Genomic DNA, 128,273 nt, shown 5'->3' with positions numbered 1-128,273 from the left:
GATTTAGAATTAGAAGCAGCTAATCCCACGTAGATGGAGTCTGGTGAGGCTAAAATGGTGTTTCAGGTGAATCTGGAAATGAGTCAGGTGTCCATGAGGAAGAAAGCCTCCTCAGACAAAGTTAGCCGCTTGTGCCCAGATCTAGCAACCGTATAGAGCCCCGTGGGGCTGGGGTATAGAGATTGAGTACGGGATGAAGGAAATGAAGCCAGAAGGTGAGGAGGGAAACAGCCTTTCTTCACTCAACAAACATTTTATACCTGGACAAGAGAGAGGTTTGGGAGTCATGAGCGAACGTGTCTGAGATAAAGCAGCGAGAGGGGTTGAGACAAAGAGGAGAGAGGAAGTGGGAGCCATTGAAGCATCTGGTGGGAGGGTACTAAGCAATCTTCCCTGATCTTCTTGTTTATAATATTATCTTTACTTATAACAAAAGCAATAGCAATTCATTGTAGAAAATTTTGAAAAGACAAGGGACATCCAGTCTGGGCATAGACACTCATCGTTTCTTGCCCCATCTGTGTGCAAATTTAGAAAACAAGAGGGATAGTGGTAGTGTGTCTATTTTAAGCTATTTTAAAGTTTATTGATATATTCACTTATGTAGATTTCCCCCCAAAAAAGTATAGAGTATTGCACTATACGTGCCAGCATTTTGTTTTCCTACTCTTTTTAATTTTTTTTCTAATTTTGCTCACCTCCCTCTTCTTCTTCTTTCATGAGACACATGTCAGCGACCTATTATAGATTTTCCCCAGGCAAATACAACCACATAGAAACTTATTTAAATAGATGCTTATAAATACATATGTGGAAAATACCCTTCTGGTGTATGTCGGAGTTTGACAAACGTGGGATCGTATAAAAGACACTTTCCTGCATTTCGCTATTCTTAGGTTATGACCTGATGGAATTCCTTCAAGTTAACCAGAGCCAACCCAATCAGCCCCCTTTTCATGGTTGCATAATATTCCACGGTATGTGCCAAGGAAAACAAGCGCAGGAAGAATATAACCAAAAAAGAATCATCTTACAACATGTGGCCCCTTGAAGCACATCTGAGACATGCAGGACACGGCATTCCTACAGGGTCTCACGACTAATGTTTTACTAGATAGTAAAGGGTAATCTTGTCTTGATAATCGCCAGACCGCCGAGGTCCCGTAAACCTCACTTTCAACATACACAAATTTCATAGAGACTTTCTTTCTTTCTTTCTTTCTTTCTTTCTTTCTTTCTTTCTTTCTTTCTTTCTTTTCTTTCTTTCTTTTTTCTTTCTTTTTTAAAGATTCTATTTATTTATTTGACAGAGACGGCCAGCGAGAGAGGGAACACAAGCAGGGGGAGTGGGAGAGGAAGAAGCAGGCTCCTAGGAAGGAGTCTGATGTGGGGCTCGATCCCAGAACGCTGGGATCACGCCCTGAGCCGAAGGCAGACGCTTAACGACTGTGCCACCCAGGCACCCCTCAGAGAGACTTTCTTATCCCAAACCCCCTAACTGATCAGTCCCTCCTCATAATCCAAGTGCCCTTCTTTCCGCCCACGGGTCCTGTCCCCGTGTTTAATAAAAGCACCTTTTGCACCGTGAGACTTTCTCAAGAATTCTCTCTTGAGGTCACACTCAATGACCCTGCATCAGCGTGGATGCACCAGGAGATATTCAATCACCCTCCGCCGTTGGACATTCGGTGTTCCCTGTCGTGTGTGTGTGTGTGTGTGTGTGTGCGTGTGCATATATTTGCCACTATAAACTATGTTACATTACATCTATACTTTATGTATCAAGGCTTTTACTTCTTGGAATAGATTGCCAGGAATGGGATTGCTAGGTCTAAGGACATATGAACATTTTTCGTTTTAAAGATTTTATTTATTTGAGAGAAGGCGGAGAGAGACAGCATGAGAGCAGAGGGAGAGGGAGAAGCCGACTCCCTGCTGAGCAGGGAGCCTGACATGGGGCTCGATCCCAGAACCCTGAGATCCTGACCTGAGCCACCCAGATGCCCCAGATATATGAATCTTTAACTGTAATGGATTTTTCCAGACTGCTTTCCTAAAATCAAACCACAGCTCCCATTTCTTTCCTTTTTTTTTTTTTTAAAGATTTTATTTATTTATTTGACAGAGATAGAGACAGCCAGCGAGAGAGGGAACACAAGCAGGGGGAGTGGGAGAGGAAGAAGCAGGCTCCTAGCAGAGGAGCCCGATGTGGGGCTCGATCCCACAACGCAGGGATCACGCCCTGAGCCGAAGGCAGACGCTTAACCGCTGTGCCACCCAGGCGCCCCCACAGCTCCCATTTCTACCTCTTTAATGTTTTCCACTGTCGTGGCAATAAAATGATGTTTTGTTTTTCTCTCATGTGGTTTTTCCTAGAAACTAAGGAGTCTGCACGTCTTCTCGTATACTTGTGGACCATTTGGACTTGCTTTTTTGGTGAATTAATATGTGGCGATGTGTCAGAGCTCTTCCTAGAACTATATGATACACATGTGTGCGCACACACACACACACACACACTTTGTCATTTGCCTTGAAAATATTGTTTTTCCAAATCTGTAATTTATGTATTGGTTTAGTTTATGGTGTCCCTCAAAACACATTTTTAATTTTCAAACATGTATTCCCCTCCCCCCCTGCCCCCATCTTCTGGCTTTCCCGTGTGAGTTAAGAAGTGGTTTTTTTTGTTTGTTTTTTGCATTTGATTTTTAAATCCATCTGAAATTGATCTTTGCCTAAGGTAAAAAACGAAAATTTAACAACTTGCTCTTATTAAATAAGGCACCTCTGTTTTGTGGTGTCTCTGTCATTGCTTCCACCTGCTGTGTCGGGCCCAGGATGACCAGGACGGAGGCGCGCATAACCGACGTTTTGTAGGATGGCTACGTGGAGAGAGGGTTGGCTCTGAGAGTCAAAGTTCAAAACCAGCCCAATGGCTCACAGTAGGCTTGTCTTTCAGGCAAGATGTCTTAGGGGTGCCTGGCTGGCTCAGTGGGTAGAGCATGTGACTTTTGATGTCGGGGTTGTGAGTTCGAGCCCCACCTTGGGTGTGGAGATTACTTAAAAAAATAAAATCTTAAAAAAAAATGTCTTAGAGGGAAAAATATGACTCCCAAGACCATAAAGTTGAGGATATCTGAAGAAAGCCTGTGCCAATCAGAAAGGGGCTTGGAACCTTGGAAGAATAAAAAGGTAGAATCAAGGAGACAGTGGAGGGAGAGGGGTTATTGTCGAGATTTCCGTTGCCTTGATGTGGGTGATTGTTTCCAGTGCCATTGCCCTGTACCATTGCCCTGTACCATGACCTTGGCTCTGATTCCAGCTCGCTCCGTATCTCTGAAGATCTGGCTTCTCACGTGGCTTTGCGGTGGTGAGCACGTCCCGATCTTTGGACACAGCATTCTAGCTCACATATTCATTCATTCAAGGATTTATGAGTGAACCAAACTGACAAGGTGTCTACCCTCAGGAAGCTTATTCTCTGGTGGGGGAAGCAGACCATAAGTAGGATCAATAGAATAGGAGGTTAGCTAGCGATAGGGACGAAGGAGAAAACAAAATCTAGGAAGGGAGGTAGGAAATATGGAGGGAGGGATACGATTTTAAAGAAGACAACTGAGAATGGCTCCACTGAGAAGGTGATAGCTGAGTAAAGACTTGAAGGGAGGGAGAGTGTGATCCATGCACGTACTCAGAGGGAGAGCATCCCAAGTGCAGAAGCCCTGAGGCAGGAGCATGCCTGTAGCCCAGAGTGGCTGGAGCTGGTGAACCAGAGGGAGGGTGATCGGACATGACGTCACAGAATCAACAGGACAGATGCTATAGGGTGTCATAGGTCATTGTAAGGACTCTGGCTTTTCCCCTGGGTCAGATCGGAACACTTGTAAGGTTTTAAACAAAAGAACAACATCATCGCAGCAAAATTGAGCAGAAAAGTGTCTCCAGGGGCGCCTGGGTGGCACAGCAGTTAAGCGTCTGCCTTCGGCTCAGGGCGTGGTCCTGGCATTCTGGGATCGAGCCCCACATCAGGCTCCTCCGCTAGGAGCCTGCTTCTTCCTCTCCCACTCCCCCCGCTTGTGTTCCCTCTCTCGCTGGCTGTCTCTCTCTGTCAAATAAATAAATAAAATCTTAAAAAAAAAAAAAGAAAATTGTCTCCACCACTAGAAGAACGGGTAATTAATGACATAATCACTCTGTACTATAAATGTATCAAATCGACATGCTGTGCCCCTTAGACTTACACATGTTATATGCCAACTATGTCTCAATTTTAAAAATGGAGCAGAGGGGTGCCTGGGTGACTCAGTCAGTTAAGCGTCTGCCTTTGCCTCAGGTCATGATCCCGGGGTCCTGGAATGGAGCCCTGTATCGGGTTCCCTGCTCAGCCGGGAGCCTTCTTCTCTCTCTGCCCCTCCCCTGCCTGGCTCCTACTCTCTCTCTCTTTCTCTCTCTGTCTGAAAAAAAAAATAAATAAAATCTTCAAAAAAAAAAAATGGAGCAGAAAGTACAGAGATTTTGCACATACACCTCATTTCTACATGTGCACATCCTCCCCAACTGTCCATGTCCAGCACGAGAGTAGGACATTTGGTACAACTGATAAGCCTGCATCGACACACATTACTCAGAGCCCGTAGTTTACATTCGGGTTCACTCCTGGTGGGGCACACTGTGTGGGTTTGCACAAACATCAAAGCTGAGGAAAGTTCCCCTCTGTTCCTGGTTTGCACGAATGGGTGTTGGATTTTGCCCAATGCTCTTTCCGGTTTACTTTTTAACAGTTGAGCTTTTTCTAATAAATCAATAAATTGGTCCTCTGGTGTCTGTTTCTGTGTCACAGCCTCAGGGAACTGGATTGATGTGACCTGCTCCTGAGAGAATCTCTCAGCCTGACCTTTGGATGCTCGTGAAATCGGGGCTGTGTGAATTTTCTGGAGGAGGCCCCCCTCGTAAAGCCGTAGGGAGGACAGCAGGGCTGCCAGCTTCTCCCGATGTCCCCTGCTCGCCATCAAAGCAGTGCTGAGGGCTAACCTCAGGCCCACAGCCTCCCGAGCTTCCTTCCCGAGAGGCCTGGCATGTCAGCGCTGCGGCCGACCTCAGGCAATGCACAGGAGACTGCTTTGGGCCCTGCGGTCGGGACAGAATGTTCACTTCCTCCCGAGTTGGGGAAAGACATCAGATCAGCAGTTCTCACCACAGCAGCGAGAGGAGAAGGAAAACTCCCTTTTCCAGGCCTGGCAACCACACAACCCCAGTAAATCCTCATGACCAGAGGCGCCTCTAACGAGGAATCAAAGGCCTGCACGATCTGGACTATGCAAGCAGCCTCGGAAGTAAGATGATCGCAGAGGGTCTTTCTTTGTAATAATCTAAAGAAACCCAGCTCTTCACCCTCTTCTTCATAATACATCCTCAGGACCTTTTGATGGCATTGCTGGAGGTTTCTCGAATCAGTGGACTTCTCGCTCCTGCCACCACTTGTCTCAGGCTTTTTCAACTCATTTCATCTCTGCAACCCTTCACGCTCTATTGGTTTATCCTGTGCTTCCAGTGACTCTCTTCCCTATGTGTGGTTCTGCACATCACGCATTTGTCATTTGGGAAATCTTGGTTCATCGGGTTATGCGGATCTTCCAAATGTTGACACATCTCATCAGACAGTATCTAAAAAAAAAAAAAAAATCACATCTGTTAATCTTCTTGCAATGAAAAGGTCTTGTAAGAATGGGAAGCTCTCCAGCTCACGGTGGCGAGGACCGGTGCTCCAAAATTCGAAATTTTGCTGGAAAACTCGCATTTTATCCTTGGCAATAAATACTGTCAGTGTTTTCTTCTCAAAGCCATAGGCTTACTTCGTTCGTTTTCGAGAAGACGTCTTTTAAAGAGCCAGGTCTGAACAGCCGGTTAGTCAGCTGTTCGTTCACAGTAGCCGGTGACAACAGTGGCTGGTTCTGCTAACAGCCCTAACAATTGCATAAGTGCTTTCCTGGGGCCGCCGTCATATTCGCTGTGCAGAAGTGCTTTATCCGTCCTTCCCGTTTTGTCCCCCAAGATATTAAAAAACATGTATTTGAGGGTTGAGATTTAATAAAATTAAGAATTGTTTCTGCTTCACCAAGGGCATTCTTACGGGAAACTGGCTTTTTTTTTTTTTTTTTTTTTAGGACAGGTGCATGATGGTGCAGAATATAATGACCGCTGGTCCACTTTCGTGTCATTGTCCAGATTCCTGTTAAGGTGTAGGAAGTTTCACCCACCATTTAAAGATTTTATTTATTTATTTGACAGAGAGAGAGAGAGAGAGAGAGAGCACAAGCAGGGGGAGCAGGAGAGGGAGAAGCAGCCTCCCCGCTGAGCAGGGAGTCTGATGTGGGGCTTGATCCCAGGACCCCAGGATCATGACCTGAGCCGAAGGCAGTTGCTTAACCAACTGAGCCACCCAGATGTCCACCTCCCCCCACTTTTTTTAATGGAATGAACTTTTGATTGTTTTTGCATTGTCAGTACAAAATACTCACCTGATGGAAAAGGCACTTAATGTCTTAGTATGATTATGATAAATAATTTTGATGATGCAGACCTCGTGAAAGGGTCTCAGGGCAGTCAGACACTTGAGTCAGACCTTAGGAATTGCTAGACTTGTACAAGAAAGTGACATCTCAACACCAGCCTCTTGCCAGGAGCAGGTAGCGGGGACCCCTTCAGCCCCTAAGGCATAGAAAGGCTTAGTTCTGATTCTGGGTAGATGGGCCTGGAAGGCCATTAGCCAGGCCTCATTTAAAGCAAGCAAGTTTTGTGGGTTTTTTTTTTTCCCCCTCCAGCATCTCCTGGGCCATGCTCTGTGGATCAACCCCAGCCCTTCCCTGGGAAGAGCTCACTCACATCTGGCGAAGCAGACCTGTGCAGAACCAGCCCTCCAAGACGCCATATTGGATGCTGTGTGGGGACGTGCTCTGGGAACTCAGACAGACTGGGCACCAGGGAAGGTTCTGGATAAAAGGCAGAGGAGGAAGTGAGAAGCACTTTGGAGGCGAGAAGGACTTCTCCAGGCAGAGCGTGGGGGAGGACATTTTAAACTGTAGGCATTGCTTGAGCAAAGGCACAGGCTCAGAGGTGTGAAAGCCCACTGAAGAAAGGGTGCAAAGAGTATGGCTTAAAGTCTAGCGTTCCAAGATCTAGGTGGCTAGATCGGCCAGGGTGTTAAATGCTACATAGGGAGCTTGGACTTTATTCAGCAGCAACAGGGAGTTCATCAATGATACAGGAGATTTTATATTTAAGGCAAATCCCTATTTTCCTAATGAAAACATTTTCTTAAAATTAAGGGATCAACCTGGATAAATTCAAACTTCTAGGAATGTCGATGAAATAGTCAGATGTCGAATTATAGTATCTAATTTATTTTGTTACACATGCGTATTTAAAATAACATTATATACAATAATACGTAAGTACAAAATATTGCTTTCCCCCCATTCTTACATGTCAAGTAACAATTCTATTCAAAGTCTCTACATGCATCTTAGATGTCACCGTCTTCATCATATCCAGAGCCACTTTCTTCAAGTATATATCCTTCAATTGCATCTAAGTGGTCTGAGATGCAGCATTTTAAGATACGAGTCTGATACTGCCATTGGAAAGTCTGATCCAAGTCACCGCGTTAGGACAGTTCTCCCTCCATCCCCAACTTACCATGTAGGTGAAAGTTTATAATCCTTACAAACAAAAGTATGCACTTATTGCTTTTGAAGTTGCTCTTTGAAAGGCTGGTTTACAAAACCTAACTCTTGTAACAGTGAGGGCATGCCCCCGGAACGATTACGAAGTTTCTTCCCACCCCGCTTTTCACCCATCCCAGTAGAAGGAGTCTATAGTGGTTCTTGCGTCGGTCGGTTGTGTGGCGGGCTAAAATGTGAGCGGGGACCAGAGGCAGAGAAGTTGCAGATGACAAGACCTAGTTATGGGTGTGACTGAAGCGAAATACATTCTTGAGAACGAAGAAGGCCAAAGAGTTCTAAGGAGGGTTGCTGGGTAGATCGTTATCATCATGGACAGTGAAGTGCCTTGGGGGTGGCAATGAAGGAGTGAGAAAGATAGCTGGGCGTGTCCCGGAGCCGGGCAGGGGGCAGAGATGAGGACAGCCGCCCCACGTAGCAACGGAGGACGTGGAACAAGGATATGGAAAGAGCATCGGCCAGCAGTGGGCAGTCCTGCCAATATGCCGATATGAAGTCCTGGTCTAGTTGCAGGGGGGGAGGGTGGGGAGGAGTGTCAGGCCGGGAAGAAAGGGTATTTTGAGGAAAGAGATCCATGCGGAATGGACACGCTCTGGAGGAAGACTGAGATGATCAGGAAGTCTGTGACTCGCAAAGAGGGGTCCACCCAGACTGCCCCCAACAGGTTCTTCGTGCTCTCCCGTAACACTCATCGCATCAATCGTCATTGTTTTCTAGACTGCAAGGAGGGCGCGCACTATGTGTGTTCTGGGGACTGCTGTACCCCCAGTGACTAGAAGAGCCATATAATAAGTCCCCAGGAAATACGTGCTGAAGAAAGAAACGGGGAGGAGGGAGATGAAGCGGGGCAGAAAGGAAGAACAAGTTACCACTGTCCTGTGGGAGGGACTGGAAAAGGAGGACAGCAAGGGAGACAGGTCAAGAACGGCATAGTCCAGACCTCAGAGGGCAGCTGGCATCAAGGAGCTGGGGGACATACTGGAAGGAAATGGACCAGACAGGGATTGCACCAAAGATTCCACTGGGGCCTCGGGTGTGATCCCAACAGCCCAAGGCTCAGCCCTGGAGGAACATTATCAGGTGCACTGTCCCTGGCAAAGGCACAGGGCATGGAGAGGGGGACAAGGGGGGAGGGAGCCCGTGGGGCTGAGACTAGACCATGGCTTCTTCCAAGCCGTACCCCAGGGGGAGACACTTGCCTCTATGGTCTCAGACCGGCTCAGTGACTGAGACAGTGGGATGGTGTTTGGGTGTTCCTGGCATTAACATCTGAATACTAATAAAGGATATATGTGCTTGTTTGGGCGACTCACGAGTAATAAGCCTCAAATTCCATTTCTGTGTGGCACGGGCATTTCCGATAAAAGGGAATGAAAACATTCAGTTCCCAATTTACAGGAACGATTTGAAGGCAGTGATTCTCGAAAGTCTGGGCTCCGGAGCTGCAAGAGCATCACCTGGAGATGTGTTAAAAAGGCAAATTCTCAGCCCTTACCCCGGACCGACTAAATCAGAAATGGGGTTAGGCCGAGAAATGCACGGTTTAACAAGTTCTCCAGGGGATCCTGATGCACGTGGAAGTTTGCGAACCACTGCTTTGGAGCAAGGGATGGATGGAGTGTTTTAAAGCCACAGTCCCCCTTTCCGGAAAGCTTCCGCATCTGCTGTACGAGTCTTGAGCGAGTACCCACAAGCGGCACAATGCGGGAAGAGCCGATGGCGATTTACGACAGAGCAGAGAGGTGGCGAAGAGGGCCGGTTCACTGCCTGGACCGGCCTCCGCGGCCTCCGCAGCCTCAGCCTCCCTCACACGAGGGGAGAGCAGGTACTTACCTTCCAGTGCACGGTGTTAAGTACTCAGTGCTGTTGCTTATTGTCGTTATCATGAAAGTGGAACTCAGAAAAGAGCCCATCACCTCACGGAATCAGCTCAATGCCTAGCTCGGCTCTTCCAAGGCCGGGATTTCGTCTCACGCGCAGGGAACTTTACACCACTAGCCTTCTCGTTTCTGGTTTCTGAGAATTCACATTTCCCGAAGCTCTGCAGAGAGCCCCAGGGGGCTCAGACGGAGCCTTTGGCCTCTTCTGAGCCTACCTCACTCAGACAGATTTGCGTGATGGCCTCAGACATCAAGGTGCTGCCCCTCGTCAACCAGGTGTTCAACACCTGAGTGTTCTAGTCTTGCAGGGAGTAAATGGAAGAATGGCGCGGCGGCCAGTCCTCAAGGGGCGGCTGCTCTCGGAAGAGCCCTTCTACTCTGTGGGTCTCCTTTATGGGTCAGGAAAGCCTAGTGACCCCCTGCAGGTCTCTGTAAGGAAAGGGTGTTCAATCATCGGCTCAAAAGGCTATCTTGAGTCAAAAAACACCAGCAATTATAGAGGGAGCGTCCGACGCCTATCCCCTCCTCAGTAGAATGGGAGCTCCGGGTGGCCCAGAAGTTTATTTCCCGTGTCCCTGCACTGTAAACGGAGCCCGGCCCTCGCAGGCATTACAAATACTTCGGAAACGGCAAACATTTGCTAAACCAGTGGCTCTGTCATTAGAAGGAACAGAAGGTTGCTCTCTGTCAAGAGGAGGAGACCGAAGGTCTGGGTGGAGCCCGCTGGGCTCTGGTGAGCACGCCAGGTCGGGCCCGCCGCTCAGAGCTCCGCACCGCATGGAGGCCCACGGCGCTGTTTAGCTGGGGCCTTTCCACGAGGCGCATGGCGGGCAGGACTCTTACTGCGACAGGCCGGCTGGGGATCTTTTAGGGGTGAGCCTGAAGGCACATTCAAGATGGGGGACTCAGATACCTGAAGTCAGGAAATGCCAGTCCCCAAAATCCTATTTGCTCCTTGGCAATTCCCAGGTCCCTCTGAGCTAAACTTGAGCCCGCTTTTTCTAGGCACCCTGCCTGCCCGCCACAGGCCCCGAGGGCCCAGCTGCCCCAGCCTGTGCTCACGAATACAGGGTCCAACTCAGCGGCCGTAGTGTCGGTGCCTCAGCGGTGCCTGGCGGAGGGGCACCAGCACCCCTGGGCAAGGGGCTTTATTATTCCAGGTGAGTTCGGACACTCGCATTGTACCGGAGCAGGCGGTCTGAGGGGCACAGGCTGAGGAAATATTTGGTTGCATAAAGCTACTAAGGCAGAAATACTCACTACCCCATGTGACAGGCAAGCAGATGAACTTCCTCCTCCCTGAGCAGGAATGTCCTCTAGGCTTTTGCTCATACGGATCCTTCCAACAGTCGCCACGCCGTGGCCATTTCCACCTGTCCCAAAGCCCTACAGCACCATAGTTCTTACTCCCAGCCATTCCCAACCCTGCCCCAGCAGGCCTCGTAAGTGCCAACAGTGCTTATCTGTGAGGGGCCTCATAAGCTAAGTATTAGCATGGGTCTCCTAAGTTGGAACCTGGAGGGTTTTGCTGGGATTTCCTCCCGCTTATGGTTCAGCCAAAGGCCAGATGTCTTGTCTAGTCCATATAAATGGTCAGCATGAACCTATTTTGTAATAATCACGGCCCCCATTGGTAGAAATGCCCTCTATTTCTGGGTTCATTACAGTTGCTAAAAGGGGGGATGGTGTTTATCCTTTAGAAGGATGTTGGGAAGCATGAAAAGGTCCTGGTCCAGAAGGCCTGAGTTCTAACCATGACTATCCCACAGTAGGCTAAGGACCTGTGCCTGAGTAACTCCTCCCTATAAAAATGAGGAAGTGTCTTTTAGCTCCATTAGTTGAGGATTCCATTTTGAGAGAATTCACAAAATGACCAAAGGTTTACTAAAGAAAAATTCTCCTGAATGTAGGGGTATTTTGCAAACACGCTGAGGACGCATGATCAGGAGTTTATTAGAACAGTCTGGTAGTACTTTAGTCAAGGTCCTTTTGGTTGCAGGTAATAAAAAGTCACTTTAGACTGATTTTTGAAAACCTAAGACGCATTCTAAGGATACCTGAGAGATGAACAGAGTCCACAGGAAGGATGGAGAACCAGATCCAGAAACCCATGAAGTAAGTAGCTGATCTGATTTGCTCGCACTCCTGTTCCTCTATTTCTACTTCTAAACCTCTCTGCTTGTCCATGTAGTACGGCCCACGGGTCCTGACTTTCTAAGGGCCCCACACAAGCTGCAAACCGAGAGGGTCTCTCTCCTTCCCCTTGCAAAATTCTTAAGAAAAAGAACTGTCTTGGGCCTGTTTGGATCAGAAGTTCGATCATCTGGTCTCATCAACTGGTGTGTGGGGGAGGGGAGAAGAGGGAAAGGTCACTGGGTACACGGACATGGTCCCCTCTCCTGCTGGCAGTGAGTCAGGCGGGTGCCCCCAAACAGTGTCAGTAGAGAGAGAGAGAGAGTGAGAGAGAGAGAGGTCAGCTGCTTCAGCAGGTGCTTACCTACTGGTACGTAAGACAACAAAGAGGTCTGTAATTGTCTACAATTCAGAGTGACCTTCCCCTCCAAGTTCCTACTGAACTCATCACAGCTCCAGAAATGCGCATTACTACATTTCCTAAAGCTCTACTGAGTACTGAAACCCAAGTTGAAATGGTTACAAAAAGTTGCTCCCTGTTTTACTGCTCTTTGCTGGACTTGGTTGACATTTGCTTTTTACTCTCATCAAATCTTACAGGAGTGATGAAGACATGGCAAGTTACAAAAGGTCCCCCTCTTGCACGAACACCTTTTCTAACAGTTTCTAACATGACGTCAACAACATGATAAAGACGGATGTTCAACGGATTCCTCGAGCCTGTGAAAGTCCTGCCGAGGCATTGTATTTTGTGGGCGCACCGCACAGAGCCTGGAACGCAGTGGTGCTCAATGTCAGACTGAATCCAATTCCAATTGTAATGTAAGTACAAGGATCTACTTCTGATCAAATATGAAATCCAGCTAATAATTTCGGGCCACCATCTGCTTCTGTGTCCCACAGCAGGTGGGGCAGAAGAAAGTAACCAAGTCTCCAACTTGCTATTCTTCTCTTTATAAGAACCTAATGACTACTGACATCTCCAGCTCAGAAGCACAAAATGTATACAAAGAAATTACTATATATTAACTGAAAGCACGAGTTTAAATAGCCTAGAGTCTTACAGAAGTTGTTATCCCAAAACATGCAGAGGCAGCAAGAGTCACCCCAAAACCACATTTTATTCTATGACCTTTATATTGCTTTTCTGTTACTTAAAGGTTGAAGCAAAGTGAAAGGATGGAAATACTTTGTTAAAAGAACAAAATGAGTTAATCACAGCAAATACACTGAATAAAACCTCAGGTCTATGCCATACACTCCAAACACAAGGCTAAGTCCAGGAGTGGCTCATGTCTGGGTTTTCGTAAAGCAAACGGAAATATTTGGAAGAATCAACACATTTCAGTAGAAGAGCCATAAGTGCCCTGAAAGCAGAAAGCTGACACAATTTTAAATATAATTCATATATATATATATTTTTAAAATCAAACACAATTAAATAGAATATGGTTTAAGTACATGAATACTTTGCTTTAGAAGAATAACAGAGGTGGTACATGGTACCAAAAACTTATACACAGCCTTTTTGCTTCTTCTGTTGATGAAACAGTGTGCCCCTATACAATCAAATATTGCAATGGAATAAATTCTCTATTCATTCAGGACTTTCTCAAGGACAGAGGTGATTAATAATTATATATTTATATATATATATATTTCTTTTTTTTTCTTTTTTTCTTTTTTGCAAAGTCTGAGCAAAAGCAGTAACACCTAAGAGAACGTTCTCTCCCCCTCAGTCACGTGCCCTGAAGCAGCATCGGCACTGCCTGGCCAGTGGAGTGTGCTCGCCAGCGGGGCGGCCCTGCTGACGGCAGCGAGGTCCAGACCCAGCAGCTGACCAAGTGCAAGTGCAGTGAGGGAGTCTCCCGCTCTCCTGAAGACACAAAGAACAAAGGCCACCAGCTGCACACTTCCCAACTCACAGCAAAGAAACGGGAGGCGTCAGGGCTGAGTGCTTATCCGGCCCGCCCCAACCCTTGCTTGCCAATCTTATTAAAAAAAAAAAAAAAAAAAAAAGAATGAAAAAACAAAACAAAAACCATACAATCTGGGAATAAACACTTCGTCCAAGGTATCACAGGGGGAAACTGGAGTGATTGGTACTCTTCCTTCTTTTCCACATGTATTCTGAAGGGAAAGTTAAGTAACTTGGAGCAGAGTATTCGAGAAGAGCTAGTCTTCATGCTCAAAGTAAAGGAGACTCATCTTTTTGTTAGCAGGGGAGGCTGGTTTTCAGTATACTGCATCTCAGGAGCAATTAAAATGTGAAAATTGCATACTGTCACCAAAGGGAAGGACAATGTCACTGAGACTTGACCTGTCAGCCAGCTTCCTTCCCAGTTAATGCCTCTGTGAAGGAAGACTGCCAGGGAGCCCTCGCCCCACTCCGCTGAAGGAAAACAATCCGCTAGCACCGCACTGCCACTCTGAGCTGCCTGGCTCTCGGAGGGGCTGACTCACCTGTTTGTTTAGGAGGCCAAAGCAAAGCACTTCCGGTACCTGCTTTAGGGTTCTTGTAGGGACGGGCCAGCGCTACAGAATGTGCATCAAACATCAGCTCTACGCTTGTCTGCCTCCCACAGTATGTGGTCCCTGTCTATTCCAGTGGACTAAAACTCTTTCATAAATGGGTTATTGCCATTGGAAAGCTATGAATTTTCTAGTAATGTAAACAATACCACTTTGTCTCTTTATGACTTTCACTGTGTGAACATCACGTGCGGCAAATGTGTCTGCATGTCACTCTGCTTCTGATGGAAGTCTAGGATTGTCCGCCATTCTTCCTTGGGAACAACAGTGATAATCAGTGAAAAGAAATACAGTGCTTTGTTTTCATTGGCTGTGTTGAAGAATCCAACCAAAGGAAAATAGTTCTCTTATTTTTCAAAAGCAGATTTCCTTTATCTCAGGTCTTGAGTCATAGCTGGAAAAAAAAAAAGAAAGAAAAAGGTGAGGTACATTTTTAAAACCGTGACGTGATGTATTATCATTACAGATTAAGAAGGGAACCAACACTTAGTGTTTACTACACACCAGCACTTCTGAGGGTCAGGATCTGACTACAATCTTGAGGTAAAATGCTATAATCATCTTCATTTACATATGAATGAACAGAAGCTTTAAAAAGGTCAAGCAACTCATCCTAAGGTTACATAACAAGGACTGGCACCCAGATCTGCTGTTACCGTTCCGCAATAGATATGAGAACAAAATGTCTACTCTTTGACAGAGTGATTCCGCTTCTAGGAATTAACCATAGAGCATACTCATTAGAGAGGGCAAAGATTTATATACACACACATTCATTATTGTTTGTAACAGGGGAAAAACCCACAATAACTTAGATGACAATCCACAGGGGACTCATTAAATCAGGCCAGCCGTACGTAACACAAAATACTCTACCACCTTTAGAGTACCTCACACCAGGTTCCCGAGGCGGAGACCCCTTTACTCACAACACTGGGGAGGAAACAAACACCGTGGGGGACAAGCTCCTTGGGACATATACACATGAAACAATTCAGAAATGCCGCGAGGTAGTTGATGTTAAATGCCAAGTACGTTCTATAGACAAGCATAAAGTAGGACATTCAAAGCAGAGAGGCTTCAACATAGGCTGGAGAGGCTGCGTCTTCTTTCATGGAAGTAGGATGTGTTATGTTCAAATAATCACGGAATGAGTATCAGAAGGGGATCTTAGGAGACTATCTTGTCCAGTTTCTCTGATCCACTGAGGAGGAAATAAGACTTGGAAACGTAAAGTAACTTTCAAAAGGTCACATATGTTCACGAAAAGTGGAACGAACAAGTTCTGTTTAGCCTAGCACTTTTTCCACACCAGGACACCGCCGATCCCTAAGGACGGGCAGGACAGGTATCTTAGCGAGCCAAAGAGAAGGGCTGGCAAGCTTAAAAAACAAAATACAGCAAAACATATCTGTATATCCTAAAAATAAAAGGCACATCATAATAAAATCTGAACACACAACTCAAATGAAAAGCCTTAAGTTTAAATACCTGCTATCTAAAATGGTGCCTAAAAGGACATTTTCATATTGTTAAACATTTGATCCTCAAAGATAACGGGGAATCACAACTTCATACACCTTTATCTTGCTCTTCGCTATTTTAGGTTTGTCTGAGCCAGTGAGGATAAATATAGATAAAAATTATCACCCTTACACAGAAAAGAGGATAGAATCTGCAAAAGTGAACAGAGCTTTGGTGTGAATCAGTGCAGTGCAAAGTTCAAAATTAAACCAAGCTCTGGCAATGACAGTTCTGAGAGTAAACAGCTGGCGAAGAAAGGGGGATGCTGGGCCTTGATATACGTGCAAGCCCTCCGAACTACTGTGGGTTATGTGGGATGTCATCTGAACATATTTAATTCCGATTCCCAATTTTTGCTAATGTAAATAACAGAGGAGTCGTTTAATGCCTTCAGAAGGAACATGAGCAGAAATTCTCCAACTGCATGAAGTCTCTGTGAATCAACTCAAGTTAGAGAAAGTAAAACTGCTGAAGAAACTGGGACCATCTGGCTTGAAGAGAGGACTGGGTGTGTGGGGGGGTACGCTACGTGGGGGCCTCAACTCTCTGCAGGCTACCTGCGTGGCTCACGCACACACAGCAGGAACCAGCTGGTGAAGCTATAGAGAAACCGAGTATTCGCTTGTGGATGTTCTGGATACAACTCCTTTCTCAGAAAGCTGTTTTGCAAAGATCATCTCCCAGTCTATAACTCGCCGTTTCATTTTCTTTACAGGGTCTTTTGACAAGCACAAGTTTCTACTTTTGATAAAGATCAATTTATCGGTTTTTCTCCTTTATGGCTCATGCTTAGTTTGATCTAAGAAATCTTGGCCTAACCCCAAATCACAAAGATTCTCTCCTACGAGTTTTAGTTTTAGCTCTGACATTTAGGTCTATGCTCCGTTCTGAGCTGATTCTTATGTGCAATAAGGAAGGGGGTTCATTTTCCTCCCATATATGTTTCTAGTTGTTCCAGTACTGCACACTACAAAGACTTTCTTTTTTACTACTGAATTACCTTGGCAGATATGTCAAAAATCAATTGACTTCATATATTTGGGTCTACTTCTGTACTCTTTATGCTAATATCACTCTGCCCTGATCATGCAGCTTTATAATACATGTGTCCACGTACTGTTAGTCTTCCAATTTTCTTCCCCCTCCCGCATGTTTGTTTGTATTTTTTTGATATTCTAGTTACTTTAAATCTTCCAATAAATTTTATAATTATCTTGTCAATTTCTACAAAAAACCCTGCTGGCATTTTTACTGTGATTGTACTGAACCAATCAGTAATCTTGGATAATCTTGTACAGCATGGAGAGTAGAGGCAATACTGTATCACGTATCTGAAAGTTGCTGAGAGAGGAGATCTGAGAAGTTCTCATCACAAAAAAAATTTGCGATGACCATTTTGCAACGTATATAAATATCAAATCCTTATGCTGTATACCTGAAACTAACATAATGTTATATGTCAGTTACACCTCAGTCATTATCACCACCACTATCATCATCCTGGGGAGAAATGGCACCTTAACAACACTGAGTCTCTTGATTCACAAACATGATCTGTTTTTATTTAAATCTTACTTCTGCTCAGTTGTACTGTATATTGTACAAATCGTACACACATTTTGTTGAATATATTCTTAGGATTTTATGTTTTGGGAAGCCACTGTAGATTGTATCCTTTTTAAAATTTCAATTTCTGTTAATTGCTAGTATATAGAAATGTACTTCACTTTTGTATATTAACCTTATATTCTTTTGCATTGCTAAACTTAGTTCAAATGCTTTTTTGTTGATTCCTGAAGACACTACCGTCCAACAGACCTTTCTGTGACAATGGAAATGTTCTGCATTGTGCATACATGGCTAGTCACTACCATACTGGATAAAGCAGCCTCAGGAATGTCTACATAAATGATGAGGTCTTCTGCAAAGAAAACCAGTTTTACTCCTTCCATTACAATTTATAGGCCTTTTTTTCTTTACCTTTTAGGACTTCCAGCACAAGTATCCTTGCCTTCTTCCTAGAATCATGCAGTCTTTCCCCATTACATATGATTTTAGCTGTGACTTTTATCAGGTTGAGGGGGTTCTGTTCTGTTCCCAGTTTCCTGAGAGTTTTATCATCAATGGTTGAATTTTGTCAAATTCTCTTTCTCCATCTATTGAGATGATCATGTATTTTTCTTTTTATAACAGCAACTGATATTTTCCTTAAAAAAATTTATTCATTCATTCATTCATTCATTCATTCATTCATTCCAGAAAGAGAAAGAGAGTGAGCGAGCATGAGTGGGCTCAAGAATAGAGGGAGAGGGACAAGCAGACTCCATGCTGAGTGCAAAGTTCGACTCGGGGCTTGATCCCAGGACCCTGAGATCATGACCTGAGCTTTAATCAAGAGTTGGACGTTTAAACGACTGAGCCACCCAGGCACCCCAGCAACTGATTTTCAAATATCAAAGCAAACCTGCTTTCCTGGGATAGCCCCACTTGTCATGATGTACTATCCTTTTTACATACTGATGATTGGTTTTCTCGTATTTATTTATTTACTTATTCATTTGAGAGCTCGAGTAGGGGGAGGGGCAGAGGGAGAGGGAGCGACAGAATCTCAAGCAGACTCCCTGCTGAGTGCAGAGCCTGATGCAGGACTCAATCTCATGACCCTGAGCTGAAAACAAGAGTTGGACACAACCAACTGAGCCACCTAGGTGCCCTTTGTATTTTTGTTAAGGATTTTGAGTGTATGTTCAAGAGAGATGCTAGCCTGTAGCTTTCTTTTCTTGTAATGTCTTTGTCTGGCGTTAAGGTTATGCCAGCCTCATACAATGCATTGGGAAATATTACCTCCTCTTCAATTTTCTGGAGCTTTGTCTAGAAATAGTATTATTTCTTCTTTAAATTCCATCTGGGCCTGGAGTTTTCTTTATGGGAAGGAAACTGACTTTCTCTCTCCCACCTCCCAATTTTATTGTTACGACTGACATAACACTGTGTAAGTTTAAGGTGTATAATGTGATAATTAGATATACATATATATTGTGAAATGAGTATCACAGTAAGATTAATACCTCTATCACCTCACATAAATACCTTTTTTAAAAACAGTAAGAATACTTACAATCTACTCCACTAGCAACTTTCAAGTCTATAATACAACATTGTTAACTAGAGTCACCACGCTGTACATTAATCTCTAGAACTAACCCACCTCATAACTGGAAGTTTGCACCCTCTGAGCAGCATCTCTTTATTGCTCCTAACCCCCAGTCCCTGAAACTACTATTTTACTGTTTCTGTGAGTTCGACTTTTTTAGATGCCACATGTAAGTGAGGTCATACAGCATTTGTCTATGTCAGACTTATTTCACTTAGCGTAATGTCCTCAAGGTCCATCCATATTGTCACAAATGACAGGATTTCATTTTTTTTATGGTTAAATTTTCTTGATCCATTCAACTGTCAGGGCCACATATTTCTTTTCTTTCTTTTTTTTTTTTTAAAGATTTTATTTATTTATTCGACAGAGATAGAGACAGCCAGCGAGAGAGGGAACACAAGCAGGGGGAGTGGGAGAGGAAGAAGCAGGCTCATAGTAGAGGAGCCTGATGTGGGGCTCGATCCCATAACGCCGGGATCACGCCCTGAGCCGAAGGCAGACACTTAACCTCTGTGCCACCCAGGCGCCCCAGGGCCACATATTTCTATGTAACACCTGGCTATTATAAATTATGCAATGAACATGGGGTATAGGTATCTTTTTGAGGTAACAATTTCATTTTCTTCAAATATATACCCAGAAGTGGGATTGCGAGACCTATACGGTAGTTCTATTTTTAATTCTTTGAGGAATCTCCACACGGCTGTACCAATTTACGTTCCCACCAGCAGTGAGCAAGGGTTCCTTTTTCTTACATCCTTGTCAACACTTGTTACTGCTTGTCTTTTTGATAAACAGTTATCCTAACAGGTATAAGGGGATACCTCACTGTGGTTATGATTTACACTTCCCTAATGGTTCGTGATATTAAGCATCTTTTCATGTACCTTTTGGCCATTTGTATGTCTTTGGAAAAATGTCTTTCCAGGTTCTTTGCCCACTTTTTAATTTGAAATTTTTTTTTCTGCTATTGAGGTCCGTATATATTTGCATATTAATTCCTCAAATTCAATTTAATAGATACAGTATTATTCAGGTTACCTATTTCTTCTTGAGTGAGCTCTGGTAATTTATATATTTCAAGGAATTTCTCCATCTCATTCAAGCTGTTGAATTAATTAGCATAAAGTTGTTCATAATAGTCAACTATTATCATTCTAATAACTTTAGGATCTGTAGTGATGTCCCCTCTTTCAATCCTGGTATCTGTAATTCATGTCTAATCTCTTTTCCCCCACCCCCCAGTCAGTCTTGTTAGAGGTTTATCAATTTAATTGGTCTTTTTAAAGAGCCAGCTTTTGATTTTTCTCTATTATCTATGTAATTGATATTCACCTTTTTTTTTTTTTTAAAGCCCAACATAGGGCTTAAACTCATGACCCTGAAATCAAGACCTGAGCTGAGATCAAGAGTCGGATGCTTAACTAAGTCACCCAAGTACCCCCCATATTCACTTTTATCTTTAATATTTCCTTTTTTCTTCTTCCTTTGGGTTTAATTTACTCATTTCCTAGTTTAAGATAGAAGACTGAAAACTTTTTTTTTTGTCTAACGTAAACATTTAATGCTATAAATTTCCTTCTAAGGACTGCTTTAGCAGTATTCCACAATACTGTAAACATTTTCATTCAGTCCAAAATATTTTCTAACTTCCGTTCTGATTTCTTCTTTGACCAATGGAAGACTAAGAAGTATGCTATTTAATTTCCAAATACTTGGGGGATTTTCCACACATCCTTCTGCAACTGACTTCTTGATTAGTTTCTTTTTGGTAAGAAAATAGACTGATTTCAATCCTTATAATTTATTGAAACTTGTTTTATGGCCCCGAATATAGTATATCTTGATAAATGTTCTATGTGTTGGCCAAGAGAACGTGTACCCTGCTGCTGCTGAACGCACTGTTCTATAAATGTCCCCTAAGTCAAGCTGGTCGACAGTGTGGTTCTATCCATTACTGACACAGGGCTGCTGCAATCTCTAACTGCTGGAGATTTCGACAGCCATTATGGATTTGTGTATCTTCCCTGTAGTTCTATCAGTTTTAGCTTTATGTGTTTTCAAGCTGTTATCAGATGCATACACATTTAGAATTCTTGATGTCTTCTTGATGAACTGACCTTTTTATCATATAAAATGTCCTTTTTTTTGCCTGGTAATATTCCTTGTTTTGAAGTTTTATTCTGACCTGTGCTAATACAGGCAGTCCAAATTACTTTTGATAATGTCTGCATGGTATATCTTCTCCATCCTTTTACTTTTGGCCTATGTCTTCATATTTAAAGTGGGCTTCTTCCAGAGAGCATCTAAGTAGGTTCTGCCATTATCTATGTAATCAGACAATCTCTGTTTTAACTAGACTATTCAGACCATTTTTATTTAATGTGGTGATTAATATGATTTCATTTAAAACTACTATCTTGCTATTTGTCTTTCATTTGTCCCACAGGATTCTTTCTTCTCTTTCCCCCCTTTTCTTGAGTTCTTTTGTATTCAGTATTTTTTTAGGGTGTGGAAAATAGAAAAATCTATTTTTCTATAGATTGCATTTTCTCCTGACTGTGGGTCAAGTTTCTCTGCTTCCTTGCATACCCAGTAAGTAATGCAGTGGATGGCAGACACTGTTGTTTTATACTGTTGAGTGCTGAACTTCATTGTGTTCCTTTAAAGAGGGTTGGCCTTTGCTCTGGCATGCAGTTGTTACTTAAAGAGTTTGATCCTTTCAAAAGTGGCTTTCAAGGTTGGTTAAAGTGCTTTATTCTAGGGTTTAGCTCCAGTAGTAAGGCATAATGTTTCTGAGGACACTATCCAATGTCTTATACATTATAAGATCTATCCACACTGGTCAGTAGTGGTGTGACCTATTCCTAACCCCATGTTTCAGGAATTGCTCAGTCTACTAATTTCTGGTAGTTTTTTCCCTCCCCATGGGCATTTTCACCCAATACATGTATAGATCAGTATTTGGCCAAGGACTTCAAGGGACCTCTCATAAGGAGATAAACTCTGGAGCTTTCTTTCTGTGAAGCTCCTTTTCTGGTATACTGCTCTATGACTTCTAGCCACCTTGGGCTATCCATACTTTGATTTCTGACTCCTTAATTCAGCAACGCTATGAACTCTGTTAGGCTCTCCCCTCCCTGCACTTTGAAAATTGCTTCTGGGCAGTGAGCTACGGATCAAGTCAATGTTACCCTTCTTTTGAGGATTACAGACCTCTACTGCCTATTGTCCAGTATCTGGAAATAGTTGTTACATTTAGTTTGTTAGTTACCCAGTTGTTCATGATGAGAGGTCAGTTTCTAGAGCAGCTAATCCTTCAAAGGCAGAAGGATCATTTCCCTTATGTCCTTTTTTATTTTTATATATCTGGACTCAAATTCTTTCCAGTTTTATACAAGCTAGATCAGAACAAGTCATCCTTACCTTTGTAGACTTCTCTAAAGGTTGATCATATTGTGCCTGTTGCATAACATCACTGACTATCATTTTAGCAATCTTCCAAGCTAGCTCTTCTTGGGCCTTAAAAAAAAAAACACCAAAACAACAGAAAAAACCCAATTCAAACTGTTGATAATGGTTATTCATTAGAAAAATCAAGACATTATCAGTGCTCTAAACACAATTATATACACATATCATGTCCACTTCTTTGGATAAGCAGCACATTCCACGTCTGAATGCACCTGGACCACCCTCTGGCGACGCTACATTAACGTGCTGTTCATTCACTGTCTTCTACGGTCAGCTACTGGGTATCCAACATCATGACTATTTTCATGTTAGATGATCAAAACAAAAATTTTTCTTTTTCCACTCACTTCTCTCAATGTACTTAGCTAGTCAAAAAGCAAGGCTCTTCTGAAAACTGACAGTGAGGAAGGAAACATCTGAGCTTTTTGTTTCTACTGATGCCTGCTGGTTGATGAAAACCTGAAGGCATGGGTATTTTTCAGTGGCCAGAGCCTCTGAACCAAAGATCCTGCACTGCCCCCATGAGGCAACTGTCAGATGCTAAAAAGGGCCCACCCTTTCTTGTTACATCCTGGATAAAGGAGCAACGTGCCACGTGCCGCTTAAACACGGGAACTAAAGAAAGAGAAAACCTGAAACCTTACTTACACAAGGTGCCACTTATAAATAGGAATTTCTTTACACTAAAAGTAGAATTTACCTCGTCAGTATTTCCTTGCACCCATTTCTTCATAGCTTGTGAGAACATGGATCCTGGTAAACAAAACCAAAATTGAATGTAGATTTCATACACAATTTTACATTTAAAAGTGCTCTTATTCAAAAGCTACTTCCAGAAATGGATACTCTTTTTTTGTACAATCTCGTCTAAAATGTTAAGGAATATTAACCATTAATCGAAACTGATTATCTCCATTAACAAGTATTTAACTTGCAAACACCATGGTTCAAAAGACTTCTGAAAGGCTGTTTCAGAGTTCTGGACTTTTCCTTCTATTCTCCTTTATCATCTAGGGTGAGATTTGCAGCAAACATTAAGCAAGCAGAAGAAAACTGACCAGGATTTGGTCTTAGATTAAGAATCTAGCAACACACCAGGAGATATCAATCTACTTGCTATATATCCAAACTTTTCAGATCAGCTCCTATACAAAAGGGTTTCCAGTAGAGATTACATTGTTACATGCTCAATCTCTGGTCTGTATGAATTAACTGGGTAAGAGCAGAGTTTTAAATAGCCATGCTGTGTCTGAGCTACGGCACACCTCAGTCTCCTAGGAGATACACAAAAGCCTATCCACATCTGTACTCAGGTGCTGAGGAATCCCCAAGACATAGGCTAGTCACTTCTTCCATGAATGAAATACATAGCTTATCTTTTTTTTTTTTAATTTTATTTATTCATTCGACAGAGAGAGAGACAGCCAGCGAGAGAGGGAACACAGGCAGGGGGAGCGGGAGAGGAAGAAGCAGGCTCCCAGTGGAAGAGCCTGACGTGGGGCTCGATCCCAGAATGCCGGGATCACGCCCTGAGCCGAAGGCAGACGCTTAACGCTGAGCCACCCAGGCGCCCCTACATAGCTTATCCTTTCATTAACACAGATAGGTTCCTGTCCTAACTCTGCTTTAAATCAAATGGTTGGTAGATTATTTCTTAGGCAAGATCCTGATTAATTCGATGACTGGATTAGAACTAAAAATAGCACTCATGAAAAAGTACAAAACCTGGATCCATTTCCTTAATAATTTTCAGTATTAGCTAAAAGTCTGAATACTGGTCTAGTTAAACTTTATGGCCAAGCAGTCAACAGGGGCCACAACATTACGTGTTCTGCCTAAAGTTGCAAATGGCTGTTGAATTGCCCAGCTGCTGCTCCCTCTTCAGACTCATCTGAAGAGTCACACTGTTGACACTCTCCTACTTGCTTATGCTCTCTCTCTCTTTTTCTTTTTAATACCCATATGTCTGACTCCTTTCTGTGCATTCCTTCCTCCTTTAATATAGAACTTCTCCAGGACCCCATTCCCAGGCTTTTTCTCTCCTTCAACATATTTTCTTTGGGGTATCTCATCCCCTCCTGTGACTTTACCTTCAAAATGCAAATAATGAAAAAACTTGTCCTTGAGTGTTAAATTCATACAAATTGTCCTAAGGTATCTCAAACTTAATGTGTTCCAAACTTAGCTCGTTTGTTTCTTACCTACTCTTTTCTCTTATATCTTCTATCTCAGAAATTAATTTAATCCTTTATTAAAAATTCACATCATAAATTTTCACCCAGAGAACCATGTTAAAAAACTTAATCCACCTTCCTCATTTGCTCTCTATATGAAATCTGTCACCAAATTCCACCTTGAATGCAGTCTCTTGAATTTCTCTTTGGAAGTCTTAGAAATCTGACCTTTCTAATTCCTGCTACCATTATCCACCTTCAAATCCTCTTCTTCTATCTACATTACTAGCTAATCCTGCTACCCGACTGGTTTCTCTGATACCAATTCATTCCTCTATCACTGCCAGAAAAATGCATCTAGTTGGTACTCTGCTAACACTGGGGGCGCACCTGGCTGGCACAGTCGGTGGAGTGTGTGCTCTTGATCTTAGGGCTGTAAGCTCGAGCCCCACGTTGGGTGTAGAGATTACTTAAAGATAAAATCTAGGGGCGCCTGGGTGGCTCAGTCAGTGAAGCGTCTGCCTTCGGCTCAGGTCAGGATTCCAGGGTCCTGGGACCCAGTACTGATTCTGGCTCCCTGCTCAGCAGGGAGCCTGCTTCTCCCTCTCCCCCTCTGCCTCCGTCCCCCTCCTCACACTTTCACTTGCAGGTTCTCTCTGTCTCATATAAATAAACAAATAATGTAAAAAAATAAAATAAAATAAGAATCCCCGGTGCTTACACAACAGGAACACGCCAGGGCTTTCACAAGGTTCAATTTCACCTCCCACCACTGCATCCAGGCACTAGCACTGCCACTACAGAGACCACATGCTCACGTATTTTACAATTCCTTGTTATACTTTCTCCTAGAGGATTTGAATGCAGCTTTGTTTTTTTTAAAGATTTATTTTAGAGAGCGAGAGCATGCGTACACATGCACAAGAGCTGGGGGTTGGGGGTGCGAGAGGGAGAGACAGAATCTCTAGCAGATTCCCCGCTAAGCGCGGAGCTGGACCCGAGGCTTGAGCTCATGACCCTGAGATCATGACCTGAGCTGAAATCAAGAGCTGGACGCTTAATCAATTGAGCCACCCAGGTGCCCCTGAATGTAACTTTTAAAATTACTTTGCTTGCCCTGAAAGCAAACTTCTCATACTCTCAGAAGACTCTGAGATATACTCTTCTCAAAACTCAACCCTTTCCTCTGTGCTCTATCAGCATTTCAAAACCCAAACTGAAACTATAGGCTAATAAATGATGAACATTCTTGCAGCTATCCTCAGCAAGGAAGGAGAGGAAGCGGAGCCGAACTGTCACAACAGTGTTCTGAGCCAAAGCCCCGAGACTGCTACTGATCCGCTCTGTGATCCCAAACAAGTTATAATTTCCCAGAACCTCAGCTGCTTCATTTGCAGAATAAAGAGGTAGTATCCACACAGGTTGCTAAGAAATCTCCATTACTTGGGGTCTGAGAAGGCTTGAGAGTAGGGTTCTGTGGGTATCCTCAGAATAATAATCTGGATTAGTCTGTGTCAGCTTAAAAAAATAATACTTTTCTTAAATACATATGATCCATAATCTTACCACCTGGATAATCTCTGCAGAAATCCCCCCAGATTAATTAATTAAATCAACAAGTAATTAAAGAATGCCTATCATGTGGCAGGCATAATTTTAGAATCAGGGAATACAATCCCTGCTCTCAGAGAGGTGATATTACACTCAAGGAAGAGAAATAGACTATCAACAAGTATGCAAATAAGTGAGTAAGATAATATCAGACGGTGGTAAGAAAATAAAGAAGTGGTATGTTAGTGGTACAGATGAGTTGAGTTCATGTAGGCTGGGAAGTCCTTTCTGAAGAGAGAATACTTGCCATGAGAAAGAGCTCATGAAAGACACGGCAGGGGGAACGGTACACTGAGAGGCCCTAACAGAGAAGGGACCTCAAAAAAAGAATAAAGGGGACTCCAGTTAGATCCTAGTCCATCAAGAGCAGAGTGGTTCAAGGCAAACTTGTAGAGGCAGGCAGGGAACATTCGTAGGTGACAGCAAAGAGGCGATCCAAAGGTTTGGGAGAAGAGATGGGTGGGTAATTAAGCAGTGAAGCATGAAGGGTAAGAAAATTCAAAAAGTAGAGGAAAAGGGTATAATGAAAAGTAGAAGGCATCTCCCTCTTCTCATCCTTACTATGTTACATGCTTTGGGTATCCTTTCAGGAAAAAAAAAAAAGAATATGAATATATATGTATATATTCATATTCATTCCTCTAAAAATATCACACATAAGATCACCTATGATGTATTGCAACCAAAAGGTTTAACTCAAATCAACACTTCACGTACAAATCCCAGTTTACAAGAAACACAGGTAAGAAAGGAATAAACTGAATAGTACAACCAGGAAAATCCAGGTTGGGCATTTTATAGAATAACTAGCATGACAGGCTTGCGAAGCCAGGGTCATAAAAGAGGGACTAAGCTAGATTAAAATAAACAGAGTACACCTTCTTACTTGTATCCTTAGCATATAGCATTGTCTCTGGCCTTCTGAGTAAATGAATCAGATCTGCTGGCTCCTGCATTAGGTCATTTACTTACCACAAAAATACATGACTTAAAGACATGGCTGGACAGCTAGAGGAAGCACGGGGATATATGGATGTATTTACTCAAACTGCAGAAATTACTATTAATTGCTTTATGTAGGCATGTCTCGGTTACATTAATAATGCAAGTAACCTGATGGATGAGCCTGCTGGTAGATGATGTAATCCTGCTGCCTCTACCTTCCAACACAACCCAAGTCTGACCGTTCTTCCACGACCTAAATCACAACCACCACCATCATCCTCTCCTTAGACCACAGCAAGAATGTTCTTTCCCTGCTTCTCCTCTTAAACCCCTACACTCTATTTTCCCAACAGTTGCCAAAGCCACACCTTTAAAACATGAATCACATCCTGGGAACCCCTGCTCCAACTTCCAACTTCCTACCATGGTCTGTGAGAAGCCCCCAACCTTACTCGCCTCCTCCGCTCATCCCTCTGCTCACTCTTCAGCCGCACTGGTCTTGCTGCTGCTTGATCATGCTGGGCTCTTAAGCTTCAGGGTTTGTCTTGTGCCTTCTGCCAAGAACCTCTTCCTGCAGATCTTGCCAGGCTTACTCCCCCATTTTGCTCAGGTCTCTACTAAAAATGCAACTTCCTCAGTGAGACCTTTCCTGACAACCATTTTCTTTTTTAAGTAGGCTTCACGCTCAGCATGGAGCCCAGTGAGGGGCTTGAACTCACAACCCTGAGGATCGAGACCTGAGCTGAGATCAAGAGTCAGATGCTTAATTGACTGAGCCACCCAGGCGCTCCTCCAGACAACCACTTTTATTTTTTTCTTTTACAGATTTTATGTGTTTGTTTATTTTAGGGAGCGAGAACGTGAGCAGGGGGAGGGGGAGAGGGGGAGAGAAAGAGAATCTCAAACAGACTCCATACTGAGTGCAGAGCCTGTTGTGGGGCTTGATCTCCCGACCCTGAGATCATGAACTGAGTCAAAATCAGGAGTCGGATACTCAACCAAACGAGCCCCCCAGGCACCCCTGACCACCACTTTTAAAACAGAGCTCCCCACTATTCTTATGTTTATATATATAAACACACACACACACAGTATTCTATTCACTCTTTCCTCCACTATAATGTGAGCTCCACAAGGGCTGGAAATTTCATTTTCTTCTCAGAATCTAGAACCGTGAATGCATAGGGCAGGCACTCATATTTTAGAATGAATGAATAAGTGAATAATATGAAGAGACTGAATAAACCGAAAGAGCAGAGATAGTGTTTGGCAAAAGTTTCTTGTATATCTTTAGCTACTAACTACATATCTTAATTCCTGTGTGTGTGTGTGTGTGTGTGTGTGTAAAAACCCCGCAAGCACCCAACACCTATACTCTAGAGCAGTAGCACTTCTTTATGAGATGTCAGAGGAATAAGACCAGCTTTTTAAAAAATTAATGAGCTCAGAGATTCTCTTAATACTGGAGATGCCATGACCCTCACGGACAGAAGCCACCTGAGGACGGTGTAGAGCCCTTCCTGGCCGCTACCCCACAGAGGCTGGCTAGCACTTCCTCTGCTCCAAGGCTACCCATAACCGCTTCCTCCTAGTCATGTTTTACCCAATAAAAGATGCTACTAGACTCTAAGTTTCTTAATGGCAGGATCTGTATCTTCTAACCCCCCCCAGTGGATAGGAGTGCACAGAGGCACTAAAACATTATTTACTGAATGAACTGTGTAGACTTCTTTCAGTCTTTAAACTTTTCCTGACCACATACTTCAGACTTCTTTGGTGAAAGAGGAAATAAAATCAATTATTTAAATAAACTAATAAGGTGAAATAGGTAACAGGCCCTTTTTTGGTCTAAATTATTTCAACAATTGTTCCATTTTTTGCTTACTCTGTCGATGTATATCTGATCCAAAAGTAGAATGCTCATAACATCAGGTGGTATGACTCATTACTCAAACAACAGTTGCATTAAAAAATAAACATAATATGGGGTGCCTGGCTGGCTCAGTCGGTAGAGGAGCACGCAACTCTTGATCTTGGGGTCATGAGTTTGAGCCTACGTAGAGTTTATGTAAAAAAATTTTTTAACAAATATACATAATAGGAATGCAGTCCTATTAAATTTAATAGGAAGATTAACAACAGCTCTTAATTTTAAACACACTTATCAAAATAGAACATTTTTTCTTTTTAAAAAGTTTTTAAAAAATTATTTATTTATTCTAGAGAGAGGGAGAGAGAGAGGGAGCACCCACGCACACAAGTCGGGGGGAGGGGCAGAAGGAGAGGGAGAAGCAGACTCCTTGCTGAGCAGGGAACCCGACGTGAGGCTTGATGCCAGGACCCTGAGATCATGACCTGAGCCAAAGGCAGATGCTTCACGGACTGAGCCATCCAGGCACCCCTGGAGCATTTTCTTCTTACAAAAGTTAGTATCTTTTACTTAAGACAATACTGTCAATTCAATCACATTGAAAAATTTCTAGATCCCAACTGAATGGATCCACATTGGTTTCCAAAATCTTCCTGTGTAGACCAACTGTTTGGAAGTTGAGATCAGTCACAAATAATGTTCTTGTTAAAAAAAAGACTTCTATGTTTAACTCTTGCAGTTGATGGAGCACTCTCCTGACAAAGGATCTGAATTTCAACCTATGAATATTTTCCACAAATATTTCATAATAACTTCTAGCAAATTAGAGGAAATTTAATGAACTGAAGGGTCTCACGACAAACATTAAGTCCAACCTGGACTGGGTATTCACCATCTTTAATAGAAAGGTGACATTCTTTCGCAAATATGTGCTTTCTGTAATGGTAAAGCAAGCTCACTCACTTTCATTCAGAGATGCAACTACATGTAGCCCTTGGGTTCAGCTGTGATATAAACACAAGTGAGAGATAAGACAGTTACTTCATAAAATAGATCTTCAGTGATCCTTCACTTACAGTCAATGACTGATGTGAGTGAAGGCTTAACACGGAGTATAAAAACACCACAAACCTTTTGATTTCTTTACATCAGGTTCAGGCTCAGATTCTCGAATGAATTGCCCCAAGTCACTTACTCTTCCGAATGTCATCTTCCTAAATAAGTACAAAAAGAAGAACATGATTTCTAACAATCAATTTTAAATTAAAGAAAGAAAAATACAAAAAAAAAAAAAAAAAGGAAAAAAGAATCCCATTCTTAAGCATCTCATCTAAAGCTAGAAATACAATTTATAGCTAGCTCATGTTATTCAAAGCAAGGCTTATTTCAAATAGAACTGTCCCCCAAAGAAAGCAAAATAATCTTTAATTCAGTGTAATTCCATTCAAATCCCAAAAAGGTTTATGAAACATGATGGGTGAAGAGATGGCTCACAATACTAAAATTTATACAGAGGAGGAAAGGTGTAAGAATAGCCGAGATAATTCTGTAAAAGAGATAAAAAGGTAGGAACCTGCCCTAGACCAAAATGTGTATTATAAAGTATGGTAATTATATATAGTTATACATGCTATAAAGCTATAACAATATAAAAATTAAAAGGCAAAGAACACAGTGAAAGATCTTATTTAACAGATCACATCAATAATGAATTTTAAAAAACATACAGAATCCCAACAAGTCACTAAGAAATCATCCAACAGAAAAACGTAAAAAGGAGACGAATAGTCAACTCATGGAAGAAAAACCTGTTAACCAACAAAATGCCAAAAGAAGTTGAATCTTGTGAGCAGGAGTCCAGGTGGTAAAAAAAAAAAAAAAAAAAAAAAAAAAAAAAAAAAAAATCAAACATCTGATGCTATTTAGCGTCAATAAAGATGTGGGGAAAATTAGTATCTTTGTTAATGAGGGTACGGATGCAAAATATATAGATACTTTCAAAGGTAAATTGGTAAGATCTATTGAAATTTAAAGTCTGCGACTTGGTGTAAGGAAGTAAATAAGAGGAAGTCTTTTGCTATTCTGTGTATAACTGCAAACAACTTAAATACTCAATATTTCATAATCTGTGAAAAACTGTAAACAACTTAAATACTCAATACCAAAGGGCCAAACAGTGGCCACACTTATGAGCTATAATTAATATTATATATAGAATACTGTAACACAGTTAAAATGAGGTAAATCTGTATAGACTAACAAAGAGAAATCTCCAAAACTCACTGTGAATGAAAGCACAAGATATTGAAGAGAGTGTGATATCAATTACATAAAAATAAGCAAACAAAAATACATACTATAATGTAACAGTGATTATCCTGAGTAGGAAGGGGAGAGAAAGCAGTGGTGTGTGACCAAAGGGGACATTAGCCTTATCTATCAATTTAACCTGTACAAGAGATTAATATATTTGTAATTAAAAGGTAGAAGAAGAAACTCTGTGATGCCTACGTATTATTTCGCTTTGGGCACAGTGGGTCTTATTTGAGGGCTACTGTTCATAGTAAGTCATCATTTCACATGTGGTTGCAATACACCAACGGATACAAATTTGTCTGCCTTCAGAAAAATTTCAGGAAGATGCCAAAACCAGAAAGCTAAAACAAACACTGAAAACTCTCTTTAAAGATGAAGAAAAGTCATTTTCCCTTTTCTGATCCATTTTATACATTATCTGTTAAAATATATTTATTTTACATACACAAAAAACTTAACAGAAGTAAAACATCTTGCAATTGACAGACTAAGTAAGGTTTTAAGTAAATGAACCAACAATTCCCTAATGAATATAGTCTTTGGTAATTAAATCATGTAGGCTTATTGTCCATCATTTCCTAAAAGAAGCGCTAAAGATTACAACACTGCCTCAGCGGAAGTGTGCTTTTTGAAGACAATGTAGTCAAAACAGCCCTTTATTTACTTTTCAGTGCTTTCCAGGATTCCTTGGTCTCCCAAGTATCACTGTTACTTTCTGACAAAATCAATTAAACATGTTGAAATCCCTTTTCATGGTGCTGCCAGGACTGGGGTTGGGGTAAGGTAATCAAGAATTTACACAGATTTATAGGCTCATCAAGCCATCTTTAGGGAAGAGGAAGCGATTTTATGATTTGATCTGTGGTAAAGGTTGGTTAAGTGGCATATGCTATGAACTGATGTCTTTTTGTTACAGGATAAAATAAACACCCAATTCCTAAATACAAAGAAATAATTTTATTCTGGTTTCAAGTATTAGCTATACAGTCCATAATAAATGATGCTGGCATCTTTGTACTTTGTTTTTATTTTTCGTTTTAAGATAGAGACTTTGAAATAGCTAACATGTGAACCAAATGAAATATGGGAAGAGATACAGCCTAACACGTATCATATAAACATGATACTCACCAGCCTTGTACAGTGCAGTGGAATGACGACGGTAATGGTATTTACAGAGGTTTACTAGATACCTGGCAAGGTTCTGAATGCTTTTTATGTACCTCTAAACAACCCAATGAAGTGGAGATGAAAAAACTAAGACACAGAGGTTAAGAAGTTTACCAGTAAGTGGCTAAGCCAAGATTAAAACCGAGGAAGTTGCTGCCTAGTCTCCACTCTTAACTGTGGTCTACTCTGTACTATATATAAAAGTGCTGGGTATAGAACAGTAGATTAGAAACAATTTTTAAATTTTAAGTTAAAAAATAAAAGATGCAAAATTCAACAGACTTATAAAAGTTCGAGACCCTAGTTGAGCTTACCCGGCGTATGTCCGCTGATACAGAGATTCTGGATCCAGACTCGCAGCATCCACAATTATCGCTTCGTCAAAATTTTTCAGAATTTTAACACTGGCTTTTTTCATACTGGACTACAACAGAAATTGTAAAATTAATAGTATGTTATTCGGGAATCAAACAGTGCCAGGTTTGGATTATGACAGATTTGTACAAAATCTTCAGTATTTGAAATACATGTAATTCTCACTCAAGCTCATCATTATAGAGATGCTGAACAGCAATGATTCTGAAATGTAGCCTCGAAATACAATCACAGGAGGAAAGCACAGTATTACAATGTATAACATATGCATTTAATGCCAAATCTGTTTGTTTTCTTAATGATCTAAGTTCCAACAAATGTGCTATCTTCACAGGCATTACATTCCCAAATGTACAAGACTCCCACCCACCCAGACATATATAGCTTAGCTAACTTTTACAAATAAACATAAATACTTTTGATTTTCAGTGAGGCTATGTTACAAAGGAGAAGCTAAAGAAAACTTTCTAAAATGACCAGCTAGATGAGTGCAGTAAGTTCCCCACCCAGCATGTCATCTCCCACTCCTCATCCCACAAAAAAAGCAAGTAAGAATTGGTATTTCTATGAAATACCAGAGCCATAGTTTTCCCAGATATTCCATCTCTAAAAATTCAATTACAGACACAGTTCCACAAAATGACTAATATACAAGATTATTCCTCATTGTGGCATTGTTTAAAATAACAAAAGATGGGAAAGTGCTTAATATCCATGACTAAGATATAGGTTAAATTAATAAAATAAAAATTGAACAGACACTTATAGAACATGCTCTACAGTGTGGGGGAGGGGTTCTTTTTATGTGCCAAGAAGGGTAAATTATTAAAAAGAAAGAGGCACCGGGGCGCCTGGGTGGCTCAGTTGGCTAAGCGTCTGCCTTTGGCTCAGATCGGGTCCTGCACTGGGTTCCCTGCTTAGCAGGGAAGTCTGCTTCTTCCTCTGCCTCTCCCCCCTGGCTTGTGCTCTCTCTCGCTCATTCTCTTTCTCTCAAATAAATCAAAATTAAAAAAAAAAAAAAGTATCCACAAGAAAACTATTAGAGTTAACAAATGAATTTCATAAAGTTCCAAGGTACAAGATCAACACAAAAGTTTATTTCAATGCATTACCAATGAAAAATAAGAAGATGAAATTAAGAAAATAATTCTATTTATAATAGCATCAAAAACAATAAAAAATTCAGGAAAAAAATGTCCCAAGAAGATACAAGACCTGTACACTGAGGCCCACAAAACCATGATGAAAGAAATTAAAGACAGCTTAAATAAATGGGATGACATCCCATGTTCATGGACTGGAAGAAGACTTAATATTGTTAAAATGGTAATACATCCCAAAGGAATCTACAGATTCAATGTAAACCCAATCCTAAATTTCATATGGAATTGCAAGGGACCCAGAATAGGCAAAAGAATCTTACAATTAAAAAAAATAAAGTTGAAGGACACATAGTTCCTGATTTCAAAACTTGCAAAGCCGTAGTAATCAAAACAATGTAGTACTGGCATAAGATACACGTAGATCAATGTAGTAGAACTGAGAGTCCAGAAATAAACCGGTATGTCTAAGGTCAAATGATTTTTGACAAAGATGCCAAGATCACTCAATGGTAAAAGAAGAGTTCTGTCAATAAAAGGTTCTGGGACAACTAGATATCCACATGCAAAAAAATAGTCGGCCCTTACCTCACACAACATGCAAAACTAACTCAAAATGGATCAAAGGCCTAAACTCTTAGAAGAAAATACAGGTAGGCATGGGGAGTGACTGCTTAATGTTCCATTTTCGAAGTTTCCATTTGGGGCGATGAAAAAGTCTGGAACCAGATAGTGGCAATGGCTGCACAACTCTGTGAATATACTAAATTCACTATTCAGTGAACATCACTGAATTAGACACTTAATAACATTTAACTTTCTGTTAGCTGAATTTTACCTCAATTTAAAAAAAACTGTTTTTCTATATGCTTACCTTTGAGTATAAGAAAAAAATTCCCTTTATTAATAGTATCAAAAAGAGTAAAATATTTAGAATAAACTTAAGAAATACAAAACTGATACTTGAAAACTACAATATGTAAGAAATTAAAGAAGATCTGAATACTTGAAAGGCATCCTATATCCTCTGTTCATGGATCAGAACATTTAATATTGTTAAGATGGCAATTCGTCCCAAATTGATCTATGGAAGCAATGCACTCCCTATCAGAATCCTGGCTGCTGTCTGCGTAGAAGTTGATAAACTGATCCTTGAATGCATCCGAAAACTCAAGGGACCTCAAATAGTCAAAACGATCTTGAAAAAGAAGAACTAAGTTGGAAGACTCTCCCTTCCTTCCTGATTTCAAAACCTGTTACCCAAGCAAAGGTAATTAAGACAGAGTTAAACAGTTATCATTTGAGCTAACAATTCTACTTCTAGATATATACATAAGAGAAATGAAAACCTATATTCACACAAAAACTTGGACAGCAGCATTATTCATAATAACCAAAAGAGAGAAATAACCCAAATGTCCATCAACTGAAGGATAAACGAAATGTGGCATGTGTGTAAAATGGAATATTATTTGGCCATAAAAGGAATAAAGTTCTGGGATGCGTGGGTGGCTCAGTCAGTTGAGCGTCAAGACTTTTGATTTTAGCTCACGTCATGATCCCGGGGTCTTGGGATCGGGCCCTGCGTCTGGCTCCTGGCTCTGCGGGGAGTCTGCTTTTCCCTCTCCCTCTCCCCTTGGCTCATGCTGTCTCTCTCTCTAATAAATGAATAACTTCTTTTTAAAAAAACCAACAACCAAAACAAACAAACAAAAGGAATACAGTTCTGATACATGCTAAGCATGGATGAACCTTGAAAACAGCACGCTAAGTGAAAGAAACCCGTCGCAAAAGACCCCACATCACATGGTTCCAATTATATGAAATGTCCAGAATAGGCAACTCTATACAGACAGAAAGTAGCTCAGTAGTAGCCTAGGGCTGGAGGAATTGGAGGACTTGGGGGGTATTACTTAAAGGACACAGGATTTCTTTCTTAGGTGAAAAACCAATTGGCTTTGATGACAGTTAAGCAACTCTATGAATATACTAAAACTACTAAATTATACAACATAAACAGGTGAATTGTATGGTATGTGAATTATCTCTCAATAAAGCTGTACAAAAAATGAAAGGAAGAAAAAAGAGTATATACAGAATGATTTCAATTATATAACTGAATAGGTAACACAAACCTATACACCATCAAAAGTTAGGATAGTAGCTTTCCTGGACAGTGACTAGAAGGGGGCACAAGAGGGTTTATGGACATACGGGTAATGTTATGTTTGTTTCTTGAGCTGGATGCTGGATACACGGATCAAATCTGTTTACGAAAATTCTTCAAGCTACATAGAGTTATGATATATTGAGTTTTCTGTATATATATATATTACACTTCAACCAAAAGTGTAAAAATATATTTTAAAGTCAGCACCTAGACCTCTGAAGTGCTTAAATAACAAAACATTCTAGCCTGTATCAGAACACAAAATGGCAACCACATTCAACGGATCACCTGCTACGCAACCTGAACAGGAGGAAAATGTGCTGCGGAGAGCCCTGTTGCTGGTAATAAATAGTACTGTTGTGTAAATTAAGAAACTTTATCCAAGGCCCTGTGTCAAAAAGTCTGCAGTGTTATTTATGTGTCAATGGTGTGATGAGAAACTAATTATGCTACATTATGGTGAAGAACACTAGACAGGGAATCTGTTTGGGCTCTACACCTACTGTGCGATTTTAATAAAATTAGTTAACTTTTTTTTTTTTTTAAAGATTTTATTTATTTATTTGACAGAGATAGAGACAGCCAGCGAGAGAGGGAACACAAGCAGGGGGAGTGGGAGAGGAAGAAGCAGGCTCATAGCGGAGGAGCCTGATGTGGGGCTCGATCCCATAACGCCCTGAGCCGAAGGCAGATGCTTAACTGCTGTGCCACCCAGGCGCCCCTAAAATTAGTTAACTTCTTAATACCTTCCTAGATCTCTCTTGGGGACAAACCATTTCACCCAATTGTGGGGAGAATCAGTTAAGGTTTGACGCATGAAAGCACTCTAAAAAAAACTCAAAAAGATTAAGGAAATATAGTGTCCCTGCAGTTCAAAATGGAACCAAAAGCTCTTCGGTGAAATACAATATTAAGAAAGGATGATTAAGAATTATACTAGGGGTCCCTGGATGGCACAGTTGGTTACCTCCGACTCTTGGTTTCAACTCAGGTCGAGATCTCAGGGAAGCGAGATCAAGCCTGCTCTGCTCCGTGTGGAGTCTGCTTGGGGTTCTCTCTCCCCCTCTCTCTGCCCCTCCCTCTCATGCTCACGAGGTCTCTCTCTAAAATAAGTAAATCTTAAAAAAAGAAAGAATTATTCTATAAAAAAGCATCCCAAATGTAGTTACTAAAATTTCCCAAATAACTGCACAAAGAGTTCTTTGGAGGCTAGAAATGTACGTCGTATTATCTGATTACTGAAGGCAACAGCTGGAGTCAGGCAGAAGAGTGGCCTGAATGAAACAGCACACCACCTTACGACATAATACACTGCTAATCACTGCAGATATTTGTGTTAAAACACAGAGTAAGTAGGCGAATTTTATTTTCTTCGTTTCTTCTAACAACAAAAACTTCCAAACAGAAGGGAAGGATGTGTACACCTTTCTCCCCATTGTCAGAGGCGAACTGATCGGTACCTGAGAAGCCGAGCTGTCGGAACCACCTGGGTGAGAGTCATCAGGAGGACCGAGGGAGCCGTGAGCCGTCAGTGACACATTTCCTCCCAGAAACTCATCTCCTCGAACCGAATGGATGAGATCATTCAAATACTTATAATAAAGATTGCTGGACAAGAAACCAGGCAAAAAGACCTGGAAGAGAGGACAAGCATTATTTTAGAGGTGAAATCAAATACAATTAAAATCTTCTTTGAAAGCAGAATTTTATGCACAATTCTACCAGCTAGCACAAGTGATTTTGCTTTTCCTTGTTATACTCCCAAGTATTATCCCTTCATGTACAGTTTACATTGTGACTAAAATTATGAGTACAATTTATAGGTGTGTCCCCTAGGAGCTTACCATAAACTATTACATAGACTTGATATTTAGATTTTTTAGTGACCAGAAAACATGCTGCAAGGGAATCTAATCTGAAACTAGATTTTTCTGGTTATAAATATTAAAGTCTTAGCGTATATATTGATTTTTTTTTTTTACTTCTGAACTGATTTCCTTAAGATAAATTACCAGGTATGTGATTATTGAGTTAAATGGGGTGAACATGTTAGCTTTGATATGGATAGCCAATTTACTCCTCAGAAGGATGTTGTCAATTTGTATCATTGGCAGTATATCAAGGTCTCTGTTTTGACATAGGCTTTCCAACACTGGATTGTGTTTTTCCAAATCATTGTTAAGTGAGTGCCTAATGATACATGGATGTTTTTATTTACCTTTAAAAATTATTAATGATGTGGAATAAGTTCCCATGTTTATTACTGGCATTTCCTATTACCAACTTTCCCTTCACAGCAGTTAGCATTATGACTGTAAACAGTCTGTGTTTAATGTGTGCCTTCTTTATAGACAGAGCTCCAGGAGGGCAGAAGCCACATTTCTTCTGTTGACCACCAAAACACCAATACCTGGCACAGAAATTCTCAAAGTACTGATGAACGAATCATCCGTGTCTTTTTCTCATCTATCTGACAGTATTAAAATTAGTGTAAGTTCTTTACATATACACATTGTATAAGAAATATTTAAACATTCTGTTTTTCTCTGTATTTTCATATTCTTTTTTATCCAGAAAGTTTACTTTCTTTATATGATACAGATTTGGAACTTTTCCTAATTTTAGATCAGGAAGATTTTAATCATGAGGAATTTTTTATCCCTGGGCAACAGCTGATTATCTATTCACCTTACCATGAGCTTTTTAATGATCTGATTTCTATATGTAACTCTTCCATGTTCCTGAAATTCAGTTTCTATGTGCGGTATTATTTAACAGTGCTTACTTAATCCTTTCCCACCTAGATACACATGACATATATAAGCATCATAACCTCATGGGCTTATCCTGGGCTCTGTGTAATTCCTGGTAAAATCCGCTCTAGTTCATTAGAAGAATAAGTCATTCACAGATTCTAACACCTTATTATTAATAAGCTATTAGTGATCCCCCGCAAGTTATGATACACAAAACTAGTGTTCTAACCCTGTTGACAGATACTGATGAAATATTTGGATCATTTTAAGCTAATTTTGTCCAATACTGCTATCTAACTATTTTTGAAAATTTAATAATAACAGTAGTAATAATAGCCATTAACATTTTTTAAATACTTACTATGTGCTGGACGCAATATTAATAGGAACTTTGTACATCTTACCTCATTTTTATCCTTAAAATAGCTTTTAGGTAAGTACCCATATTATCTCCATTTTAGAGATGTAGAAAATGGCATTAGAGAATTTCAATAACCGCCTGAGGTCACTCAGCCTATAAAGGCTAACTTAACACATACCAAGTCAGACTCAAAGCCTCTGCTCTTAATCACTACGCTCCACTGCTTCAATTTTCCATTTTTGTTACATTTGGTTTTTTTCCGTGTTATGTTTTCTGGGTTTCACCAGTAAAAACTTCTTGCAGTTTAATATTTTTGAAGTTCTTGGTTACCTTCTCCATGGTCGTCCAGGCCTGACGTAATGGAGTTGTGAAACAGTTAGGGAGTGGCCCACCTTCCCTGCAGATATTGGATTCAATTTCTAATCGTACAACATCATCAAATCCAAGAGGATGTGTGGCTTGGAGGGAGAAGTACCTATGGTACAAAGACAGCCAAAATCAAACCAAATTTCCTAGCTAGTATAAGCAACTTCTGGCACCTACTCTTCTACGAGGCTACTTGATTCAGCTTGCAGACCTAGGACTCGAGAGCTGGCTCCTAAGGGCCATGCTGCAACCTTCACTCCCACAGCCCCGAAGGTATCTGAGTCAACTTGCTACATTCCTATCTCCTTCCATCTTCCTTAGTCCTTAAGATTGCTGAGGGTCAGGCTACAAGTGAGACAAAGAAATCAATCAATCGCACGTATTTAATGGGCACCTATTCTCTGTTCAGCATTTGGGAGGCAGAAATGGACTTAAGAGAGGGCAAGACACAATTCTCTCCCCGGAAAGAGAGCAGAAAAGACCTCTGCATCGGACACGATGAGAACACACCACTGTAACTACGAGGTACAGGTACTATACATGCAGGAATTCAAACTACAACAGCGCCGAGGGTGAAGTACATGGATCTCATGTATTTGCACAGAATAACAGGACTTGGTGAAGACTGGGTGTGGAAAGGAAAAGGAGTAATCAATGCTACCTTAAAGATTTCTAACTTCATAAGATATAATGCAAAACTAGTGTTCTGGTAGGCTGATTATAAACTGGATACCAAAAAAAGGAGGATTAAAAGCAAAAAAAATATATGTATGTTTTCTTCCAAGCATTCTAGGGACTTCTAAATCTTGTCTATGATACAAATACAGAAAGACTAATTAGGTATGACTGTGATGATACATACATAACATACATAACATATAAAAACAAACAGGGATGCGGGGCCTGGGTGGCTCAGTCGATTGAGCATCTGACTTGATTTGGGCTCAGGTCATGATCTCAGGGTTGTGGGATGGAGCCCCGTGTCGGGCTCCACCCTCATTGGGGACTCTGCTTGAGATTCTCGATTCTCTCCTTCTCCCTCTACCCCTCCCCCATCACATGCTTGCTTGCTCTCTCTCTCCCCCAAATAAATAAATAAATCTTTAAAAAAAAAACCCAAAACTGGGATCGGCAAAGTCAAATTTGGCACAATGAACTTGACAAAATGACAGTGCCAGTGGGATGCCATACGGTGATCTTTATTTAAAAATGGCTCCCAATGTGAAAATGGGATCCAGTGGGCAAACAGGGTCTCCGCTCTGTGTGCCTACTGAGCTCCAGCCAGGACTTACTACTAGTGCCACTCTTCTGTTCCAGCGTAAAAAAAAAAAAAAAATTCTTTTTTTTTTTTGTTATTAGCCTTTTCTTAACAAATAGTCTCCCACCTTGTAACAAATAAGTTGGTAAATACTCCTCCATGATTTGAATTTTGGGGCACCCCAGACCGAATTTCTAAATGCAAACACGTGCTATTTCAACATCCACATAACAATGTTTCTTATATAATATTTCCCACAAATATAAATAAACACTGGGCAAACAATAATTGCATTCCAGATCAAGTTCTGTCACTAACTTGCCCTGTGACTTTGAGAAAAAGGGTCTTCGTTTTCTTATCTGCAAAATGGGAAAATCAGACTAGATCCCAAATCTGGCTATCCATCAGCAATCATCTGGGGTTATCTTCTAAAAATAAAAACTCCTGGGCCATACCTCAAACGTGCTGCATCAGAACCTCTTAGGGTGGAGAGCTGGAAACCTATTTTTAACAAGCTCCCCGCTGGTTCTTACGCAGACAGCCCAGCAGGAACCTGCACAGCAATGCTCAGGAACCACTGACCTAGATGTGCTCTGCTCTCCTGCAGCCCTAACATCCCACGGACTTTCCTCTACTGTCAAGTTATCCTCTCAGCGGTTGCTTGTGGATACAAATACATTACTTTTCTTTACAGAGTAAGAAAATTAAATGAAAACTAAGAGTACCACAGCTGGCCACAGGCTTATCACTCGACTGACCAAATGTTTTCAGTTCTGTTCAATGTAAGATTTTGCCATCCTCTCATTTTCAGTGAAGACCAACGAAAAACTATTATTCACTGAATAGTAACCTGGCTGTGCAGATCTGCACAATGTGATACACCCATACATAGGTATCTAAGACCCTTTACAATGTATTCCCTTCAGTTTCATCTTCCTCTTATATTCCCTACCCAAGTTTTACTTACCCTAACTCAAGTTTCCTGAAAGTGCCACATTCCCCTAAGTTTCTCTGACTTTGCTTGTGCCAGTGCTTCTGCCTAGAATGTTCTTTCCTGACTTCTCTGGCTAGCAAAATTCAATTCATTATTCAGGATCCAATTCAAATCTTTCTTCTGTGAAACCCTTCCTGAACTCCACCACCGTCATCCTTCTTGCCACACACAAACCTCCCACTCCCCCCGCAGAATTGTTTGTTCTAAGAATCCTAAAACTTTATACACACCATATGAAAAGCAGCTTTTATGCTACTCCCTGTGAGCTCCTTGACAGCAGAGACTGGATTTGTTCATCTTTATTTCCGAAATACATATCAAATATTCAACATTCACCAAATGCTGAATACATCAATAAAACTCACTTGTCATATAAAATCATGGCATCGTTCTGTGCCTCCTGTCCATCATACTGGCCCTTTTTGGCAGCAAGTTGAGACTGGAAGTTATCTGCTGCCAACCAGAACTGTAAGATATTCACTGCATCCTCTTTTTCCATGTACTAGGAAGGAAAAATACAAAAGAAGAAAAAAAAGAATATAAACAGATTTCTCTAGCCATCTCTAGTCCATAAGCCCAACCATTAAAAATACAGGACATACACAAAAACCAACAACAAAAAAAACCAGATCCACTTGTTCAGTTCATGCCAGTCAGCAACTCACAGGTGCTTTTGAGACTGAAAAGTTGAAAACCATTCTCGTAGGGGATAAAAACCCAAAAAACTAACAACACCCCACACCACACTGCTGGATACAAACTTAAGTGAACTGGAATAAGATTCACAGTAAAGATGATTAGCGGTCCCTCAGTGGCTAACATACGAAAAGTACACTAACCAGACCAAATCTTTCATACCTGATCATTGCCATCACTCCATGCAGCCACAGTAACCCGAACAAATTGCGGACTTACACTTACGGCAAAGAGAGGGCGTGAGAAAGCACATCACCCGAGAGCTCTATTCTTGGGAGAGGCAGAGTGCAAGTGTGTATCTAAGTTAATGCTTTGTGAGCCTGGAAATCCTCTCTGCTTAACAGTCATGTGCTTTGCAACAAAAGAATTTCATTTCCGAGACCTAACAAATACCGTTACACTAAACCGTATGCCTCAAAGACATTAATCTACTCATTGCTTGAGAAATCCTATCAAGGGGCTAAAGTAAAAGTGATGATAGGAGGAAAAAATACTCCTTTTCTTTCTCTCTACTGAAGTCTGGTCTGCAAATATGTGTGCACTGGAATCAAGTATCAAATCTGTGGTTTTAAAACAGCTCCAAGATAATTAAAAATATGCATTCTCTTATAAGCAGAAGTTTCAGTTTTTCAAAATTAGAGTTATTTTATACTGATTTTTCACATTCTCTTTAATCTAATATGCCATTAAAGTACTCTTGCCATTAGGTGTACAACTTAACATAATAAAATTATTTCGTTCCAATTCATCTTTTTGGAAATGATTTGGCTCTTCCATATTATTTTGTACAGAGGGGGCCCCAGCATTTCTAGTTTAGAGGCTGGAATGCTCTAACAGAGTGTGAAAGGAAATGCAGACTTTACCTCAGAGAAATAAAAGAGGGCTGACTCACAGAAGAGAATGTCAGCCAGGTAAACAGTTCCACTGGTCAGCACTTCAATCTGGTATTTACAGAAATGGTGACTTCGCAGAAACTCACTAAAGTGCCTGCACATGGACAAAAAGGGAAAATTTGAGGGAACGACCAAGGAAAGAGCTTAACTGGGAAAAATATACTCTTTCCATTCTGTGCCTATTGTATCTTAAAAGCCTAGGTCAACACTACCTCCCTTCCCATGGTGTCGTTCCTGGTTCCTACACCTGGAAGTAATCTCTCCCACCTCTTAGAAACTTTTAACTTTCCTCTGCTATGTGACACATGCTACCTCATATTACATGTAACCAAAGAACATACCCTATTTCTCTTAACAGGCTGTAACTTCCTTCAAAAGCAGGTATTATATCTGACTATGCCCTGCACACAGCACCCTTTTCCTAAGTACTAAATGAATTAATATGTAGATTTTTTTCCTTAAGGGCATGCAGCAGTGATTAATCTAAAAAAAAACAACAAAAACCTCTGGAGGCAGTTTCAACAAATCTATGTGAATTTAGTAATACAGCATCCATTAAGCTTAAAGCGTGCACTAACAAATTAGGATATCTACCTGAACACATGCATTGCTGGAATAAATAAATTCTAATAGTCACACTGTAGTTACAATCACCCCCAAATGACTTCAGAATTTTAAAGAACTCTTTAACTTAGGAAATATTAACATTAAAAACAAACATGTGTTTTAAGAGTTCACATAGTTTATATTTAAAAGACACCATGAACCAAGGTAGTCTTGGATATGCCTGTAAGATCCTGTAAACATTCAAAATACTTAAGTCCTCAAAAATAGTTTGCTTGTAGTTGAGTGAACCCAAATCCCCAAACCCAAAATGTGAATGTACGAAAATTAACTTACTCTTGCTCCATTGCACTGAAGACTACGGACTGTGCCAAGACAAAACAGTTGGGATCCACCTGTCCATCTTCTCCACAAATCTTTGCTGTAAAAGAAATGGTAAATAAATTTCCACTAAATCCAAACTGTACACCTTTGTGAACCAAAGCAGGAAATAACTGTAGAGGCATATAAATCAGCAAGTTTTAAATGAAGCCAAAAAAAAAAAAAAAAAACAGGTAAACATATAATCTTGAGGTAGGAAAGGTCTTTCTAAGCATATATATAAAAGTAGAAATCAAAAGATTTAACAACATAAAATTAATTTCTGTACATTAACACAGCCCCAAAACAAAATTAAAAAGGCAAACTGGGGGGAAAAATTTGCAGCACAAGTGACAGCTTACCCTGTATGTGATAGATTATTATCATTCACATATCAAGAGCTCCTACAAACTAGTAAGAAATGTCCCCAAAGAAAAATGAGCAAAGGACATGAAAAGATAGTTTGCAAAAGAACAAACACAGGGGTGCCCAGCCGGCTCAGTCAGTAGAGGATGCTCCCGGGGTTGTGAGTTTGAGCCCCATGCTGGGTGTAGAGATCACTAAAAAAATTAATTAAAAAAAAAAGAATAAATATGAAATGGCCAATATGAAAAGATATACACACTCACTAGGAATCAAATCAATATAACCACAAGTTAGACTAAGGAGGCACCCTACCTTTCGTCTAGTAAACTGGCACAAAATTGTTGTAACGATGCACGTTTCATTGTTTAACACCACACTGCCTTGCTTGAGCAAGGGCACGGGAAAACTGACAGTAGTGTTAGTGAGAATATACTGGTATATCCTTCTCTGGAGAAGCTTTAAAAATAAATATGCCCAGGGCACCTGGGTGGCCCAGTCAGTCAAGCATCTGCCTTCGGCTCAGGTCATGATCTCAGGGTCCTGGAATCGAGTGCCGCACTGGGCTCCTTACTCCCTGCTCAGCAGGGAGCCTGCTTCTCCCTCTCCCTCTGCCCTTTCCCCTGCTTGTGCTTTCTGGCTCTATTCAAAAAATAAAATAAACAAATAAACATGCCCTTCCAATCAGCAATTCTAACACTGCAACCAAAAGAGTTATGGATTTGTAAAAAGGTTTATCTGTAAAAAAGCTTATCAAAATGTTATTTGGCAGAAACATGAAATGTGCTAAAATTAGGAATTACCTTAGTAAACAGCAGCAAATCAGTAATCTGTTTAGCCAGCTATTGAATACAGCTGGAAAAAACAATTCACCCATGATGGCTGGTTTCACTTTAAGTTCACGACCTTAGTAGGACCTTAATGAAACCCAAGGATCATACTACAGTTTCCTGGTTCATTTACTCTCATACTCTGCCAGACATCACACAACACAACTTCTCTCTCTTTGAACACCTTAACGCCTCCTTCTGCTCTCTCTGCTGATGACTTGGCTTCCTACTTCATTAAGAAAATAGAAGCAATCTGGGACACCTGGGTGGCTCAGTCAGTTAAGTGTCTGCCTTCAGCTCAGGTCATGATCCCACGGTCCTGGGAGCGAGTCCCACATCGGGGTCCCTGCTCAGTGGGGAGCCTGCTTCTCCCTCTGCCTGCTGCTCCCCCTGCTTGTGCTGTTTCTGTCTGACAAGTAAATAATATCTTAAAAAAAAAAAAAGAAAATAGAAGCAATCAAAAAATATTCCCACAACTTCCTACCACATCTACCAGCTCACCTGCACCTCTATGCTTGCACTCTGCATTTGAGCACGGGATCCCAATCTCTTTCGCCTCCTCAAGACTTCTTTCTCACAGAAACTGTCCCCTCTGCCTCCGGCATCAATTTTTCCTTTGCTGCTGCCTCATTCTCACCGGCTATATAGTCTGTATGCTATACATGTACGCTTGTTTGTATGCTATGCCTTATAGGCTCACGACATGTCACCACAAAAACAAAACAAAAGCCACTGTCCCTTGATTTAACATCCCCTTCCAGCTCATTTTTAGAGCAAAATGCCTCAGAAGAGTTGCTCATACTTGCTGTCTCCACTCCGCCTCCCATTCTAAGACTCCTCTAGTTAAGTTTCTGTCTCCAGTGGTCCACTGAAATTAAGATAACTGATGGACCAGCTGTCCACAAGGTTGGCAAGTCCATTCCATTCCTAGTATTCATCTTAACCTCTCAGCTGGATTTAACACACCTCTGATCACTCCCTGACTCCCAGAAACACGTTTTCACTTGGCTTCCAGAAACGACTCTCCTGAGACATAGTTGATACAGCAGAGCCAACTTTACAGGCTGCTACTTCTGAGTCTCCTTTGCTGGTTCTCCCTCACCTACCAAACCTGCGAATGTTGGACTTGCCCCAGGATAATCCTTAGGCCTCTACTCACCATACTCACTCTGAGGATAATGTTATCCATGGCTCTAAACCCATCTATATGCTGATGACTTCCAAACGTATCTCCAACCCAGGCCTCTCTCATCAACTCCTAGCACAGACAGCCAACTGCATACTTGACCTTCACCACTTGGGTGTCTGAAAACCCAAACTCCTGATTTTTCCCATAAGCCACTACCGCTACAATCTTCTTCATCTTATAAATGGCAACTTCATTCTCCCAGTGATTCAGATTTTCAAAAATGAAGTCATGCTTGATTCCTTTTTCCCTATCACACCACTCACTTTCAAACCATCAGCAAATTCTAACACCTGTCCCTTCAAAATATTTTTTAAATTCCACCACTTCAAGGATTTGCAGAAGATGAAGGAGGCAGTGGAAGCATAGCTTTTGGGTTATTCTGAATCCCATGTAAAAAGGAAGTAATTAAACAGCAACACCGGAAACCCATGGATAACATTTACAACAAAACTAGGCAGATGGGATACACAGAAACAGCTCAAGGGCAGACTTCTTCCAACTGTAACATATTTGAAGTACAGCTGTATTAGAATACTCCAAGTGAAAAGGAGAATATGGGGTAGGATTCAGAAGACTGAGGCTCAGAGAAAAAAATGGTCTAAAAACATATAGGTAATTAACATTTTAACTTTCTCCCTTAATCACTAAATGTTCTCAACTTATACTTCCAAAGATTTTTTCCCCTCATGGGATTATATCATTAATTTGATAAAGTTTAAGAAAAGGAAAAAAAGAAATGAAGTGATATTTCATTTTTAAATGTAATTTATTTGGCTCAAAAATCCCCCCTTTCTCCCCTACCACAGTTTGGTTATTCACTGGTACAAACGAATCCCCAAAGGAATCACTAGCCAACCAAATCCTCAAATAGCCAAATTCTAATCAGTTAGGACACCCTAGCTGTATAATTATATAGGAAATGTTGGTCTAGAGAAGCCTGGAAGATGGCAGCAACAAATTCCCACATAAAAACAGCGGAACTACATAGAAAAACCAAAATCCAACGACAACATTTGCAACAAAACTGGGCAAAAACCCAAAATACAAGCAAACGGGGACAAACAACCAAGAGCCACAAGACCTATATGTTATAGGCATCTGTGTGGGAGAAAGAAAAAGGAAACAATGGGGCCAGCATCTGATGGGCCCCCAAACAGCCAACAGTTGTTCCCTGGAAAGTATGGTGGGCCAATTTAAGAACCACAGCTCAGACAGTAAAGGGTTTTAATATCTCCAATGATGAGCGAGTGCAAAATATCTATGGTAAAGATATAAAGAGCCCCACACTGGGAAGAATCTGCTAGGAGTAGAATAACATGCTGTATTTCATAAATCAAAAATACAAAGTCTCTGTAATTAAAATACAAAACTCAGTATTAGGACTTGATGGGAATATAATAAATACTTATTTAATGAACAAACAATCCACTATCATCTGTGATTACAGGTGTACCTAAGGTCCTTCTGATACAACACAGTAAAAACTTTAGATTTTTTAAATTATTTTTCTTATTATTTTATTATTTTTATTATTTTCTTATTATTACAGAGAAACAGATTTACGTAACACAGTATACACATATGTATATGAATTTATGATGAAAACAATGTCCTGAAATGATGTTTGTTTGCCCTTATTATTGAGCACTTTGATTTTTCTATTCTAGTTTTTTTTTTTTGGCAAGAACATGAGGTCGTAAGAGGAGACTGGTCTGAATTTACAGTTTGAAAAACACTGCCGTGGGGCGCCTGGGTGGCACAGCGGTTAAGCATCTGCCTTCGGCTCAGGGCGTGATCCCGGCGTTATGGGATCAAGCCCCACATCAGGCTTCTCCGATGGGAGCCTGCTTCTTCCTCTCCCACTCCCCCTGCTTGCATTCCCTCTCTCGCTGGCTGTCTCTATCTCTGTCGAATAAATAAATAAAATCTTTAAAAAAAAAAAAAAAGAAAAACACTGCCGAATAGCATACTAGTAAATGTGTAGGGGTCTATTTTCAAATCCCGACTCTGCCGTGTCTGAGTTCTCTTACTCTGGGCAAATTATTTACCCTCTTTGTGCTTCCAATTCCTCTTTTATAAAATAATTGTATTTATGCTACAAGGTTCTTTAGAAGATTAGAATTTATCCACGGAAGTGCCTATACAATGCGGTCTGGGACACAGTGAGTACTCAATAAATGCGGGCTACTATTGTTTTCTTGCTGCTGTTGCTATCTGAGTCAAAGTCTAAGAATTTGGGTCCAACATATAAGGGAGAAAAATTTTAAGTGAGATACAGTTGATATAACAAAGTGCTCTGAAAACAGACTAGGAAGGGATATGTTGAATTCCATGTTCATAAAAAATTCTCTAGCTAATAACCGAAACCACGCATCATCATCATCACTATTATTTTTGCCATAGCTTCAGCCACTGCTTACCTATGATGTCATTTCTCATTGCTTCTGTAATTGGTATCGGTTTAGCAGCATCTGGAGATATATATTTGGTAAAAGTATTCACTGCATCTTGCTCTATACCTGCAAGGGAAGAAGGGGACAACTTCAAAATTCAAAGAGCAACTTGGACGAGTAATGGACTAGAATTATGAACAGCAGGGCCCTTTACAGTATGACCAAGCACACACACACACAAATACATGTACATGTATTACAAATATAAATAACAATATATTTAGGACAAAACAAGCCCCCAGCATGTTAGGTTTTCACTGTTTGGTTTGTGGAACAGAGTTCTATGTGAATTCCCCCCTCCACTCCCCATCTAAACTAATGAGCTTTGTAACAGCAATTACTTCTGCGTGTTCTCTTTCCATGTCTCTTCTTCCAAAGTCTCAACTTGAGGGACTTGCACAGCAATGTAACAGCAGGACCTCACAAACATTTATAAATCTACACTTAAAATATTTTACAAAATAATTTCATATTCATGAATATATCTGTTTAACTTTCAGCAACCTCAGAAGGTTAAAACAATGAATCTCAATCTTCTTAGTCTCAGGACTTCTTTGCAATCCTAAGTTACTGAGGAACCTAAAGAACTTGTGTTAATGGGAGTTTTATCTATAGATATTAAGGTATTAGAAATAAAAAACCAAGAAAAATTATTGACTCAGTTAAAATTAACAATATTAAATCTTTTATAAGTTAACAAAAAAACATTTTTCATGGAAAAAAAACTATTTTCTGAACTGAAAAAAAATGAGTGAGAAGAGGGCATTATTTTACATTTTTGCAATACTCTGTTTGTCTTGATAGGAAACGCCTATATTTTCGTATCTGCATTGGTATTCAATCTGCTGTGCCATTTTGTGTTGGCTGAAGTATATTTTGATATAGTGATATAATAATGTGTGTGTGTGTGTGTGTATACACACACACACACACACACACACACACACACAGCCTTCATCCTTGTTCCTGGCAGAGAGCTTCTAAAGCCCCGGAATTTCCTAAGTGGGAGGGGTGACAGAAGTATATTTTATTATTCATAATAAGCCCCTTTCAACCACAGGGAAGTTTATGGTAATGAGGTGACCTGCAGAATGGGGCTGGTTGCCAGAGGAACCGAGCCTGTGATTACAGCATTGGGACTTTCAGCCCCACTCCCCACCCTCCAGGGAGGGTGGAAGGGCTGGGGATCATCAAGTTAATCACCAATGGCCAATAATTTAACCAATCATGCCCACATTATAGAACCATAAAACCCCTGAATGAAAGGGTTCAGAGAGCTTGGGGAATGCATCCAGGCGCTGGAAGGGTGGCACACCCCAACCCCACAAACACAGGGGCTCCTGCACTTAGGATCCTTCTTGACCTTGCCGTCTGCACCTCTTCACTTGGTGGTTCATCTGCACGCTTTATAATAAACCAGTAAAGTGTTTCCCAGGTTCTGTGAGCTATTATAAAAGATCACGGAACATGAGAAGAGGTTGTGGAAACCCCAGGTTTATATAGCTGGTTGGCCAGAAGTACTGGTGATAACTTGAGACTTGCAGCTGGCATCTGAAGTGGGGGGCAATCTTGTGGGACTGAGCCCTTAACTTGTGAGGTCTGCACTAACTCTGGGTAGTTAGTGCCAGAATGAATGAAACTGCAGAACCCCAAGTTACCACCCACAGAGAATTGGAGAATTGCTTGGTGTGGAAAACCCACACATCAGAAGTATTGTGAATGGAGAAATGGTTTTCTTTTATCTATATTAAGAAAATCTGGCTTCAAACACACAGAGATGGGAAAAGGAGTATTTTAACACCTTTTTGAAATCACTGTGAATATATTCTTCTTTGATACTACACCAAAACTTCACAAGTGGCAGTTTCTTAAAGGTTAGTCAGAATATGGACGCGCAAACCAGATCAGTGCACTTGTCTGTTACATTAGAATCCAGTAGTCTATCTCCCGTGGTAAGTAGATCTTTTTACTCATGATTTTATGACATTATATATTTTTGAATATTTTGGACCTTTCAAATGTTGATACACTGCATCGTATAATGTAAAAAAAAAAAAAAAACCTTATCAGAACACTCTTTAAATCTGTCAAAGCACTTGAAAAGCTTACATTTCACCAAGGGCAACAAATACTCTCAGCTGTTTTCCTTGAAATGACAAGTTCACTTTATTCATTTCCAAGAAAACACACGGCAAATATCCAAGTCTGTGTAACCACAGTCACTCTTTGGAGTAAAAATGGTATTCCATTTAAAAAGCAGCTAATTGAGAGGCACCTGGATGGCTCATTCAGTTGAGTGTCTAACTCTTGGTTTCAGCTCAGGTCATGATCTCAGGGTCATGAGATCAAACCCCGCGTCTGACTCCGTGCATGGCATGGAATCTGCTTCAGATTCTCTCTCCCTCTCTCTCCTGCTTACTCTCTTTTCTCTCAAAGAAATAAATAAAATCTTTTTTTAAAAAAGCAGCTAACTAAGCTCACAAAAGCAGTCAAATATACATGTACTTCTTAAAACAAGTAGTATACTTGAGTATGCAGAAGTGCTCTGCATACTTCCCATTTCATCACACATACTGAAAAACCATATACCCATGCTATGATGAGCACTGGGTGTTGTATGGAACTGTTGACCACTATACTGTATGTCCGAAAATAATATTACATTGTATGTTAACTGGACTTTAAATTAAAAAATTAAAAATAAAATAAAATTATACATTTGTATCTTAAAAAAAAAAACAAACAACACACAAAAAAACCCCACCCATATACCCAGGGGTTTAGATTTAAAAAAATTAATTATCTACTTTCCCCAAGACATCTTTAAGTAAAACTGGCACTTAGTTTTACTGTAAGTATTTGCAGCACAAAATGACTATTAGTACAATTTGGCCAAGTGCCACCAGTGCCTTTGTCCCATCATTACAAATGTCAACAGTGCAAAAGACAAATACCATCTCAGAATTATCATGGAAGCAGTTTTGACTAAATGGACCCTGTTGAAAAAAATCTCTAGGGATGCTCTAAGGGTTTGCAAACCATACTTTGTGAACCCCTGGGTTAACAGAACAGATTGTTTTTTTAAAAGAATAGATTATTATCCTTATTTTTACAGAAAAAAGCCCTTATGCACAAAAAACTAAAATGATCTATTTGAGTTAAGAAAGTGCTGGGTGGGCCAGGAAGAAGCAAAAACATAGTTTTTATATGTGAGTGAAGTTGTTACTAGCTTAAATGGATTGCTATAAGATCTTTTATTAGGTCCCACGGTGACTATAATGAAAATACCTATAGAAGATATGCAAAAGAATGAAAAAGAAATCAAAGCATGTCACTACGTAAAAACAAGGGAACACAGAGGAAGACAGCAAGAGAGGAAAAGAATGAAAAAGACCTAAAAGCCACTCAGAAAAACAATGAACAAGATGGCAACAGTAAATCCTACCCTATCAATAATTACTTTAAATGTAAATGGATTAAATTCCCCAAAAGACATACAGAGGCTGAATGTATTTTTTTAAAAAAACAATCAAGATCCCACTACATGCTGTCTACAAGAGATTCAATTTAGATTTAAGGACACATACAGGTTGAAAGTGAAGGAATGGAAAAAGATATTCCATGTAAATAGTAACCAAAAGAGAGCAGGGGGAAGGGGACTAGATTTGTATTAGACAAAACAGACTTTAAGACAAAAATGATAAAAGGGTCAATCCACCAAGAAGGTATAACAATTTATAAATATATATGTACCCAACATCAGAGCATCTAAATATATAAAGCAACCACTGACAGAAGCAAAGCAAGAAATAAACAGCAATACAATAATAGGAGACTTCAATACCTCATTTTCAATATGAATACAGAACATCCAGACAGAAAATCTGGAAGGAAAGATGACTCAAACACCACCACAGACCAAATGGACTGAACAGACATATACAGAACATTCCACCCTAGAGCAGCAGAATAGAATACACATTCTTCTCAACACATTCAGATCATTCTCTAGGACACACCACATGTTAGGTCACAAAACAGGTCTTAAATTTAAGAAGAGAAGAAATCATACGAAGTATTTTCCCCAACCACAGTGGAATAAACCCAGAAATCAAAAGCAAAAAGAAAACTAGAAAATTCAGAAATAGGTGGAAATTAAATATACTCTTGAACAACCATGAGCTGAAAAAGAAATTGAAAGGGAAATTTAAAAAATATCTTGAGACAAATGAAAACACAATATACCAAAATTTTATGGGATGCAGTAAAACCAGGATCAAGGGGGCATTTATAGCCATAAACACTTATATTAAGAAAGTAGAAAGATCCCAAAGAACCAACTTTACATAAGAAACTAGAAATAACAAAGCACAGAGTTAGAAGGAATAACAATTAGAGCAGAAATGAATGAAATACAGAATAGAAAAACAATGCAAAAAATCCATGAAAAAGTTGGTTTTTCAAGAAGATCAATAAAACTGACGAACTTTCAGCTAGACTAAAATACAGACAACTCAAATAAGTAAAATAAAAAATGAAAGGAGATATCAGAAATGATGCCGCAGAGCTAAAAGTATCATGACACTTATATTAACAAAATATGCCAACAAAGTAGATATACGCCAACAACTTAGAAGAAATAAATTCCTAGAAACATACAACCTACTAAGACTGAATAATCAAGAAGGAGAGAAATTGAACACATCTATAATTTGTAAGGAGACTGATTCAGTAATCAAAAACCCTTCCAACAAAGAAATGCCCAGGAACAGATGGCTTCACTGGTGAATTCTACCAAACATTTAAAGAAGAATTAACAATAATCCTTCCCAAACTCTTTCCAAAAAAGAAAAAAGAAAAAAGAAGGAACATTTCCAAACTCATTTTATAAGGCAGGCATTACCCTAATACCAAAGCCAGACAAAGACACTACAAGAAAACTACAGAACAATATCCCTGATGAACATAGATTTTAAAATCCTTAACAAAATACTAGCAAACAGAATTCAACAGTACATTAAGAGCACCACACACTATGACCGAGTGGAATTCATCCCTGGAGTGTAAGGATAGTCCAACATAGGAAAATCAATTATAGTGATACACCACACCAACTCAACAGATGCAGAAAAAGCACTTGGCAAAATTCAACAATTTTTCATTATTTAAAACTCTCAACACACTAGGAACAAAAGGAAATTACTTCAACATAATAAAGGCCACATAGGGAACTCACAGCTAACATCCTACTCAATTGTGAAAAACTGTGAGCTTCTCCTCTAATATTAGGAACACGGCAAGGATGCCCACTTTTAACCCCTCTATTCAACACAGTACTAGAAGTCTAGCCAAGGCTCTTAGGACGGCGTGGGGGAAGTATCCAAATTGGAAAGGAAGAAGTTACATTATCTCTGTTTGCAGATGACTTTATCTTATACGTAGAAAACACTGACGACTCCACAAAAAACTGATAGATGAATTCAGAGTTACAGGATACAAAAGCAGCATTCAAAAATTAGCTGCATTTCTATACACTAATAATGAACTATCCTATCCAAAAAGGAAATTAAGCAAGCAATCCCATTTACAATAGCATCATGAAAAATAAAATACTTAGGAATAAACATAACCAGGGAGGTGAAAGATTTGTACACTTAGAACTGTAACACACTGCTGAAAGAATTCAAAGAGGGCACAAATGAATGAAAAACATCCTGTGTTTGTGGAAGGGAAGACTTAATATTGTTAAGATGTCACTTCCCAAAGCGATCTACAGACGCAGCACAACCCCATCAAAATCTCAGGGTTTATTTATTTATTTTTTTTACAGAAATAGAAAAAATAATCCTAAAACTCATAAGGAACCACAAAGAACCTGAATAGGCAAAACAACCTTGAGAAAGAAGAACAAAGCCGGAGCACCACACTTCCTGATTTCAAAATATATTATAAAGCTATAACAATGAAAACAGTATCGTACTGATATACAGACCGAAAGAACAGAACCACAATGAGATATTATCCCATACTCGTTAGGATGACCATCACCAAAAAAAGTTACCAAGTGTTAGTGAGATGTGGAGAAATCGGAGCCCTCCTACACTGTTGGTGGGAATATAAAATGGTATGACTACTACGGAAAACAGTATGGAGACTCCTCAAAAAATTAAAAATAGAACTCATATCATCCAGTAATGCCACTTCTGGGTATTTATAAAAAAAAAAAATTGAAATCAGGATCTTCAAGAGATATTTGCACTCCCATTTCACTGCAGCTTTATTCACAATTGCCAAATGTCCATGGATAGATACATGTACAAACAAAATGTTGTATATACATGCAGAGGAATATTGTTCAGTCATATAAAGAAGGAAATCCTGCCATACGTGACAACATGAATGAACCTCGAGTACATTATGCTAAATAAAACAAGCTAGTCACAGAAGGACAAATACTGCAAGATTCCACTTATATGTGCTATCTAATATAGTCAAACTCACAGAAGCAGAAAACAGAATAGTAGCTGTTAAGGGAAGGAGGAAGAAATAAAGAGCCACTGTTAACAAGTATCAAGTTTTAGCTACCCAAGATGAGTAAGTTCTAGAGCTCTGCTATGCAACATTGTATGTAAACAATATTGTACTGTACACTTAAAAATTTGTTAAGAAGGTAGAATTCGTGTATCTTTTCTTACCACAAAAAAAAAAAAAAAAAAAGAGAGAAAAGAAAAGAAAAATACGAAGAAAGAATTCAAAGAAAAAAAGGGAAAGTGCCGGAGTTAGGACAAAATCTCAGGTATGACATCAGTACCAGTACTGCCTCTAATATATAGAGCTATAAAAAGATATGTTTTGGGGAAGAAAAGTTGTGCTTGTTAGTGAATTAATCCTCTCTATAAGCAGGGCCTTGATGAAAGGTATCAACTGTGAAGATATGGGGGGACTATTTTGCCTTTAACCAGATATAACATAATCCAAGCTAATTCCACTCTCTCAACAAACATTTATTGTATCGCCACTATGAACAAATTGTTAATCAGAACAAAGACACTAGTTTTGCTGAAAATGTCTGTCAAAAAGCCTAAAAATCAGAACTTGGGTTGTTTCTCAGTTCTTGCTTTTCCACCATTAAAAACAGCTGCCAATCCCAGACAAATGCTGTAAGAAGTTGTACAGACACTAATGCACATTTATTTTCAGGTGATTAAACTCATTGAAAGAAGTTTTGACACCTTCAAATAAAATATTAACTATATTTCATTCAGAAATACTGAATGAGGTTACACCCTTTTTTTGGATCAGGAGAATTCAGTTTTCATTTAAGAATAAAAGGGCATCGGGACGCCTGGGTGGCTCAGTCGGTTAAGTGTCTGCCATCTGCTCAGGTCATGATCCCAGAGTCCTAGGATGGAGCCCCACATCGGGCTCCCTGCTCAGTGGGGAGTCTGCTTCTCTCTCTGACTCTCCCTCCTCTTGTGCTCTCTCTCAAATAAATAAAATCTTAAGGAAAAAAAAAAAAGAATAAAAGGACATTAACATATTTTAAACATTTTAATACATTAATAAATGAAACAGTTTTAACTCAATTAATACTGGGCTAAGATAAGTGCTTTGGTCCAATTTCTAAAATACTCTTAATAAAAGAACAAAGGAACACAGAAATGCTTAAAATATCTGCTTTGTTTTTTAAAAACATACCTTTTAGGAGCCCATGACGCCAGGTTACTGGAAATAAAGACTTCCCTTGGATTATCTGAGTGATGCTCAAAACTCCATTTACTCACTTTAGTATTTCACTAAAGAAGTCTTAAAATTTTTAAATGGCTAGGACTTTTCTTTTAACTGAAACTAATCCTTAACCACAACAAACCCCAAAACACAAAATACCAACCAACTCCACGAGATGATATAAATATATTGAGAACTTTACCAAGACTTTTGTGTAACCAAGATACAAGAGTATTTCATTAAAATGGATATATTTTAATCACTGATTTTAAAGACAAAGCTGTGATTAACAGATTTAAACATGAACAATAAAGTACAAAAGATAAAAATTTAAATAAAGATATTCTTGGAGCCCCTGGATGGCTCAGTCGGTCAAGTGTCCAACTATCGATTTTTGGCTCAGGGTCATGAGATCAATCCCTGCTTCAGGCTCTGTGCTCAGTGGGAAGTCTGCTTGAGATTCTCTCTCTTCCTCTCCCTTTGCCTCCCCCACCCCCGCCACGTGCTCATGTTCTTTTTCTCTAAAAATAATAAATAAATCTTAAAAAAAAAAAAAAAAGGAAGGAAAAAGAAATTCTTCAGACTATAAACTTCATGCAATGGACGAAATTTTCCTGAATGCCCAGCCTGTGAATATTTCATTTATTTCTGCGTCCTTGGTGTCCAGTACAGTACCTGGGCACATTTAACACATTTTCCCCCTATTATTTTAAATTAGCAGCATCTTTATGAAAAAATTTGAGGTCAGAAGTCCTTTTTAGTCAGAGGGAAGAGCTCTTGTGATAAAAATGGCTTAAAGCAGAGAAGAAAATCAAGGGAAGTGGGCTCTAGCACAAGGAACATGCAAGCCTAGTCCTAAAAGACTCTGCATTAGTCACTCAAAGTGGCTATTAAGGAGACTGACCGTGTATTAGCAAAATGAAAAATTAACACATTTATCAACATCAGCTCAGAAGAATGTATTTTTTAAACCTCCACCTCTTTGCATAAAGATACTAAAACCAACTTAGTATCTATTTAAATGGAAGTACAAAACACCAGTATATCCTAAAGAAGTTACTCAAAAGAAATTACACATCAACTCAGTTCTTCATCTCAATCTTTAGTTACAAAAGCAATAGGCCATTACAAATTCCTTTTTCTGTAAAAGGAGTTATAAGGACGTATTAAGAAAACCCTAGGCCACCTGGGAGTGATACAGACAAATAGAAGATTTTTACAAGAAAGAGTTTCCACTCTACGAAAAATGAGAGTTGGAACCATAAAGAGGAGAGTAAGCATTTTTATGCTCCAGAAAAGTTCTAAATACAAATATAAGAGGTGCTAACACATGGCTACCTTCTGTAGCTCAAGAGGTTTTAATACAATGAAAATAATAATAATAATAGGAACCACAGAGGCAGCGTGTTAAACCACTATCTTCCTAAAGTATTTGCTTTTAAGGGGAAAATAGAAAATCCATATTTTGCGACTTGATTTGATATCCTAAGGAGTAGGTCAAGATGAAATAAGCACACTTCACCCTATCTCTCCCACAGAATGCAACTAAAAGCACTGGACAAATTTATCTGAGGACCTCGAAAAGTAAATGGTAGCAGGCAGATATAAAAAGGAAACCAGAACTGGAAGTACTACCATTCCACAGGCAAGTTTCCCACTTTCTGTTTCTCCAGAATCCCAGCCTGGTCTCAAAAGCCGACACTGCACACCAGAGGCACAAAGGAAAAGTTCCAGAGAAGCCCTCTATTTCTGGTCTAAGGAGCAGGAAGGGGATGCCTATGGATAATGGAGAGTGAGGGAAAATCTCTGTTTTATCCCTTTCATGCTAGTCTTGGTCCCCCGCAAATACCAGGCTAGCAATGGGGGCAATGGCAGCAGCACTCAGGTGGGCTCCGAAAGCTCCCAAACCCCTGTTCTTTCACAGAGAAACTGTAGTCCCTATAGGAAGAGGAGAATCCCTATTTCTTTTATGCTCTGTCTTCTTGCTGCTTGGCCACAGAGACTGACATAGTCATGCAAAGTAAAGCCCCAACTTTTTAGTCAAACAACCAGGAAGGTGGGCTCCCCGAGGCGCCAGAAGCTGCTAGGGAGACTGCAGAAAGGGAGGCTCGTGAAAAGCTTATCAAGTTGTGTGTGTGCTCCTGGGCTCACACATGAGCTGGGCGTGCATGGACTTGACCGTAAGAGCATACCAAACGGTCTGAGAACTAAGCTATGACCTTTCCAGATTCGATACTAGCAGGCATATACACAAGTAAAATCCAAAAAATGAATGGAACCACATCCTACAGAATGTTAGAACTCGTAGCCTGAACCTGACCAGATGAATTTCTTGCTAAAGCAAAACCTCACCATTTTCTACAGGATTTAAACATAACCTAGAATCATAGAAGTCGAACTGCCCATAATACAATCCAAAATTAACTGCCATTCAAAACTTCAGAAAATTCCATTATCTCACAAGGGAAAAGACAAGCAAGATGAAACAGATGTTAGAATTATAGAACAAAATTATTTTTGCTGTTGTTTTTTAAGAAGCTATTATAGGGGTGCTCGGGTGGCTCAGTCAGTTAGGCGTCCAGCCCTTAATTTCAGCTCAGGTCATGATCTCAGGGAAGTGGGACTGATCCCTCAGCAGGTCTTGTGCTGAGCGTGGAGCCTGCTTGAGAGTCTCTTTCTCCCTCTCCCTCTGTCCCTCCCCTTCCCCCACTCGCATGCTCATACACACTCTCAATCTCTCTCTTTGAAAAACAAACCAAAAAAAGGTATTATAACCATGTCCCAAGAAGGTCAAGTACTCTTGAAACAAATGGAAAGATTGCCTCCACAGAGAAACAGAAGATTTTAAAAAAAGAAACAAATGGAAACTTTAAAACCAAAAAAAATAATAACCCAAACTTAAAATTCACTGGAAAGACTCAAAGCATGATGAAATGACATAGGAAAGAATCAGTGAATCCAGAGATAATAGGACTAGAAATTTTCCAAGCTGAACAATAGGAAAATAAAAAATTAGAAAAAAATTACAGAGCCTCAGGGATCTGCAGGACAATGACAAAGATACAACATTTGGGTTGTTAAAGTCCCAGAAAGAAAGGAATGAAGTACAATGCTCCAAGGATATGAAAAACAACAGCTGAAAACTCACCCCCAAAACAGCAAAAACCAAACTTTTAAACTCAAGAAGCTCCGTGAACCTCAAATAGGAAGAAATACAAAGAAATCCATACCCAAACACTGCAACACCAAATTATCGAACATTTAAAGACAGGAAAAATATTTCAAAAGCAGCAATAAAAAAAGATGTTAAATATAGAGTAATAATGATTCCAAGACTACAGATTTCTATCAGAAACCATGGAGGCCAGAGGCAGTGAAACACCACTTTCAAAATGGTTAAAAAAAAAAAAAAGAAAGAAAGAAAGAAAAAGAACTATCAACCTAGAATTATCTAGCAAGCAAAAATTACTTCAAAATAAGGAAATTCTCAGATGGAAAATAACTGAGAAAATTTTCCAACAGCAGACTTGCTCTAAAAGAAACGCTAAAGTGATTCTTGAGACACAAGTAAAATGATAACATAAATAGTAACTGAACTTCAGGAATGAAGGAACAGCAACAGATACAGCAAATATCTGGTTTAAAGGTAATCAACGATTTCTCTTAAGTTCTTTAAATTGTGTACGACAGTTGAAAGCCAAAGTCCTAGGAGTGTATGATGGGGTTTTCAACAAAAATAGATGACAAACTACACCACTTGAGTGGGAAGGAAAAGGCGCACCTAGGTGGTGTGCTCTACATACCACTTAACGCGATACAACGCTAATTTTAAGTAGACCCTGTAGATATGTATATTGTAATCCCCAGAGAAACCACTAAAAACCTATACAAAGAGATATAATCAAGAACTCATAGGGGTGCCTAGGTGGCTCAGTCAGTTGGGTATTTGCCTTTGGCTCAGGTCATGATCTCAGGGTCCTGGGATGGAGCCACGTCAGGCTCCCTGCTCAGTGTAGAGTCTGCTTCTCCCTCTGCTCCTCCCCCACAGCTTGTGCTCTCTCTCTCTCTCAAATAAATAAAAATATTAAAAAATTCATAAATTCTTAAAGAAAGAAAAAAAAATCAAACAATCCAAAGAAAAAAGAGAATAGAAAATCAAAGGATGGGAAATGAAATAAAGAAAAAAATAAAATGGGAGACCTAAATCCAAACACATTAATAATTACACTTAATATCATTACATACGTTGTATTAACCAGTAGGAGTAATTATATTTACATAATACAATGTAAGTAATCATGTTGTAATTAACTACACTTAATACAAATAACTACACTAAAACTTACTCTGAAATAAATCTATTAACAAAAAACCAGACTGACAGAATGGATTAAAAAAGAAAAAAAATCATGACCCAACTACATGCTATCAAAAGAAAATGGAAGGAAATTCTCTTTAAAAATGATAAAGGCAAACGAAAAGGATAAAGGCAAAGGATAAAGGAAAATCACTTTAAAAATGATAAAGGCAAGTCAAAAGTAAAGGGATAGAAAAAGATACACCATGTAAACACGAATCAGATTAAACTGGAGTGGCTATATAAATCAGACAGCAGATTATTTCTAACTTAGAACAAGTGAGTTACGACAAAGAAGAACATTACATAATGATAAAAGATTCGATTCACCAAGAAGATATAATGACCCTAAATATGTACACACCTAACAACAGAGCCTCAAAATACATGCAAAAATGGATACAACTTAAAATTGGAAAAATCCACAATTATGGTTGGAGACTTCAACACTCCTCTCTCAGTAATGGATATAAAAAGCATACAAAGTAACAGCAAGGATACAGAAAAACTGAACAGGATCATCAATCAACTCAATCTAATTGACATTTATAGAAAACTACAGAACAGCAGAATATACATTCTTTTCATTGTATGTGAGATACTCAGCAAGACAAACCACACCCTAGGCCACTTAAAAATTTTAACAAATTTAAAAGAACTGAAATCACTCAAAGTGTGTTTTTTATTCAAAGTATGTTTTCTGACCATAATATAATTAAATGAGAAATCAATAATGGAAAGATAACAGGGCAAAAATTCTCCATACACCTGAAAATTAAGCATTTCTAAACGATCCTGGGCAAAAGAGTAAGATGCAAGGGAAATCAGACATTTACTTTTTGCTCAAAGTATCAGAATTTGCAGGGTGTAGCTAAAACAGTGATTAGAAGGAAATTTGTAGCATTACATGCTCATCTTTAAAAAAGAATGATCTCAAATAAGCAATCTAAGCCTCTACCTTAAGAAATGAGAAAAAGAGTAAAATAAATTCACAATAGCAGAGGATCCATAAAAAGAAAGGAAAAAAAGATAAAAACCAATTTAATAATAATAATAAAAAAAACTGGTTCTCTGAAAAAGACAGATTAAACCCCTATATATACTGACAAAGAAAAAAGATGACACAATTGTCAACATCAGGAATGAAAAGGGGTATCACTACAAACTCAAGATTAAAAAGACAGGGCATGCTAGGTAATTCCATGCCCAGAAATTCAACAATTCAATGAAATTAACAATTCCTTGAAAAGCACTAACTACTAACATTCACTCAAGAAAAAATAGATAACCTGAATAGTCCCATGCCTATTAAAGAACTTGAATTCATAGTTCTGAAAACACAAACAAATCCAGGCCCCTGCAAGTTCTACCAAACATTTAAAGAAGAAATAACAATTCTACATGATCTCTTCCAGAAAACAGAAGAGGTGGGAAAACTTTCCAACTCATATTTGGGGGCCAACATTACACTGATACTAAAACCAGACAAAAACTACCGACCAAATCCATCATAAACACAAATGCAAAAACGCTCAACAAAATTTAGAAAATCAAATCTAGCAACATATAAAAAGAATAACACACCACAACCAAATGGGGCTTACCCTTGAAATGCGAGCTTATTCAAACTCTTAAAAGTTAATCAGTATGATCCATCATATTAACGGAAAAAAAAAAAGAAAAACCATACGGTCATATCGAACAACACAGAAAAAAAAGCATGACAAAATTCAACATCATTCATGAGTCAAACAACTCTCAGGAAACCATTAAGAGAAGCAAACTTCATCAACCTGACGAAGGGCATTGACAAAAAAAAAAACCCATGGCTAACCTCATTCTTAAAGAGAGTGAAAGACTGCTTTCCCTCCAAGATCAAGAACAAGACAAGAATATTCATTCTCACCACTCCTAGCCAACATGATACAAGAAGTCCTAGCTAGGACAATAGGGCAAGGGGAAAAAAAAAAAAAGATTGGAAAGGAAGAAATAACACTGTCCCTATTCACAAACATTAACCCCTATTCACAAACATTAACGTCTATGTAGAAAATTTCAAGCAATCTACAGAAAAGCTGCTAGAATAAGTGAATTTCATAAGTTCACAGAATAGAAGGTTAACATATGAAAGTCAATCGTATTTCCAAATACTGGCAATTAAAAAATCAGAAACAGGGGCGCCTGGGTGGCACAGCGGTTAAGCATCTGCCTTCGGCTCAGGGCGTGATCCCGGCGATCCGGGATTGAGCCCCACATCAGGCTCTTCCACTATGAGCCTGCTTCTTCCTCTCCCACTCCCCCTGCTTGTGTTCCCTCTCTCGCTGGCTGTCTCTATCTCTGTCGAATAAATAAATAAAATCTTTAAAAAAAAAAAAATCAGAAACAAAAATTTTTAAAAATACCACTCACATTGGATCAAAAAGAAATACTTGGATATAAGTTTAACAAAACATAGGAAGGATCTGTATGCTGAAAATCACACAATGCTGATGAAACAAATCAAAGACTTAAGTAAATAAAAAGACATACCATGTCCATGGATTTTAAGACCTGATACAGTTAAGAGGTAAATTCTTCCCAAACTGATCTATGGATTGAATGCAATTCCAATAAAAATTCCAGCAGGATGGTGCACTGGGTGTTATACACAACTAATGAATCATCGAGCCTTACATCGGAAACCGGGGATGTACTGTATGGTGACTAACATAATATAATAAAAAATCATTAAAAAAAAAAATTCCAGCAGGATTTTCTTGTAGATATAGACAAGATTATGCTAAAAAATATATGAAGAAAAAAAAAACCAGAAAAGATAAAACAATTTGGGGAAAAAGAAAGAACAAACTTGGAGGACTCATACTATCCAATTTTAAGACTTACTGTAAAGCTACAGTAATCAAGACAGTGGGTATTGGTGAAGGAATAAACACATATATCAATGGAATAGAAGAGAGAGTCCATAAACAGACCTACACAAATATGGCTAAGGTACAAAGGAAACTCCATATAGTCAGAACAGTCTTATCAATTAGTGGTGTTGCAACAACTGGGTATTCATACGCAAAAATAAAAACCAATACAAAAAAAACTTGACCTAACCCTACATCTTACACAATATTAACCCAAAATAGACCATATATCTAAATATGTAGTATAAAAACCATAATACTTTTAGAAGAACACACAGGAGAAAATCTTCATGAACTTAAATAAGGCAAAGAATTCTTAAGATATGATTCCAAAAGCATAATCTGTAAAAGAAAAAAGTTGGTAAATTAGACTTAATCAAAAAAGTCCTCTTGTTCTGTGAAAGACACTATTAAGAGAATGAAAAGCCACGCTATAAACTAGGAGAAAACATTTGCAAATCACATAGCCAATAAAGGTTTTATACCTAGAACACAAAAAGAACTCTCAAAACTCAACAATAATAAAACAGACAATCCAATAAAGCATGGGACTATGTTGCTCATGAAAATGCAAAATGGTACAGCCACTCTACAAAACAGTCAGGCAGTTTCTTACCATTTTAAACACACACCACATAATCCAGCAAACTTATCACTAGGTATTTACCCTAGAGAAATAAAAACTTTTGTCCACACAAAAACCTGTATACAAATGTTTATAGCAGCTTTATTCATCATCAACAGGTGGAAACAATCCATATGTCACTCAGCAGGTGAATGGATGGTACATCCATACAACAGAATATTACTTAGTAATTAAAAGCAATGAACTACTAACAGAATATGGATGAATTTCAAGCCATTATGCTGAGTGCAAAAAGCCAGTGTCAGAGGCTACATATTATATAAATTCACTTGTATGGCACTCCAGAAAAGGCTAAACTATAGACTCAGAGAATAGATCAGAGGTTGCCAAGTGCTGGAATAGAGGAGGGTTTAACTACAAAGGTGACAGAACTGTTCTTATCCTCACAGTGATAACAGTTACAGGAATCTATGCAAGTGTTAAAATTCATGCAAGTATACATCAAAAAAGGTCAAATCTACTGCATAAAAAATTTAAAACTAATGAAAACTGAAAAAAAAAACTAGTACTCTTTTAATGATTCCACTATTTCTATTTTTTATTGAAATAAACTATCACCAAAACAAAAAGCTTCCAAAAACAACATGTATTACAATGAAAGAAACACACTTCCATTTCCAGAAACAGGCCAGACTAGATGTTCAGAGAAATTCTTCCCAACACTGAATTCTCCCCAAATGCTTTTAATAGTATATCAGAGTCTGTGGTAAAGTAAGGGTAACAGTGAGAGGCAGAAAAAAGGACATGCAGTTCCATTATCTGAAACCTTTGGGGCCAGTAATATTTCAGAATTCACAGTCTGGGTTTTTTTGTTTGTTGTTTTCACAGAGGAAATGCACTATGTTTATATACCCCATGTTGACGCTCTAGCAGCATGTGGAACACCACCACATACTCAAACACATTGACATTTCTAAAGTTCATACCAGTTCAGGTCAAGTTTTGTTCATTTAAAAAATACCTTGTGAGAGTCAAAGCTTTCTGGGTTTCTCAATTGCAGATAAAGAAACTGTGGCCCTGCAGGAGCCAGTGCAAATCAAGATGGGCCAAGTTCGAGACAGGCAGGGCAGGCACCGGGGAAAACCAGCGATGCCAAAAGACTTGAAGTATGCACTTTCAAGGGCAATTGCCCAAGGCCCAAACAGGGTAGAAGATTAGACCAAATTCATGCCAAAGACCCTAAGAGTTTGCCTGAAAAACCCAAGACAAAATGTATTTTAAGTGGTACCAGGAAGGTAGTGAAGCTGCCCAGATGCATGGCAAAAGCCAATGCCAATATACTCTGGGATAACCCAGAGCAATATATATTTTCTTCTAGAATAACTCAATTTAAACAGCATTCTCGGAGAATTCCCACAGAAAAAAAATCCAAAAACCTATGTTCACAGACAGCCAAAAACCACTAAAATCACAAGCTACCAAGAGTGTGAATCTTAAGAAATAAATGCTGAATCAGATCCATAAAACCTATAGATATTTGAATATATATTTAATAAACTTAAAGAAATAAAAAATGGGCTCAAAACTGGGATGAAGGGATAATGGAACAAGAAATGAAAAACTGACCAAATCTGAATTAAAAAAAAAAAATCTAGAAATACAAAGTTCAGAAACTTTTAGATAAAAATAACATTTTAAATAACTGATTTGACAGCAAAATTAGACCCATCTTAAGAGACAAGGAACTAAAAACACAGATCGGAAGAAACCACCATCAACATAAAAAAGCTACATACTACATGATTTCAACTCTATGACATTCTGGAAAAGGGAAAACTATGCAGACAGTAAAAAGATTAGTGGCTGTCAGGGATTAGCAGGTAGGAAGAGATGAAAAGGATAGTATGGATAGTTTTTAGGTCAGTGAAAATACTCTTAACACCATAACGATGGACAGATGTCACTGTACATTTGTCCAAAGCCATAGAATGCACACCAAATGTGAACTCTAATGTAAACTATGGCTTGTGGGTGATTATAATGTGTCCAGGTAGGTTCATCAATTGCAACAAATGTCCCGCTCTGTTGGGGGATGTGGATGATGGGGGTGGCAGGCCTATACATGTGTGGGGGCCAAGGGTATATGGGAAATCACTTACCCTGCCTCAATTTTGCTGCGAACCTTAAACTGCCCTGAAAAGGGGCGCCTGGGCGGCTCAGTAAGTTAAGCATCTGCCTTGGGCTCAGGTCATGATCTCAGGGTCCTGGAATTGAGCCCCACACATAGGGTTCCCTGTTCAGCTGGGAGCCTGCTTCTCCCTTTCCTCCTCGCTTGTGCTCTCTCTTGCTATTTCTGTTGCTCTGTCTCTCTCTCTCAAATAAATAAGTAAAATCTTAAAAAAAAAAGTGCTCTGAAAAAATCAAGTCTTACTATGGGAAAAAAAAAGAAAAGGAAAAGCAAACAAAGAAAAATCAAAAAAGAATCACCTAGCCCTACGAGAAACAAAGAACAGATAAGATGAAAGGGAGGAAAAACATGGAGGCTGTCTAATCAGAATGCCAGAAGGTGATAACTGAAAAATTAAGAAAGTGTAACCTCCAAATGACTAGAGAACAAATAAAGAGGTGCAGTTGTTGAAATGCTGATTTTAAGTCTAGCTCCCTGCTCACTGAGCAAGTTACTTAACTTGCCTAAGCCTTGATTTTCTCATCTGTAAAACGGGACAAAAATGCTGACCTCACAGAGGTGGTGTGACGATTAGGTGAAATCCAAGTATAGCACTTAGCACAGAATCCAATAAACGTCACCTGCTGGCAATTAAAAAATATCTACAAAGTTCATTAAAACAGTAGTAAATTAAGAATGAGATGAGGATGAAATAAGCATCTCTGGGTAATGATCTGATTTCAAAATCTCTGGAAGGGAAAGGCAGGATGACTCTTAACCCTTCTTCATTTGTTAATTCTGCTAATATCCTTCTGATAAGAATAAATCACTGTAGGTATGTATCCCTGCTGTTTCTTTTTCATACACCAAACCTCCTCCGGGATATTCTCCAAATCCTTCCAAATTTGCAAATGAGTGTGAGAGAAAACTATTCCAATCCTTTTATTCTCCGGCCTCGATAAGTTCTACTTTGTAAACTGATTAAACAAACAGAATGGAGAGACAAGAAAACCACATACTTACTTTTCATTAATTTTCCTGATAATTCCTTTAGTGGTGAAGAGGGACTATTTCTACTGGCTACTAGAAGTCTGGAGGAGGATTCTTGGGTTTCCATGGAAACTTGATGCATTCCTGTTCTGGCCATTTCAAGATGGAGAGAATGGGCACTGTCACATTCCCGGGAAAGCAGCAAGTGATTCTGAATGTTGCTAGTTCTATTGTTCAGGTCAATTCCTTCTGATTGAGTCATAAGCAGTTGGGCTGAGCTAGAATCCTCCAATCTCTTGTCAAGAGACTCAGTTACAAAAGATGTTGCAGTTTCATGCTTTTTAGATGGAGAGACAGGCTCAGCCAATGAGCTCTGCTTCACGGTGTTCAGACTGTGTGCTCTTATTCGGGACCAAGTTGTAGAGTGAAAACTTTCAGCTTCTAACCAAAATTTAACCAAATGCTCCATTCTCCGAAGTTCCATGAATTGAATGAAATAAGGGAGGACAACAGTGTCGTGCAAGACTTGTTCAAGGGTCTTTGAAAGACTGGATTTGGTCTCTTGAGTCTGGTAGTCCAGACAAGATCTGCCTGAAAGAAGCAAAGATTAGCAGTTCAGTAACAACTGAAGATTAATGGGTTAGTCAGCCACCTTTAGCATCAGCGGTACCAGAATTCTTGAATAAAAGTTTATTTCCAATTTAAATGAATAAAGAGCTAGAAATACAATCATTTTGGCTTCTAAACAGGCAAAGAAACAAGTGTCCAAAACTTGATCTGTTAAAAAGCTCTTTGTAACTCAATTATTCTTATTTAACTTTTAAGGGCAGTTCAGACCATGTAAATTCTTGAGAAAAAAAAAAATCTTACGATACTAGTCCCAAACAAAGAAGGCCGATAAAATTATGAAAATACATTCAATCTAATTAAAAATGCCAGAAAAGCAAATTAATACAAGATAATATTTCTGTCAAACTGTAAGATGTTTTTTCAAAAAATAACAAAAACTAACAAAGGCACAGAAGAATAGGCAACACTGTCACCCACTGATGATGAAAATAAAAAATGGCAAAACCTCTTTGGAGGAGCATTCAATAACAGCCTGCAAGGCTTTAGGAATCTCATGATTTGCAATCCAGTAACCCCACCTCTAGGAACTTTTCCTGAGGAAAAACTGTGCATACAATTGTGGATACAGCCAGAAAAATGTTACCAACTCTCAGCATTCGTTAGAATAAAAAACAGGATTTTATGTTGAAAAATAAAACTAAACTTACCAAACTTAATAAGGTAAGTTCATTTTATATGTAACTAAATCTAGGCTATGATTATGACCACGACTAGGTATTAACATAAACAACAAAAACATTTTTTTTTACATTTACAGCACTGACATATTAAGGTTCATCTTCATAAAAGTAACAGGGTTTCATCAATTATTTAAAAGGGCTTTTCTTAATCCTTTGATATTCAAATCATTTTCTTTTGAAGCACTTCATGTGTCATCCTTGCTGGCTGTCTCATTTTCTTTTTCTTTTTTTTTTCTTTTTTGAGAGAGAGAGAGAGAGAATGTGCGCGTGAGCAAGCACAGCCCAACACAGGGATCGATCTCATGACCCTGAGATCATGACCTGAGCCTAAATCAAGAGTTGGGCGCTTAACTGACTATGCCACCCAGGCGCCCCCTGGCTGTCTCATTTTCAATGTTAACCAGTGCATCTTTGTCAACATGACTTCCTTGAACTTCAGGAAATCCTGATCCTTTGCAAGATTTACAATTTTTTACATTAAATTTTTAATTTTGAGATAATGGTAAGTTCAAATACAACTGTTAAGACACAATACAGAGAGATCCCACGTACCCTTTACCCAGGTTTCTCATGGTAAGATCATACAGTTAACTATAGTACGGTATCACATCAAGGTACCGACACTGACATGACCCACCAATCTTACTCAGATTTCCCCATTTCACCTGTATTCACCTGTGGACTTCATCCTATGCAATGTAATCTATGCAGTTTTATCATATGTAACTAACAAACTACTGAACAGTTCCAATGCCACGTGGATGCCTTATGTGGCCTTTTATAACCACCTCTTCTGTCCCTAATGTCTGGCAAACACTACTCTGTTCTTCATTTGCCTAATTTTGTCATTTCAAGAATATTATACAAATGGAATCATACTGCATATAACCTTTTGGGATTGGCTTTTGACACTCAGCATAATTCCCTTGGGATTCATGCAAGTTGTTAGATGTATCAACAGTTCGCTCCTTTTCATTGCTGAGTAGTATTCTGTGGCATGCGTGTACCAGTTTGTTTAACCATTCACTCGCCTGCTGAAAGTCAGCCAGTTTTTGGCTTTTAAGCTGCTATGGACATTGGGGTATAGGTTTTTGTTAATACGTTTTGAATATAAGTTTCCATTTCTCTGGGATAAAGGCCAAAGGGTGCAACTGCAGGGTCATGTGACAACTGCATATTTAGCTTTGTAAGAAACTGCCAAACTGTTCTCCAGAGTGGCTATACCATTTCACATTCCTACCAGCAACACAGGAGTAATCCAGTAAAACTTACAATTTTACTTTGTGATCAATACAAACGCTGTTTGCAATGTACTGCTGAGTGTGACCCATAAACACTCTGACACCTTTGAATACATACAAATGTTAAGCAAAGATGTCAAAAAAGGGACTAATTTTATTAGACATCAATTTATTCACTTTTTTCTTCAATTTATGATACCACGACATGCAATTTTTATAAGTGTAGAACTTTGGGTAACGAAGAACTTTGGGTAACAAAAGTTCACAAAACATCAATCTCCTGCATATCTTTTTTTGGGGAAGGCCGGGGGGGGGGGGGAGTTATTTTAATATAATAGAGATCCTACTACACACACTGCTATGTGACCTGCTTTTTGCACTTTAGCCTTAGATATTTCTCTACGTCATCTTCAGACTTTCAAACGGCTCCCCAATACCCCAGATGCAGGAATACCACAATTTGAGTACCTCTCCATTAATAGATATTTACATGCTGTTCCTCCTTTTTTTGCTTTCACAAACAACACTGCAATAAACAGCTTTATACATATTTGTATACACATCTTCTTGCATATATGTGAATACATCTGAGGGCTAGATCTTCTATTTTATATTTTGATAAACACTTCCAACTGCCTTCCAAAAAATCCTCATCAATTTACACTTCCACTAAATAGGAATAGCCATTTCTCTTCATCTCCGTTAACATTCAAATGATCAAACTTTAAATATTTGCTGATGTGTTAGGAGGAACTCATTACTTAATTTGCATTTCCCTGAGTCTGAGTGAAATAAGGCATCCTTTTCATATAAGTAGTGGTCAAATATACTTCTTCTTCTGGAAATGGCCCATTCCTTTTTTTTTTTTTAATTGAGAATGCTTCATATTTTATGCTTATGGGAACACAATTGAGTATCATTCATTATACTTGTAGCTGTTATTTTATTTATTTTTAAAATTTTATTTATTTTTAAGTAGGCTCCAAGCCCAATATGGGGATCGAACTCACGACCCTCAGATCAAGAGTCACATGCTCTACTGACTAAGCCAGCCAGCCAGGGCCCCCTATAACTGTTATTTTAAATACATTTTTTCAAAGCCCATTCCCATTATACAGTTCTAGTACCCTCCAGCAAGAGTTTCACATAATACATTCAAATCCTTCCTACTACTGGAAGTTAACAAAACGGGAGTCACTTACCCAGGTCACCAAAATGAGCAGCCTCCATGTGGCTTGGCTGCTTCTTAAGTGTTGCTGTCCTGCTACTTGAAAAGGAGTCCATGTTGGCAGAAATGGCATTGATTGCAACATGACTTGGTCCTGCTGCCTCCAGCAAGGCATGATTTTTAGTGCTTTTTTGTGGGGAATGTACAGATACTGAAGCTATAATTTTTCAAAAAAAAAAAAGTGTTAAAAATAAAACACAATTTGATAGCCTAAAAATGTCTCATAAAGGGCTTAAGAGAACTTAAAAAATTAAGTTTTATAACACCTCCCTTCCGTATGCACACTCAACAAAAAATACTTAAGGGAAAGGTAAATTAATCAAGCAGCAGAAAACTGGAAAGAAATGTCCCATTGTTATGTATAACTCTCAAAATACTGTGCCAAAAATGGAACTTAAAACCGAGATGTTTCTTTGAGAACTTCTACAGATGACAGAAAGTACCAAAGCCAGAAAACATTCTGATATATGGACACTTTTCAATTCCTTAACCCTTTTTTTTGTCCAAGGAACAAAACTAAACTTGTGGAATGGGGCAAAAATGAGAAAAATACTCTTCAGAATACTTATTTTTTTAATTGGGTAACAATTTCTCTAATGAAAGACACTTATGATCAAAGTTCAAGCTGCTCAAAGATAAAGCACACTTAAAAAACTCACAAAATATACTTTCTTTAGTAGTCTGAAGAAATATCCTATTGCCATCAGGATAAAGAGGCTACCTATTTGTTAATAGGAAATAAGCAAGTCAATATTAGAATACTGTCAAAGTAGTCCTGTGACCTTACTGCCATAGCTAGACCAACACTCTCTCTCTCCTACTTATTCCACACAAATAGTAATGACTCTTATTTAAGGTTTCTAAGAAGTGTTGGCCTAGTACATTGCTACAGCAGGAAGGAGAGAAGGGACGCCTGGGTGGCTCAGTCGGTTAAGCATCTGCCTTTGGCTCAGGTCATGATCCCATGGTTCTGGGATCAAGTCCCGCATTGGGCTGCTTGCTCAGCGGGAAGTCTGCTTCTCCTTGTGGCTCCCCCTGCTTGAGCTCTCCCTCTAACAAATAAATAAATAAATAAAAATCTAAAAAAAAAAAAAAAAAGGATAAAAATGATACAGATTACCCTCAAGATAATACTCTCAGAGAACTCAACTTGTAGCGACTAGCACCATTCATTTTATTACATCTTCAACAGATAAGTGCTCTCAATCTCAGCAAACAGTTCTCAGACACAGAATCTGAGTAATACCAGGTAATATTTCTTATGAAGAACACACAGTATTATAGTTCAATCTACTACTCTTCGAGATGTTTTTATAAATATAAAGCAGGTAAATACACGAATGTCCGTACCTGTTTGTCAGGTTTTTTTATTTACTAGTCATTCAATAAGAGGTGGGAGAATGATGCAACGGAGTTGTCTTCAAGAGATTTTTTTTTTAGTTTTAGAAGAAAAGTCTTATTTTTTAAATTTCCATGATAAATTGAAGAAAGCAAAAGTCATTTCAGCAAGTTTATAAACAGTAATAGCTAGTTTTCTTATATAGACAACAAGCTACAAATACCATGCAATAAGACTCTCTAACCGTTTCCTACTTAGGTATGTATGATGAAACAAAACGCCATTAATTTACTTGTGCAAGGCTTTTTTTTCCTCCTCTTTCTGAACTTTTCTGTTAGAACTATTAACTTATTTTAGATGTTGCTTCCAGACAGTCTACCTTCCTTTGGTCTCCATAGTACTTACTCCCTGTTCCATATTTTCCTTTTCTACCTGTGCCTGCCTCTCAAGCCCTTAGAACACAGTAATTAAATGCCCACTAGGGGTGCGTGGGTGGCTCAGTCGGTGAAGCATCTGCCTTCGGCTCAGGTCATGATCCCAGGGTCCTGGGATCGAGTCCTGCATCTGGCTCCTTGCTCAGCGGGGAGCCTGCTTCTCCCTCTGCCTGCTGCTCCCCCTACTTGTGTTCTCTCTCTCTCCGACAAATAAATAAAAACTTAAAAAAAAATTTTTTTTTAAATGCCCACTATGTCAGATATGGTCTCCTTCCATGACTTCTCTTCCTGAGCTTCTCTGTTCTTTTATTCTTTCTGCTAGAAACAGTATTTATTCTCAAACCTTTAATTACTACTAGAGCCATCTTTTCTGGACATATTTTTTAAACCTGTAAGCACTCCACTTTTTCCCCAGCACATCTGTAAAATAGATAAAACTCTAGATAAAATAGGTACCTAAAATCTAAATAGATATCTAAAGGAGATTGATTGATTGATTGATTTAGATTTTGTTTATTTATTTGACAGAGAGAGAGACAGCCAGCGAGAGAGGGAACACAAGCAGGGGGAGTGGGAGAGGAAGAAGCAGGCTCATAGTGGAGGAGCCTGATGTGGGGCTCGATCCCAGAACGCCGGGATCACGCCCTGAGCCGAAGGCAGACGCTTAACGACTGAGCCACCCAGGTGCCCCTAAAGGAGATTTAAAAAAAAGAGTTATTAGTAACTCTGGCTGATTCAAGGGGAAAGTCTCACTCACACTCTGGACCTGGACCTCTTGGCAACAGCCTGTAGGATACACCTCTATGGAACTGGAACCCCAGTGGAGAAGCCCTGACCTGTACCTGAGACCTGCCCTTTGATCTGGGCTTTGGGCCTGTCTTAATTCCTTACTGCTAGTTTTTCTTACTTTAACTTTATCACATCAAGACCAATTTGTCCAAGTATCAAACTCACTGCATCTTCTTCCAAACTAATTCTCCTACTCAATTTCCCTGTCTCTGTTCAATCTGCTAATCTCCAAAGCTCAAAATCTTGGACCCATTCTTTTTCACCCCACATGTTTAACTGCCAAGATCGGCTGATTTTTCCTTAAAGATATTTAAATATCTACTTACTTGCTTATTATCAATACCACACCCTTAGTACAGGCCTTTCTGTATTAGAGCAAAAGAACTAGGGTCTGGAAACCCACAAAACTTTTCCAGACTAACCTTTTATAAATACTGTATGTAAAGCATCAGCGTCCTGTTCAAAAGCCTACAGGCTCCCTATTTTCTGTCTCAACTCTCTGTTCTGGTCTTTAAGGCCCTTATACTTAGGTATCAATCTTCTGTAAAAATACCCCTTTATTTGTCTGAAGGTCCCTTTGCCCAATATATACTCAAAGAAATAAGAAATATACTCAAAGAAATAAGAAGCTGGGCTGGTAGGGAAAAGAGAACTGCCTCTTTCAAATCCTTATTATTCAACTTTTATATAGATTAAGTCCCATTTCTACAACATCTTCCCTACANTTAAGAAACCATTTGCTAATCTCAAATTCCTCTCAACTCCTCACAGTACTTCATTTAACTAAGTTTAACTATATTGAGGGCCTCTTCTGCTACAACTAGAAAACAAGAGCTACCAATACAGGACCTCCAGCACACCAGGCATCGTACTGGTTGCTTGATGCACACTTTTGGGGGGGTACATTATTTCATTCTCTCTCACAACAATTTCACAAGACTGGTATTTTCCTCATTTTGGAGATGCGGACACAGACAGACAAAAGTTAAATACTTTGCTATAAGTCAATGAGATAGTAAAGAATTGTTTCAACAGGCAGGATTTCAACTTTGGTCTGCCAGACTCTAGAAAATCACTCTTGTACCTTTGGTTAGAAACTCAGACTCTAGAATTATTGTGTGGATAAAATAATATATGTAAATGTCTCCAAGTACCTCCCACCCAACATGCCAAAATTGAACATATAATTTCCCAACTTGGTTCTCCACCAGTTGCACTGTTAGGCAAGCCAGAAAAGTAGGTGTTAATCTGAAATCTCCCTGTCCCTTACACCTCATATTTAATCAATAACAAAGTTCTATCCATTTTAGCTCTAAATTGATCAATCCAGATCTCTTTTATTTCTATCACTATAGATCTAGCCCATGCCATCTGTGGAATCACTTGATTAATGTTCCTCTCCCCTACCAATCTATATGTTCAATGAGTACAGGATCCAAGTCTTTTTTTGTTTAGCTGCAGTTTTGGCTAAGCCCTAAAATGGAACAGGTGTTTGAGAAATGGTTGTTATTAGTATGTTGGTATATTTGCTACTATTCCAGGTGTAAGTTGTTTTTTTTTTTTTTAAGATTTTATTTATTCATTTGACAGACACACAGCCAGGGAGAGAGGGAACACAAGGAGGGGGAGTGGGAGAGAAAGAAGCAGGCTCCTAGCAGAGGAGCCTGATGTGGGGCTCGATCCCAGAACGCTGGAATCACGCCCTGAGCCGAAGGCAGACACTTAACGACTGAGCCACCCAGGCGCCCCTCCAGGTCTAAGTTCTACTCAGACTGTAAACTTCTTGAGGGCCTGTTTCCTATATTGCTTCTGTATGATTCTAAGGTAAGCCAGTGAATGCTAGCTGGCTTCATTCCTACAGGGTAGGAACATGGAATTTTTTAGCCTGGTACAGATTTAGAAGTTAGGCAGGCCAGCCCTCTTACTCCACAAATGAAGAATCTGAGGAAGGTTACATGACTTCCCAAGGTCATACTGTTAGTAGCAGAATTCAGGGTAGAAGACCTGAGAAATCTAAAGTGCCTGAGACATCAAATCCTTTCCTTCTACATTCAGATCTAGTCTTTACGCATGCTGCTTGCTAAGGGCTTGAAGGCTTTATCAAAGCCAATCAAATTTTGCTTAAGGAAGGCAGTATGAACCAACATGGAATCCAACCGGCTTTAAATTATCTGAAGTAAGCAAAAATTAAGACTGCAAGGTTCCCTAGTTCTTCCCTAATGTTACAAACCGTGTAAGTTATAATTAGTCTCTCTCCAGCAAACTGAGCGTATATGGTTAATAGTCAGTGCTAGTAGCCACACAAGATACAAACATTTGAAAGGGAAATCTAAGTAGCAATCTACAGATCTCATGTAAATAAATTTCATCTATGAAACTTACATGTAATGGCTATCTAAATAATTTCCGTTATAATTTTCCACTCCAATCTTTATAACTGACATAGTGAAATCACTCAAAACTATCGTAGAGATTACAACCTAAAAAAGCAATGCTTTAACCTATAAACAAGGACAATATATTGATTACAATAAAGTACTCCGAATAAATTTTAAGTTAAGACCATTCATCCAAAGTAACAGAGAAGTAAAAACAGTAATTATCCACACTTCTGGATAAACAACAGAAAACCAAGCCTTGTAAGTGGCAGTTCTTTACTCCAGAACTGTCAGCTCAGTTCACAGTATTTTTCACTTTTTGTTTTGTTTTTAAAGATTTATTTATGGAGTGCCTGGGTGGCTCAGTCGGTAAAGCGTCCACCTTCAGCTCAGGTCATGATCCCACGGTCCTAGGATCGAACCCTGCTTCAGGATCCTTCCTTGGCAGGGAGTCTGCTTCTCCCTCGCTCCCTGTGTCTCCCCCCATTCATGCTCTCTTGCTCTCTCTCTCTCAAATAAATTTAAAAAATAAAAAAGATTTATTTATTTGAGAGAGAGAGAGAGTGCACACAGTAGGGAGGGGCAGAGGGAGAGTTTGAAGCAGACTCTGCGCAGAGTGGGGAACCTGACACAGAGGCTGACACAGAGCTCGCTCTCACCACCCTGAGATCACGACCTGAGCCAAAACCAATAGTCAGACCCAGCTGCCCCTAGCTTTTTGTTTTTTAAAATAAAGTTAACTACAAACCATAAGAGACTCTCAAGTATAGGAAACAAACTGAGGGTTGCTGGAGGGGAGGTGGGTGGGGGGATGGGGTCACTGGGGGATGGGCATTAAGGAGGGCACCTGATCTGATGAGCACTGCATGCTATATGCAACTGACGAATAACTAAACTCTACCTCTGAAACTAATAATACACTATATGCTAATTCACTGATCTTAAATTAAAAAATAAAATAAAGTGAACTCATCGATTTTAGGGAACAAACATGTGATTAATAGGAGGGCACTGGTTTACTGTGTCACTAGGACAGCCAACAAATGCTTAGTAAAAGCCTATCATATGCAAGGTGTTGAAGAATATACAGGTTGAGCAAGGAAATAAGTCACAATCATAAATAATTATAAAAGGCAGAGATGATTAATGGCAAAAGAAGCGGGAAGATAACAGGGTTAAATAGCCTATTAATGTAAAGCACATCACTTTTTAATACAATGGAATGCCGCGGAACTCACCTTTAATTGACTTGACATCTGAGGTCTTCTCTTGTTCTTTGCCTTTCACTGGAAGATAAAAGAGCATCATGACCAAATTCTACACTCAGAAAGATCCTATCTGCATGATGTAAAAATTAACAGATGAATATTCAAAGTTGTACAGCGATGGAATAACTGCCTTGCAGGGGGACAGGACACGACAGTTGTCAGGGCAAGTTTCCCCGAGGAAGTGACCTTTGAACATCATTCAGTCAAGAGCACTGAGCGTGCACTGAGCGTGCCTATGGAGAGACAATGTCAGAATACCTGGGTTCAAATTCTAGCTTGCCACTTATCACACAGCCACGTGATCATGGACAAGTTACTTTACTTCTCTGGGTCTCAATTTCCTTGATTTATAAAATTAGAACAGTAATAACAACACCTACCTCAGAGGGTTAGGAGTGAAAAAATAAATAGTTGTAAAGGGCTTAGAAGAGTAACGGGCACACGGTTAGTTTAGGATGTTAATTAATATTATTAAAATATGCCCGCTACTAGATGCATCTTGAAGAACAAGAGTTCTTTGTGTATCATATCTTACTTCTTGTGTATTCCCCTCACAGCATCAAATACAAACATTCTAAACTTATATGCTAAATATCTAATATTAAGACTTAATAATTTCTCTTAAAAAGCTATACAGTCTCTTCTCCATTATATGAAACAGTAGAAATTCTTCTGCAAATATGCTAATAATATAATATCCAAGAAAGGAAGGTACATGGCAGCTTAAGCAAAGCGTGAACTCTTACAGGATCTGACATAAGACTATTTTTAACCTTCCTTCCTTTTCTCGTATTTTTTTTCAACATTAAATTTTCTTTAACCTTACCATGAAAAGCCTATCAAAATAAAAAATCCCAAAATGACCACCTCTCTACTTGTGCTCTTAAACATTTAACACTGAAAGGCTAGTAGCAGGAAATAACTAGCTCTCAGAGTATCTGATAAATTAATCCATCAACAAATATCTGAGGGCCTTGTATGTGCCAGACACTCCCCCGGCTCAGAAAAGAACAGTCCTGTCTTCGAGAAGTCTATGTACAAGAATGTGGAGACAAACACGGACAAAAATAAGATCATTTCAGGTACCGATCGCTGCTGCTGGGAAGAAAAGAAAATAAGGAAACGTGGTAGAAGTAACTGGGTTGCCCCCCTTACCGCAGCACCTGCCAACTGACCACATCTCTCGCTTGTAACATGAACTTGCCTTGACTTCCAAGGCACTCGACTCCCCTGGTTTTCCAGCTGCTTCTTCTCAGTTTACCACCTGGCCAACTTCTCCTCTACCCACTGGGAGTTTCCTCAACAAAAGGGTTTGAGCACCTTTTCTTTTCACTATGTACACATATGTATTTCCTGGCTGACCGTAACCATCCTGAAGGTGTTCAATACCACAGATAAGCTATGAATCCTGAATTTCTATTTCTACTCTAAATCCTTTCTGACCTTAAATTCACTTAGTTAACCGGCTACCCATCCTCTTCTATAATTACACCGGTCCAAAATGGAATGTACCATCTCTTCCCAAACCTGGTTTACATTACTTTTCATTTTTTTTTGTGAATGACACTCCCACCCCAGTTCCCAGTTTCTCAGGCCAAAAATCTCGAAGTCATTCTTAACATGTCTCTCCCTTACTTCCCACACCGAAACCACTTCTAAGACCAAGATTCTCCCACTAAAACATACCTCCACAGTTTCACTTTGGTCACCCTCAATACATTCTCATCAGATCTAGTCCATATTTCAAACAGAAACGTACACACACAATCCAACTTTACCACATATTAGTGTTTTGTCTTACTTCCCCTTCCCCCCTAAATATTATATAAAGGGTCCCTGACTCACTACCTGATCCCATTGCTCTTCTTCCGTTCCCAGAGATAAATACTGCCCTAAATTAGATGTGTTTACTACCATGTATGTTTTTAGACTATTACTACATGACTGTAAAACATGCAATTATTCTGTACATCTTTAAAAATGACATGAATAGTATTCTTCTACACATATATGAAACTTATATTCATCCCATAATTTGACTTGTCTATATTGATGCATTCGTGTGGCTCTAGTTCATTCATTTTAGCTGCTTAATTCCTTTTTTTTTTTTAAGATTTTATTTATTTATTTGACAGAGAGACAGCGAGAGAGGAAGCACAAGCAGGGGGGGTGGGAGAGGAAGAAGCAAGGTCACAGCGGAGAAGCCTGATGTGGGGCTCGATCCCACAACGCCAGGATCACGTCCAGAGCCGAAGGCAGACGCCTAACGACTGCGCCACCCAGGCGCCCCTTAGCTGCTTAATTCCTAAAATACACCTTTATTTATTCATTTTCCTGTTAATGACCATTTCAGTTTTATTTCCTAGTTTTCATTGTCACAAACAATGATGTGATCAACACTCTAGTACATGTCTTCCTATGTATATATGTAAGAATTTCTCTAGGATTAAACACTATAAATGGCACTGATAGGTAACCCAATGGTGGGCATTTTTAATGAATACTTTTCAAATGGTATTTGATGGTATTTTTAATTCATTTCTTTGATTTCCTTTGAGGGGATATCCTTTTGTATTACTGGGTATTTAGGTTTCTTCCTTTATGGGCTACCTATTCAATTCCTTTGTCCTTTACTTATTTGTAGAAATTCCATACATATTCTGGATACTAATCCTTTGTGTTGCAAATACCTTATGTGTATTTTATTGTATGGAAGCTTTAAATTCTAATGTAGCCAAATTTACATTATGTGGACTGTATTTTCTTATGTCTTATTGTTTAAGATATTCTTTCCTAGCCCATGATCAGATTTTTTCCCCTGAATTTTCTTCCATATGATTTCAAGTTTTGCTTTTTAAAATTCTGGGCTCTTATCTACCTGGAATTTATTTCTGTTTGTCGGATATTGGGAAACTACAGCCCATGGACCAAATCAAACCTACCCCTAGTTTTTTATTAATAAAGTTTTAGTTTAGCACAGCCATGTCCATTTGTTAACACACTATCTATGGCTACAAGGACACCATCTTGTCTTTTACAGAAAGTTTGCTGACCCCTGATATATATGATAGGAGACAGAAAATTCTATTTGTTTTTTTTTTTGTTTCTGTTTGTTTTTCCTATTTGTTTTTTTGCCAGAGGGATAGCAAACATCATTTACTGATTAGTCCCACATTTCCCAACTGAACAGGAACTCTTTATATACCAAGTTCCCATACATACATGGCTCTGTTTCTGGGCATTTAATTCTACTGTCTTAATTACCTAACCATATAATCAGCCTTTGGCAGGGCCGAGTCCTCTACCTTATTCTCTTTCGAAACTCTCTGCCCTATTAATTATAAGGTCAACTTGTCCTGATCCTAAAACCCCCACGGGAATTTTTAAAGTAGAATTGACTGAGTGATTAATTTGGGAGAGAGTTCACAGCTTTCTGGTATTAAGTCTTTCTATCCATGAACATAATATACCTCTCTATTTGGGTCTCCTTTCACATCAAATTAGGTTTTGTAAACTCCATAAAGATTTTAGTCTTTTGTTTTTACTGACATACAGCGGTACAACCGAGTTTTAAATACTTACATATAAACACATATATTTTAAAAACCCAGCCGAACTCTTTCATGAGTTCTAATAGTATGTGTGTAGATTTTTAGTTTTTTAATATATGCAATCATGTTATCTGGGACTAATGATTCCTTTGTTCCCCTTCCCTCCCAAAACTTAAATTTCCCTTCTTTTTTGTTTTGTGTACGTGCTATTGTGAAGACTATAGTAGCTTTCTTTTTGTCTAATATCCCTTTTCCCACCCTTTTGCTTTTAACCTTCTCATGATCCTTTTTATACTAAATGTATACAGGAGGAATCTAGTCTTTTCACTGGGACAGCCCATTTCTGTTTATTGTGATTACTACTCTTGATGTCTAAACAAGATCCTTCTTAAAACTTTGACCATGGCTATGAATATTTTGCTTTATGTATTTTGAGACTGATATTAGGTACAAAGCAGTTCAGAGTTTTATCTTCCTATGACCCTGTTCATCTTATAATAATGTAGTGACCTTTCTAGCCCTCATAATGTTTTGTGCTTTAAAGTATGTCATCTGCCACACAGCTTTCTTCTGGTTAACATTTGTCTGCTATATCCTTCCATCCAGTTATTTTCAATTTCTCTATGTCCTTATGTTTTAGTTGTGTTCTCACGGCTGGATCTCGGTTTATTATCTAGCCTGACTTTTTGTCTTTTAGCTATAGTCTTTTGCTAGAATTTAGTCTATTTACATTTATTGTGACCACTGATCTATTTAGGTTTATTTCAGCTACCTAACTTTGTACTGCTGACTATGCTTTTTCTTGTTTCTATATTTCTTTTTATTATGACACATCTAAAACAAAGACAATACTAGAATTTGAGTAACTCTCAGGTTTATCAAATCTTAACATTATGCTATATTTGCTTCTGAAAAATTTTCAAAAGAAATAAGACATGCATGTGTAACTTAAGTCTCTTCCTGCTCTTATTCCACCTTCTCCCTAGGAAATAATTTCATGAATTGAATATTTATTGTTTCCACCCACATTTTTACTCTGTAATACATTTCTGTATCTATAAACAACATATAGCATTGATTGAAGGTTTTTAAACTTTATACAAGTGGTCCTACCAATTACCATTTCCAACAGCAACGTACCCTAATCAAATCTTGGTATAGTCAGGCTTTAATCCCATTTTTCAGGACTTCTCAAGAACTTTACTTGCACAAGTAACACCTCTCTCTTCTGTATCGTTTTCTCCCTCTCTACCAGATCATTCCTATCAGCATACAAACGTTCTAGCATCTTCTATCTTAAAAAAAAAAAAATCCCTTAGCCCAAGAGCCCCCTTCAGTTCCTTTTCACTGCAGTTTTTTGAAAAGGGTGTTTTTAATTTTACTCGTTACTTTCCACACTTCACATTCTCCCTCCAACCCATTCCACTGATACCACTCTCAAAGTCATCAATTACTTCCACATTATCAAACTGAGTAGTTATTTCTATCTTGATCTTGCAAGTGACATTCAACACAATACTCCCTTCTTTTTGAAACATTATCTTGGGGCGCCTGGGTGGCTCAGTCGTTAAGTGTCTGCCTTTGGCTCAGGGCGTGATGCCAGAGTCCTGGGATCAAGCCCCGCATCGGGCTCCCTGCTCCGCTGGGAGCCTGCTTCTTCCTCTCCCACTCCCCCTGCTTGTGTTCCATTTCTCGCTGGCTGTTTCTCTCTCTGTCAAACAAATAAAATCTTAAAAAAAGAAAGAAAGAAAGAAAGAAAGAAAGAAAGAAAGAAAGAAAGAAAGAAAGATAGATTATCTTCTCTTACCTTCCATGATATTACACTCCTATATAACTGGCATTTTATTTTTGATTCTCCTTTGTCAATTGCTCATGTCCTCCATTTAACTTCTTTTAATTTTTTTAAGATTTTATTTATTCAGTTGAGAGAGTGAGAGAGAACAGAGACATCATAAGCAGGGGGAGAGGCAGAGGAAGAGGGAGCTGCAGAACCCCTGTCGAGCCAAGAGCCTGACATGGGGTTCGATCCCTGGACCCAGATCATGACCTGAGCTGAAGGCAGACACCCAACCATTTGAGCCACCCAGGTAGCCCTCAATTTAACTTCTAAAAGCCGGCTTAACTCCAAAGCTCTCACCTAGGCTCCATTCTTGTGTATAGTATGGCAGGAAATGCTACCTGGCCATGGAACTCATTTTTCTCTTTCTAGTAAGAGGGTTGTAGCTTAGTAGCTAGTTACTAGATGGCTAGTTACTCTACATTTCTCAGAAGCTTTTGCAGTTATCTATGACCATATGACTAACTTCTCACCAAGAGAATATGAACAGAAATGATTATGTGCCACTTTCTGGCCAAAGCTTCTCTTTCCTCCTTAGCATGGGTCAGAGGACTGAGGACAGACACAAAGGGCTATGACCCAGCTTTGACAAAATAGACCACATCCTAATGGAGAGAAGTATAACAAGACGAGAGGAAAGTGATCCCTGAATGTGAAGCAAAGCCACCAAATGAACTTGGACCATTACATTCAAGAGGGTAATAAAAAAAATCTATCTTGTTTGAGCCATTACACTTCAGTGTATCTTTGTTATAACAGCCTTAGCCTTCCAACGTAACTAATTCACATATTTTATGTATTCTTCAGGTGATCTCATCTAGTCCCACGTCATTAACCATCAGTTATTCAAAATATATTTTTTTAATCTTTTTTTTTTTAAAAGATTTTATCTATTTATTCGACAGAGATAGAGACAGCCAGGGAGAGAGGGAACACAAGCAGGGGGAGTGGGAGAGGAAGAAGCAGGCTCATAGTGGAGGAGCCTGATGTGGGGCTCGATCCCATAACGCTGGGATCACGCCCTGAGCCGAAGGCAGACGCCCAACCGCTGTGCCATCCAGGTGCCCCACAAAATATATTTTTTTTAAGATTTATATATTTGACAGAGAGAAAGAAAGCACAAGCAGGGGGAGTGGCAGGCAGAGGGAGAGGGAGAAGCAGGCTCCCTTCTGAGCAAGGAGCCCAATAGGGGGCTCGATCCCAGGAGTCTGGGATCATGAACCTGAGCTGAAGGCAGCGGCTTAACCAACTGAGCCACCCAGACGCCCCTGCAAAATATTTCTAAAGCCAGAACCAGATCTCACCTTCTGAGCTCTTTCCAGAACTACAGACTCATACATCCCACTGTCTCCCTGATGTATCCACATGGATGTCAATTATCACAAACTCAAAATTGCCAAAAGACAGTTCTCAATTCTTCCTGCCCCAAGCTCTAAGCCCAAAGCTTTCCCAGTTTTTCTTTACTCCAATCACTTATTCAAGTTATGCTATTTCCATCTCCAAAACATATCCCATACCCAGTAAGTTCCAGCCTTCTTCAGGTTCCTTAAACACAACCAGCTATTCCTGCCTCAGGACATTTGTACTTTCAGTTCTCTCTGGCTAGAATGCAGTTCCTTTGATCTTTTGTGAGGCTGGCTCTTTCCCCTCATTCAGATCTCAAACTAAATACCATCTTCTCAGACAAGCCTTCCCTTAATAGCTAAACAAATATTGTCGTCTTGTGATCTACTCCCACATCAGTTTAAATTCCCGGCTCAGCACTTTTTACTAGTGAATAGTTTTTTGTTTTTATTCACTTATTCAACAAATATTTACTAAATTCCTAACTACATCCAGGCACTGACCTAGACACGGGGATACAGCTGTGAACAAAATCAGCTTCCGTCTTAATAAAATACATAGAAAAGCAGATGCTGATAAATGCTGTAGAGAAAGTGGGCAAGATAGGAATGCAGGGGCTGGAATGTTAAAAGCAGGATGGACAGAGAAAGCCTCACCAAGATGCCAAGTGATCAAAAACCTGAAGGAGATGAGAGAACAAAATAGTGGGTGTTTGTAGGAAGAGGTTTCCAGGCAGAGAGAAAAAAAAAGTGCAAAGGCCCTGAGGGGGGAATATATTTGACAACAAAGAGGCCAATATAAATGGAACAGTGATGGAAAAGGAGAGCAGGAGATGAACACAGAGAGGAAATGGGAACTAGATTTAAGGAGGGCCATGCACAGGAAGCTACTGGAGGAATCTGAACAGAGATGTGGCATAGTGCATTTTGAAAATATACCATAGGGGTCAAGGACGGAAGAATGGAAACCAAATTGAAGCCTACAGCAAAATAATCCTGCTTTCTCTATTTCCTTTTTGTCTTTAAAGATTTTATTTATTTGAGAGAGTGAGCGAGTGAGTGAGCAAGCAAGGAGAGGGAGAGAGAGTATCCCAAGCAGGTTCCACACTCAGCGCAGAGCTCAATGTAGGGCTCAGTCGCACAACCCTGAGATCATGACGTGAGCCAAAATCAAGAGTGGGACGCTCAACCAACTGAGCCATCCAGGCACCCCTGCTTTCTCTACTTTCATAAACCCAGCTTCCTCTTAACATTTAAGCTGAGACTTGAATGACATCCTCTCAGAGGACTTCCTTAACTGCCCAATCTAAACAAAGATGACCACCTAGAGCAGGGAGTTAATAATCAGGGACGGTAAGAAAAGGCTGAATTTGGTTACGTTCTGGGGTAGACTTAGCAGATTTGCTTATGTAGATATACAGCAGGAGAGAAAGAGAGGTTCAAGAAGGTACTAAAGTTTTAGCCTGAGCAATTAAAAGACCAGAAATGCAATTTACTGAGGTGAGAAAAAAAATCTGGAGTTAAATTTTAAATATAGTAAGTGAAAGATCCATCTGTTAGTCTATTATTTCTATTAATAGATACAACTATATCTATTAGGTAGAGGTACAAAGTGGACCAACAGTTGGGTATACCATTCCTAATTCAGGGGAGAGAATTCAAGCTGGAGATATAAATTCAGGAGTCATCAGCATATAGGTGGTATTTAAAAATGGTATTTAAAGACTGGATGGGATCCCTAAACAGAAGCATCTCCAGCTTCTCCTCTTGCCACATTCAGCCCGCAAAAAGCATCTACAATGATCTTTTTATAACATAAAATCAAGTCATTCCTCTTTAAAAATTTTAAGGGGCACCTGGATGGCTCCATGCGTTAAGTGTCTGACTCTTGATTTCAGCTCAGGTCATGATCTCAGGGTCATGAGATCGGGCCCCGCGGCGGCTCCATGCTGAGCATGTAGCCTGCTTAAGATTCTCTGCCCCCCCCACCCCTTCGTGCTCTTTCAAAAGAAAAAAGAAAAGAAAATTTAAATAGTGCCTCTGCATTTGGAATAAAACCTAACTATGGCCTACAAAGCTCTGAATCTTGTCTATCTCTCTAAGGCCAAATCACAGTGCCCTGCCTTCCTTTCTTGAAGGGCACCAAAAACTCTTTCTTGACTCACAACCTTTGAACATGCTCTTCTCTAGCCTCTGTTACCTCCTACTGATCCCTCAGCTCTAAGTTTCAAGGTCACCTGCTGAGGCCTTTCTCTAACATCAAACCAAAATATGCTTCTCCTGTCATGTTATCTCTGTCATAACATGTTATCAATTTGTAAATACACAGATACTGAAAGAGAGATTTATTGTCTGTCTGCCCCAGCAGACAATAAGTTCCATAGGTGCAGGGACTTTGTCTTGTTCAGTGCTTAATTATGAGGGCCTAACACAGTGCCTGCCAAGCAGCAGACATTCAAAAGTATTTGTTGAACAGAAACAACAGTCTATTATGCAACATGCAATCTGCCTCATTATACATAGAATGCTTTCTTTCCCCTTAAGAAAAAAAACCCCAACTACTCCAACACTGTCAAATTAGAGCTATAAACTACACCAAGGTACATTATCAACAAAAGTTCCTTGTACCATTTTACAGCTGTCCTTCAATCAGCAGTACTTTCATTCATTCATCAGGTTCATTCACTCACCCCATGACATCAGTTACTAAAACTCTGCATGTACTTAAAAGGAATTCTTGAATTCATATCTGAATGGGGTCTTGGAATCATCTAATTCTCGGTTGAAAGAGGAGAAAAAAGTGGGTTAACACTTTTCTGTCCCAGGTGACAGTCAGTAGCAGAGCAGTCATGTGAACCTAAGTCCCTGATATGGTTTAGCGTTGTTTTTTTTTTTTTTTTTTCGTTTTTCTCTAATACCTTTTCTCTTAAATAACAAGAACTGAAAGAAGTACTATCATCCAAAGACCTACACTTGTTCATTCTGGATATATATTTTTAAAGCAACACACGAACTTTATCCAGGATCAAAATTAAGCTGCCTCTACTTAAAAACCGGGCAGCTATTAAATTGAAAATCAGAAATACAAGTAGTTTACAAAGTGAGCGTTCCAACAGTCGACTTGCTAAGTCATCAAAAGAAAGTCTTCATTAGGGAACTCTTAGCAATAAGAAATGTTATTTTAGGAACTGCAGGATCCCCCTCCCCACCCCCCAAAAAAGGGGAAACTAGAAAACAGCACTAGTTGAAGAAAACAGCTTTTTCACGTGTTGCTTTTAGACATAAAACCCTCAATATTCTGAAAAGTCGGAGACTTCCGTAACACGGTACTAAAGGAATTTCCTTTTTCTTGATCCACAGTTTAGACACACACGCACACAAACGCGAAAACTGTTTTTGCGCAAACAGGCATTAACTTGTACGGGCTTCGGCAAACACTTTTGGACCAGCGAGACAATTCGCCTCTGACCTCGCGCCGAGGAGGCCACCTTCTCCCTCCCTGCAGAGTCCGGGGGCAAAGCAAGGCACGCAGGGGGCGTCTGCGCGGAGGCCGAGGGCCTCGCCGCCACCCGGGAGGAAGCCCGTGCAGGCCCACCTGCCCCACCGCCGCCCCTGAGGCCCGGCCTGGCTCCCCGCCGGAGCCCCCTCTGCTACCTTTCCGCCGGAAGAAGGACATGGCGGGGCCCGGGTCGGGGCGGAGGGCGCGGGGGGACTGTCGCGGGGAGGGCCCGGCTCCCCTCATTCAGCAACCGGCCCGGACTTCCGGGTCCGCAGCGGCCGCCGCACTAGCCTGAAAAGAGACCCTTCTTCCGGGTGTGGGCCCCACCACCTCCTCGAGAAGCCCAGGCAGCTCCTGCCGCCATATTATCAACAAGCCGCCCGCCCGGAGTTCCGGTCCTTCCCCGCGCGAGGCTTCACGGGAGGCCGCGCCGCCGGCCCCGCCCCCATCCCCGCCTCCTCTCGTGGGTGCGGGGGCAAGCGCCCGGCCCGCCCACGTGACCCTGCGCGCTTGCGGCCTGTGCCCTTTCCCAGCTCCCGCGTCGGTTCCCCGGGTGGAGAGATGCGGACGCGGTCCCCGCAAAACTGACCCTCCAGGATCCGGAGCCCTCCCTATCCCACCCCACCCCACCCCACCCCACCCCACCCCCGGACCCCGGACCCTGGACCCCGGAGCTGGATGGCGCGGCGTCTCAGGCCTGGGGCGCCCGGCCGTGGGCACTGACCGTGCCCTTGTACACAAGGCGAGGCCAGCACTGCCACGCTCCGGTTTAGCCCCTCCTGTGTCTCCGTTCCAGTTAGGCTGAAAGGCGCTGGCTGGCCACAGCAGCTTCACCCTGCCCTGCCAGGCCCTGCTGTCCCAGGCAAGCGGACGCCACCCCCCCCTTCCCCGGTCGCGCGGGTACCAGGAGGTCACGGTTCCTTAAAGGGGGAAGCGGAGGCATAACCCGCTTTATGCGGCTGCCCTGGCTCCTCAATCACAGTGACCTCGGCCGTAAAAAAAGAAGTGGGCTTATTTTCAGAACCAAATTCCTGCGAATGCTCAAGTTGGAAAGGGACGGTAACATAAAGGCATCGCCAGTGATTACAAGGCAAACTCGTGAATTATCCTTCAAGCTTTGTTCAAATGCCTTTTTTCCAGTGGATCTTCTGGCCCTCCGTCCATCCCTAAATCAGAGCGAAACAAGTCGTCCCCCCACTCCTTGTCCCTCGCCACTTGGCGAGTGCGCTCCTTGGGTAATAATCTTAGCCTTGTGTGTGCTCCTTTGGGGAAGGAGTCTGGAAGACAGCGCTCAATAAATGTGCGCTGAGGGTTTGTTTTGTTTTGTTTCTGTTTTTTTAATCAGTGAAGTCCATCATGTGACGGTTGGGGAAACGGGACCAAAAAGAAGTCCAACTTGTCCAAGATTATGAAATGCCAGTGAACTAGAACCCGGGGTCTTTTCACCATATAATTAGAGCAACTTAATAGGTTTGTTCTGGCCCCGGGCGGGCAAGGTAGTCACAGCTGATACTTATTTCAAGTTTTTTATGCAGTTACTGTGCCAAACCCTCCAGATTAATAATAGTCCTTGGGTCAGTCTTGGAAAACTAGGCACAGAAAAACATCTTGCCCAAGGTCACAAGCTAGGTAGGGATGAACCCCGGATTTCAAACTTAGAGAGGGTCCTCCGAAGCCAAAGATCAAACCTCTTGCTGCCTGGGTAAAGTGTGGACCGGCAGAAGCAAGAGAGACTGGCCGAGGCGCTGGGTGCCTTAGTGTATCCTTGATCTGAGTTGGTGCTGAGAATGGATCAGTTCAACTCCTGTGGGCCTCTGCAGAAGCTGCAAGGGAATTTGGACAGTGTCCTCCAGCGATCAGAGGGGCTGTTGGAAACCAGCCTGCACGTAGGAGGACCACTCTGCTGTCTGTGGCCCATAAAACCAAAGCTCTTGCCCTTGGCTCCCCGGAAATGGAGATTGGCTGAAGTCAAGGGGGAGTGCGGCTGAGGTGCCGTGGGTATAAGGGAGTAAGTGGGATGTAGCAGAAGTGTAAACACAGGGCATCCACACACTTGGCAAGAAAGCACAGTGCCCTTCTCTCTTTCCCTTCACCCCGGGAGTCCAATCCCTTGGCAGGGCCTTTTTGTATTTGTTGACTGGTTAGTTGCCTGGGACAGAAGGGGAAGTGCAAGAAATCCCCTGAATATCACTGAACAGGAGCAGTGCCAAGGAATATGGGGGGGGGAGTGCTCTAATGCCTTTCTCATTTTCTCTAACTAAGCATACGACCAATATAAAAGCAGGGTCCTACCCTGCCTTCCATTGTGATTACTGCTCTTGAGCCCCTCCTAGCAGAAATTCTGGAGCGGCCTTTACTGCTCCAGGCAGCAGACTATATATCCTCAGTCAGGTAGTAATACCTGTTATCATTTCTTAAGTACTTCTGGGCTCTCAGTATACTAAGTGCTTTATAATCACAATCTCACTTCATCCTTTACTTTCTCCCCCCCCCCCAAAGACCCCATGAGATGGTTAATATCATTGCCCCCAATTTACAGATGATGACCTTGAGGCTCAGAGTAACTTACCTGGGGAGCGCAAGGCTAGTAAGGGGTAGAGACAAGATTTTGACCACTGCCAGTCTGACTCCAAGCTCTTTGCTTATACTACTTGCTCCTGTCTTTCTCTCCACCTTCAGCTAATACCTATTCAGCTGATGTTCCAGCATGGGGTGTCTATTTATTGGGCAAATACAAAGCGATGAGTGATATCTAGCAGTGCAGATGCCTTCTGAATCATCACCCGTTAAAGTGTTTATACGCTTAGGGAAGCTTTAAGTGTACTATAATACCATTTAATCTGTAGGAATTTGATGACCCACCGATGAATAAAGCTAAAATAAAACAAGAATATAAAAATAGGCAAGAGTACTCCATTCGCCTGAATACCCAGCTGTGGCAAACTGGATATTCTGCATTGCATTTCTAAATTAATTTGTTAAAGCCACTGTAATTTACACGTAAAACAAATTTTCACCAGAAGGAATTCCTTTATTATATTCCTAATTTTTAAAAAGATTTTATTTATTTATTTTTGAGAGAGAAAGTGCACAAGCCGGGGTGGGAAAGGGGCAGAGGGAGAAGCAGACTCCTGGCTGAGCAGGGAGCCCAATGAGGACTCTATCCCAGGGCCTTGGGATCATGAACTGAGCCGAAGGCAAACGCTTAATGAGCCTCCCAGGCACCCATTATATTCCTAATTTTAAGGGAATCCTCACAGTCTTTTTTTTTTTTTTAAGATTTATTTATTAATTTTAGGGGGGAAGTGGCAAAGGGAGAGAGGGAGAGAGTCTTGAGCAGACTCCATACTTGAGTGCCGAGCTGGACGTGGGGCTCAAACTCACGACCCACGAGATCACGACCTGAGCGAAACCAGGGGTCAGACGCTTAACTGACTAGTTAAGCCACCCAGGTGGCCCCCTCACAGTCTTTTTATACCAGTTATATCAATCACAACAAATCAGTGAGGTAAAATCAGCAAGGTAGTCATCACAAAGCCAGTGAATAAAATTAGAGTCCTATGACAAACACTTTTTACAAATTTAATGAAGAATTGTGTAACAAACCTTCTGACAAATTGGGTTGTCCATATCAAGCATTCATAACCTCAAGGAAATTGTTCAAATAAATCTTCTGACGCTATAAGGAAAAAAAGCTCCCTGTACCTTATTAGTAAGCAGATTCAAAACAAACTCAGATTTATGACAAGACTCCGAATGTGTATTGATGTAACTTAAAATTCTCATCAACGCTCAAAGGCTAATTCTTAGAAGAGTGTTTTACATTCTCAAAAGCATTTGCATCCATAGCCTTGTAAAATTTATCTCTAAAAAAAATGGTAGCCTCTGCGTTTACTTTTAATCAAAGCTAAATCAAAGCAGTTTGGGCTCAATGTAATTTATTTCTTCTGTAGTCTCTAATCATGCCAGATCAATGGGAGTTTAGTGCACATTTTTCCCATCAAAGGAACCAGAAACAAGTAGGAGATAGGACAATAATTTCAGAGACTTCCTTATATACACCCCTGGAGCATAACATCCTTAATCTTCTCTGGAGGTAAGACTATGACACATAACTATTCTCAAATATTTCCTCCCAGGTGGTCTACAAGCATGTACCTCCCAACCCCTAGAACTATAACAGCAGTTCTCACTGGAGGTGGGGTTGTGGAAACCCACTTGTCTTTCAGCTGCCCAAGACACACTTCTGTCCAGAAGTCCCCTTAATAAACCATTTCTTGTCAAGTTGGAGTTGTTGACCTTTTCCTTCAGTCTTATGGCTCCTTTGTTCTTGGAGGTCCTCTTGCATATACCCCCTCTCATGAAACAATGTCTAATAACAGTAAGGCAGGTCATTTAGACTAGCCACCTGCTGCAGAAAATGGAAAAAGGAAAACTAAAACCAAAAACTGCAAGACACTGAGGCGTTGAGAAGGTAATGATGAATTATCAGATGAAGAGAGGAAAGAAAGACCAAATGCAGTAAATTAAGTCCCACACTTGGGGCCTCTTTTCTGGGGGCTTCCGTGTTCAGGGAAAAGAGACTGAGAAGCTAGCTGATGCTTCTGAGGATGTCACAGACATTCGGACAAAAGTGGAGCCCCGGGAATGGTTTGGGGTAGGATTCTGAAAAAGCTACATCAGAAGTAAACCAGCCCTTACCAGGGATTGCAACCCAGCTTCAAGTCATCTATGTGACTTAGGAAATCTTAACCCCCAGCAATACATCAAGAAAATCCCAATTCGTGGTGCCCCGGGTGCCTGATGGAAGCAAATGAAAATCCACACAGAATAAGATAATACCACCCAAGGTCTCAAATTATTTCCACGAGTGGTTGTTCAAACAGAATGTCTGGCACACAATCACAGATATCAGGCGCACAAGGAGATAAGGCGCTGGGAACAAGAACCAAGAAAAATGATAAGCGATAGAAATAGTGACATGGGAGCTCCAGATAGTCTAATTATTGATCATAGATTTGAACATAATTATGCTTGTTATGATCAAGGATAAAAAAAAGAACATTGGAAATTTGGGCAGAGAACTGGAAATTATAAAAACTGACAAAATATAGACGAAGAAGAAGCAACTAGAAATTCTAGAACTGAAAAACAAAATAATTGAAACTAAGAACTAAATTGACAGATCTGTAATCAGAGTTGTAATAGAGAGAATTTGTAAAACGGAAGATAGGTCAGAAGAAAATATCCAGAATGAAGCGTGTGGTGAACGTAAGAGACATGGAGAAGAATACAGTGAGAAGGTCTATCATATGCTTGATCAGAGTGCCAGAAGGGGAGAAGAGGGAGGATGTAGCAGAGGAAATATTTGAAACATTAGTAGCTGACAATTTTCCTGAAGTGAAGACAGAAACCAGCCTACCAATTCAAAACTCGCTGTGAGGGGCTCCTGGGTGGCTCAGTCAGTTAAGTGTCCTACTCATGATTTCAGCTCAGGTCATGATCTCAGGGTCGTGAGATCCAGGCCCTCACTGAGTTCCACACTGGGCATGGAGCCTGCTTAAGATTCTCTCTCTCCCTCTCCCTCTGCCCCTCCCCCCACTGCTGCTCGCACTCTCTCTCTCTAAAGAAAAAAGAATCACTATGAACTCCAAACGAAAGGAAATATGCATCTAGACTATTATAATGAAACTTTGGGAAATAAAAAACAAAAAAAATACTATTTTTTAAAAGATTTTATTTATTAGAGAGAGAATGTGTGTGCATGAGTGAGGGGGGGCAGAGGGAGAAGCAGACTCCGTGCTGAGCAGGGGGCCTAATATGGGACTTGATCCAAGGACCCTGAGATCATGACCTGAGCCAAAGGCAGATGCTTAACCTATTGAGCCACCCAGTTGCCCAACAAAAAATTATTAAAAATAGCTGGGGGTTTGGGGCGCCTGGGTGGCTCAATCAGTTGGGGATCTGCCTTCAGCTCAGGTCATGATCCCAGGGTCCTGGGACCGAGCCCCACATTGGGCTCCCCCCATCATCGGGGAGTCTGCTCTCCCTCTGACCCACCCCCCTGCTCGTGCTCTGGCGTGCTTTTAAATAAATAAATAAATAAATAAATAAATAAATAAACTTAAAAAAAATAGCTTGGTGGTGCCTGGGTGGCTCAGTCAGTTAAGTGTCTACCTTTGGCTCAGGTCATGATCTCAGGGTGCTGGGATCGAGCCCTGTGTCAGGCTCTCTGCTCACTCTGCTTTTCCCTCTCCCTCTCTCCCTCCCCCCACCCCTGGCTTGCACGCACTCTCTCTCAAATAAATAAATAAAATCTTAAAAAAAAATACCTGGGGGTTGGGGAAACAGATTACCTTCAAAGGAGTGACACTTAGGGATCTGGTATTTTCAACAGCTTGCAGTGGAAGCCAGATGACTATGGAATTAAATCTTCAATGTGCTGGAAAAAGTAACTAGCAACCTGGAAGCCTATACCCATATATTTCAAAGATGACACAAAATAAGACATTTTCAGATGAAAACAGAAAAAAAAATGTCACTAGCAGACCTGAATTTACCAAAGAATTTATGAAAAGTGATATCAGATGGAAAGTCTGAGCTGTAAGACATACAGAACAAAGAAAGTGGTAAATACGTAGACAGATAGAAATCATCATTTAACGATAACATGAAAGTAACCCACTGTGAAGTTAAGGGGTACAGTCTGTACAAGATCACCCTCACTTAGAATACCAGTTGCAAGTTTGGGGGTCCCCAAGATCACCTTTAGGTTCGATAATTTGCTAGAAAGACTTGCAAAACTCACTGATAGCTGTTACCTTCACAGTTATAGTTGTGAACTGCTGAAAGATACAGGCTGGAGTCAGCCAAGGGGAGGAATGCATAGGGCAGAATCCAGGCAAGCACAAAACACAGAGCTTCCAGTTGTGCTCTCCCCATGGAGTCAAGAGGGCATTACTCTCCCGGCATTGACATAAGACAGTATGCATGGAGTATTGCCAACCAGGAAAGCTTACCCAAGAGTAGTTTCAAAGACTTGGGACTCCATCACACAAACATAGTTGACTGCCTTTGCAACTGATCTCAGTCTGCAGCCCTTCGAGAGGTCACACTGACACCACGTGACCCAAAGGCCCCACCCCAAATCACGTTGTTACAATATGGCTGCCCAAATGATAACAAAACACTTCTATCAGGCATGACATTCCAACAGCCTAGAGATAACTGCCTACCAGCCAAGAGCTGAGGCCAGACCTCTCTTTGGGCAGTGTTTTTTTCCTACATAATTATTTCCTACATAAATATCTAACAAGTCTAAAAATTTCACCAGTGTGGCAGGCCCCTAAATCCTTGTAGGGCTTATATCCCAGCTTGTGGCATGTGTGTGTCTTACCAGGGCATCCAGAATACCTGCTGTTTGTTGTTCACGGGGTCTAGTTAGCACGATGTCATCAATATAGTGTCCTAGCGTGATGTTCTGCAGAATGTCCAGACAATGAAGGGTTGTTTAGACCTGCAGTGTCCAATATGGTAGCCCCTAGCTCCATGTAGCTATTCGGCACTGGAAATGTGGCTAATTAAAATGTGCTAAAACCATAACATATACACCAGATTTTGAAGATTTGGTATGAAAAAATAATGTAAAATATCTCATTAATATAGTTATATTGATTACACATTGTAATTGATAATATTTTAGATATGTTTGGTAAGTCAATACATCCGTTATTAATTTCACTTGTTGCTTTTTGACTTTTTTTCAGTGTGGTTAATAAAATTACACATGTGGCTTACATTATATTTCTGTTGACAGCATTGCTCAGACTCTTTCAATACTGAGTGTGATGGTTAGTCTTACGGGTCAACTTGACTGGCCGCGAGGTGCCCATAGTAAGTGTTCTTTCTGGGTGTGTCTGCAAGAGTGTTTCTGGATGAGATTACTATGTGAATTTGTGGACTCAGCCAAGTAGATTTCTGCTCCATTGGGGGTGGGCATCATACAATTGTTGAGGGCCTGAATAGAACCAAAGGTGGGGGAAGAGGAATTTTTACCCCCTTTTTCCTGCCTCACAGCTCGAGCACGGACATCTCATCTCATGATCTCCTGCTCTCAGACTGGGATTTGTACTATCACTTCTGGTTCTCAGGCCTTCGGGCTTGGACGGAATCACACCCTTGGCTTTCCTGGGTCGCCAGCTTGCCAATGGCAGATTATGGAACTTCTCGTCCTCCTAAAACACATGAGCCAATCCTTTATAAAAGAAAATCTCTCTCTCTGGCCCTCCCAGTTCTGTTTTACTGGGGAACTGTGGCCAATCCACTGACAGCAGTAGAATTAACAAGGAGCGGACAAGACTAAGTTTGTGCTGTTCTCCATCCCAGATGAATGCAAACTGCTTTTGAGCCTCCTTCTTAATGAAATTTGAAAACAATGCATTTGCTAAAAATATAGCCACATACAAATTGTCAGAGGCTGTGTTAATCTGGAAGGGCAAGGGGCACCTGGGTGGCGCAGTCGTTAAGCGTCTGCCTTCGGCTCAGGGCGTGATCCCGGAGTTCTGGGATCGAGCCCCACATCAGTCTCCTCCATTGGAAGCCTGCTTCTTCCTCTCCCACTCCCCCTGCTTGTGTTCCTCTCTCACTGGCTGTCTCTATCTCTGTCAAATAAATAAATAAAATCTTAAAAAAAAATCTGGAAGGGCAAGTATAATTAGGGCTACATCTTAGCTAAATTTATAGTTGTCCACCATCATCCAACATGATCCATCTGGGTTTTACAGGGCCATATGCCCGTGAATGCAATGAAAAGTAGAATGAGAACCTCTACCCATTCTTTAGATCTCTGAGGGAGGCAGTCACCTGTCATGCCGCCCAGGAGGTAGTATGGCTTGATTTATTTTCTTGGCCAGGGGTTGGGAGTAGTTTCAGAAGCTTCCAATTGGCCTTTCTTTCTCCTTTTTAAAAAAAATTTAATGACTCTTACTCAACAGGTCAGGGAGCCAGTGTGAAGGTTGTGCCAAATTCTAGGGAAATCCGTATTGATTATGCCTCATAAATGATTAAAGGCCTATTTGGAGAAAGGATTGGGAGAATAGCCACTATATATATTTGTTGTGATATTTCAGGGTTTCTCAAGATTTGGCCTCCTTTTCAGTTGCTAGGCTCAGATCTTAGAACTCTCTCAGGTTTGGAAACAGATGAAAGATGACTTTTCTATCATGGTAGTGACATCAGCCTTCTGATATCTGATCTTGATCTTTTGATTATATGAATCAAATAATACCTTGTTTGCTGCCTGTCTTAGTCCCTTCAGGCTAGAAACAGAAATACTGTGGACTTGATGACTTGAACAAAAAAGTTTTATTTCTCACAGTTCTGGAGACCAGAGAGCTCAAGATCAGGGGCGCTGGCAGAGTCTGGTGCATAGATGGCCACATTCTCTCTGTGTCCACACAAGGCAGAAGGGGCAAGAGAGCTCTCTGGGGTCTCTTTTATAAGGGCATTAGTCCCACTCATTAGGGCTCTCTGATGACCTAATCAACTCCCAAAGGCCCTACTTCCTAATAACATCACCCTGGGGGGGGCGGGGTTAGGATTCCAACATATGAATTTTGGGCAGACACAAGCGTTCAGTCCATAACACCACCCATCTCTCTCACTTCAAGAACATAATCATCATTAGCCATTCCCACATATCCCTGCGGGTCAAGGCACTCTTGGTGCCTTTCCCACCTATGTGATGATTATATCTCTGACAATTTCGGGCTGTCACGTGGGCTCTGCTATTCTGGAATCCTCTTATCACCATTAACACTAGGGAGCCCAATTTCATAACAACATCTCCTACCATAAATCCTGGGCCACCATTCAAGTTGTCAGTAATCCAGTGGCCTTCTCACTAATTTGTTCCTTGTTTTACAGAGGGGTGACTCCTGGGACCTCTTAGGAAACATAGTCAGCTGATAGGCATGACATAATACATTCTGACATTCCCATCTCTCTGACCTGGAATTATCTCTCTGGCAAACCCAGCCTTCTTCATGCATAGGCCAGCTGCTAAAGAAAGACCACAGACAAAGACTCACTGATGTTTGCAGCGGGCAGCTATCCGGTTACGGTGCACAGAAGTGGTAACGGGTGTGGGCCAGGCATCTACAGTATCTGCTGCATTATCGCAATCCCCTTGCGGCTGAGGAAATAATCACAGTGTGGGTCTGAAGACTCCCTGGGCCCATCATCAGCTCAATTTGAACCTGGACTTGATTATCATTTGGCCTCCATAAGCCTTCATTTTAGACAGAGGAGCATGTGATGTCCTCTGGTTTCACCTGAGATCCCATGTCACACAGTCCTCGGAAAATGTGGGTCTTTCTTTTATCCTGGTGCATAGTTACCCTGGAATATGACGTCAAGTCTACCTGGAGGAATGATTGGGGGAAAATTTACTATATAGACTTAGGGTGGTGTTGCAAGGTCCTTCCTTAAAGGGACCCAACTTCCCTTTCAAACAATGAGCTCTGGGCGCGTGAACTGATGTTCCCCTGGGAACTTGAGAAGGAACGTGGTTTCCATGATGACAGCTAACATTAGCTTTCTACTCATGAGCTCTTGATTTCTTTTTTAACTATATAAATAAGCATGCCCTGCTCAGTTGTCCCCATCTTTTCCCCACAAGTAACACTATGATCCATTAGCTGTCTCTCCAGATAGATCTCTATGGGTCAAGGAACCTTGATGGCTGGTTCCTCCTTGCTTGCCACACAGCAATTACACTCGCCTTCCTTTGATATATAAATACAGTTGCTTGGCCTCTGCCATTCTGGAATCCTGTCATTCCCATTGATAGTACGACCTCTCTAACCGTCCACACCAGACCAACAGAGGTCTGCCACCACTGAGTGTCTCAGACATACTGGTGACCCTCATAAAGGCAGTGTCTCTTCTGATGGGTTCTCGAGTCTTACATGGGAAATCAGTTCCAATGTCCATACTTTAGTCCTTCTGACCTTTCCTTGATACTGTGTCCAGGAAGTTCTGCTAATATCCTCTTCATTTCTGTAGGCCAAGTTCCATCCCAATAGTCAATTAGGACCAGCTGTGGGTATTGTGGCCATAGCACTGGGTCTTGACTTGTGGATGAAGGTCCCCATGTGGGGAAAATTCCCCTCACCCTTCCCCAAATCCAACAGTTTCAAAATCCACCTTCCCACACGTGCCCCGGGTTCTTCCCATCACAATAGCCAGGTCCTCAAGTCCTATGATATGTGTACTATTTTCTCCCAGAACAGCGACCGACTTTCTTGTTCTGGATTTGCAGGCACCTGACTTTGGCTATTTGCTTTAAAATAGTCAAGAGTGGAGGGGTAGATCTTCAGTAGAAAAGGAACATTTTGTAGGGTTTCTGCTTCAGCAGAACTCATGCTACAGGTCTCTTCTAGTGAGAAGCGGGCTCGAGGAGTCTCCTGGGTCAAGCTTCTCAGGCTTATCTACTCAAACGTCCCCATTTCACAGCTCAGATTTCATTCTTCCCTGTCATGCTCTGACTTTGGGAGGTCTGTCAAGACGATGCATTCTCTTTTTCAACTCTGCCGTTTTTTGTTTGTTTGTTTTTAACTAATATATAATGTATTATTTGTTTCAGGGGCACAGGTCAGTGATTTATGAGTCTTACACAACACCCAGTGCTCACCACAACACATGCCCTCCCCAATGTGCATCACCCAGCCACCCCATCCTCCCCATCCTCCCCCCCCACCCCCACTCCAGCAACCCTCAGTTTCTTTCCATCAACTCTGCCTATTTTGCAGTTAGATCCTGGGCCTGCTCTTCAGCAAAGTCTGTTCTAAAATTGCTTCTTGAAAGCTGCCAGAGGGGCCCTGTGGCTTTTCACAGTGTGGCTGGAATTGGCAATTGGCTACCCTGAGCCTGCTGTTTTGTTTTCAGCCAGATGCCAGACCTATCGCCAAACTTCGTTTCAGTGAGTCATAGCCGAAAGCCTGAGTAATTGTGAGGCATGGGGTTCCCTCTGTTTACACGGGGTTATTTGCATCTCCACCCACCACCATTCATCGTGTTTTTATGGCTATCATACTGGTGAATAATCTAACTCTCAAATCTCAGTCACCCACTTAGGCTTAGCCTGGGTTCCCCAGAAAGCAGAGCCAGTGGCAGAGGGCTCGTGGCAGGGCTACGTCCAGGAGCACATTCCCAGGGAGCAGGAGTGAAGAATAAGGGGAGTGAAGCAGGACTGAGGGGAGCCAATGTGACATGGTGTTATTGAGTGGGCTGCCACCAAGTGGGAAGAATGCCGGTCAGTGGGGTTGTGCCCCCAATAACCTGTATAAATGCACCCACCAGCTCTTATCTCCCATTGATCAACAGTTCACCCCACAGGGCATTAACTCTCCTGCAACCTCAGGTCTGTGCATACAAACCCCAGGGCATTGTCAGTACAGAAGCCCCAGAGCAGGGGAGAGAGACACAGTCACAGCAGGAAGTGAGGTACTGTCAGATTACCCTGGTGTGAATTTGTCCAGAGCCCATGCAGAGCGGGAACCAGAGCCACAGGAGACCGAGAGGCTCTGGAGTGGCCCAAAAGAAGGATGGGAAATAGTGGGTGACCACACATGCTCCACCCCAACTCCAGACCTGAAAGTCCAGAGTGGCCAGGAGTGAAGCCAAGGGAATGTGTGTGTACGAGTCACAAAATTGCATGAATTCTAGTATCTGTAGGGCCCAAGGTTCGACTGCCCATATTCTTAATGTGCTGCTGAGAGTGAGGGCTGTAAAGAAACTAGATAAATGGAATGCTAGAATGACCTGTTTGGGTTTGGGTTTGGGTTGTTTTGTGTGCACAAGGACAGTTGAGTCGTGGCCAGTGTGTCAGGAGTGGCTGAGCCTTCAGAGTCAGATATGCCACCTCAAGTCCTGGTGTGGTCCTTTATCCAGGCTGTCTCAAATGTATTTCACAGAGCACCCTACTATCAGCAATGGTCAAAGCTAGACGGGATCTTGGCAATGGCCTCGCTCTGTGGATCAGAACACTGGTCTCTCTCCTCAGAAAAAGAGCAACGAACATTGCCGCCATGGTGATAATTTCAGAGAGTGTTTTTGAGCACCTACTAGACATACTTTCTGGAAAACTTAATCCCCGTAGAGGCTCTCATTTTGCAGATGAAAAAGTCTCACATTGGCTCTGAGGTAACACCAGCCTGCACGATTCTAATGAAGAGAATGTAGACACTGATTTTTTTTAAAGATTTTATTTATTTATTTGACAGAGAGAGAGACAGCCAGCGAGAGAGGGAACACAAGCAGGGGGAGTGGGAGAGGAAGAAGCAGGCTCCCAGTGAGCAGGGAGCCTGATGCGGGGCTCGATCCCAGGACCCTGGGATCACGCCCTGAGCCGAAGGCAGACGCTTAATGACTGAGCCACCCAGGCGCCCCAGACACTGAAGTTTAACTTAAAATTGTTTGGTCTCTCCCTCCCCCCCTTCAAAAGGAGTCTAGTGAGCCCGAGCCTTTATAATCAATCCTCTTGCCCCCCTCCTTTGAATGCCTATCTGCCCCCAATCAACGAATAAATTTGGATGATGTCTCCCCCATACTCTATTATTATGAACATCTATTCCTGCATGCTCAGTATCTCCATAAAAGGGTAGAGATAAAGACTCACATCTGTTGAGTGTATGCTGAATGCCAGATATTGTCCCAGGGACTTTTCATTTGCTTAAGTAACAAAGCATTTAAGTCTCACAACAGCCCGAGATGTTGGGTATTATTACTTGTCTCATTTTGCAAATGAGAAAACGAGCCATCGGAGAGATGAAATGAATTGCCTAAGATCTTTCAGCTAATAAAAGGCAGAGCTGAGGATTGGAACATGGTTCTGTCTGCGTCCAAAGCCCCTTTTCTTTATACCATGCTGCATAAACGTTGGGTTTGGTAAATTTAATGGTTCATTTCATTTGAACATGATAACCACATGGAAGTGACTGAGAGGTTTTCAGCTCTGGGTTTTTCTGACTTAAACTCCCTCTCTCTCTTTGTCCTGACTTAGGAGAGTCAGAAACCAAGTGTGAGACATGGGTCTGCATGCAAAAGTGCAGGACACCTCCAGAGAGCTCTCGTTTTCAGGTTAAGCGAAGCCACAAAGAGCCGCAAGGCAGAGGACAGACCCCACCTGAAGCGGGTTCATGAAACCAAGATGCTCAAGGATGAACTTTCTATCCAGGAGTCTATCCAAGCCTATAATTGCTTTTCGGTATGAATGTTCGTAAGACTTTTTTTGGTAACAGCTGAAAGTTCAGAGAAACGGAGCCTTGCCCTCATTGAATCAGGGAACAGTCAACTATGGAGACAGGTAGATATATAATAACCAGAGTTGTGTAACCCCACTTTGCCCAGGCTGCTGGAACGAGACCAGCTGGGTAATTGTGCCACCAGGGAGCTGGAAAGATAGAACTGTACCACTCCCGAGGCAAGGTGAGAAGAGGGACGGTGAAACCCACATTCTAGAAAGAGGAAGATCTTATTTGGGGTGGGGGTGGGGGTGGGGGTGGTGTCTCTGTGTATAAAGGGACCAAAAGGGACTTCTTGTCTGGTCTTTTCTCACTGAAGACTACAGAACAAGGTGAGTTCATGTCTCTCTTTCTCTCTCTCTCTCTCTCTCTCTCTTTTAAATGTATTTATTTATTTTGGGGGGAGGGACAGAAGGAGAGGGAGAGAGAGTCCCAAGCCAGCTCCGCCCTGAGTGTGGAGCCTGAGGTGGGGCTTGATCTCACCACCCCAAGATCACAACCCCGAGATCACGACCTGAGCAGAAACCAAGAGTCAGACGCTCAACCGACTGCACCATCCAGGCGCCCTAGGTGAGTCTATCTCTTTATAGTGACAACCTTTGGATTGGCAGGGAAGACGGAATCCAGTCACCATCCCTTAAACATTTTCTGAGTGTCTGTTACACGTCTGTTCTTAAAAGATGGCATCTCACACCAGAAAGAATGTAAATTCTTTACATTAGTGATCTGGATACCAATCCCTGCCCCGTCTTTTTCCTTGGGTAAAATATTTACCCTTGGTGAGGGGCGTCTGTAAAATGAAAATATCACCTATCACCTATGTCATAGGGCGGTTGTACGTTTAAAAATAATATATGCGAAGTGTGTAGAACAGAGTCAGGCCTATAGAAATCATTCAGGATTGCTGTTGTCATTCTAACGCTTTTGTTACTTATTTATATTGAAGGTCTAGCCCCTGTCCTAGGCTCTGGGGCAGGTGCATGGAAGATTAGACCTGTTGTTGCCCTTGAGAAGGACACTGTAGCGGAAGAGCCAGAGACCTGAGACTCTGTGTTCATAGAGTCAGAGGGAGAGGGGAGTTAAGTGTGACTGGGCCACCACTTGCACTAATAATAACCCTGTAGTGCCTTTCCAGCTCTTCTACCCATCTCCTACCTTTTCTTCAGGATGCAGCTCCAGATCTACCTCCTGCAGGAAGTCCTCCCTGGTTGATCCAGCCCTTGCAGACTTAATTGCTTCTAAACTTTCATACTTGTAGTAATGCATCTACCTATTATTAAATACCTATTATGGGCAAGACATGCGTTAAGCATTATCTCACAACCTTTTCACACCTTTCAGGGACAGGTTTCATCATTCTAATTTTACAGATGGGGCAGTAAAAGGGCTCAGGAAAGCCTTGTCAGGACTCTATAATCTGCAGCAGAGCCAGATCTGGGTGATTGTAAAGCCGGGGCTGGCAAACTGGGGATCCTGGGCCAAATCCAGTCCATCCATTGGCTATTGTTGTAAATAAAGTTTTATTGAGACAGACATGCTCACTATTTGCATATTCGCTATGGCTGCTTTCACATCGCAAGAGCAAAGTTGACTAGTTGCAAAAGAGCCCAAATGGCCCTGAAAGCCTAAAATATTTGCTGTCGGACCCTCTACGGATAAAGTTCGCCAATCCCTGCTCAGAGGCCCGTTTTCTTTCCGCTCCATCTCCCTTCTCCCTCTACCATTGCTGTTACAGCATCTACAGCTGCCCACACCTGCCCCCAGCCGAAGGACGCAGTGCTTTGCATGAAAAGGCCCTCAGCAGAACACACACAAGAATTCAGGGCAATTGAGGACAGACACCATGGCCCCCAAGTCCATCAACTCAGGGACCCTTAATACAGGAGCACTGGTTTTGAAAGAAGCTCAGGACGGTCTGGTGGCTTCGCTCTATTGACCTCCACAGCTTGCTTGGGCACCATCCCTGCCTCCCTGAGGCTCTGACACGCAGAATGACACCCTGTTCTCTGCAGGTGCCTGCAGAGCACCTGTTGCCCAACTCCAGAGGGAGCCACCCACGTACCCCAGGAGGTTCATTTCCATATGTGACCCCAGCATGCTGTGATCACTTCGGGTAGGAGTCTGTAGGGGTGGGAGAGAGAGTGGGAGAGAAAGGCATGTCAGCTCTTGAGGACTGCTGTAAGAGACCCCGTTCTGACTCAGTCATTAAGCGTCTGCCTTCGGATCCCAGGGTCCTGGGATTGAGCCCCGCATCGGGCTCCCTGCTCGGTGGGAAGCCTGCTTCTCCGTCTCCCACTTCCCCCGCTTGTGTTCCCTCTCTCGCTGTCTCGCTGTCAAATAAATAAATAAAAATCTTAAAAAAAAAAAAAGATGTTCTAAGCCTTCAGAGAGGAGCTAGGGGGTCTGGGGGTCTGATGGTGGGTGGGAGGAAGCTGGCATCTTGCAGCTTTCAGTCCCTGCAGAGCAGTGGGACTTCGGGAAGATGAGGAAATCCCTGGGCAAGAGTTTGAGGGGACGCCTGGGGAAGGGAGTGCAAACCCGCACACTCTCAACAGCATGTAATATGAGCACTGCAGAGGGGTTACAGGGGACAAAGCCCGTGCGCAGAGAAGTGTCCGAACGCACCATTATGGTGTAGGCAGCTGAAGCCGCCAAGGATGAACCAAATCGGGTGGTTGCCTCCCACGACCGCACACCTGAGCACCCTTGGGGCAGACGCAGCAAACAGAAGGTAGACTAGAGTTTTCCTGGGATTTGAGGGAAGGGTGGAGCTGCGGTGACATGTAGATGAAGCCGTGTTTTGGTGGGCCCAGGACAAATCGGGGCTCTGGGTTGAACTGTGTGGGTTGAACTGTGACATGGACCCAGAGTCTTGCTCCTCTGGAAAAATTAAATGTAATAGAATTGGGGGTTCTAGTACCATATCAGAAGGTAAGGATGGATCTTCGGGGGCAACTAACAGGTACTGCCTCAGTGGCAGATCCCAGATTTAAAATGCATCTGTCTGACCCCCAGACCAGGGCTCTCATCTGTGGTCATTTGTAGAGAGCAAGATGGAGTCACTCGCGTCAAGCAGTGGCCTGTGTCAAGGAATGACGCGAGCAGTCAAGGGTACCGCAGCTACGAGAGATATTGCGGAGACCAGCTTCAGATGAAACCCCAAAGGAGGTCTGCAGGGGCCCAAGACTGATTAAATCCCTTTAAAAAACGGAGGAATCTTGCAGCAACCCATCAGACTCTTCAGACATGACCCCTCTATGTCTGACCACTTCAAAAAGGCAGCTGCTGGGGCGCCTGGGTGGCTCAGTCGGTTGGGCATCTGCCTTCAGCTCAGGTCATGATCCTGGGGTCTTGGGATCAAGCCCCAAGTCCAGCTCCCTGCTCAGTGGGGAGTCTGCTTCTCCCCTCCCTCTGCCCCCCCCCACTCATGCTCTCTCTCTCAAATAAATAAATAAAATCTTCAAAAAAAAAAAAAAAAAACAAAGCAGGTGCTGCTAAAGGCTCTGTCTCATTGATCTCCAAACAGAACCGAAATCCTTCACCGCTTGAACATAATAAGCAGAGAGTGCTGAGACCTGACCCAGACCGGACCGAGGCCTTATCTGAACTGCGTGACCACAGACTGACTTCTTCACGTTTGGTCTGTTGAACCGCCTCTGTTCTCTCGTTCGCTGTGTGACTTGTCTTACGTTCTGCTCTCTGTGCCACATAAGAAGCCAAGTCAATCACGTGGTGAAATGTCATGAGTTTGGACCCCTGAGCCTGCTTGATAATTATGTTAACGTTGCTTTAACCCTGAACAAAGCTGACGTCGTGGAAAGACACAACGCCATGTGCGCGCCTTCATAGCGGGCTCATGACATCACTCATTTAAGTCCATCTGTAGACCTAGAAACGTTCTCATTCAATGGGATCTAAAGTCACACACGTGAATGTTCCTCCATATGAAAGAGGCCACACCCTAAGTTGTCCGCTTAGACCTGGGAGCTGTTTGTCAGGTTTTCTACTCACCCATTCTTCCTGCCTGTTCCTCAGTTTTGTCACCAGCTACCGATTAAGTCTAAGGGGAGATTGGAAGGAAAGTTGTAAATAGGAAAGCTTCACCTTTCTTTTTTTGTTTGTAGTCAGTGTTCAGAGGTCAAGCAGTAGAGATATATTTGTATTTCTGGTGGCCTGGAAGCCATGTGACTGAGAGAAGTCCTTTCCTCTCACTGCACCTCACGTTTGCTTCCGCAACACGAGAAGCCCGAGTTAGTTGACTTCTGAGGGTCCTTCTATTCCTTGGGTTTCCTTTGAAATCTCAAGTCTGAGACTGGGCTTCTCTACTGCCGTCATCCCGCCTCAAAATTTCTGTCTCTGATGGTTCGGGACTCCTGTGTGGTTCATCACAATGGAGAGGATCCCATTTATTTGGAAATGGGTTACTTCTTCCAACTCAACATGGAGACCCAGCGTTGAAGAACTCTGGTGGTTCTTCTCAATCTGTAGAAATAGTACAGTACATGGAGGCTGAGGCTGTCACTCTTTTTCGTGTGTGGTCAAATATACATAACATAAAGCTTACCATCTTAACCAGTTTTCAGTGTATCATTCAGTGGCATTTAGCACGTTCACGCTGTTCTGCAACCAATACCGCCATCCATCTCTAGAACTTTCTCATCTTCCCAAACTGGCACTCTATATCCATTCAACTCCAGCTCCCCGTTCCCCCTCCCTCTCGCCCTTGGAAACCACCATTCCACTTTCTGTCTCTCTGAATTTGACTATTTTAGGTTTTTCATATAAATGGAATTACACAATATTTGTCCTTTGGTGACTGGCTTATTTCACTTAGTGAATCATTCATGTTGTAGCATGACAGATTTTTATTCCTTTTTAAGGCTGAGTAATAATAACAAGATCCATATTTTGTTCATCCATTTATCTCTTGATGGACATTTGGATTGTTTCTTCCTTTTGGTTGTTAGGGAAAATGAACATAACAGTTAAGTCTTTATTTTTCATTTTTTTAGGTATATACCCACAAGTGGAGTTGCTGAATCGTATGGTAATTCTATGTTCAGTTTTTTAAGGAAATGCCAAACTATTTTCCACAGTGGCTCCAGCAATTTACATTCCCTCCAGCAATGCACAAGGGTTCCAATTTCTTATCAACACTTGTACTTTTCTAGTTTTTGTTTTATTTTCTTTTTGAACAGTAGAGAGAGAGAAGAAGAACAAACTGGGGGGAGGAGCAGAGGGAGAAGCAGATTCCCTGGTGAGCAGGGAGCCCGATGAGGAACTTGATCCCAAAACCCTGCAGCCAAAGGCAGACACTTAGCCAACTGAGCCACCCAGGAGCCCTAGTCAAGTCTTTTCTTACTCATAAGATATGAATCTGTACTTTCTCCAGGCCAGCTGTATCAGTCAGTATAGGCTGGGTTATGCTTCAGTAACCAACGACTCTAATATCCAGGGGTTAAAACAACAAAGTTTATTCTTCACTCATCTTACATGTCTCACACAGGTGCACAGGGGGCCTCTGCTTATTGTGGTGCTCAGGGCCACAAGCTGACAATGACTTCATCACCATGCATTCTTCCACTGTTATGGCATCAGTGCAAATGGGGCATGCTAAAGCGTGTGCTAGGTCTCAGAGCCTCTGCTCACATTACATTTACCAAAGCAAATCATATGGCTATGACTAACTTCAGAGGAAACTCCAAAGGTACATTTTAAATAAAGCAGGGAACCGTTATCCTACCATGATCCTGGAAAAAGATGAAGCAATATATTTGTGAACAGCTGTAATGACCACCACCTCTGCCCACATACTTCCTTAGGCAGCTCATCCTCCAGCCTCACTGGGGGTTGGGTTGGAGTTGGGAATCTTGCCTGATGCAGAACCAGAATCTCTGGTTTCTTCCCTGGCTGCCGCTCTCTGAAATTTATTGCATAAGATGATATCCCCTTTGCCTGGTTGCCCCTGTGAATTTTTGTCTCTTTTCTCCCTGTATTTTGTTACTCTTATTATATTTCAGATAAGGGAGATTCTGGAGCCCTGCTTCAGTTGGTCATCTTTATCTGGAACTCTTCTCTTACACAAATATTAAAGGTGCATTGCAAAGGCAAGAGCTTCGTGTAATGTCCTCCCAAGGCCTGACCAGGAAACCTATCTATAGGTATGATCCGTTAACATTCATTAAACGTTTATTCTATATCACACACTGGAAGTACCCTTTAGGCTCATGATCTCATTTAAACCTCACCCTAGCCCTTTGAGGTCAATACCATTATACCCATTTTGTATGTGGGGAAACTGAGGCTGGGACCCAAAGTTACACTCCTTGTAAATGATACAGCCTGTGTTCTAACAGGATCTGCCCACAGCCTGCCACTACCTAGTGGTCTGGAACAAGCGGAGGGGTCCTTCAGCGTTGTACCAGAGACCAGGGAAGATTTGACTTGGCCCTGACGCTCTGCTCTGAATTCCCCTCTACTTTCTCACACTATGAGTGTCCCTCTGTGGGCCAACATCTCATTGGGAAGCGAGACAAGCAGTTCAGGGATAGTTTGGAAATAGATGTATTTTGGAGCCTGTCTTTGAATTGTATTTGTATTTCAAATTGAACTGAACTTGAATCCTGAGATTTTAGTTAGTTCCCATAAAAAACAGAGGTTCTTAACTGGGAGTTAAACTTGTGTAGGATCTTCAGCGGTCCCAGGATCCCTGGAAATGTGTTGGATTGGTGCATTTCTCCAAGAGAGTGTTCGCTGTTTTATCACATCTTCAAATGGGTCCATGACCCAAAGTGTTATTAATTCCTGCCATAAAACATCTAAACGTTCTTGTTTGGAGCACCTGGGTGGCTCAATCGGTTGGGTGTCCGACTCTTGGTTTCGGCTCAGGTCGCGATCTCAGGGTTGTGGGACACCCCTCCGCCCCCAACAGGCTCTGTGCTCAGCAGGGAGTCTTCTCTCCTCCCTCTCCCTCGGCTCCCCCACACCCCTTGCACAAGTGCTCTCTCTCTAAAATAAATCAAGAAACAAATCTTTTAAAAATTAAAGTTCTTGTTCAAAATTCCAAATAGTCTTTATTTTAACTTTATTCGGTTAAAGCAGCCTCCAGGTCGCGGCTCTGAAGTTTTGGCGCACACAGTTCAGTACTAGACAAGTCCTCTAGGTGGCAGCAAAACCCTCGATATAAACACAGTCCCTCTGGTCTGAATTTTCTTGCCACATTTCTTTAAACCAAGCATGGAAGCCAGACCCAGAGATTCTTCCAGCTCTTTAAGTGGTTTACCTCAACACGAGCTAATATGCTACATGCTTACTGCTGTGATTGTCGGTTCCACGTTTTGACTACTGCACTGATTTCAGTAAGGCCTCAGGTAGTACCGATTGGAAAATCTGAAGTACAGATTTCCCCCCCAAAGAAACTAGAAGAACACTGACGATACACTATTAACGTTGTTGTATTCTCAGTCCCTGAAGCAGAGTTGGGTGAACGAATGAATGAGCGGATTACCACAAGGAACGCGCAACATTAGGCATCACATGGGTTGGAGAAAGGCTTCAATTCAAACGGCCATATATGTGGAAACCCCAGTGTATGAGCCAACGTTCTTTTTTTTTTTTTTTAAGATTTTATGTATTTATTTGAGAGAGCGAGAGAGAGAGTGCGCGCGCATGCGTACGAGCATGAGCAGGGAGAGGGGCAGAAGGATAGCAGGCTCCCCACTGAGAGGGAGTTCAATGCAGGGCTCCATCCCAGGACCCTGGGATCCTAACCTGAGCTGAAGGCAGACGCTTAACTGACTGAGCCACCCAGGCGCCCTCCACCCCCAACATTCTTGATTGCAAGCAACGGAAATCCACCCTGGCTGTCTTAAGCAAAAAAGGAATTTGGGGGACAATATGGGAGTAGATTATAGAATCATGGGGAAGCGTTCAAACTTTGGATTGTTCCCTTACTAGGCGTCTTGTGTTTCAAGCTTGCGGATAGATCCTTTGACAGAGCCCTAAGTCATTCATATTCCAGGGGCCCAGCTGCCAAAGAGTGAAGAGAGGGAGGATGGCTGGGATGCAGGGTCCCTGGGGGCGAGGTAGTGTCTATGTCCACCACACGGCACAACACCAGTGTCCCCTAGCGTGCTGGGCGGGCTTTACTGGAGCATGTCTGGGGGCTTCTCCAGCCTCAGTCCCATCACCGGGTTTTTATTACCACTCATTTCTTCTTGACTTCTTGGGATAGTTGTGAAGACTGCAGACATTCTTGTCTTCACTTTTTTTTTAATGCAGACAAGCATACATGCTTTATTTACATATATTCCAGTCGTTAACATACAGCATTATATCAGTTTCAGGTGTGCAATACAGTGATTCAACACTTCCATACCATACTCTGCGCTTATCATGACAAGGGCACCCCTTCATCCCCATCACCACTTAACCCATTTCCCCACTCCCCTCCCCTCTAGTAACCATCAGTTTGTTCTTTATAATAAAGAGTCTGTTTCTTGATTTGTCTTTCTCTCCCTCTGTTTTCATCCTTTGCTCATTTGTTTTGCTTCTTATTTCCACATATGAGTGAAATCATATGGTATTTGTCTTTCTCTGACTGACTTACTTTGCCTAGTGTTGTACTCTCTAGTTCCATCCATGTCACTGCAAACAGCAAGAGTTCATTGTTTTTTATGGCTGAATAATAATATGGCTGAAGATGTGAATACACCACATCTTCTTTATCTATTCATCTGTCAATGGACCCTTGGACTGCTCCCATGTCTTGGGCTTCGGCACATTGAAGGAAACAATCAATAAAACTAAAAGGCAATCTACAGGATAGGATCAGATATTTGCAAATGACATACCTAGTAAAGGGTCAGTATCCAAAATATATAAAGAACTTATAAAGCTCAATACCCAAAAAACAAATAATCCAATTTAAAAATGGGCACAAGACATGAACAGATGTTTCTCCAAAGAAGACATCCAGATGGCCAAAAGACACATGAAAAGATGGTCATCATCACTTACCGTTAGGGAAATGCAAAGCAGAAACTACGAGATATCCCCGCACACCAGTCAGAATGGCTAAAATCAACAGCACAAGAAACAACAGGTGTTGGCGAGGATGTGCAGAAAAAGGAACCCTTGTGCGTTCTTGGTGGGAAGGCAAACTGGTGCAGTCATTGTGGAAAACAGTATAGAGGTTCCTCAAAAAGTTAAAAATAGAACTACCCTATGATCCAACAATTGCACTAGTGGGTATTTACCCAAAGAATACAAGAACGCTAATTCAGAGGGATACATGCACTCCGATGTTTATAGCAACATTATCTACAATAGCCAGACATGCAAGCAGCCCAAGTATCCATCAGTTGTCTTGCCTTTTGATGGGAATACTTCTAATATTTCACAGTAGAGTGTTATGTTCACCAAAAGCTTCTGGGAGTTAGATCTTCTCCCTGGGTTAGGAATTTTCCTTGTATTTCCAGCTTACTAGGAGCTTTTGAAAACAGAAATCAGTGTTGAATTTTATCAAGTGACTCACAGACACAAAGTTTTCTTCCTTTAACGTGTTGCTACAGAGAAGGGCACTAACACATTGTCTAATGTCCAATCAGTCTTGCCCTTGTGAGATTAATTTGTTCAATGCTTCATTTATTTGACAAATATTTATTGAGTGCTGACTGTGAAAAAGCAGTGTTCCCAGATGTGGGGACAAACAGAGGGAACAGGACAGCAATGAATAAAACAGAAGCAAAGTGCCTTCCTGCGGGGATCATACATTCTAGCTGGAGGGAGACAGTCAATTTGTTTTTTAAAGATTTTATTTATTTATCTGACAGAGAGAAAGACAGCCAGTGAGAGAGGGAACACAAGCAGGGGGAGTGGGAGAGGGAGAAGCAGGCTCCCAGCGGAGGAGCCCGATGCGGGGCTCGATCCCAGGACTCTGGGATCACGCCCTGAGCCGAAGGCAGACGCTTAACGACTGAGCCACCCAGGCGCCCCGAGACAGTCAATTTTCAAAAAATGTAAAATATAAAGTATGTCAGAGAGTGATAAATGCTGTCAACCTGCGTTGGTTGATGGATAGCTCTGACAGGCAGGGAATGAGGCTGTCCATTTGAAATAAGCCTGCAAATAAAAACTCCAAACTCCACCATCAAAAGGTAAGCACCCCACAGGCAGGGTGACCGCACCTCCTGCTTTCCCAGAGATAATCCCTGTTTACAATGCGAGTCGCAGCATCATAGTAATGTCACCTTCTTTCGTCTCTCGCTCTCAGGGTGTCCTGGTTTGGGTGATCAGCGATCATCCTGACAGAGGGGGAAGTTAACATAATAGGACTGTCTGGAGAAAGGACTGAAAACACTTCTGGCTTCGACGTGGTGTCATAAAGTTGAAATATCCCCCTCCTCTTTTAGAACGTGCCGGAGAGTAACAAGTAACAAGACACACACACGAGTACCATCTTTCATAAAGCTCAGAGACTGTGAAACTCCAAACCGTAAAACAGGGGAGGGCTGACAGAAGCATTTGAAGTCAGGAGAAACCTGAATCTCTCGGAAAGAGCCGGCTGTGTTTGCTGCCAGGCTGGGGGGGAGACCTGAATACCTACAGCCCGTCCTAGGAATAATGAGAATAGGGTGCTTATTTACCTGCAGAGTTTATCCTAGAATTAGGGCAAATTGAAATAATACATTAGAACAAATATTTAAAATTTAAGAAAAATGGGGCCCCTGGCTGCCTCCATTGGTGGAGCATGTGACTCTTGATCTTGGGGTGGTGAGTTCGAGCCCCACGTTGGGTGTTGAGATTGCTTAAAAAAAAAAAAAAGGATTTAAGAAAACTGACCAGATTAAAAAGACAAGTGGAGTCCATACAGCCTAACCGTTGGTCCCAGGAACTATCAGCCCAGAATGAGAATTCCAAAATGTGTAACGGTGAAGTTTGCGGATTTCATAAACAAAGAAATAATTCTTAGGGTAGCGAGTCAATTACATCACTTCTAAGAAACAAGGTAATCAGGCTGGTTTCAGACGTCATCATGACCGAGAAGACACGGAAGCAATACCTACCCATTTCTCAAGAAATAAAGTACTGCCCAGGAATTTTGTACTCAGCCCCCAAGTTTTTTCCGGATAAAGGCAACAAATGTTTTTGAACATGAGAAACTCAGAGAATATCGTTTCCATACATTGTTCTTGAAGAAACTGCTAAAGCAAGATCTTCACAAGATGGGATCACGAGATGGGATTACCACAAAATGAGTGTGTGTATGTGGCTGGGGACCCGGAGCGGGAAAGGGGGGACAATTTAGTGAAATAACTAGTGGGAATTCCAAATCTGTTTAGCGGGAGGACCAGGATGGAAACAGATGTAGGGCTGATGGTTACAGAGCAGAAGGGACGATTTTACAGACCCAGGAATGTAGAAGTGGTCTGACTAACAAACATTGGGGCAAGAAGGGAAAGTAAAGGAGGGGGTATTGAAAGCACACTGATTTCCGCATTTTTTATAGCCGGGGATCGAGATATCTCATTGAAAGCTGATTTTTAAAAAATCGAGGAATAGAAGTATGTGTAAAATTTCATTTTAAGAAAAAAGGGAACACTAAAGAAAGATAAAGTTGTTTGACATTGGGTGTGGAGAAGGAGGAGGAATAAAGAAAAAAGGGGATGTACTGTGTTGTTGTTCAGGAGGGAGTAACAGAAACGGTGTGAAAGAATAGAAGACTGAAGGTATTATTTACAATCATGGTTATAAAGGCAACCACTTGAATGCAACTTAAACCTTCACATGGTTAGGAGAAACACACCTAAAACAGCAAAGCAAACACAAAGCACATAATAAAAAGGGTAAAGAAGAACTTGAAAGGCTAGGAAAACACAGCATAAAATAACATCACCATCACATGAGCAGGGCTAAACCCATCTATTCCAAGAAAAAAGACTTTCACATTAAATCACAAAACAAAACCTGGTGTTCTTTTCTTTCTCTCTCTCTCTCTCTTTTTTTTTTTTTTTGGTGGGCAGCAAAGCAAAGTTTATTGAGCGAACGTACAAAGCTCTCAAAGAAGGAGGGGACCCAAGAGGGTTGTCCCTGCTGTTCTATACCAGGGATTTGCCTAAAACAAAGGCTTCAGAAAAGATGAAATACAGAAGGGCAAAGCTATATTGGGCTAATGTAAACAAAATTTAGCAAGCTTGTCGTAATATCAGACAAGGTTACATTCAGGGCAAAGGTAAAAAACATCGAATGAGACAAAGGTCATTTTATAATTAAAAGGGACAAGTCACAAGAATATAAAGCTATTAGTGCACAGACAACATAGCATCATCATTTATAACGCAGGACCCCAGAGAAATATGGAGAAATAAAAATACAATAGGCGTAAAGGTTTTAATGTACTTCTCTCTGATTATATCAGGTCAAATTACATAGAAGCCTACACGACATAATAAGTTATATCTCACTGATACGTATCAAAATCCGTATGTGAAGAACAGGGAACATGCATTCCTCTTCAGGGCCCTTAAAACATTCACAGAAATCGACCACTGTTTAGACCACAAAGAAAACTCAACTATTTCAAAGAGACAAAGAAGTACAGACAACGTTGATCTCCCAACTCTGATGACAATGAGATACAACTGAACATTAATGAGCCAATCAGAAACAAAAGACTCTAGTCCCTGGAAGTTTGAAAACTCTCTCACTCTCTTGAAATTTAAAAACTCTACATCAAAGGCAAGTCAAACACCCACATTTTAGAATCTCTACGAAATAACAATAACAGAGATATAATACATCAGACATGTTGGGATATATCAAAAGTAGTATTTATTTATATCAAAGGCTCCCTCTTCCCCCTAAATACTTACATTTACAAGTAAAAATTGAAAAATTAAGCATCCAACTCAAGAAGTCCGAGAGTGACAGAAAGAAAGCAGAGAAAAAGAAATGAATAAATTAATAAAGATAAAAGCAGAAATGAGTGAATGAATGAATTAGGAAACAAGAACGTAAACGGTAGAACTAAAAAATACATCTATGAGCTGAAATGAAAAATACAATTTTAGTGGCGCCAGGGTGGCTCAGTCGGTTAAGCATCTGCCTTTGGCTCAGGTCATGATCCTGGGGTCCTGGGATTGGACCCCACGTTGGGCTCCCTGCTCAGCGGGGAGTCTGCTTCTCCCTCTTCCTCTGCTGCTCTCCCTGCTTGTGCTCTCTCTCTGTCAAATAAATAAATAAAATCTTTAAAAGAAAAAGAAAGAAAAATACAATTTTAAATGGTAACATAATCCAGAAAGTAAAAATAGGCAAAACAAGAAATTAGGGGGAAATGAACAGGTTCTTAAAGCCTGCTTTGTTCCACTTGATACAAATACACTTGAAAACCTGGATGAATTGGATAATTTGCTGTAAGGAAAATATGATTTTCCAAAATTGACTTTAAAAGAGTTTTAAAAATCTAAATTGTGAAATTACTGCAGAAGAAATGAAGAAGGTTGTCAAAGGCTTACTTTCCCCAAGGAAAGCATCAGGCCCAGAAATGTTCAACCGGGCAATGATCAAACCTCAAAGAACAGAAGTTTTTTTTTAATTTTTTAAAAAGATTTTATTTATTTATTCGACAGAGATAGAGACAGCCAGAGAGAGAGGAAACACAAGCAGGGGGAGTGGGAGAGGAAGAAGCAGGCTCATAGCGGAGGAGCCTGATGTGGGGCTCGATCCCATAACGGCGGGATCACGCCCTGAGCCAAAGGCAGACGCTTAACTGCTGTGCCACCCAGGCGCCCCCAAGGAACAGAACATTTTAACACTACTTAAATTGTTCCAGAGTAAAAACAAGAACAAAAGCTTCGAAATTTTTTTTTATGCTGTGAGCATAACATTGATTCTGAAATCCAACATCATTAGACATTCAAGAAGAAAATGATAACTCATGCTCACTTTTGAATATCAATGTAGAAATCCTAAGTAAAGTACAAACAAACAGAATCAGCCATGTACTTAAAAAAAAAAAAGGCAGTATATGTAAGTTTATTCCAGAAATAAATTAAAAATTTTATTGGGGGGGTGCCTGGGTGGCTCAGTGGGTTAAATGTCTGACTCTTGGTTTCAGCTCAGGTCGTGATCTCAGGGTTGTGAGATTGAGCCCTGCATTGGGGTCCATGCTCAGTGCAGAGTCTTCTTGAGATTCTCTCTTCCTTGCCCTCTGCCCCTCCCCCAGCTCACCTCTCTCTCTCTCTCTAAAATAAATGAATTAATCTTTAAAAAATTTGTATTAGAAATTTATTATAAGACTTATTAATTGAATATTAGGAAACTGTTGTCGCAGGTCTCTCGGAGAATGCAATGGGCAAGGATGGATGTCTCCTCAGCCCCCACCCTGTGCAGTGAGGCAAATTGTCTGGTCTGGATGCTCAGTCTTCATGTGTCATCCCTGTTTCCATCAGTCAACTTGCAAAATATAAGACACTCTCCCACCTCTATGCCCTACCATGCCCTGCTCACCCTCACTGCTGCCTCCTCCTTCTGCGAACCTATCTCCTAAGCCCTTCCTATAATGACCTAGAATCTTCTGGAACTTCTGCCCCACACCCTGTATTTTTCTGCTGTAGCCTCAAACACTGTGTCTCCAGCTCCGTCTTCACTGAAACACAGACCTCCCCAAGAACTCCTGAGAACCCCTGAGTCTGTTGTTCTCTAAGAGACTGCTCCCCTGAACTCTTGTCCGAAGTCCTGCTTCTTTAAGATTTCAGTCATGTGACATTACCACCCTCTCCCCTTGCTGATATCTCTCCATTTTCTTATTCACTGAAGACATCATTCGCAGTGATGCAAAAAGTGTTTTGCCATGTGTATGGGTATTTCCACAACCGCGTGCATGACCTTAGCTCCTCCGTTCACCCCACTGCTCCCACTGGGGCTACCCTGCTCGCTGCACAAAGTACATAAGGGTACTCGATGGTCCTGCCTCCACTCCACGTTAGCCATCCACCCTCACATCTTGACCTGGTCATCAGCAACCATCCCTAGTCTCTTACCAGAAGCTCCTCTCCAGCTTGCTTCTTTAATTACTCCAATAAGACAAATAAATCTCTGACTCCCATCAAAACTCCCAGTCTGTTGAACTCATGACTTCTTCCCCACCATTCACCATTCATTCCTCTACTTCACTTATTACTCTGATTAAATCCCATGATTCAGCATTTGACACACACACACACAAACACACACACACACACACACACACAGCCCACACCTATCTGTCCTCATAGACAATTTCCTCTCTTCTTTTCCAGAGAAAACTCTGGTTTTTCTTTTCTCTCTTTCTTCCCACCTCTTCCAGCAGAAGAGGCTATTGTCCAAGCCAGAGTTTCTTAACTTCAGCACTACTGACATTTGAGGCTGGAACATTCTTTGGTGTGGGGGGCTGTCCTGTGCATTGCAGAATGTTTACCAGGATCCCTGACCTCTACTCATTAGATGCTCATAACCACCTCTAGTCATAACAACCAAAATGTCTCCAGACATCACCGTAGTTTCCTGGGTCGGTGTCGGGGGCATGAATCACCCCTGGCTGAGAACCACTAATCTAGACTCATCCTTCTAACTTATGCCTGGGACTCTACCCCCCTTCTAAGGTATACAATCTTTTCAGGAATCATACACTAGGAAATATCTTTTCCTCTCCTGTAGAGTTGGAAGCTCTCTCTCAACTGGATTTTTTTCATAAATCCTTAAGCATCTTTAAAAAAAATGTTCAGCCACACTTCCATCCCCCCCAACCAGTACATCTCCTTCCACCCCCCACCACATCTTGCAAGAGTTGGCCATTCTTCCTGCTTCCATTATTCCCTCCTCCTCTCTCCTTCAAATATGACTCAGGGTTCTTGGCATTCCACCCCCTTCGCTTTCATTACAGTTTTAACTGACTTCCGTGTCTATAAATGCAGTGGACGGTTTTCAGCCTGTGCTCACGTGTGCAATGGAGGAGATTGAGGGAAGTAAAGGTCATGAATTTGGTCTTGACTCTGTTGGATTTAAGGTGTCTCAGAGGAATCCTAGAGAGATGTCGTGTGAGCACTGAAACAGTGAGGGCTGGAGTCAGAGGTTGAGGCTGGGACATAAACTGCCTGGGTTTCCTGCAGTGTACCTGGGGACATACAGGTATGTGTATATGCATGTGGGTAACTAATACCATAGGTGTGATGTTAAGTACCTTGGCAAAGGACAGTGGCGTGTAGAGCAATTAGAATCACTTGAAGGGTTTGCAAAATGCAGATTCCTGGGCCCCACCCCCAGTTTTTAATACAATAAAAACTGAATAGCCTCCCTGTGATGGAGAATTTGCATTTCTGTCAAGTTCCCAAATGATTGATGCTGAAGCTTCTGGTCCAGGTACCACACTCTGCAAACCACTGATCTAGAGTGAGGAGGGGAGGCCCAGGGCTCGACTGGGCGCTCCATTTATCAGTCAGAAGCGGTGGTGAGCCCAAGGGAGACAGAGGAAGGACCCGGAAAAAAAGGACCACCGCCAGCTTTTGGATGGAGAGCGGCGGAGGGTGAAGATGCAGAGGCCCCAGGACTACATCTCCCAGGATGCCCCGCGCCGGCCCGCGCCCGCCCCCTGGAGGCGGCTCCCAGAGGCGCGGGTAGGATCCCAGGGACCTTTCGCGGAGCATCCGTGAGCGCGGGGAGCCGCGGCGGCTGCGGGCTGCGGCTGCGGCGGCGGCGGCGGCGCGGCTGGAGCTAGCGGGGCCGGTGAGTGGGAGCAGCGCTGGTCGCCGGCTCCTTTGCGCCTCAGCCGCGTCGTTTTCACGGGTCGAGCGGGCGAGCGCTGGGGTCCGTGGGTCCGGGAGCGGGGGCGCAGGACGGTCCGTCTGAGAGGGAAGACGCTCTGCTGCTGTTGTTGCCGTGGTGGCCCCGGTCCCCCTCCGCCCGGCGGGTCCCGCCCCCAGCCCGGGACGGACGTCCTACCCTGCCCTGCCCATCCAGCCCGGGAGCTGCGGGACCGGTGCCGCAGGTGGCAGCGGCAGGGGGCCGCCCCCCTCCCCTCCGGGCCCCGGGGGTTGGCGCAGGAGCCCAGGACAGAGGGCCAGGTGACTCCCGAAGACTGCGGCCCTGAGAGGCGCCCCCAGCCCTCGCGGGGGTGGGACAGGTGCGTGGGCACGCCCGACCGGGGCTCCCCGGGCCCCCGGAGCCTCCCGCACCCTCCTTAGTGCTGTCCTGAGGATGCTGTGTGTGTCGGGGACCGAGTAACCCTTGGCCGTCTTCCGCGACCGCAGAGCTCCGGCCCCCTTGTTGGCCTGAGGTGACCGGGGAAAGCGCTGGCCACGCGTCTCCGGGTCATAGGGCGGTGCCACCGCGCAGTGTACCTGGGGAGCCCTGGGGGACCGTTGGGATGCTTAGGGGGGGCGGGTGATGCGGAGCCTACCAGGAGTGCAACAGGAACAACCTCCTTCCCAAATATCTTTGAAATAAAATTAGTTTTACGTCCTTATTTTTTTTTTAAAGCAAGTTTGACCCCGAATAGCTTATTTTTATTTTGCGCGAGCTGCAATTGCCAGCACGCAAGTTTATATAATAAGCAGTATACGGTCTGGAAAAGAAAATATTCCTGTGAAGGTGCTCTTCCTTGCCCTCTATCGGAAGAATTATGTTGGACTGGTTGACATGCTTATCCATTAGTAACTGCGGTAGCTGGGGGCAGGAGATAAAAGTGTTTTTGCGTAGAGGCACAGCTCAGCCCTTCTGGACCGGTTTTGGTTTGAGAACATTTTTGTTATCCGGTTTCAGACACGATGGTATTTCAACGTTTAAGATGGGAGAGGAGAGAAGGAGCACAAGTTTGTCCAGCCTCATTTCTTACTTTGCAGAAAACAGCTTTGCCTGAGTAACTCTCAGAGCAAACACGTTTAATTTGGTGGCTAAAACTAAGCTCAGCCTTCATACTAAACTTCATCAGTTTTAATAATTTCTCAGTTGATTTGTTTGGCTGTTCCAGGTAAATAATCTCACCATCTGTTAAGAAGTGGCAGATGTCTCTTACGAATGTGTGCACTTTTTATTTCTTATTTTCCATTGATCCTCCTCTCTACAGTGCTGACTATTTTGGGCTTGGTTTTAGGGGAATGCTCCCATGGGATCGTCACTAAATATATCTTTATCATATTAAGTTTTCATTTATGCCTAATTACTAAGAGTTTAAAAAGTTAGGGGTGGATATTGATTTTTTTTCCTCAAGTGCTTTTGTGTTACATATATTCATATGACCATGTAGATTTCTTCTTAAAATCGGTATCATAGGTGATGCTGCTGCTAGATTTTCTGTGTCTAAAATCCTGGGATAATTTAAAATTCACTTTTGGGTTGTTTGATAGATTCGCTGAGCTAACATTTAATTAGAGTTTTGGTATTTATATTTATAGGTGAGATTGGTATATTCCCCCCTCCCCCTTTTTGAGTCTGAGTTCATAATTGGCGTTAGGCTGTCCTCACTGATTCAGTTGGGAAGCTTTCCACCATGTTCTATGCTCTGGAGCAGAAGAATTATCTGTTCCTTGACGTTTGGCAAAATCCGACCACAGGCTGCCTGAGCTGCTGGTGATAATATTTTTAAGAAGTTGGTATCAGTACTTAACTTTTCTATTTTTTCCATGATCATTGATTTTTCTCAGGTTTTCTGTTTCTTCAAAGTCAATCTAATACTTTACATCTTCCCAGAAAATCATTAACGTTATTGAAATTTAATATGTGTTAGCATAATGTTGTTTAGAGTCTTCTGTTGTAAGAAAATAGCTCTTCTGCATCTTTGGTATGTTGTCTGTCTTGTTCACACTTTTGTGTACGTGCCTTTTCTCTTTTTTTAATTGGTCAGACTTGATTTATGCTTGCTTATTTTATTATCTTTTCAAAGCACCAGTTGCTGGATTTACTGATTAATCCTGTTAATTTTATTTTTCTGTGTCATCCACTTATGTTCTTAATCTTTCTTGCTACGTAATTTGAGTTTATGCCTGCAAGTTCTAGCCTTTTGAATTAGAAGACTTCATCATTTATGTAATCAATCAGTCCTCCTGAACAAGGCAAGGACATCTAATCTTTTCATGCCAGTCACCTCCCATTTGGTTCTAAGCTCTGTTTTTACTTTAACTCTTTAAATTGGACATTATTGCTGATGTTACTATTATACTGATTTTCCAGTTCAATATTTATTAGACTTACGTACCTGTTTGCCTACTTTCTTCACTCTTCATTCCTTCTTGTATCACGATATTCTTCTTTGGATCCTTTTCCTTTCCCCTGAAGTACACTCTTTAGACATTCCTGCAGTGATGTCGCATTCTCTGTTTTTATAATATCTGAAAATGCCTTTATTTTGCCTGCACTCTTGAATTTTGGCTTCACCAGGTTTCTCTAAGCCATTGATTTCAAAGGTGTTGTTGTTGCTGTTGTTGTTGTTTTTCTAGCAGTTTTTAAAGATGTTTTGTGCCTGGAAGGCTTTGGGATCTCTATTCTGCCACACTGTTGAAAGAAAGATGGAGATTTTTTAAAACCCAGCAATTGGAGCGCCTGGGTGGCTCAGTCGTTAAGCGTCTGCCTTCGGCTCAGGGCGTGATCCCAGCGTTCTGGGATCGAGCCCCACATCGGGCTCTTCTGCTGGGAGCCTGCTTCTTCCTCTCCCACTCCCCCTGCTTGTGTTCCCTCTCTCGCTGGCTCTCTCTCTGTCTGTCAAATAAATAAATAAAAAATCTTTTAAAAAAAATAAAATAAAAACCCAGGAATTAATTTGTAATCTAATGAACTGACAGTTTTTGTGACATTTCCCTATACAAAATTAAAGATTTATCTCAAATTTATTAATTACAAATTACGTTCTCTGTCTCCTTAGCTTATTTTTTCTCTGTTTGGCCTGTTGATTCTGAGACTTGCGCTAAAGATTTCCACTATGATTCCCAGCGGGTTTCTTTTGTTCTATTTCTATTAGTTTTGTAATAGGTATGTTTACAGGCCACCCATAAACAGTGTTTCTATATTTACATGTATTTTTGAAGCTATGTTTTTAGACATTTTATATTTTCTTGTACCTTTGGGGAATAAATAGTCATCTATTTTATTTAATTGTTTCTGCTTTTGATTCTGTTTTGTGGGATATTAATATTGGTACATCTGCTTTATTTTTGTGACTGCTTACCTGGCTTATCTTTTTATATTCGTTTATTTTCCATTTTCTGTGTTTTAGTTATTGCTCTTGCAATTAGATTATAGCTAGATTTTTGTTTTATTACTTAATGTTTGTGTTTTTTAAATATTATGGTAAAATACACATAATATAAGATTTACTATCTTGACATTTTTAAGTGTACAGCTCACTGGTATTAAGTATATTCACATTACTGTGCAACCAAGCTCCAGAACTTTTTCATCTTGCAAAATTGAAGCTCTATACCCATTAAACAGCGACTACCCATTCCCTCCTCCCCCCTCAGCTCCTGGTAACCAGCACTGCACTTTCTGTCTTTATGAATTTTCCTGTCCTAGGAACCTCATATAAGTACCTCATAAAGTACTTGGCTTCTTGTGACTGGCTTATTTCACTTAGCATAATGTCCTCAGTGGTGTAGCATGTGTCAGAATTTTCTTCCTTTTTCAGGCCGAATAATATTCCATTGTGTATATATACCACATTTTGCTTATCATTTCATTTCTCAGTTGCTTCCATATTTTAGCTGTTATGAATAATGCTGCTATGAATATGGGTGTGAGAATATCTCTTTGAGACCCCGCTTTCAACGCTTTTGGGCATATACCCAGAAGTGGAATTGTGAGTCATATGGTAACTCTATATTCAACTTTTCAAGAAACTGCCAAACTATTTTTCATAGCAGCTGCACCATTTTACATACCCAGCCAACAGGGCACAAGGGTTCCAATGTCTCCACATTCTCTCCAACACTTGTTATTTTCTGGGTTTTTTTGACAGCATCTGTCATAATGGGTGTGAAATCTTTGCCTTTCAGGAAGCAGCTTTAACCCGTTTATATTTATTTCCATTACTGAATTTTGGGAGCTGCTTCCTGCCATCTTATTTTATGTTTTCTATTTCTTCTGCTTTCTCCTGCCAGCCACCATCCCTTTCCTACTTTTTATTGGATTGACTGAGTTTTTCTTATTCTATGTTATTCCTCTCTTAAGACACGGAAAATGCAGATATTACGTCTACTCTGTGGTAGGTACCTTTCAATGTGGAGACTTTTTTTTTTTATGGAGGTACAACATATGTGTGTAAAGATACACACATATGAAATGTATAAAACCCCATGAATTTTGACAGGCTGAACACACCTGTACTCAGCACTCCAAACAAGAAAATTTTCCAACACTCCCGAATCTGCCCTCATGAGGCCCACCACCTAGGATAACCATTATCTTGATTTCTAACAGAGTAGATTAGTTTTACCTGTTTTCGTACTTTGTATCAATAGAATCATACGGTATGTACGCTTTTACATCCAGCTTCTTCCCATCAACATTGCAGTTGTGTGGTTTGTCTATATTCCTCAGTGTTGTTATCCACTCTTGTTGCCGTATACATTCCATTGCGTGTATATCCACAGCGCGGATGTCCATTTTACATGATGGACATTTGGGTTGTTTGCAGTTTGGGGGTATCACGAAGAGTGCTGCTAGGAACATTCTAGTTCATGTCTTTTGTTGAATGAATGCATGCATTTCTGTCGAGTACATATCTAGGAGGGGAGTTGCTTGGTCATTGCACGTACACAGATTTAAGTAAATGCTGACCATTTCCAACAGTGATTGCACCAACTTACGTACCTGAGAAGCATACGTGGTTGCTGCACATCCGTGCCATCTCTTCGTAACTTCTGTCTTTTCCATTTTAGTCATCCGGGTGGGTATCACATTGTGGTTTTGATTCGTATTTCCCTGATGATAAATGGAATTGAGCTCTTTTGTTACCCTTAAATTTTCACACGTCTAAACCATTTTTTTCTCTTGATGTTTAACGATATATGAACTCTTCACGAGTAAAGCAAGAATGAACCTTAACATGACCTTAATTCTGTCTCGTGTTAAGATCATATGGGATTTTGGGCTTTTGTACATTATGCATAAGCAGTTATGTTTTACTGATTATTTGCTCATCAGTTATAAATTTTGCCAATTATTTGCTCATCACTGGTTCTTTTATCTCTTGTTTTTCTACTTTTTGGATTCATTATTGCTTAAATGAATCCTTAAGGAATTTTTTTTCCCCCTGAGATTTTGTGGACGGTAAACTTTCTGAACCCTTGCATGTTTAAAATATTTTTTATTTTGCTTTTCTGCATGAGTACGCTTGACTGAGGGTAGGATTCTAGGTTAAAAACCTTTGCATTTGGGGGCACCTGGGTGGCTCATTTGGGTAAGCATCTGCCTTCAGCTCAGGTCATGATCCCAGGGTCCTGGGATTGAGCCTAGGTCTAGTCAGGCTCCCTGCTCAGCGGAGAGCCTGCTTCTCCTTCTCCGTCTGCCCCACCCCAACCCCCATACTCTCGCTCGCATGCGCTCTCTCTCTCTCTGCCTCAAATAAATAAATAAATAAACTCTTTAAAAAAACCCTCTGCATTTTGAAGATAATTCTTCATTATCTGCTGGTATCTAGTGTGGTTGATGAGAAGTTTCTGCAGTTTAATTTCTGTTTCTTCATAGTTAACCTGTTTATTCTCTCTGAAGCTTTATCATTTTCTTCTTGTCCTTAGTGTTCAAAAACTTCACTATTTGTCCAGAGGTAGTTCTCTTTTGTTCTTCCTGCTCAGTGCTTGGTGGTTCCTTTTCTCCCCCAAAGATTAATGCACTTCTGTGGCACAGGAGTAGTTTCTTTTTTGAGTATTTCCTTGCCTCCATTCCTTTATTTTCTTTTTCTGAAATTATTATTAAGTAGGCATCAGAATTTTGTGGGGCGCCTGGGTGGCACAGCGGTTAAGCGTCTGCCTTCGGCTCGGGGCGTGATCCCGGAGTCCTGGGATCGAGCCCCGCGTCGGGCTCCTCCGCTGGAAGCCTGCTTCTTCCTCTCCCACTCCCCCTGCTTGTGTTCCCTCTCTCGCTGGCTGTCTCTATCTCTGTCGAATAAATAAATTAAAAAAAAAAAAGAATTTTGCAATTAGTCTTTCATGTTTCTGGACTTTCTTCTCGGATGATCTGCCCTCTTATCTTTATGGGCTGCATTTTGGGAGATTCCTTGCCTTGGACTTTCCTGTTTACTAATCTAGTGTTTGACTTTCTGCAGTCAACTCTCCGGTCCATCTGTTGAGTGTTTTTCAATGTTGATTATCATATCTCTGTAAAATTTAGCTTTTAGAATAGATAAGATATTCAGTGTTCAAAAATCAGACTGTATTAAAAAGCTATGAGTAGGGGCGCCTGGGTGGCACAGCCGTTAAGCGTCTGCCTTCAGCTCGGGGCGTGATCCCGGCGTTCTGGGATCGAGCCCCACATCAGGCTCCCCCGCTGGAAGCCTGCTTCTTCCTCTCCCACTCCCCCGCCTGTGTTCCTTCTCTCGCTGGCTGTCTCTGTCAAATAAATAAATAAAATCTTTTTTAAAAATTAAAAAAATAAAAAATAAATAAAAAGCTATGAGTAAAAGGTCTCCCACCATCCCTTCCCCCATCTGCCCTCTTCTCCTTTACCCCACAAGCAGGTAGCCACGTTATTAGTTTCTTATATGCCCCTCCAAAGTCTCTTTGTGCAAATACAGTTAAATAAGAATTCAGTTCTTAATCCCTCCTCTTTTTTTTTTTTGCACAAATAATAACATTATTCCATGTATTGCCCTTCACCCTGCTTTTTTAGTTCATGATGTAGAGATCTTCCCCTTTCTTACTTCCTTAGACAGAGTTTCCCCTCAAATCTTCCCAAGGATGTCTAATAATTTCTTCTATGTGCTATGCTAGTTCTCTTTCCTTGGGTATACGTTCTATTGACTTGATGTCCCCATTTTGTGACGTTGAATAAAAACTCAGTCGACTCTTCCTCTGAGGCTCATCTTTGAGTTTGCAGATTCCTGTTTTCCTGCCTGTGCTACTGGCCATAGGCTGCCCCTGGGGACCGTTGAAGAGTTGCACTGAGCTGCTGAGCAGGGCAGGCGAGGGGGCATTTGTTGTGGGCTGCTCAGTGTCCGTGGGGAAGGGTCCAGCAGTCCGGGCCGTTCTGGCTGCAGTTCCCCAGTTCATCAGCTTGTCTGATTCCATCCCTGCTCCTCTTTCTCTCTGCAGCCTCAGAACCCCAAGCCCCTTATCATTTTCCACTGTATGACGGTGTCCTCCCAGCCATGCATGGGGCTGTGGTTTGCTCAGGTAATCTAATTCTGAGTACTCTCTGCCTTTCAGAAATTTCTTAGATGTTCTAGTTACCCAGCAGCACTGTTTCTTTTTTTCTCCCCAGGTTTCTTACTGATTTAATATAGTTAAAAAGTGTTTTTGCCATTCCATAGAATTTTAGGCCACCTGGAAAGCAGAAGGATGTGTTTAGGCCATTATCTTCGTCCAATCTCCACTATGATCTTTTATTTAGAACTTATCTGTATGTCGGAGGTGTGCAACACCATCCGCAGAGCTGGTGATTCGCTAGGTCTTACAGGACTCAGCTTATCGTCATATTCATGGTGTGATGTATTACATGGAAAGGATACAAAGCAAAATCAGCCAAGGGCAGAGGCGCACGGCGCCACGTCCAGACGACACTAGCTTCCAAGAGTCCTCTGCCAGTAGAGTCACAGGACATGTTTAATTCCCCCAGGATGTTGTGACAGTGTGTGTGTAATGCTGTCCGCCAGGGAAGCTCACTAGAGACTCAGGGCCCACGGTTTTTACCGGGGTGGCTGGACCTGTAGGAGCCCTCTGCCTCTAGCACATTCCAAAACTTCAGACTCCCAGCAGGAAAGCAGGTGTTCAGCGTAAACCATGGTGTTTGTACAAACAGTTTAGGCCAGCGCAACTCTCTTATCAGTTCTGCAAACGTTAGGACCCGCACCCCCACCCCCCAAACCTAAGTTCCCTAATGTCAGCCAAGGGCTAACCGTGTAAGGAGGGCCTTTTTAAGAATTGCAGTCTCAAGCCTGCTATGTCAATTCTTTTCTGCAAAATTTCCCTCCTAGATTCCACAGAAAAAGATGGATACCATACCTGGAAATGGCTTCTCTCTGCCAGATTATCTCCCTCAGAGAGGGAGCAACATTTTCAAATATTAAAATCAAACGATGGGTAAAGAACTGTTTGGTGACTTTGGAAGACGCCAGAGTACGGCATGCCAAGCAGCCTTGAAAGGATGTCAGTGGCAGAGCCTGGGGGAGCCGCTCAACTATTTTAAATTATTGTGTTCCCCTGTTGGCCTTTGGTCACTTCAAGATGGCAGGTGGCTTATCATCGAGCACAGCAATCTGCAGCTTAGTATACCCCTCTCCACAGAACCATTCTGATCACCCCAGTCCGTGTCAGTCTCTGTTCCCCAAACTCTGGCCGAGGCTCTGCTCAGGGAGCATTTCGTCACTTCTCTTCCATGCTTGTATTAGATGGTTTCGCTGCTTCACTCTTTGGGGCTGAGTTTAATCTCCCGCAAGATCGAGAGTTCCCTGAGGACCAAACAGCAACTCCTACTTGGTTACGTTAGCTGTGCCTCTCCAGTAGGGCAAAATGCTTACAGTTGGTGCCTACTAATGCTTGTTGAAGAAACAGGTACAGGAAAGCAGGAAACAGTGTCCT

General features: G+C 41.3%; 2 protein-coding genes across 5 annotated transcripts in view; one reads left to right on the top strand and one right to left on the bottom strand.

Moving 5' to 3' along the window:
* Positions 1-12,854: 12,854 nt before the first annotated feature.
* Positions 12,855-88,650, bottom strand: AKAP10 (A-kinase anchoring protein 10). Its single transcript, XM_040630112.1, has 15 exons — positions 88,366-88,650; positions 77,951-77,998; positions 71,747-71,929; positions 68,027-68,584; positions 49,221-49,319; positions 44,395-44,479; positions 43,465-43,588; positions 42,271-42,407; positions 39,618-39,762; positions 37,631-37,804; positions 32,840-32,949; positions 30,171-30,253; positions 23,140-23,192; positions 22,392-22,487; positions 12,855-14,678 (listed from the first exon to the last, which is right to left on the bottom strand). The coding sequence occupies exons 1-15, from the start codon at positions 88,451-88,453 to the stop codon at positions 14,673-14,675; spliced, it is 1,989 nt and encodes a 662-aa protein (XP_040486046.1). The 5' UTR covers positions 88,454-88,650; the 3' UTR covers positions 12,855-14,672.
* Positions 88,651-119,401: 30,751 nt separating this feature from the next.
* Positions 119,402-128,273, top strand: part of SPECC1 (sperm antigen with calponin homology and coiled-coil domains 1) — a 262,628-nt gene continuing 253,756 nt past the window's right edge. Inside the window, exon 1 of one of the 4 annotated variants that reach the window (XM_040630107.1) lies at positions 119,402-119,671. The gene's annotated coding sequence lies outside the window, so the exon portion shown is untranslated. The remainder of the gene's footprint in view (positions 119,672-128,273) is intronic. The other 3 variants (XM_040630108.1, XM_040630110.1, XM_040630111.1) reach the window with 3 other exon arrangements.

This window comes from Ursus maritimus, unplaced genomic scaffold (genome assembly GCF_017311325.1).
Source record: "Ursus maritimus isolate PB19 unplaced genomic scaffold, ASM1731132v1 scaffold_14, whole genome shotgun sequence".
Classification (NCBI taxonomy): domain Eukaryota; kingdom Metazoa; phylum Chordata; class Mammalia; order Carnivora; family Ursidae; genus Ursus; species Ursus maritimus.
The sequence above is the reverse complement of the archived record's forward strand: the minus strand, read 5'-3'. Positions and strand labels throughout refer to the sequence as shown.

What these genes read in the sequence shown, in the direction of transcription:
- AKAP10 (XM_040630112.1), bottom strand. Translation starts at nt 88,453, where the DNA reads ATGAGGGGAGCCGGGCCCTCCCCGCGACAGTCCCCCCGCGCCCTCCGC. An exon ending in GTCCTTCTTCCGGCGGAAAG is followed by an intron (nt 77,999 to 88,365) that starts GTAGCAGAGGGG and finishes TTTATCTTCCAG; the next exon opens with TGAAAGGCAAAGAACAAGAG. An exon ending in TGCTCATTTTGGTGACCTGG is followed by an intron (nt 68,585 to 71,746) that starts GTAAGTGACTCC and finishes TGCTTCTTTCAG; the next exon opens with GCAGATCTTGTCTGGACTAC.